The sequence below is a fragment of the Rhinolophus ferrumequinum genome, chromosome 22 (genome assembly GCF_004115265.2).
Source record: "Rhinolophus ferrumequinum isolate MPI-CBG mRhiFer1 chromosome 22, mRhiFer1_v1.p, whole genome shotgun sequence".
NCBI lineage: Eukaryota > Metazoa > Chordata > Mammalia > Chiroptera > Rhinolophidae > Rhinolophus > Rhinolophus ferrumequinum.
In genome coordinates, this window is record NC_046305.1 from 50,286,364 (window position 1) to 50,405,892 (window position 119,529).

General features: G+C 48.2%; 19 protein-coding genes and 1 long non-coding RNA gene across 26 annotated transcripts; 10 read left to right on the forward strand and 10 right to left on the reverse strand.

Annotated features, from left to right (window-relative positions):
* Positions 1-429: 429 nt before the first annotated feature.
* FCGR1A (Fc gamma receptor Ia) lies at positions 430-9,563 on the forward strand. Of its 3 annotated transcripts, XM_033093806.1 has the most exons (7): positions 430-509; positions 914-934; positions 2,309-2,566; positions 4,464-4,718; positions 5,023-5,307; positions 6,237-6,412; positions 8,125-9,563. In XM_033093806.1, exons 1-7 carry the CDS (start codon positions 479-481, stop codon positions 8,152-8,154), a joined length of 1,056 nt encoding a protein of 351 aa, XP_032949697.1. In that variant the 5' UTR covers positions 430-478; the 3' UTR covers positions 8,155-9,563. The 3 variants fall into 3 exon arrangements, with proteins under 3 accessions (XP_032949697.1, XP_032949698.1, XP_032949699.1); XM_033093807.1 differs by lacking the exon at positions 8,125-9,563 and having other exon boundaries at positions 6,237-6,673; XM_033093808.1 differs by lacking the exon at positions 8,125-9,563 and having other exon boundaries at positions 441-509; positions 2,312-2,566; positions 6,237-6,673.
* Positions 9,564-20,267: 10,704 nt separating this feature from the next.
* Positions 20,268-21,873, reverse strand: LOC117014497 (histone H2B type 2-F). 2 transcript variants are annotated; one of them, XM_033092464.1, is made up of 2 exons: positions 21,462-21,873; positions 20,268-20,419 (listed from the first exon to the last, which is right to left on the reverse strand). In XM_033092464.1, the coding sequence occupies exons 1-2, from the start codon at positions 21,836-21,838 to the stop codon at positions 20,386-20,388; spliced, it is 411 nt and encodes a 136-aa protein (XP_032948355.1). In that variant the 5' UTR covers positions 21,839-21,873; the 3' UTR covers positions 20,268-20,385. The 2 variants fall into 2 exon arrangements, 1 of the variants encoding a protein (XP_032948355.1); XR_004421536.1 differs by having other exon boundaries at positions 20,323-20,419; positions 21,363-21,873.
* A 1,018-nt stretch (positions 21,874-22,891) lies between these two features.
* On the reverse strand, positions 22,892-41,410 carry LOC117015086 (uncharacterized). Its single transcript, XM_033093459.1, has 3 exons — positions 40,975-41,410; positions 36,857-37,151; positions 22,892-23,364 (listed from the first exon to the last, which is right to left on the reverse strand). Exons 1-3 carry the CDS (start codon positions 41,373-41,375, stop codon positions 22,927-22,929), a joined length of 1,134 nt encoding a protein of 377 aa, XP_032949350.1. The 5' UTR covers positions 41,376-41,410; the 3' UTR covers positions 22,892-22,926.
* LOC117014503 (histone H4) lies at positions 28,962-29,410 on the forward strand. Its single transcript, XM_033092471.1, has one exon. The coding sequence runs from the start codon at positions 28,974-28,976 to the stop codon at positions 29,283-29,285; it is 312 nt and encodes a 103-aa protein (XP_032948362.1). The 5' UTR covers positions 28,962-28,973; the 3' UTR covers positions 29,286-29,410.
* LOC117014504 (histone H4) lies at positions 36,537-38,648 on the forward strand. The gene has a single exon (XM_033092472.1). The coding sequence runs from the start codon at positions 36,800-36,802 to the stop codon at positions 37,109-37,111; it is 312 nt and encodes a 103-aa protein (XP_032948363.1). The 5' UTR covers positions 36,537-36,799; the 3' UTR covers positions 37,112-38,648.
* A 961-nt stretch (positions 41,411-42,371) lies between the features above and the next one.
* Positions 42,372-42,937, reverse strand: LOC117014500 (histone H2A type 2-A). The gene has a single exon (XM_033092468.1). It carries the CDS (start codon positions 42,871-42,873, stop codon positions 42,481-42,483), a length of 393 nt encoding a protein of 130 aa, XP_032948359.1. The 5' UTR covers positions 42,874-42,937; the 3' UTR covers positions 42,372-42,480.
* Positions 42,938-42,987: 50 nt separating this feature from the next.
* LOC117014501 (histone H2B type 2-E) lies at positions 42,988-43,727 on the forward strand. Its single transcript, XM_033092469.1, has one exon. It carries the CDS (start codon positions 43,228-43,230, stop codon positions 43,606-43,608), a length of 381 nt encoding a protein of 126 aa, XP_032948360.1. The 5' UTR covers positions 42,988-43,227; the 3' UTR covers positions 43,609-43,727.
* Positions 43,728-49,201: 5,474 nt separating this feature from the next.
* On the reverse strand, positions 49,202-49,746 carry LOC117014502 (histone H2B type 2-E). Its single transcript, XM_033092470.1, has one exon. It carries the CDS (start codon positions 49,705-49,707, stop codon positions 49,327-49,329), a length of 381 nt encoding a protein of 126 aa, XP_032948361.1. The 5' UTR covers positions 49,708-49,746; the 3' UTR covers positions 49,202-49,326.
* Positions 49,747-49,991: 245 nt separating this feature from the next.
* On the forward strand, positions 49,992-50,563 carry LOC117014499 (histone H2A type 2-A). The gene has a single exon (XM_033092467.1). The coding sequence runs from the start codon at positions 50,062-50,064 to the stop codon at positions 50,452-50,454; it is 393 nt and encodes a 130-aa protein (XP_032948358.1). The 5' UTR covers positions 49,992-50,061; the 3' UTR covers positions 50,455-50,563.
* A 961-nt stretch (positions 50,564-51,524) lies between these two features.
* On the forward strand, positions 51,525-52,173 carry LOC117014498 (histone H3). Its single transcript, XM_033092465.1, has one exon. It carries the CDS (start codon positions 51,560-51,562, stop codon positions 51,968-51,970), a length of 411 nt encoding a protein of 136 aa, XP_032948356.1. The 5' UTR covers positions 51,525-51,559; the 3' UTR covers positions 51,971-52,173.
* A 1,713-nt stretch (positions 52,174-53,886) lies between these two features.
* LOC117014301 (histone H4) lies at positions 53,887-56,404 on the reverse strand. Its single transcript, XM_033092003.1, has one exon. It carries the CDS (start codon positions 56,132-56,134, stop codon positions 55,823-55,825), a length of 312 nt encoding a protein of 103 aa, XP_032947894.1. The 5' UTR covers positions 56,135-56,404; the 3' UTR covers positions 53,887-55,822.
* An 8,330-nt stretch (positions 56,405-64,734) lies between these two features.
* LOC117015256 (histone H2B type 2-E) lies at positions 64,735-65,304 on the reverse strand. Its single transcript, XM_033093803.1, has one exon. It carries the CDS (start codon positions 65,257-65,259, stop codon positions 64,879-64,881), a length of 381 nt encoding a protein of 126 aa, XP_032949694.1. The 5' UTR covers positions 65,260-65,304; the 3' UTR covers positions 64,735-64,878.
* Positions 65,305-65,552: 248 nt separating this feature from the next.
* Positions 65,553-65,979, forward strand: LOC117014445 (histone H2A type 2-C). The gene has a single exon (XM_033092329.1). It carries the CDS (start codon positions 65,589-65,591, stop codon positions 65,976-65,978), a length of 390 nt encoding a protein of 129 aa, XP_032948220.1. The 5' UTR covers positions 65,553-65,588; the 3' UTR covers position 65,979.
* Positions 65,980-66,019: 40 nt separating this feature from the next.
* LOC117014444 (histone H2A type 2-B) lies at positions 66,020-66,561 on the reverse strand. Its single transcript, XM_033092328.1, has one exon. It carries the CDS (start codon positions 66,529-66,531, stop codon positions 66,139-66,141), a length of 393 nt encoding a protein of 130 aa, XP_032948219.1. The 5' UTR covers positions 66,532-66,561; the 3' UTR covers positions 66,020-66,138.
* Positions 66,562-66,614: 53 nt separating this feature from the next.
* Positions 66,615-77,118, forward strand: LOC117014441 (uncharacterized). 3 transcript variants are annotated; one of them, XM_033092324.1, is made up of 4 exons: positions 66,615-66,725; positions 66,886-66,965; positions 68,697-68,790; positions 69,482-77,118. In XM_033092324.1, the coding sequence occupies exon 4, from the start codon at positions 69,608-69,610 to the stop codon at positions 73,565-73,567; it is 3,960 nt and encodes a 1,319-aa protein (XP_032948215.1). In that variant the 5' UTR covers positions 66,615-66,725; positions 66,886-66,965; positions 68,697-68,790; positions 69,482-69,607; the 3' UTR covers positions 73,568-77,118. The 3 variants fall into 3 exon arrangements, with proteins under 3 accessions (XP_032948215.1, XP_032948216.1, XP_032948214.1); XM_033092325.1 differs by having other exon boundaries at positions 66,711-66,729; XM_033092323.1 differs by lacking the exon at positions 66,615-66,725 and having other exon boundaries at positions 66,740-66,965.
* Positions 77,119-80,884: 3,766 nt separating this feature from the next.
* On the forward strand, positions 80,885-82,339 carry BOLA1 (bolA family member 1). The gene is made up of 2 exons (XM_033092326.1): positions 80,885-81,217; positions 81,605-82,339. The coding sequence occupies exon 2, from the start codon at positions 81,608-81,610 to the stop codon at positions 82,019-82,021; it is 414 nt and encodes a 137-aa protein (XP_032948217.1). The 5' UTR covers positions 80,885-81,217; positions 81,605-81,607; the 3' UTR covers positions 82,022-82,339.
* Positions 82,340-83,027: 688 nt separating this feature from the next.
* On the forward strand, positions 83,028-86,829 carry LOC117014880 (uncharacterized). The gene is made up of 3 exons (XR_004421635.1): positions 83,028-83,379; positions 84,273-84,363; positions 86,707-86,829. It is a non-coding gene; the product is annotated as an uncharacterized LOC117014880 (long non-coding RNA).
* SV2A (synaptic vesicle glycoprotein 2A) lies at positions 84,503-98,300 on the reverse strand. 2 transcript variants are annotated; one of them, XM_033093154.1, is made up of 14 exons: positions 98,160-98,293; positions 94,482-94,506; positions 93,543-94,291; positions 92,156-92,336; positions 91,234-91,385; positions 90,996-91,129; positions 90,262-90,351; positions 89,910-90,020; positions 89,640-89,728; positions 88,827-88,991; positions 88,481-88,614; positions 87,458-87,664; positions 86,749-86,908; positions 84,823-86,339 (listed from the first exon to the last, which is right to left on the reverse strand). In XM_033093154.1, the coding sequence occupies exons 3-14, from the start codon at positions 94,162-94,164 to the stop codon at positions 86,156-86,158; spliced, it is 2,229 nt and encodes a 742-aa protein (XP_032949045.1). In that variant the 5' UTR covers positions 94,165-94,291; positions 94,482-94,506; positions 98,160-98,293; the 3' UTR covers positions 84,823-86,155. The 2 variants fall into 2 exon arrangements, with proteins under 2 accessions (XP_032949046.1, XP_032949045.1); XM_033093155.1 differs by having other exon boundaries at positions 84,503-86,339; positions 93,543-94,506; positions 98,160-98,300.
* A 6,380-nt stretch (positions 98,301-104,680) lies between these two features.
* On the reverse strand, positions 104,681-109,480 carry SF3B4 (splicing factor 3b subunit 4). The gene is made up of 6 exons (XM_033093267.1): positions 109,133-109,480; positions 108,569-108,697; positions 107,759-108,301; positions 107,251-107,457; positions 105,246-105,419; positions 104,681-105,083 (listed from the first exon to the last, which is right to left on the reverse strand). The coding sequence occupies exons 1-6, from the start codon at positions 109,164-109,166 to the stop codon at positions 104,896-104,898; spliced, it is 1,275 nt and encodes a 424-aa protein (XP_032949158.1). The 5' UTR covers positions 109,167-109,480; the 3' UTR covers positions 104,681-104,895.
* Positions 109,481-110,501: 1,021 nt separating this feature from the next.
* MTMR11 (myotubularin related protein 11) lies at positions 110,502-118,105 on the reverse strand. Its single transcript, XM_033093268.1, has 17 exons — positions 117,591-118,105; positions 117,141-117,231; positions 116,605-116,726; positions 116,312-116,372; positions 116,002-116,144; positions 115,442-115,520; positions 115,188-115,323; positions 114,849-114,936; positions 114,601-114,689; positions 114,392-114,516; positions 113,861-113,927; positions 113,580-113,650; positions 112,904-113,070; positions 112,438-112,611; positions 111,955-112,137; positions 111,245-111,538; positions 110,502-110,941 (listed from the first exon to the last, which is right to left on the reverse strand). The coding sequence occupies exons 1-17, from the start codon at positions 117,654-117,656 to the stop codon at positions 110,795-110,797; spliced, it is 2,103 nt and encodes a 700-aa protein (XP_032949159.1). The 5' UTR covers positions 117,657-118,105; the 3' UTR covers positions 110,502-110,794.
* Between the last annotated feature and the right edge of the window lie 1,424 nt (positions 118,106-119,529).

Genomic DNA, 119,529 nt, shown 5'->3' on the forward strand with positions numbered 1-119,529 from the left:
TTCCCAGAAGAGTAGAGGCTAGTTTGTAGTAGGAGAGCTCTTGTGGATGAGTATCTCCTCGCATATCTCATAGGGGCTGATGTAGAATAATCTGGATTCAAATGATCAAGTCTTGGAGGGATTAGCCAGTCTTGGAACCAATTTTTAAAATAGGGATTTGCCATATTCCAGTCCCAAGCAACATAATTTGTAGAGGGGAATATAATCAGAATAGACTGTCAATAAAACATTAGCCCTTCCCTTAGATCCTTAGAATTTCATAAATCTCATAGCCAGAGTTTTAAACTGGGGGTGGGGGGATGGACTAAGAAGTACGAGAATTGGGAGCGTATGCTACAGGAATTAGGGATGTATTTCACAGAAAAGGAACATGACAAAAATGGTCAGAAGAGGCAATTTCCTTCCTCTTTTCTAATCTTGGTTCCAGTTCTTGGTTCAATGTCTTGCATTTCACTGCTCCCATTAGCTTGGAGACAACATGTGGCTCTTGACAGCTCTGCTCCTTTGGGGTAAGTTGGGCTTAGAGGGGGTACCTAGAAGGGTACAGGCACTGGCTGTGGGGACTCAGGATTTTTTGTCTTCCTTTAGTGTCCTAAGCTAACACTCATGAGCATGGAGACAACTGTATCTGTGCGCCCATGGTTTATTGGTGTTGACTACACCAAAGGATGGGAAAGGAGATTCTGAGAAAGGAGACCATCAGCTTGAAAGCATCGTTTCAAAATAAAGCCCCATCAATAACCATCTGTAGGCTATTAGGAACCACTGGCACCTGATTTTGGGAAAGGGGGTAGAGAGAAGCTAAAGAGACCTAAGCTGGCCCCTCAGAGTCTATATTAATTCTGTCTCCCTGATTTTCCCTTCTTTGTCATCTACTGATGAACTAATGTCTCTGTTGTTTGGTCTCTTACAGTTCCCGTTGGTGGGCAAATGGGTGAGTACTGTCTAACTTAACTTCTCTTCTTCTGGCACATTCCTGCTTTCAAAAGATAGGTTCCATTATCCTGAAGAAGAGAATATGGGGAGAAGATAGAAAGGAGAAAGATTTATAAATTATGTAAAGTCCATATATTCAGAGTATGCTTTTGATAAAATCCTGGTTTTTAAAGTTTCTAAGATTTCCTAAATAAGCCCTGACCTCTGGACTAAATGCCTACACACACACACACACACACACACACACACGTGTCTGACAATTAAGTTCGCGACCTTTTTGCAATGATGTTGCTAACCTTTTTTGATATCAGAGGGATTATTCATTATGAATTTTTACCAACTGGACAAACAGTTAACCAAGTTTACTATTTGGAAGTGCTGAAAACGCTGCGTGAAAAAGTTAGACGACCTGAACTTTTCGCCAACAATTCATGACTTTTGCACCACGACAATACATGGCACTGTCTGTAAGGGAGTTTTTAGCCAGTAAACAAAAACTGTATTGGAACACTCTCCCTACTTGATCTGGCCCTCAATGACTTCTTTCTTTACCCGAAGATAAAGGAAATATTGAAAGGAAGACATTTTGATGACATTCAGGACATCAAGGGTAATACGACGACAGCTCTGATGGCCATTTCAGAGAAAGAGTTCCAAAATTGCTTTGAAGGGTGGACTAGGCACTGGCGTCGGTGCATAGCTTCCCAAGGGGAGTCCTTCGAAGGTGACCGTAGTGATATTCAGCAATGAGGTATGTAGCACTTTTTCTAGGATGTGTTTGCGAACTTTATTGTCAGACCTCGTGCTTGTGTTTGTGTGTGTGTGTGTGTGTGTGTGTGTGTGTGTGAGAGATAGTGGGAAAAGGCCAGAATTGCAAATGCACAGAAGTAGCTCTAAGGCTTTTTCAACACCCCCCAAATTAGTCCCCTTTAGGAGAAAGCTCATCCTCAGAGAGAATCAAGCAGGAACTGGAAGCTTCGAAGTGAGGAGTTTGGATATTGGTTACCAATGCAGACGCTAATTAAGACCTGTGATTACCCCTCAGGGTTAGGATAGCACAGAGGATAAGAAAATCACATCCAATCTATTTGCCCCCGTTTAAAACCCTGCTTCATTGCTTACCAACAGTGAGAATTAAATTGGTCATTTAATTCTCGGGAACGCAAAATCCCTGACACCCAGATGTAATAACATGAACAGCTCTCTGCAGTAAGATCTGGACATTCTTCATGGCTGACTTTTGTAGGTTCTCACTTGCCTATTTTTAAATCTAATCTAAATATACATGTTTTCCCCTTGTGCTATCCACAAAACCTTACCAATTGCTCAGAGCCTTCCTTTTTAATCCACTTTTCGTCCACCCCCAACAAAGCAGACCCCACAAAAGCAGTGATCACCTTGCAACCTCCATGGGTCAATGTGTTCCAAATGGAAAAGGTAACCTTATGGTGTGAAGGACCCCGCCTGCCTGGGGACAGCTCTACACAGTGGTTGGTCAATGGCACAGTCAGTAGCGTCTTGACCCACAGCTATAGCATCGCTGCTGCCAGTTTCAGTGACGCTGGTGAATACAGGTGCCAGACAGGCCTCTCAACAGCAAGTGACCCGGTACAGCTGGAAATCCACAAAGGTAAGTATAGCATGGAGCAGGAGGGCTGGAAATCATGAGGTCTTCCTGTATGTTTGCTCCTTTCTGGATGTCACACGTGTCTTTGTTGATTTATCTGAATGTGAGTCTCAGCTCTATGTGTCTACCAAGTGAAATTAAGTCAAGATACTCAAAACATCACATTAGAGTCCTCAAACTGTGCCCCCAAAGCACCCCAAATGGAGTTGCTGTGAATAGGGTATCTAGAGTAAAACTCAGAGCCTAAGATTTTATCATTATTCAAAATATCTAGTTTTGTTGAAAAAAGGTATGCCTGCCCATAGTTAATAATACTAATTTGGAGAAATGTGCAATGATGAACAATAAAATCTCCTTCCCACCCCAACCCCCTAATCCCACCGTCACTTGCCACAAAAACAAAACTGTTAATAACATAAACTTTCTTTTTTAATACCTAAAGTACCTTGGAGGTCTGTTTATATCGATCGACATCTGCCTTGAACTTTCAAATATCGGCCGTATGGCTGTGCAATAATTGATTTAACCATTCTCCCTATTAGTAAACTTATGGTGTGTTTACATTCTTTGCTTTTATAAACAATGCTGTGATAAACATCTTTATACATATCATCTGGGATGCATTTCGTAGTATATTAGTACGATCATATTCTGGACATGGAATCACTATGAGACTTGAAGCGTTTTAAAGTTTGATGAATAGAAGCAGAAAAAAAAAAAACCCCACCATCCACTTAAGTCTACAAGAGGTTTCTACTAACCAAGAGATGGAAACTACTCTTTAGGGCAAAATGTTTCATTATTGAGGACAAATCATTCAAATGGGTTATATAGTTATTCGAAAGCAATAAGTTAAACTGCTATGTAATCGATAATGCCAAAGTTAATCTATGCTGGAGGCAGAAATAGATTTATGTGGACTAGGTTGCTTTTGAAGGAAATGTGTTTCAGCTGAAGGATGTGGACAATGTCAGAGGAAATGCTACGCATTTCTCATGTGTCTCTTAGGACTTTGAGAATCAGTTCCTATGCTAGAGAAGTGAGGGTTGCTGACAGCACATGGTTTTTTTAACAAGACACTTTACGTAATTCTAGCAGAAGTCCTTCATGGTTCAAATGGCAAATAATGAACTCGGCCTTTGAAGAGGTCGTTTTTTGTTGCCTCTAGAACCCCCGGCATTGGTGACTTATTAAGAATAATATCTTTCACATTATTTTCTACATTATATCGTATATGACATTATTACATTATGTCAACAAAAGTGTGCTGCCACCAATCCAATCCCAACAGGAGTCCCCAATCTGCAGTGCGATAAAAAGATAAACTTTATTCAGATCACAGTTTACAAATAGGATAAGACACAGCCTCCAGAGGACACTGAAAATGTGCTCCCCTGAGACAAAGGGGAGGTCCACTTTTATAAAGTTCCCACTCTGGTCCCTGATTGGTCATTTCTATGCAAATGAGAAATCCAAATTTATAGTCTGATTGGTCCAAGTAGCACTGTCCTGATTGGTCGGTTATTCGTCCTGATTGGTCATTATGGAGGGGCTCTGATTAGTCAGTAAAGATGCAAATGAGCACATTGCCCAGTTGGAAAGGGCAGATCTCAGGCCATTGGCTGAAAGAATTCCAGGAACCTATATAATTCCAGGAACCTATATAAGGGGGTTCAGCTGGCACAGTGCAGGAGGCTGGCAGTTCGGTCTGTGTACAAGATTACTTTTTTTCCCAGGAAAACTAAAGCTATTTGAGGAATGGGGGACAGGCCTCAGATTCAGCAGAGCTCCAGGTTGGAATGTGAGAAGGAGAAGTAGATAAAGCCCCACTTTGTCTTCAGCTTTGGCTTCCTTGTACCTCCGCCACTGTATACCTGCATTTTGGTTCCACATTTTCCAGATTGGGTACTACTCCAGGTCTCTAGCAGAGTCGTCACCGAAGGAAAACCTCTGGCCTTGAGGTGTCATGGATGGTATAATAATCAGCTGTCCAATATGCTTTTCTACCAAAACGGCAAGATCTTTAAATTTTCTTCTTGGGATCCTGAATTCACCATTGAGAGAACCAACATGAGTCACAATGACATCTTTCACTGCTCAGGCATGATAAGAAAGCAGCGCTTCCACTCAGCAGGAGTGTCGATCACCATAAGAGGTATTGTATCTGAGTAGTCATAGAGCTATAGTTTTAAGGACCAGCAGAACCATCAGAAATCATCGCTTTGACTTGCAAATAAGGAAACTGAGCTCCAGGGAGGTAAACTGCCTTACTGAAAGCCACGCGATGACCTGGGGTCTTCTGAGGAAACCCCAAGAATACCTATTTGCTGGAAGTGGGGAAAATTATGTCTTATGGATGCATTCTCTAGGGGCAGGTTCCCGAAGGGAGAGCGGCTATATCTTCTGCAGAAAGAACCTTGACTCTGAAGCAGGCAACTTTTTTTTTTTTTTTTTTTTAGAGCTATTTCCAGCCCCAGTGCTGAAAGCATCCTCTTCATTCCCCCTCCTAGAGGGGAATCCGGTTAACCTGAGCTGTGAGACAAAGTTGCTCTCACAGAGCCCTGAGGTACAGCTCTACTTCTCCTTCTACGTCGGCAATAAGACCCTGATGAATAGAACCACATCTTCTGAATACCAGATACTCACTGCTAAAGGAGAAGATTCTGGGTCATACTGGTGTGAGGCCATCACAGAAGATGGAAATATCATCAGGCACAGCCTTGAGTTGAAGCTTCAAGTGCTTGGTGAGTGAGAATGATGGCAACTAACTGGCACAAGAGTAGTTGCTACCTTTTCTCTTATGGAACTGAGGTCTGTTCCAGAGATTTCATGGGCCAGCCAGAAAAAACCTATGAACAGGCCTTTCCACTCTTGATTAAAAACTTTATTATTCTCCACGTAAACATCCATTTCCTTTCCTTCCTCTATTTATTTCCTTCCTTTTCTCCTTCTTTTCTTCTATATTTTCTTTTTTTCCTGTCCTTTTAAATCAGTTGTTACTGCTTTTTTTTTTAATTAAAGTTTATTGGGGTGACAATTGTTAGTACAATTACATAGATTTCAGGTGTACAATTCTCTTCTATATTTTCTATTCTCTCTCCCTACCCCCTCTCCTTTCTTCAATCCCTCCCTCTCTCTTTCTCACTCACCAGCAATCGAATCAACAATATATTGAGTTCCTCCCATCTATTGTCATAGGTATTGGGATAAAAGACACTAGCGTGCAGTTCTTACTTCAAGGAGCTCACATGGTAGATTGGTATGATGGCGATTTTGTGGATTGCACATAAGTTTCTGCCTAAGTGTCTATCTCTGGCTGAGGTGGAGGGATGGTGAGCTCCAGAACAAAGACTCTTTGGGAAAAACGTTTATCTTCAATCCAAATTCATTTCAAGCATTAAATGGCATCAAAATAGCAGTTGTCTCTAAAACTAGGGAGTAAGTCTCCTGACAGAGCCCTGGCACTTAAGCTCTCAGGAGGAGACTGCCTCTTGTCCATACGCCACATAGTTCAGCTGGAGCCCCCTCCAACTCCTCCCTGCCCCCTGAAATTACGGTGTCTCCATTGGGAACAGGCATATCAGGTCTCAGCCAACCTTCTCTTCCAAACATAACTGTCATATTCCTCTGCTTTCTAAAAAGCACATCTTCTCTTTGTCATTTTCTTTTTCAGGTCTTCAATTGAACGTCCAGTCACCAATCCACGTCTGGTTTCATGTCCTTTTCTCTCTGGCAACGGGAATCATATTTTTGGTGAACACTGTTTTCTGTGTGATAATACACAAGGAACTTCAAAGAATGAAAAAGTGGAATTTAGAAATCCCTATGGACTCTGGTCAGGGAAAGAAGGTAACTTCTTACCTTTAAAAAGATCGATGTTTAGAAGAAGAGCTGAAATGTCAGGAACAAGAAGAACAGCTGCAAGAAAAGACAAAGCAGAAGCCCCAGGAGGCAGGGCAGCAGCTCAGTGGGAGCCCACAGGTCTAGACAGGTGCTTCCCCTTCCTCTCCGTGTAAACGTTGGGGCACAAACATCCAAAAGCTGAAAGATGCTGGAACTGTGAGTCCCCTGACATTTGACTAACTCTTAAATAAAGCAAATTAATGAGTACTTCAATGAAGATAAACTTGGAAATGTAGTAAGTAGGGATGACTTGATATGAGACCCACTCTACAGCAATTAAAAACTTGGAAGTCAAGTCTGACCTGATTATCCTATTAGGTAGTTTGAACGATAATATAATTCTGAGGACAGGGTGAAAAGGTAAGCGTGTGCGTGTGTACAAGAGATTAAGAGGCAGAGAGACAGAATGAGAAACAGAGAAAGAGGATATGAGGGAGACAAGAGGCAATAGTACAGACCAAAAAGTAAGAAATGTAACTTACAAATGACATGTGAGAGACTTTGAGAATGAGCGCTCACACATGTGTGGTGCTGAGGATGGTTACTTCACAACTTTTCTCCTTTAGTGCACCTGCAGGGGATGTGTCCATACATCTTTCAGAGATACAAGGGAGTAACTCACAATAAGAAATGGATGCATTATTTTTGTGCTTTCATTTGACGCTTTCTTATGCCCTCTCTGTGTCGAGACACCAGGGGTCCTGTTTGTCCCAGTCCCCTGCCAGTGTAAAGGCAGAATATCACTGCTGCTTTCCTTAATAAATTAAACCCAGCTCTCCAAGCATGGCATTGTAAGGAGAAGCTTCAAGTGGGGAGGGGCAGCCATACCACAAAGCTCCATCTTGTAATTCCAGATTTGCTTTCCCTTTCTGATTTTCTGGATGACTACAAACTAGCTTCAAGATAACACTTCTCTCCCACTTGGGCTCCAGTTTGGAGACAAAGTATTTCCCTGCTACTCCATAAGACAGCTGAGAGAAAACTGAAATATGTGAATGTGACTTTACTAAAGGTTAGAAAAAAATGAAAAAGGTATAAACAAACCTAGCAACATGAATTAGAGATTACTTGATATTTTAAAAAATGTGGCTTATCTGCCAAACAAGGACACTTCCCTGCCTAGCCTGTGTTCTGGCTCCACATGGCAGGGCCTACTTTGAACACTCACCACCTAGAAAAACCCTCAAGCAACTTAGACTTGAAATAGACGGAAGCATCTACGGGCAGGGAGAATGCCCTTCTCCCCCTCACCTTCAGAAAAACGTACACTAATTACCATTTCAATAGAAGTACAACTCCAACATTTGTATTAAAGGACATGGTCTGAGGAATGGCAGGAACTTCATCGATTGCACATAATGCTTGGTCTTGTGCACTGGGGCAACGGGGAAATGGGAGCTGCAGGGAATGCGGCCCAAAGACACTCTGTAGAGGTACCGTCCAGAGAGGACTCTAGCCTGAGGAATTGGGAACTGTAGCAGGACGTGACATTGAACGTGGAGGAGAGACCTCTGCCACCCTCACAGGGTGGAGAATTCCAAGGGCTCCCTGGGGCAGAACGTGGGTGAGAGACAGGATATAGACAGAGCTCTAATGATCGGGTGGAATGGAGCCAGTCATTGCTAAGTGCTTCCTGCCTCCCCACTCTCCATCCTCAGGCATGGAATCCTACACCGCATGGTATCTAACCGGGACATCAACTTCACATTGAAGAAAGTGCAGGAGTGGGCCATGGCCCCAGGACCCACTGTCAGATCACATACTATACCGCCCAGAAGCTGCTGGTTGGCCTAGTAAAGAGCTGGACAGCCTCCTGAAGGAACAACTGGAAGATACAGCTGAGATGCCATTCTCCAAAATGCCATATATTCACTGTGTCCCAGTAAGAAGAATATATGGGTGCAGGAACCAAGAAGTGGAAGAGTAATTCCATTTACTATTGCCCCTAATGACCCAGTGGGGGGCTTTGTGCTTCCCAAACCTACAACTCTGGGTTCTGCAGAGGTAGAGGCCCTAGTCCCCAAAGAGGGCAAACTTTCACCTGGGGACACAGCTTGAGGCCCATGGGGTTACAAGTCATAGCTGATGCCTGGGTACTTGGGGTTTCTTGTGTCCAGGGAACAGTAGGCAAGAAGAGGGGTCTTTGTCTTGACAGGGATAATTGATCCGAATCAGCAGGAGATAAAGCTGCTATTGCACAATGGGGGTAAGGAGGAATAGGTGTGGAACTCAGGTAATCCACTTGGATGCCTCTTATTAGTCCTTTCCCAATTATGACTTTAAAAAGACAGATACAGCAACTGCAGGCTTAGAAGCGCTTAGTGACCAGGTACTCAGCACTCTCAGGAATGAAAACTGGGGTCATGCCATCGAGTTAGTCTCTGAGACAGAATGTAGCAATTGTGGCCCTGAGCCCAAGTGCAGCAATGGGAACTGTAGTTCCCATTCTTCACTCTTCTATGCTCAGGAAGAAATGCCCGGTAGAATCCTGGAAGAGGTGCTTCCCAAACTTCTGTGGTTCAGTGGATCCAGGCATAGGGGTGGACGATGGTGGACATGGAGATGTGCTGTTCAAATCCTTTTTCAAGAAATGGCTTGATGACCAGCACAAGAAATCATTCAGCAGACACTCTCCAGCTGTTAGTTAATGTGTTTCCCTGCAAATAAGACCTAGCCGGACAATCAGCTCTAATGCGTCTTTTGGAGCAAAAATTAATATAAGACCCGATCTTATTTTACTACAAGACTGGGTCTTACATTAATTTTTACTCCAAAAGATGCATTAGAGCTGAGTGTCTGGCTAGGTCTTATTTTCAGGGAAACAGGGTATCTCCCAGGGTCTCCTTCAGTTGCCTCCCCTAAAGTCACACCCTACCTGGAACATCCTGCATCTTGTGCCTGAACAAAACAGGCCATTTCAGCCCAAAGCAGGACATGGTTGAGAGCAATATTTGCTCCAGAGCTACTTAGGGGGCTGATCAAGGCTTCATCAGGTTTTCATTGTAGTCTTTTTCTTCCTCAGCCCAATCCTATTTCCTCACTCTTCATTGGGTTCATCCCTAATAAACATCTTGCACCCCAAACTCTGTCTTGGCATCTGCTTCCAGATGAGTGTTTTGTAAGCCACTGCAACAATTTATAAAGTCCTTGGAGTATTATAAGACCCATTTGTTCAAATAACACTTCTAGGGACATAGTTAACAGAACAAAACAAGTTGGTAACAATAAAACCCGGGCACACACAGGAGAATAAACTTGATATTCCTGTGAATGTTCTTTGTTTAACACCTTATCATATCTGATTTTTTTGAGCTGGTTTGTGATGGATGTAAAATGTTCTCTCTCCCTCTAGCTATAACGGAGAGGAAACATCCTCACGTGTTCTGATTGTACTTCTATGAATGATAACTTGCATTTTAAGTTCAGGGTTTGGAATTGCAGTGGTTACCATTTGAAACAAAATGCAAACCTGCTCATTTTACTTGCAGAAAGCAAGAAATCGGTCAACAGGATTTTACTCAATAATAGTGAAACAAGGACTATATAGGATTTTATTCTGCAGCATTACCACTGTTCCCTATTGTTGCACATATGGATTGCTTCATTCACTGCCACAAGTGTCCTTTTGGAGTGTGTTGGCCCAGAGGGATATATAGCTATTCTAATGGATACATTGGCAGTGATAGTTTAAGGGAATCAAACTCCCAATTGTCAACTTCCAAATGTACGCTTTCATTACATTGTGCTAAGAACATGCCTGCTGTAAAATGTCTGAAGCTGATTCTTTTCCACCTCACTCTTTCCCACACATCCTTCTCCCAGTTTTCAAAAGAAAGACATATCTCTCACTCTTCCCAAATTATGATACATTGCCCTGGGGATTTAAAAAAATCTGAGTATACCAAAGAGACAACGACACTATAAACCAGAAGTAAGTTTTTGTGTCTTTCTCTCTAATATTCATGGGTTTCAGGGGCAAAGCTATGTGTTAGAAATGGATATTTTGGCCTATGTTTAGATATTCTAAATCCTAGTATATATTGTAGAGAGGAGGGCAGAATTTATTATAATTTTCATTTATAGACATTGCCTCTTTTTCACACTATCATCAAAAAATGCTTGGCTCCGGTGGGAGAATCCTATGAGGGCACGGCAAAGAGAGTGTAACTAAGAACACACCTTATCTCACACAGGCAACAAACTTGTGCACAGCTCTATACCTGATCTATTCATCTGTGAATTTGGTTATCAGAATAAATAGGGTACATCTTCAAGTAAAAGGAATATGTATATTGAAAGTAAGTTGGTGTTTTACATTTTCTCGAATAATTTGGAAGAAATTGTTTCATTAACTTTTACCAAAAAAAAGAACACACACAAAAAAACAGGTACTGGATACTGTAAATCCATAGTTATTCATATTTTTACTTGGTTGCAAATCTGCTTGCTGTCACTCATAAACCATTTCTTTGTTCCTAACTGGGATGTTAGTAGATTCTCTTGAAAATCAGCCACTTAACAAGGTCATTAAAACATTTTTTTTTAGCTCCACAATTAACTAGTGGCTGGAACCGGAGTCTGAGATGGACAGGCCACTGCGGTAGATCTCGGACCGACAGAGGCTGTGTGCTCCCAACGCGTCCCGCGGAAGGCCCGGGCGCCACGCTGTGGCCACCTGTGCACATTGCGACCCGAGTTCGCCACGGAGGCCGCCGCCGCGCGTGCGTGGGGACCCAGCCGTGTGAAGCTGTCAGCGGCACGCTTTCCCCAACCTCTCCCAAAACTCCGTGAGAAAATTTGCTTCTCTAAGACGGTAGGGGCAAGAAAGGAGCTGTAGAGTGCGTCGTCGGCATCAGCAGTCGTGGGCGGCCCCCAAATCTCGCTGTACTTGTTTACTCGGGGCGGCAGATGTGAGCAGCCGGCTCCGTAGTGGGTCCGGTAGGCAGCGGCAGGACGCATCCCGGGAAGCCAAAGGCGATGGTCGCGGCCTCCCGGAACCGAAAAACCACCTAGGCCAAGGCCGACCGCCTGCTCGCCGACCTGGCGGCGGCGCCACCCCGCGGCCGCCTGTTGACATTGCAGCCTCGGCCGCCGCCTCGCGCAGGGGCTGCTGGGAGACGCAGAGCGCGCGGGGCTGAGCCGCAGGGAGGGAGCGGTGGAGAGTGCGCGACAGCCGTCCGGTCAAGCACAGACCACGTCCCAGCTGGACCCGTCACCATCAGGGGCCCCCGGGCCGGCAGAAACGGCAGGCCGCTGGGCAGGGAGCCTGCAGGCGCTTCAAGGGCTGCTCTGAAATGCATTGGGGGAACCACGGGCCTTCTCCCGTGGTCCAAGGCCTAGTATTTTATCCCTGATGACGGAAGAGTTTCCAGGACTGAGAACGAGGCCCTGGAGGGGACTGATGCGACTAGTGGGGCGGAGGGTGGGTGGGTGGGTTTGGGGAGGGAGGTGGGGTGTTCTTTCGTCTCCCTCAGACTCAGGAGGGACAATACCCAGGGCCCACCCAGTAATTCCTCAGAGCTCCCAGACCTAAGCACCACACCCAAGAGTAGACAGTAATGGAGAACGGGGAACTGGTTGTGAGGAGGGTGGGGCAATTGGGGGGGGTGTTCTCACCTCCCAGGCTCCCTAGGACTGCAACTCATTCTAGGACCACAGGACGTTCTACACGAGTCCCAGCCCTTTCAGAACAGTCAGGGGGTTCCTTCTCAGGCTAGGTTTGGGGTCAAAGAGGAAGAGTTGGGTCCATTCTGGATCTTTTCTGGCTCCCACATTCAGTTGGGAGAAACCCCAGTGCCTTCTGGACTTAGGCATTTTCCTGCTGAGGAGCCAAAGACGGCCAGACCTGCCTTATGATTCCAAGCAACTGGCTGGAAGGGGTTTGACAGCCCTCACTGCCACCAGGTTTAGTTGCAGACTCCAGAAGCAATAAGGGGACAACAGTGGAAGCAAAACAGGAATCCAGGTGAGATAATGGTAGCTTGGATTAACATGGTAGTTAGTAGTGAAGGCGTTGAGAAGTGGTTACACTTGGAATGTATTTTGTAGGAAGTGCCAAAGAAGCTTGCTGATTGATTAGCTGTAAGGAATGTGGGAAAAAGGAATAAGGAAAAACTCCTAGAATTGGGGTCTGAGCAATATACTGTGTCACACGGGGTGGCATGCGGGGTCTCAGTTCCTGCTTCCCACATAAGAACGCAGGACATGGTGAGGCCAAAAAGGAACACCCACGGAGCCATAGATAGGGGAGTCATACCACTATAGTCTCGCTGGCTGGCGGCTGGGTTGGAGACACAGGAGGCAGGAGCCACACGATCTGCAACCTGCCCTCCACTTGTCTTTGCCAACCAACCCCACTTGCTAGCTGTAGTCTGCCGTGCTAACTGCAATCCGCTCTTACTAGCTCAGCCACCATCTCCTTGCTAGCCCCCATTTTCTGCTAGTGTAGCCATGGCAGTTATATTAGTGGCCCATGGCTCACTGGTTACAGCTGATGGCCAACTGACCACAGCTGATGGCCATCTAGTCACAATTGATGGCCATTTACTACCTGAGCCAGCACCTTTCCACGTAAGGCCGAGAGCCTGGAAACTGCACTCCTGGCTCTGTCCCCACATACTGATTCCACTGACAGCTGATAAAGAGCAAGTTGGTGGAGCAGGGAAGAGAATAGCAAGAAACAAAACTTTTCTATTGGACATACAAGATTCTTACTTGACATGTAAGTGTAACTGTTGAAAAAGCTGTGGATATTTGAGTGGAGCTCGGGGAAGAATCCTGGACTAGAGTCGTATATGTGTGGTCTTCAGAGCCATAGGACTAGAAGAAACAACGTACACAGAAAGTACAGATAGAAAACAGAAAAAGGTCTGAGGCTGAATGAACCCTGGCACGTGAGAAATCTTAAAGATTGTGTAGAAGAGTTGGCAGCAAAGGATGTTGAGAAGGTATTGCTGACAAGGTAGGAGAAACAGATGTGTCTCAAGAATAAGTGATCAACGATGTCACATTCTCCTGAGAATATCCGATGTGGAGTGGAATTGCGTTATGTCTATAGTTCTAGTGGGGAGGGGATACTGACATCATTACAATATTGACTTCTAATTCATGAGCATGAATTATTGATGTCATTGTTAATATCTCACAAGAGTTACAATTTTCTCTCTGGAAGTGTTGTTCATGTTTTTGTTGATTTCTAGGTCCTGCATTTTGGAGAGTTATTGTAAATGGTATTGTGAGAATCTTAAATGATTATTGTCAGTCTCATAGCTATATAGTATAAAAACTGAAAGTCCCTCAGAGAACTGTATACTAAGCTTGGCAATGGAAAGCTGGATGTTGAAAATCTGGTCCATCAGGTGTTTTAGGTATAGACCCCTTTGCACACTGGCAATAAAACGGGAGCCAATAAAATTGTTTGCTGTCCTTTTATTCCTCATTTCTTAGTTTGTTTCCAAAGATGGGGTCAAAGCCCCCAAAGTGTAAGAAGTTCATCTTCCTGCCTTCTCCTTTCATCTCCATATCACACTAAGCACATATTACTCCTTAACCCTTAGACTTAGGATAGAAAAAAAGTTGTGGAGAGGGAGTATCTGTTAAATAAAGGGAGAAATTCCCAAACACGTTATGTGAGCTAATGGAGGTAGAAAATCTGTTCAGAAACAGTAGAAATAACTGGTTTACACATTCTGGAGAAATAAATCCCCCAGATGTGCTTTCTGAAAGATAATTTGATTTGAAGAAGCATTAACATGATCCCTAGTGAAACAGCAATCATCTGGAGTCTGGTTGGGACTTTGAGGCCCATTTCTTCTGGAAGGGCAGAAAAAGCCTCAAAGAGAAGAAATAGACATTTTACAACAGGTTTGGAAGTGCCACATTTATTTTAGTAAATAATCATTTTACAACTTTAATTCAATCAGATCTTAAAATGTCACAGGCTTTGGGCACAATAAACTATAATTCAAATCTTAACCCTACACATAATAGCTGTTTAAATTGTAGTTTCTTATCCCAATTATCTCTCATCTCACTTTGAAATCTATATTGTGGCCCTTAATATCTAATTGTTATGGATTATTTTGATGTACCAAACACTTATTTGCAGGGGTTATTAACTTAATATCTCTTGCTGTCATTGCCATAATATCAGCAGGTGGCTTTTCATCCTTTCCTATTATCTTGATCAATTTATATAAATATTTTCTCTCCCCCCGGTAAAACTATCTGGGCCTGGTGCTGCTTTTAAGGGTAGATCTTTGCCAATCTTTTCAGTTTCTCCTGTAGCTACATTTTATAAAGGTAGTCTACTTTTCTTAGGCAACTTTGATCATTTGTATTGAAAATTAAATATTTTATCTACATTTGCGAATACAGCTATCAAAATATACATACCAATTTTAATGTCTTCTACATCTAATGTTGCTGATATTTGTGTTTTCTCTCAATACTAAATTTGCCAAAGGATTAACCCTTTAATTTTCTTTCAAAGAACCAGGTTTTGGTTTTATTGCTTAATTCTATTTTGGAGGAGTGGGAAACTATCATCTATTCCATTGATTTCTGCTTCTGTCCTAATGTCTTCTAATTTCCTCAGGTTTTGTTGTCCCTTTATTAGCTTTCAAGTTAAAAGCTTAATTCACTGTTGTCACGCAGCAGCCTAGCCGACTGTCTCCTCGTGCGTTTCCTTAAGGAAAGAAGAGTCTGTGAGACTGTGCCTTCTTGGGACCTTGCTTCTCCTCTGTGCTTATGCTTTATGTCTCTCTGGCCCCCAAAAGATGGTTTGTCAGCCAAGGACGGGTAAGATTTCTCACGGGAGAGACAACCTAAGACAGGCGGATCCATGTGGGGACACAAAAGGAGCTACCATGAAAAATATGGAAAGGGGCATTGTCTCTTTCCCCTGTTCAAAGAGAGCCACTGCTGACACTGGCTTTGCCTCTCACCTGATTGTGAGAGAAGTCAGGAGAGCGATAACATCAACTCTCCCTGTTTAGCTCAACAATAAGGTTTCAACATGAGAGACTTGTGCCCAGGGGGTACATACCTTGATTAAGTCATCATGGAACTTTCTGCTTCAGCTGTTTGTAGGCGAGGGTGATTGATTTAAATCATTTTTCTTGTTTGATGTATGAGACTCAGACCGTGGAAAAAACAATGCTACTTCCTTGTATGTTTATCAATAAAAGCCACCAGTTGGCCTGATTCGGGGCTCCAGTCCTTAAAAGACTGTGAGACCCTTGGCCCTCTGTGATTTAACTGCATGAAGTCTCTGTTTCTTTCTTGCTTAAAAACTTAACCTGATGCCGCCCCTTCTCGTTCCCTCACTGCCCGTGTTGCGCTGGACGCGACAATTCATTATTTTTAATAGTTCTTCTTTTCTCACTAATGCATTTTAAGGCTATGAATTTTCCTCTGACCTCTTCATATAGTTTTTAATATGCAGGGCTCTCTTTATTTCTAAAGCGTATATAATTTTATTTTGATATCCTCTTTAATCCATGTGCTTTTCCTTACAGTATAAATCAAGGAGAGTATTTTTAGTTATTTCATTGCATTATGGTTAGTGAAGATGTCTTGTATGGTGTCAGCTCTTTTAAAACTTGTTGAGTTTCTGCTCAGTTTCTACCAGTATTCCACATAAATTTCAAAATCATGTACTTTTTCTGTTTCGGATACAAGATGATAAAGGTATAAGTATAGTTATGATTAATCTTGTTAACTATGTACTTCAAATCCTTTATACCCTTAACAAGTTTTAGTTGACTTGATCTGTCACTTCCTGATAACGGTGTATCTATGTTAACTTAATCACCAATATGATTGCTTTATTAATAATCTTTGTGTGCACATTCACGTAAGTATATACATGTGTATACTTGAGTTCAGTGCGAACAATTCATCTCTCTCCTTAATGGACTGCTGCTTTTGTGAATTTGAAATAGCCCTCTTCTAGTGCATTATATTCAACTTTTACACATATACATATGTATTTTTATATATATTTAAATCTATGCTTTTCTAACAACTTCTAGAGTAATTATATCCTCCTCCTGAATATAATGTAAATCATAGCTTGTTTTATTTCTCTTTATTCTTGCCCCATGTCAATATCATCTGTAATTTGAACTGCAGGTTTTTAAAAATAACTTTTTTTGGAATCCACAACAAATGATAGCTGCATTTGAAGTTCCTCTAATAGTTTTGAGCTCATTTCTTCAAAACAGTAGACAAAATGTGGAGCAGAGACCATAAATGTAAAAAATTTCTGTAATCACAGAGTTACTTAAACAAAATCTTAAAATCCAAACTTGAATCACTAATCAAAACAAGAGGGGAGATTTCAATACAAACATGATGGGTACAATAAATTAATGCTATTGTATGGCCCAGGATATCGTAAACAATGTCAATTGTGTCCCTTAACTCACCGATTCTTAAGTTTGTTTTACAAGTAATTTGGTATATATATGTTATATATATATCGCTTTGTTAATTGAAGCTTTTCTGATTCATTTATTTCATCCCTCTCCTACCACCTGATTTCTAATTTCTCAATAAAGTTATTCCATTATAAAATTAGCTGGATGAATAAAGACCAAGTATTCTAAAACTTAAAATTTTTTTAGACTCTAAACTTACTTATACTTAGTAATATATTGTACTGGGTACATAGCCACCTTTGCTTCTGGTATCCCACATCTTCCTCTTAGAATCTTATTATTGCTGGAATATAACTCCAGAAATTCTTTCAGGAAGGGCCTGAAAAGTTACCCAAAAGTTTGACTAAATATAGAAATTTAGTTTCAAAAATATTTTCCCTAGGTTAAAAAAAATACTGCATCAGTATCCTCTTATACCCAGTATTGCTCAAATGACAAGTCTGATATAAACTTGATTCCTGTTTCTTTGTTTTAAGAATTTTCTCTGGGTGTTTCTAGAATTTTCTCCTTAACCTTTGTGTTCTGAAATTTCTCTAGGTGACAGATCATGTCAACTAAAACTTGTTAAGGGTATAACCATGTCTCTAGGTGAAGGTCCTTTTATTTCATCCTTATATGCTCAGCATTTAATGGGAACTTGCAGTCTGAGGATTTATGTAAATATGTACCTATGCACATTCTGTGGAAGTCTTTTTAAAAAATTTCCCCAGGACCTCCAGGTATGGACACTTAGGTTGTGTATTGCACAACTGCAGGGAACACCATTCGCAAAGATTATAATTTAAATGGTGCTCCTGAAGCTGTGCAATGCACAATCAGCAAACCTTATTTGGTAGGCCTGTATTTTATTTCTTACATTATATCTGTTCTTTCCTTCTCAAACTCTTACTGGATGAATGTTGGAACATCTGAATCTATCATCTATGTCACTTACCTTTTTTTCTTATTTTCTATCTTTGTATCCTTTTATGTGGCATTGGGGGGAGGATTTCTAGCCTTCATGTTTCTCCCCACTATACCTACTCTATTCTGGATTCAGTCCTACTGTTACATTTTTGTGTCAACAACCAAATTTAAATTTTCCAAGATCTCTAGTTAATTTTTCTTGCACGATTCACTTTTATCCCTTATACCGTCTTTTTTTTTTGTTAATTTTCTATCATTTCTAGGAATTTGGGGTGGAAGATGGGAAGAATACAACATGTATTTAGTACACTATCTTGAATTAGTAAATACTTTCTCTGGTACATTAGAGATGAAAAAAGTTGCAAAACATTCAATAGGATCTCCTGACTATCAACATCAACTAACATTTGAAATGTTTACTGTCAAGCATTAGTCTAAGCCAGGGATGTCCAAACTTTTTTCAACGTTTTTTACCAAGGGCCCTATGCGGTAAAATACACAAACAGCCGGGCCACTCACTTAAGGTGAAGTACGTATTGCCTCACCTGGTTTATTTAAGTAAACTAAATATATTTTTTGAATTTGCTCTGGGCCAATTAAAAATGGATTGCGGGCCGCAGTTGGCCTGCAGGCCACAGTTTGGACACCCTTGATCTAAGCATTTTTATAGGTATTTATTCATTTACGTTTCACAAAAACATTTTGAAGTAAGCATTACTATTATCTCCAATTTAAAGATGAGGAAACTGAAACATAGAAGGTTCAAGACCTTTCCTTAGTCACAGTACTAATAAAGAGCAGGACTAGGCTACAAACCAGGTGATCTGTCTTAAGAGACTGCTTGACTTTTAGATCACTTTTAGGAAATGCACCCAGTTTAAAAATGAAATATTTGTCTAAAAGCCATCACAGATTAAATTGTCATCTTTATATTCTATACCTATCACAATCCAGTCACCAATCCTCAAAAAGATGATTTAAGTAATTTGGCTGACATCTGATGTGACATCAGCCAAGCCCATTTCTACATGTGCAACACTTGCTTTCTGGATCTAATATTTAAAATCTCCTTAATACCACACTCTTTTTTTCTTCTTCTGGAATGCACCTCCCTCCTCATCTGTGTCTACAACACTGGAAAAGCAGGACCTAAAATGAGGCCGAAAAAGCTCCACTCTAATCTCATCATTTTGACCACAAAGATACATTTGTGCTGAAGGGAAGTATTTTATCTGCCACTCTCAGGATTTTTGAATCTGTAACAGGAGTTTTATCTGGGTCAATAATTATTAAGGGCAGTTAAAAGAGTGTTCCAGGTTTAAGGAGCAAGAAAAAATTAGGAAAATAAATTAAAAAGCTAATTGGCATACTTGAGCCTGTCATCCTCAGATCAATTTGTCAGTGTTCTGGGCAATCAGTCAACAAACTTTCAATGAGAAGCTGTTTTATCATAGGTACTGGAATAGTCTTTGTGGAAGACCCAAAGAAGTAAAACAAAAAAAAAGGGGTGGGGAGGTTCCCTATATAAGACAAACACAAAATGTAAAAACAATGAAAAATAAAGAACAAGGCTACACAGTTCACAAAGTTACACAGTTAATTGTGAATTCATTGTGCAACGAACAAAGACTTAAGAATTAAAAGGAGAAAGACTTTCCTGTGAACTAGAATGGGATGGAAAGGCTTACATAGCGAGATTTGAGCAAGAGTTTGAAAAACTGACAAGTTGATAGTGACTAGTCCAGAGAACGACTAAGTACTACTGCTACTTAGAATGATATAACAAAAGCACAAAGGATGAGAAATTTAATTAAGATACATTATAGGGCAATGAATAGAACATTTTAGCTAAACTGGAGGATTAGGGAAAACGAGTAATTGAAGAAGGTAAATTTTGGTCAGATGCTGGAAGGCCTTTGTTTTTAGGAGTTGGGGTTTAATCCTGATGGAAAATTAATGATAGCTTTTGATTAGGTGAGCCAATTGACAATGGTGTAATGACTTCAAAAGACCATGAAAAACACGGTCCCTAGTCTTCAGAGAGAAGAGAGCCCCCGGACTTCAGGATTGTAGGGCAGGAGGCCAGACATACTCTTTGATGGTTTGAATGGGTAGAAGAGAGACCACCGTAGCTTTCTCACTTACTGAGCAATTTTTCCTACCATAAAATGTGCTGTATAATTTTTTCTTTCACTGGAAATTTTGGATTCTCAGATGAGTCATCTTGCCCTGGCCTCTTGTCTGGTAGTTGCCAGGGAAAGGTGACTCACTGAGAATCCTAATTTCCCAGTGAAAGAAATATGTCCCATTTTATGCAATTTTTAACTGGATGTAAATTTGAACTCCTACGTTATTTAAAAAAACATTATTTTAAGCACAAAATTGTCATGTAAATCCCCCAATTATCAAGACTCACTTAATTTCAAAGCTTGTCAAGTGACTTGGAAACTGATTTTTCTTTTGCCTCAAGGATATATTTTATTTGGCAAAACATCCACCGGCCTCTGTCAGGATTAGTCTTGAGTTATGCAAGTTTTGAACAGAGAGGCCCTTAAAAATTCATCCCGCGTGTTAACCGGCTTTTTGTACATCACGCCCCCAAAACCTGTCAGAAACAAACAAACAAAACACCTGAGAACACTAAAAACCATCTCCTCAGTCTCATTAAGAAACTTAAGGAGACGCACCTGGAAATGTGTTTCAAAAGCACCAAGGTAACTATTATAACCAGGAAAGCTGGTTGCGAAACCGAGAAGGTCCGTAGCCTTGGAGATAATTTTCCTGTGCAGGAGTGTAAACATATACTGCTCAGCGTTCACCAGGAGCAGTAACATTGGCTGGGTAGGACTGAAGTTTGACAGAATTGAGAATTAAATCTTTGGGCCCTGGGTCTCAACCTCCACACAAGGGGCAACGTTATGGACCAGATGACTTGTTTATGGGTGGTCTAAGCATTATGGGATGTTTAGCAGCATTCCAGACCTCTCCAGCCACTAGATGCCAGTAGTACCCTTCACCCCCCCGACTCCACCCCAACCCGGTGATGACATCTGGATATGTCTTTTGGACTGGGGGACAAAGTATCTGGTTCTTTACTGGGCAGGTTAAGATATCTGGGCCGGCCTTAAGGTAGGTCAGACTATAAACGATCGACTTTGTAGAGCAAGTTTGATAAAATGTTAACTGTAGACTAAAAATTAAGTGGCAAATGGGAACTAAACGCTTCCCATCCGTACACTAGAAACACACTCCAGTTCGTTTATTAGGCTTATTAGACACGAGGAGTCGACCAGCTCATCCCCACCAGTCAAGTTACAAAACGGTGTCAAAGCAAATTGTCACTCATGTATACGTAAGCTTTAAGGACCCAGTTATTAGATAGGAATCGTTGAGCACTGTCGGCTGGTTACCAGCCAGAGTCCTCTCCATCTATAGATACGCTACTGAGGTATAGAAGTGTGAGGTTCAAACAGCCTGAAAAATCATTCAGTCCCAAACCACCAACACGAGATCCTAGGCCTACCCGACCTGGCCAAAAGCTTACCAACCTCCCAAGTGTTTACAAGCACTTCCTCCGATAACTGGAGTGGCTCTGAAAAGAGCCTTTGGGGTAAAGCAGCTTTCTATGGCGTTCCTCGCGCGCTTACTTCGAGCTGGTGTACTTGGTGACAGCCTTGGTGCCCTCGGACACAGCGTGCTTGGCCAACTCGCCCGGCAGCAGCAAGCGCACGGCTGTCTGGATCTCGCGAGAGGTGATAGTAGAGCGCTTGTTATAATGCGCCAGACGGGACGCCTCACCAGCAATACGTTCGAAAATGTCATTGACAAACGAGTTCATGATGCCCATAGCTTTGGACGAGATGCCAGTATCCGGATGAACCTGCTTCAGCACTTTGTACACGTAGACAGAGTAGCTCTCCTTCCGGCTGCGTTTGCGCTTCTTTCCATCCTTCTTCTGCACTTTCGTAACAGCTTTTTTGGAGCCCTTCTTAGGAGCAGGAGCAGATTTCGCTGGATCCGGCATTGTCCCACGTAGAAACACTTCACGCTAAGAGAAACAACACCAACAACAACCAGCTGAGTTGGTTCCGCGCTACTTATAGAGCCTGTATGCAAATGAAGACTCGCACAATACTGCACTTTGATTGGTTAACTTGCAACAGTGTCGTCATAGAGGTGGAGCCCATGTAAGGAAGATTCTGTCCGCGCTCCCTTAGTGGGCATTAGAACACGAGTCTTGTTAGCCAATCAAGGCGTTCTATTTCACACAAACCAGTACATTATGTGAAGTAATAGTTTCAACGCGGAGGGTCTTTTCTGCTGTTGCTTTTCACTTCCAATGTCGAGTTGTATACCGAAAAGATCTGAAGCGCTCGCTAAAGACAACTTTATTTTTGCATCGTTTTGCTGTATACTTTGTGGACGTTTGCTTTGACTTTTGGAATAGCTCATCTCCCTTTTAAAAAAATTTTCCTGAAATTCTCCTTTGCGTCCCTTGTATTATGCTACAAGTTAGATAGTAGAACTCGGAATTATATCATTCTTAAGCACAAACCAGCAGACAGCAAAAAGCTTCATAATTTTTTAAAAGAATCTTGCCTCTACCCGCCGCGGGACCTTACATCTCGTGACTCAGCGCAATGTGTTAGAATACCGAACTACTTGGGGATAGGTTTTTAATCCATCAGCCGATTTACTTCTAACTAGAAGCGAATAAGACCCAGATTACCATCCCAAACAGTTGACAACTTTCAGTGTCGGTATCTAGTCTTTTTGCTCACGTTTTGGACTAAATACACATCAAAGGACTGACAAAAGTCCATCCTCTTGTGAATTTTTCAAGTTGGTAGTAAGGTTGGTACCCTGTCCTTTAAAGTCAAACCAGCCTGTTTATCACGCTTGGTTAAAACTACCTGGACGTGCCTGTCCGCTGTTACCTGTACCCGTCAGGCATCGAAGTTCCGCAACCATCTGACACCACAGACCCATTTGCCCACACCAGGGCAGAAAGCCAACTGACCTCGGCTAGAAAGCTAGCAGTACAGCTACTCTTCAGAAAACGTGGGTGGCTCTGAAAAGAGCCTTTAGATGGTCTGCTTAGGAACATATGCCTTAAGCCCGCTCCCCGCGGATGCGGCGTGCCAGCTGGATGTCCTTGGGCATGATGGTGACGCGCTTGGCATGGATAGCACACAGGTTGGTATCTTCAAACAGCCCGACTAGGTAGGCCTCGCTCGCCTCCTGCAGCGCCATCACGGCGGAGCTCTGAAAACGCAGGTCGGTCTTGAAGTCCTGCGCGATCTCGCGCACCAGCCGCTGGAAGGGCAGCTTGCGGATCAGCAGCTCCGTGGACTTCTGGTAGCGCCGGATCTCGCGCAACGCCACCGTGCCCGGCCGGTAACGGTGCGGCTTCTTGACGCCGCCCGTGGCCGGCGCGCTCTTGCGGGCCGCCTTGGTGGCCAGCTGCTTGCGCGGGGCCTTGCCACCAGTCGACTTGCGGGCAGTCTGCTTGGTACGAGCCATGATGTCACCGGTTTTATTCCGAGAGTGCTAAGCACTCTTATTTATAGACACAGCCTCGGCTTGATTGGGCCAGGAAAACCAGGAATTTCCAGCATTGTGATCTCATTGGCTAGAATTCAATCCTATTTTGTAGGTCTGAAGTTGTGCTAATCCTTTCTTCGCTTATTACTCCCCTTTCCCCATACTTTTCTATAATCTTATTGATCACAGATGGAGTTATATTTTTCATACCTTTACTTTAAATTGGTGTAATTTTTGCAGGCTTGGGATTTATGGTTTAAAAGATTCCTTAGAAATACAAGCATCTCCTCCCATGAGTTAGGTTTCAGTCTATATTTCCATTCACGAGTTACTGTAACTCCTTTCCCATTGCTAAGATTTATTTAGCGCCCGACACTGTTAAGCGCGTTATGGCTGAGGTTGAGCAAAACAACATGTAGGTGACGGAACCAAAAGTTGAACTTAACGTTTACCTGACTTCGAAATCCGCCCAAGCCGTGTGCAGACCTGTCCCAACGTGGAGTAGAGCCTTCAGTGTTTCTGTAGCCTTTGCCCCCTGGCATGAGGTTCTCTCCTCCTCAAACCATCAATTGCCAACTATGTCCTGTAGACAAAACGCTTCTAAGGAAGATAAGACCGGAAATACTAATTTGTCCTTTACAATGGTAAATAGATTCAAAGCAAATAAATTATTCATTCACTACTGAGAGTTGATAGCGTGTGTCCTTCAATAAGGTGTTTTCTAATGCTTAAAAGTTTCATCTTTTCTATTCTTTATAAGAAAATTGAAGATCCTTTGCCTTTTAGTTATTTCATGCTTTGAATTCTTGTTCAGAAAATTGCGTGTCATAAAACATTTATGTAAGGTTACCAGTGCTTAAAGTTGTAATAGTTAATATAAAACTTAAATGTATGCTTATTTTATTGAAAAAAGCATTGCATCCAAACCTTATAAAAACTCAACCCTGAGAACAAAAGCAGGCCCAAGTAGCTTAAAACTCATCTTGATGGTGTCAATATGAATTATCTTCCTGCTGAAGTCAAATAAGTGATTTTGAGAGGATTTCCTGAATACAAAACACAATGTAGAAATGTGTTCTCTTTATTTCTTCAAGAGTCCCCCCCGCCCCCCCCCCGTTGCGGGGGGGGGGGGGGGTGCAGCCATCACCTGCTCTAGGGAGAAGATCTGAAATGCCATGCAGAAGTGTAACTGATGTGAACAGCTGTTACCTCTTCCAGTGGTGGTTTTGTAAGAATGCTTTACATAGAGAGCACTCCTCAGTATTTAAAAATTCTTCTGTATACACTATCTCATTTAATCACATCTCTGTGAATTAGATGTTATTTTCCTCATTTTATAGATAAAGAAACTGAGTCTCAGAGAAATTTTGGCTTGTCCCAGATAAGTAATAAGGCCTGCATAACAAGCTAAAGCAAAAGAATGAGATTATAATGCATTTCCCGTTTCATTAGTCTTGGGGTACATTTTAAAACACTGAATAATTTTCCCATCGTGCAATCAAATCCCTCAATGTTTCTCAAACTTCTCCACTGAACTATTCCAATCAGAAGAAGAAACTACCATGGGGTCTGAATGATGGCCCAAAGCAGCGCACAGACATGTCACATTTCTTTGCAATGTTTTTTGTTTCGTTTTGTTCTGAGTTTTGTTTTTAACGTATGCATTCTTGGCCATGATATATGGAAGTATTTTTTAAGTAAGAAAAAGATTCTCAAGCTGTATATTCATATAGAATCTGGATTCTATATGAATATAATTTATTTTATAGGATTTATTTTACCTTTATAACATAGAGAATAAGAAAAATGTCAAGAGTCTTCCTCTGGCTTAATACAGAAATTGTATAAAAATTTGTACTTCTCAGAAAACAGATGCCAATTTAAACATTAATTCCAGGGCAACAAATGAAATACAATAATCAATCAGAATAGTAAACTTTTACGAGTTATAGGTAACACTTCTCAGAATATAACAATCTGTGATGTATGATTACCTTTGAAGTCACATTAAAAACAGAATCCAGATCCAAATTTGTTCACTTCCACTTGGTCTCCACATTGGACAATAGAGTGGTATTCCAGTGATATTTCTCAATATCAAATATCAACAGAAACAAGTTTGTAATGCAGAAGAACCGCTGCTGCTGGAGAGAAGAGGGAGTAGTTTTCTCCTAATATTTCTGGTTTCTTTCCCCAGAAATAATAGAAATCTGCAGTTTCGAGACTGAGCACTGAAATTTTATCTTTTAGTACTGTGAGGGGCGGGGAACAAATAAAGAGGCATGAACTTAAATTTTACCATAGGAAATAAGCAGGCAAAAGAAAATGTTAAGTGAATTATTAGACTTGTAATGTTTTATATGTATATGTGTTTGTTTTTAATACAAAAGTAATGGACTCAATTAAAATATATGTTCCAGGAAGACAGTTTGTGTTGTCTTTGACTTCAAGTACCCCAAGGCCATCAGGTACCACCAAGATGAGACTGAATCTTTGGTTTGTGGGTTAGTCAGGCCACATGCCTGATTCCCTTTCACCTTGAGTGGTCTGTAGCCCTGAACCAAATTGAGAAGCCATAGGATTTTGAGCTTCTTTCCTTACCCCATACTGAGATTAAACTCATTCCCTCAAAATCCTGTTCACTGGATAAAAACTCCCCATTTTCTACCTGTCCTTAACACTACTGCCTGTATTATAGAGCGAACAGTGGTATAGGAGAGGGAAAAATTTTTTCTCAACCCTCTTAGGGGTCCCTGGCAAGATCTGAAAATGAAACTGACAAAGTCAGATGAACACACTAATTTATGTAATATAAGTTTTACGTGACACAGGAACCTTTGTAAGGAAATGCAAAGCCGAAAAAAACAAACCTGAGTATTTTTATGCCAGGTTTTAATGAAGCGCGGGCAGTCACATAGAAAACGGACCGGTTAAATATAGTAACCTGGTGGAAACCGCAAGACCTGTTTGTTAGGATTCTTCTGTGTAACCCTTTGTCTTCAAAGAAAACAATGCTCCTTTCCTCCGGGTATAAGGAAGGTACCTTTCACAAGAGGCTTCTATGACCTGTTTCAAGGGAGAAGGCCCCGGGAAAGGCTACTTCAGCTTAAAATACTCCATATGCTAAAGTGCCATATTTTTGTGGAGCGTGTCCTGATCCCCATCAGTGGCAGAATATGCCACACGTAAAATATGGCATAAAGATTATTTTCAGCGAAAGGCACTTGAAAAATAGCATATGCAAGGAGGTGGTCTGCTCTCCTCTTTCTTTCCTAAAAACAGGAAATCAAATCTCCACATGGAAGATGTCTTCCCTTTACATGGAACAAAATAACATTCTTATCACTAGGGGTGGGAGTCAAAGCTGACAGAAATCTGTACAAACTTTGTTAAACTAATCCTTATCTCCCTGGGCACTTTCCCACCATTAATGCCCAAATGCAGCCCTTTTGTCTTGTTACATTTTCCTGATGTTCTAGTCTTTGTCCAATCTATATGTGTTCAACTCTAACTGCTTCTTTGAGTCTTCCTTTCCTTATGATGGCTCCCATGGTGAGTAAAACTTACAGTGAAAAAATTTGTATGCTTTCTCCTGTTAATCTGTATTCTGTTAATTTAATTCTCGGGCATAGCCAAAATCCCTAAGAAGGTAGAGGTAAAATTTTGCCTCCCCTACAGCAGCTAAGAGTTTGAGGGGGTGCAGAACATGCCACCCCAAAATATGCCACTTTAGTATATTGATTTTGAGCTGAAGTCAGTTGAGGAATGGCAGATGCAGGAACTGCCCCGGTTCCCTAAGAGCAGCTCATAAACTTTCCCATTCGAGAAGTACCCTCCCAATACCAGGAAAAGAACATTCTATTCACCAGACTCAGAATCGATGACAAAATGAATCTACAAAAAACAAACTACTAAAATAACCATTTTCTTTCATGAATTTTCCCCATATATATTCCAATCATTGTCCCACAATTTGCTGTTCCTAGCCCAAGCCCTATAATTTATGGTACTTTGTTTTAAAAGGTATATATTATACGGTATATAAGCTTTGGGGCCTATCAGGCTCTTCAGGTCTTCATTTTCCTTATGAAGACTCCCGTGTATATATAAACATTAAAATTTGTATGCTTTATTAATTTTGATTAGTCTTATGTCAGTTTAATTCTTAGGCCTGGGCAACTGAGTTCCTTTGGGGGGAATCTGTCTTTAAAGCAGATAAAGGGAGTTCAAAGAAAGACTCTCCCCGCATTTGCTGTTTTTAAAGTGCCTATGGCTCAAAATAATATCCCAAAGCAGCATATTTTCGGGTCGCATATCTACTATCCTTCAACATCTATTGTGAATTCCAGGATGTTGTTTCAGACACCTGATGCATGGTGGCACCACTCAATGGACAGGGAAGGTGGGGGGGAAAGAATGAATCCTCTCAGCTCCCTTGAGACACACCTAGAGACTTTCAGTTTAAATATTCTGATTTTTGGAGACTTTGAGTTTTAAGTTTAAGATGAATAAAGAACCAGGAGGATGGATCTACATGTCTGGAGCGTAGAAATCTTGAAAAAGATTTGGGATTCATGCCTACAGACTCGTAGATTCAAAGAAGAGATGAAAGAAGGCACATAGGATTCTTTAAAATAATAAACATTTATCGGAAAAAAACATAATTCTGATGTAGAAACCACTGTCTCATAGATTGGCCGACAGAAAAGACCCTGGTAATGAACACACTCTATCAGTAAAGACCCCCAATTTCACAGGGCAATTTCTGGTAATGACTCTCACAATAGGTAGCTGATGTCCTCTTGCGAAATCCAATTCAGTTGGAGTTTGATGTGAGGCTTCAACCGGGAAACAACCTGGGGACTGAATCCTGGCTGAGAACAAGGGAGGATCTAGAAGCGGAGTTACAGATTGTTGTCTTCTTTCTGCATACATTGCTTTTTCCAGCAGAGCTTTGTGACAGTGCGTTGGAATCACTGATAACCATCAGATTTTATAGTATACTGAGGCCAGTTTTCCTAGGATCTGATTTCTCCTGGGTGAGGTGCAATTCCAGGCCTCCTACCACCAAAATAGAAACTAGACTCGCATTATGGCTACCTTCCCCTCCACTCTCCCTGCACATCCCAGGTGCCCCAACCTCTGGAGGTCGCCTCGTAAATCCATCAGGCTAATGATCCGAACTGCCTCGTTGCCCTTTTACGTAACCACGGTTCTCGAGCCTCGGATTCTCCTGTCGGGATTAGGCCCGGCGCTGGGGCTCTGGTCTCCTTCGCGTCTCTGGACTCCATCTGCTCTTCAGCTCCGAGAAAGACCTTTCCTTTTGGCCTATATCTAACGTCCGGGGGTGGGGGGAGCGCACAGATGGGGAGACAAGAGAGGAAAAGGGCTGGGAGCCTGGCGCTGGGATCGGAATTCTCCCGGGACCGTGGCAAACAGAGACCGCTAGAGGGCGGGCGCGGAGGAGAGATGAGGCAACGCGGGGCGGGCGGGGACACTCGAGGCCGCTTCCCGCCCCCGCGCTTGTGGTTTTCAATCCGGTCCGATGTTTTTGTATATCAAGGGCACGGCGGCCGTCATTAGCAGTGTGACTGTGTTTTCAGGACTTAGCGACCATGTCTGGGAGAGGCAAGGGTGGGAAAGGCTTAGGCAAGGGCGGCGCTAAGCGCCACCGTAAAGTGCTGAGGGACAACATCCAGGGGATCACCAAGCCCGCGATCCGGCGCCTCGCTCGGCGTGGAGGAGTCAAGCGCATCTCGGGCCTCATTTACGAGGAGACCCGCGGTGTGTTGAAGGTGTTCTTGGAGAATGTGATCCGAGACGCCGTCACCTACACGGAGCACGCTAAGCGCAAGACGGTCACCGCCATGGACGTGGTGTACGCCCTCAAGCGACAGGGCCGCACCCTGTACGGCTTCGGAGGCTAGGCTGCCGGTGCAGGCTTACCGAGTGGCAATCCCAAAGGCCCTTTTTAGGGCCAACCACATAGTTCTCGGAGGAGCTGGGCATTTGCCTGATATGTATAGGCGGTGTTGCACTTCAGCGTTGTTTGTACCAGGCTTAGCTTATGGGAGGTACTGACTCCCAGGGCACTAACTCCTGAAAACGGGAGTCGCTCTACAATGGGTGCTTGTCTACTTCTATCTTTGTTACTAGAAAATTGTGCTCTTGTTGGGACGGGGACCCAGGAGAGCAAGATACCCTGAGTCGGCCCCACACAAAAGTACTGGCTTTGCTTGTAACCCGTGCATGCGCAGACTGCTGACGCATTCCCCGCACCCCCTTATGTCAGCCCTTATGTAATCAGCTGGCTGTAAGCCACTATTGTTTGGCATGCTGCAAAGCTGTCGTGGCTGCTCCTGCAAGGACGGATGTTGCTTCCTGCATCTCCACTGGCTGTCTCTAGAATATTACTGGTATGAACCCTCTATGTACGGCTCTGTTGTCTTTTTTTGGCCTAAGTCCAAAACCCTGCTAGGAGCTGACCTGCGTTACAGCTCCATATTGAAGCAGTATTTGGATTTGCTTGGTTTACTATATTTGTGGTTGGTGGATCCAGCCATGGAAAGTAGAAATCAGCAAATGAAGGCAAAGTGGAGTAATCTTCACTGTAGTCTCACTACATTTGCCTGAGCAAAGTAGGAAGACAATCGTAGGTTTACAGTCCTGAGATTGGCAGTTCTGCTCCGGATGGTTTTTAATTGAGCTTCATTTAACACCTACCACCTGTGTAATGAGAGCGTGTGAGCCAGATAGTTCAGGGTCCCTGTTGTATGGTGTAACAATAACGCTTGCTCACTTGAAAAGGTGCAAGAGTACTTAGAAAATAAAATCCAATTGACTTCAAACATCAAAGAAATGTTGCTAGGTCAGAGATGAGCTCATTACTGTAGTTTTAAAAAGTTTGGCAAAGTTATCTGGCCACCGTGAAAAGTATACTTGGTTTCTTGTTTTTGGTATTTAGTAAGGTCCCTCACAATGGTCTGAGAGTACCTTATTTTTAAATTTTTGTTTTCTGGTGCTACATTCAAGAGAGAATGTAGTGAAGGACCTAGGAGATACTGTCTTTCAGTGACAACATTGCAAAGAAACAGATAACAGAGACAATTTAATATGGTTCTATAATAGCTGAGCAAACTATGTAATTTTAATATCTTGAAAGCCAGTCTTCAAGAAATAGATAATTCAGGTATGTGACTTTTCCATTAGGGCCTATTGTGGCTTAGAATGAGAGGCCTGCAGGAACATACCCACCATCAATACAGAAAGCACAACTTAATTCTTGACAAGGCAAAAGCAAATTATTCTATATCAGCATGGAAAAGAACACAGTAAGCCATTCTGTGTGCTACCTTTTGTAAATTGTCCTGATTTGGATTGAAATGTAGGTCCACACCTCTAATCCTTAAGCCTAATTAGTTGTGTGGTTACTACATTTGCAAGTAAAAGTTTTCTTCAGCATTCTAAGATCTTAATTTTACAGCTAAATTTGGCTACATACTGTGTTTTCCCAAAAATAAGACCGGGTCTTATATTCAGTTGTGCTCCAAAAGACGCATTAGGGCTTATGTTCAGGGGATGTCATCCTGAAAAATCATGCTAGGGTTTGTTTTCTGGTTAGGTCTCATTTTCGGGGAAACACGGTATATATGTACTTGAGAGAAAAAATTTGTCAGCTCCCAAAAGAAAATCCGGCTCTTGCTTTATTGGTCTCCACACTTGCCTGCTCTCATTAGCACCAGTTGAAGGTGAACTAGGTTTTAAATCATGGGTGCTTAGTGATGGAAATGCCAGAATATCAAAGAATGTGACTGGCTGCCCAGGAGTTTATCATAATGGGGAAAAAAATAATGCATAAAATACATACACATATATATGGCTGAACAGCACATGGTAGCACATACTGAGTATAATAAGAAATGTAGGCAATAATTACTATAGGAATCCTAACGCTACAGAAGTCTGGCTGCTGGGAAACTGGGGAAAGCTTGACTATGAAGATGGGGCTTGTGTTAGGCTTTGTAGAAAGAGCATCTGACTGAGATATACAGTAAAGGGAAAGAGGAGGAGGACCAGGAAAAGAGCGGCTATAATAACATTTGTGAAGGTATCCAGGTGAGAAATCAGAGGATTTGCTGTTGGAGATGTTTCATTTTCCCTTTAAATTAAAATCTCACCTGCAATTAATGGAATTTCTATTGCAAATATCTGTGTGTGTGTATTTTTTTTTTTAACTTTAAAGGCAATGTAGATTGAATATACTGAGATACTCTGGAGAAGGACATGTCAAAAGTTTGAAGAGAGATCAAAGAATAATGGGGGTTGGAGGGGAAACCTGTCCACTGTCTAAAGTAGTGGTTCTCAAAAGTGGTCTCTAACCTAGGAGCAGCAGATCACCTGGGAACTTGTGACAAATGTATAAACTTGGACCCACCCCAGACCTATTGAATGATAAATTCTGGGCGTGAGACCTACCAATTTGTGGTTTAAGAAACCCTCCAGGTGATTCTGATACACATTAAGGTTAGAGAACCACAGATCCAAGTATCGCTTTTTCTTTAAGTGAAACAGAAGTATTTAGAATCTGAATATATATTGTCCTAATTTGTCTTCCATAATGTTGGATTTTGTTTTCTTTAGTAGGAAAAAAATTACGTGAATGATCCTATGAAATTTGCTGTAGTACAAAATATTAGAGGAGGATAAAGGTAAAAGCTTATTTTCTCAAAGTATTTGGGGCAAACAAAAAAGATGTATGAATACAAAATGTAATCAGCTTGTTTCACTAAATATTATTATTGGTCTGTATTTTTGAATTTTGTAGTCAATGGATAGGTTTCTTTTTTCTTCCTAAGTGTTTCCAAGATTTTGTCCTTTAACCAATAATTATACATCTTCTTTACAGTGACATTAATAGTGATTCTGTTCCCCACCTGTCTGCTCCACTAGTAAATACTATTATGATATGGCTTAACTGAGTCCTCTGTTTGCTGTATCCAGCCTCTGAATACTGCCAAATTACAGAATATACATTGTGCATCATTTTGCATTAACAAATGGCGTTTTTTAAAGAAAGTTCTTAACTAGCTGTAACAGTGCTGTATATATTTTTTTTTCCTGATTGCTAACAAAACAACTCCCTTCTCATTTTCCCCTGAGTGGTTCAGGTGCTCTCCAAAAGCCTTCTCTGGCTGCCAACTCTTCCCTTCCTGAGTGAATTCAGGACTTCCACTAGAATATCTGTAAATGATTATAGAACTTAGTCTGTGAGTCTATTACCATTGTCATAGAGGCACCACTGGCTAATCAAACCTCAGTGGACCAGTTTGAAGCCTTCCCTTCCCTTTCTTAGGCTCTCTACTTCTCCGAATAGCAGCACTGTTGTCCTTCTGGGCACCCAGGCTGGGTGCTCCTGAGGCACCTTCCACTGCATTCTTATTTTCTTCCTTTGAAACCTTTCACTCTGTACTTTATATTCCAGCTCTTGATGCACGTGTTATTTCTCTACTTGAACCAAAAGAACTGAATTATTTATGCAGGTTACTAGTAGATATAAATATGTATGAATATATAGAGAATGATCAGGAAGAATGTTCATACAAATTTAAGAATGATTTATAGGTGTTGGTTTTGTTATATTCATTGAACATTTCTGAATTGTTTGAATTTCTTAAAATAAGCATGTATAATTTCCTCGAAAAAAAATCAGATGATAGATAGATAGATAATCTAGGCTATATGAACCATGGCTAATTCTTGCTTTGCCAAAGATCAATTTTTTCATTTTTCATGGTACTGAGAATTCCTCTCTTCCCCACAGGAATGTTTTAATGATCAAATGAGATGATCTATAGGGAAGATTGAGGCCGTGATGTGACACAGAAATCAAAGTTGATGTATTTGTTGCCTACTTCACTCAATTGGTTCTTATGTGCTCTACAATCACTGGGGAAAGGAGGGAGTCAGTGTAGCCAGAATTTAGAGAAGAAGGCAGACAGTAGGTAAAGATGAGGTATGCACAGGTTGGCAGGGCCAGAGTTTTCAGGATTACACCAGAAAAATGTCATGTTAACCAAACACAGGCCCCAGCTGACTTATCACTCGTCTCAAGTATTTTTGCCATAAGCCACTTTGCCTCAAGCATTTTTACAGCAAACATTTTCCCCACATAACTAATTGGCCATAAGATAAGTTTGCTGTAACAAACAAAAGATAACATATCGGTTAACAGTTTGGATTTTGTTGTTCTTGTTTGGTTTCATTTCTCCATTGACAAATCAACTGCCTAGAGCAGGCTGTATGTATTGAAGCTAACTGTCAATTTGGTTTCATTTCTCTACTGACAAAATTCTTGCAGTTACTCCCATTTTTACATGTATATTCTGTTTAATCCACTGTCTCTTACTGCTGTAGAGTTCTCCATGAAGTGAATCTACTGGTTTCTCTACTCTCAGTGATGAATGCCCACACTGATATTGTTTCTAATGTCCCATCACCCTTGTCATGTTCCCTGATAGGCACGGGTGGGAATTTCTTTTAGATGAATATACAGAAGCAGAATTGCTGCTGCCTCCAATGTGTATATATAATTGGCCTAAGTACCAGACTGCTCTTCAAAAGAGCTGCTCTAGTCATCCCACGAGCAGGGCGCCAACCATTTCAGCCTTTCAACCCAGTTAACCCTTGGAATTATTCAGCTTTTTAATATTTTCCTGAGTATCCAGTGTAAAGCGGTATTTTATTATTGCTTTAATTTGCCTTTTTCTGGTTACTAATATTTGTGAGCATTTCCACATACATATGTTCATTTTCTTCCTCTTCTGTAATCTTTCCCCCTGCATTATTCACAGAGTTAAATCTACCCCCTCCCCAGTTTGGCATTCACCCCCCTCCCCCCCATAAGCTGCCCTTAAAGTTCCCACCACTGAAAAGTCATTTCCTATTCCTGGCCTTGGCCCACCCTGTGGACCTGACACCACTTACAATTCTCCTTGTCTTTTTCTAGTTCCTCTACCTGGATTAGACTCCCTGCCCCATCCCAAGTTCTCCTCCAAGTTCCCTCTGAACTTCCAGACAATTCATCTGTGTCTCTCAGCCTCCTCCACAGCATACCACTCACTGCATGTCTTTTCCTTCCAGAGCCAGGAGACCTGATTCCCATTTCTGCAAACTCATACAGTGCCTGTAGGTATGAACACATACCGGCATTCCTGTTGGACAAAATAGAAACCATTTTTCATTTGAGTGGTGATTTTACTTTTGACTGGCAACTACTGAACATGTGGACCCGCTCTGGTCTGGTAACAACTGTGGAATAGCCTTTAAGATGTTCAGTAATAGAGACATGGAAGAAGAAAAGAAGAAAGACTCAGAGATGAAGAAGCAGGCTGCCTTGTTGGCAGTAGCCATTTGTTCAGGACCAGGTAACCACTCCGAGAAAAAAGAAGCCGCCTCAGGTAAGTAACCCCGGCCCCCATCCCGTGACAGGTCCACAGGCCCCTAAGCTAGGGCAGGGCCAATGCAAACAGGAACTGTACCGGAAGAGGAAATACCCTAATCATCCCCAAAGAGGGAAGGCAGGAGGCACTGCCATTCTCCAAATGCCCATTGAAGATGAAGATGGACAGGGCTAAGGGGTTCCCCAAAAGGTTCCAGAAAATAGGATTATCTCCCCTGAGGAGTCCTGAGTTACTTTAGAAATTGAGGGAGAACCAGTAGAATTTCTAGTGGATATTGGAGCTACTTTGTATTATGACCAAAAAAGGCACCCTGTCTGACAGAGGTTGCCAGATACAAGGAGTTATCAGGAAAAGGAGAGACCAACCGATTTCTGGAGCCTCTAAATTATGAAACAGGTTTCTGATCACTCACCCACTCTTTCCTATACGTCCCAGAATGCCCTGTTCCTTTATAGGAAGAGATGTATAGACTAAGTCAGGAGCATCAGTGAGTATATTTGGACATATAGTTAAGGTGGCCATCCCAAGACAGGGGAGTAGATCTCTTGATGTTCCTCCAGAATGATCCGAAAACTGTGGAAGAACTTTTTTCGTAAAAGGGTCTCCAGAGGCCTGGATGCACGGTGAAGTAGGAAGAACACTTAGAACACACCCTCTGGTGGTAACTTTAAAGGAGTGGGACCAATGGCCTCGTGTTAGGCAGTACCCCTTGAAACCAGAGGCTATAAGGGAAATTAACACCTGTTTTAGATTGCTTACTAGATCAGGGCCTCATTAGACCATGCAGGTCTGTTTGTCACACCCCAAGCTTGCCAGTCAAGAAGCCACGGTCAGATGAATATAGATTTGTACAAGACCTGAGGCGCATAAATGACGCTACACAGAATATACACCCTGTAGTGCTAAACCCACATGCTTTGTTGACAAGCATACCAAGTAACAGGCAGAGAGCCCCCGGAGGCAAGGGTTCTGATCTCCTCATGCTCCTCTAAGATGACCCCCAAAACGCAGAAGTGCCGCGGGTGGAATTTGTTATGGATGGACCCTAAATGACAGGCACGGGGCAGAACAGAGAAAGCACTTGGAACCTCTCCCGCGGTCGGTACTAACCTTAAAAGAGCGGCACAGACGGCCCCGTGTCAAGCGACCTCCCCCCTCCCCCCCGGACACCAGAAGCGATCACTGGGATTAATAAACCTGTGTCCGATCGCTTGCCCGAAGAGGGGCTCCGCAGGCCACGCCCTGGTTTTGCCAATCCAGAGGCCAGGGTCAAATGAATAGATCTGTACGCGATCCGAGGGCTGTCAAGGCAGCCGCACCGAATATGCACCCTGCAAGCGCCTAGCCCCTGTGCCCCGTTAACGAGGGTACCGAGTGACCTCCAGGATGCGTTTTTCCATTCCTCTGTCCAGAGACTCCCAAGAGACGGTTGCATTTGAACGGGAAGACCCAGACACTGGTCTTAAACAGCCTCGGTCCACACCCCGCCGCGCCCCTGCCGCCGGGGGCCCATCCCAGGTGCCGATCGATGGAGATCCCCTCGTCGGTCCGTCAGTCTAACGATCCGAACCGCCTCGTTGCCCTTTTAGGTAACCACGGTTCGCGAGCCTCGGATCCTCCTGTCGGGATTAGGCCCGGCGCTGGGGCTCTGGACTCCATCTGCTCTTCAGCCCCGAGAAAGACCTTTCCTCTTGGCCTATATCTAACGTCCGGGGGTGGGGGGAGCGCACAGATGGGGAGACAGAGAGGAAAAGGGCTGGGAGCCTGGCGCTGGGATCGGAATTCTCCCGGGACCGTGGCAAACAGAGACCGCTAGAGGGCGGGCGCGGAGGAGAGATGAGGCAACGCGGGGCGGGCGGGGACACTCGAGGCCGCTTCCCGCCCCCGCGCTTGTGGTTTTCAATCCGGTCCGATGTTTTTGTATATCAGGGGCGCAGCCGCCCGGTCTGGTCTCGGTGTGGTGTTGTCAGAGCTCGGTGACCATGTCTGGGAGAGGCAAGGGCGGCAAAGGCTTAGGCAAGGGCGGCGCTAAGCGCCACCGTAAAGTGCTGAGGGACAACATCCAGGGGATCACCAAGCCCGCGATCCGGCGCCTCGCTCGGCGTGGAGGAGTCAAGCGCATCTCGGGCCTCATTTACGAGGAGACCCGCGGTGTGTTGAAGGTGTTCCTGGAGAACGTGATCCGGGACGCCGTCACCTACACGGAGCACGCCAAGCGCAAGACGGTCACCGCCATGGACGTGGTGTACGCCCTCAAGCGACAGGGCCGCACCCTGTACGGCTTCGGAGGCTAGGCTGCCGGTGCAGGCCTGACGCTTGGCAATCCCAAAGGCCCTTTTTAGGGCCAACCACATGGTCCTCAGAGGAGCTGGACACTTGGTGTAATTTACACCTGGGGTAATTTTGTGTGGGGGATTTTCGTTTTGTAGTTAGTTCACCAGTATGGGCGGGGAAAGGCGGCCCACAGCCGCCAGGGCGGGCGAAGGAGCTGCTGTTGTGTCTTGACCCGAGGGATCGTGAATTGCCCGGTGCAATCCGAGCTGTGCAGTTGTTGGTTCCACGTAACGGCGTACCTGCCGACTGATCAGTGCCTCCAGAAGTCAGGACGCGCGGAGCCAGCCAATCGGGACAGTGCCACGCGGACCAATCAAACTTGGCGTCTTTGGAGTCTTCGTTTGCTTGGAAAGGGTTCAGTCGGGGACGCGATGGGGGTGGGGGGTGGGAGGCCCGTCAAGTCTCTACGTAAGCCAGCCTCCCCTCCGTCTCCACGGAACGCGCTTTCCTTGTGTTCTCCCCTTTCTCGGGTGGTTCCGACAGTCGAGGCTAGGGTTTTCCCTTTTAAGGTATCCCAGCTGGGCGACTCCTGTTGACGTTAGGGTGGTGGCGGGGAACTTTTCGCCCTTCGCAGTCTGAGGATGGCGTCCGGTCTTAAAACAGCGTTTCGGTTTGCTCTAGGGGCGTGCCATCCATTCCTATCTGGTGTACTGGGCTGTGGGAAGTGCAGTTCAAACCGGCAAAACGCTGTGAGTTCAGGTCACCCTGACTCTTGGTGTCACTACATTTGCTTGGTCAAAGTGGGAAGTAAACCCCAGACTTGCAGTCCCGAGGTGTCACTTCTGCCACTTAATCGTCTTGAGCTTTTCCAGTTACTCTGGGCTTTACTTCCCACCTGTGCGAGGAGGGAATGCGCGGATGGTTTAGGGGCCCTGTTCACGTCGGATGGTGTCTCGTGACGCTACACTGCTCACTGGGAAAGGTGCGAGAGCACTTGCAAAAGGAAGTGGGAAAGGAACAGAGGTTATTCTATCGGAGTTGCACTCGTCAGTGCGTTTTAAAAACAAATCTGGCAAGTCACCGCGCCAGTGAGTGAAAAGTATCCTTGGTTTTCCTGCGTTTGCAGTCGCCCGTGGTGACTCACGAGCAGGTGGCAAAGTCAGTTTGAAAATGGGAGCCAGTATCTTTAATTAATGAGACGGACCGGGATTGCAAATACCCTAAGTGGAGGGGGAAAAAAAAAAGAGTCCTTTTGTGAAACTTGTTTTAATTTAGAGATGAATATGAATGTCCAGTAGGTAGTGATCTAAAATTCTGTCTTACTGTAGTTTGAAGTCGGCAGAAATCAGATCAGAGCTAGGGGTTCGTGTATAGCGATACCGTATCTATGTGTAACTCTTGTATCCTTTTCTCCTGAAATAATGAATCTAATGCAAAAAGAAGAGCAAAACACAAGACCCAGGCTCAGGTTCCACCTGTGTCATCTTCTGGCTGTGTGACCCACATTCCCAGGTGCCTCGGCCTCGCCAGGTTTAAGTCTCTTCAACTATTCAACAGGAATTAAAAAAAAAAAAAAAAAAAAAAAAAAAAGCCCTCCCTCTCTGCCTCCCAGGGTTGTTGTGAAATTAGAGTAAGAGGAGGTGAAGGAAAGATGAACCGTAAGCCATCTAGGAGCCTGGCTGGGTATTCTTACTGCCCAGGCCACACAGTCTACAAGCTGGTGGTGAGTTTAAAATCATTCACTGATTTTTGTGTGTTCCTTTTCTTCCGCGACATGATTGTAGTTGGTAGTTCACATTGATATTAATGTCACCAAAATTTACATCATCTGTGTTGTCGATGCTATTAACACGTTTATGACCATTTGGAAGACCCAGCTCTAAACCCTTTGGGTGGACGGTATTTACCTCCTTTCAACCTCACTGCGATCCTGAAGTGAATACAATTATGATCCTGCTTTACACGTGAGACGCGGAGACAGCCGTCTTTTTCTCCCTGGGGCCCAGTCCTTGTTAGTGGTCAGGAGCCCTGGCCCTACCCGCTGTGGGGCCTCAGGCGTTCCACCCCCCCCCCCCCGCCGCCTCCCCCCCCCCCCCAATCATAGGAGCCAGGATCCTGGACGTCTGTTTCCCATCCCCTCCTTGCCTTACGCACTTCACTCTCTGGCCTTGATCCTCTAGCACATCTCGCCAAGATGCGGTCAGCGGGGCCGAATCCGAAGTCTTTGGGGATATAGAAACGGACATTCATTCCTCTCCAGACGCTCTGCTTTCGGGAACAGATTGGAGGCGCAGGTCAGGGAGCGCTTTTCTCAGTGACTCTCACGAAGGGCAGGCTAAGTGTGGGCCTTTTCACGGGCAAGGGGCACCTGGGCAGTGTTCTGTGTTCCGGGACCCCGCCGAGGACCTTGGAAGTTCTTCCCAGCGGTCCAGTTCGGGTCTGTCTGCTCTTGGTCCGTAACTTCAAGAACCCCAAGAGCGGGGCGCACAGGAGGCCAAGAGAGTCGGAGGGCAGGCAGGTACATTAGACCCCTCGTCCGGCTACGGTGTGCCAGGCAGGCACTGCTCGGGTGCCGGTGCCACAGAGGTTGAACAAGGAGCAGGGCCCAACCAAAGAGATGAGGCGGAAGAGGAGCAAGTTTCGGAAGGGAAGGGCTACACGAGGCTGAATCTTGAAGAATGAGCAGGGGTTCTCCGGGCTCCCGGAAAGGGGAAGACATTCTGGACGGGACAGAAGAGGTGGAATGTGTGAAGACGTCGCATACGTGGGGACCGCGGACTCCTAAGTCACTAGCACTTCCTGAGTCAAGTCAGAGTGTACAGACAGGCCGGGGCCCAGGGATCCGGCCCGCAACTGGGGGCCTAGGCTGGTAAAGAGGGTCTGGGCACGCGCTGGACCTGGCGGTGATCCTGAAGCAGAAACGCGTGGCGTGTATACCTGTATGTATGTGTAGTAGGAGGGGGTCACGGCCTGTTCACTGCTGTCCCCTCTCCTGACATGTCAGGAGAGGCCACGGGAGCTTTAAAAGACGCCGAGAAACCACCGCGTCTGGGCAGACTATCCAGACCCGGGGCGCTTTCGGAGAGTTCTCCAGTGAGTTTCGCTCCGTGGAGCCGGGCGGGAAACGGTGCGTTGGAGGCCCGGCTCACGGGTGGGTGGCCTCGGTTCGTACACACCCGAGGCTCCCCGCGGTCTTGATCAGGAGCACGCACCGGGTGGAAGGTGTCATCCTACTGGCGAGTGAGGCCCGGAATGACCGAACAGTTACCGAGGCAGGGACCGGCCTCACGGAGGGGGCGATCTCCGACCCCTGCCCTCGCTGCGCCGGGCGGGGCCACTTCCGGTGGGGCGCGCGGCCCCTAGCGCCTCCTCCCGGCGTCGGCCCGCTCATTCCCGAGTCGGGATTCCCTCCGTCCCCTGGCCGGTCGGTTTACAATCCTAATCCTGGGCCTCGGCGAGAAGGAAACATGACGGCCTATTTAGATAGAGTGTGACCCCTTCAGCGGGCGCGAGCCCTCCACTGCGCCTCAGAGGCGACACCGAGGTCCCGTCCCGACAGCAGCAGCCGTGGCCAACCTCAGCACTCCACCTAAGCCAACTCATGAGCCTCCTGGGGGCACGCAAAAGCTAATATATATACTCCGGGGGGCGGCGGGCACAGGGGACTAGATAGAGACCCCGCCAGCTGGCCCTTCCTCGAACCCGTGCCCCGGGAGCCCGATGGGTCCCTCTACCCGCTCGTGACCTCCCCCGCCCGGGGCGCTGGAACCACGGAGGTCAAAGTGACACAGCTTCTTCCTCGTGCCGGTGTGGGTGGCTCTGAAAAGAGCCTTTGGATGCGATGGAACCTCGAGCGAGCCGAGCGCGCACTGCTTAAGCCCGCTCCCCGCGGATGCGGCGGGCCAGCTGGATGTCCTTGGGCATGATGGTGACGCGCTTGGCGTGGATGGCGCACAGGTTGGTGTCCTCGAACAGCCCCACCAGGTAGGCCTCGCTCGCCTCCTGCAGCGCCATCACGGCGGAGCTCTGGAAACGCAGGTCGGTCTTGAAGTCCTGCGCGATCTCGCGCACCAGCCGCTGGAAGGGCAGCTTGCGGATCAGCAGCTCCGTGGACTTCTGGTAGCGCCGGATCTCGCGCAGCGCCACCGTGCCCGGCCGGTAACGGTGCGGCTTCTTGACGCCGCCCGTGGCCGGCGCGCTCTTGCGGGCCGCCTTGGTGGCCAGCTGCTTGCGCGGGGCCTTGCCACCGGTCGACTTGCGGGCAGTCTGCTTGGTACGGGCCATGACGAACCGAAGCTGGAGCTGAACAACACAGCGGCGCGCGGAGAGAGTAGCGGGGCCCCGGCCCGCCGCAGCCGACTTTATAGGCACAGCCTTTTCCCGATTGGGCGGGACGATAAAAATTGAAAGTCCCGCGCTGGCTGTCCATTGGCTAGGATGTCGTCCTCCCTGGCGTCCCCGATTGGCTGGGGCGGCGCCCTCCGCCCCCCCACCTGCCCAACCACCCCGCCCGCCCGCCCGCCCGCCCGCCCGCCCGCCCGCCCGCCTCTCTTCCCACTTTCCAGTTTGCCAACAGTTTTTCTCCTGTCTGCCTTTCGGGCCGGGCTGAGTCGTTTGTCTTGTCTCAAATGTGTCAGAATGTTCCCCCCGCAGCCCTTCACTCCCTTTAGGACACGCTACCCGCGGTGCCCCGTCCCTTTTCCACGCCTTGTAGCTAGCTCCCCAATGGAAAGTCGAGTCAGTCTTCCGCTCGTCTGTCCCCCGCCTCGTTACCGTTTGTGCTAAGCCCCTCAGTCGGTCCGAAGAACCGCTTTGCCCGCCTCCCGGTGCTTCTCGGGTCGGAAAGTTGCCCGTTTCTATCTCCCGCTCCCCTCCACTTGGAAGATTTCGCCTCCTGAAACCTACGTGGAGACCCCTATCACCTCCTCACTTGAAACATGTCGGCTCGGTTAAGCCAAGTCCCAGGTCCGCCACACTCGCGGCGGAAACTGCCCGCAGCTCCCCTACCGGCTCGACTTGGGCGTCCGTGTGGTGTGCCGTGGGTGTTTACGTGTACACATGCCCTTCCCCACTCCCTGCTAGGCCTCAAATATTAGAGCAGAACGTCCCCCGAGGGGGAAGACCGGGGGGCAGCGTGGCGCTCAGGACTCAGACGACGCAAGTCCTCGAGACCCACAAAGGGGGGAAACGGTTGGGGGGTCGAAACTAAAAATGACACTGCCCCCACCTCCGTCTGGGTGGGCGCGGCCCAACGCGGGACAGACAGGGACGGACGACGACTACCGCAACAGCCCTTTTTACTTGAGAGGGTGGGTGGCTCTGAAAAGAGCCTTTGATTTCACAGGTGCCCCTTCCAGACGGGGGCTGGGGGAGCTTCCGGACGTCAGCCTCACTTGCCCTTGGCCTTGTGGTGACTCTCCGTCTTCTTCGGGAGCAGCACAGCCTGGATGTTGGGCAAGACGCCGCCCTGGGCGATGGTGACTTTGCCCAGCAGCTTGTTCAGCTCCTCGTCGTTGCGGATGGCCAGCTGCAGGTGACGAGGGATGATGCGCGTCTTCTTGTTGTCTCGGGCGGCGTTGCCCGCCAGCTCCAGGATCTCCGCGGTCAGATACTCGAGCACGGCCGCCATGTAGACGGGCGCGCCGGCCCCTACCCGCTCGGCGTAGTTGCCTTTGCGCAGCAGACGGTGCACTCGCCCCACCGGGAACTGAAGGCCGGCGCGGGACGAACGCGACTTGGCCTTAGCGCGGGCTTTGCCTCCTTGCTTGCCACGACCAGACATGACGGTGGTTAGGCACTGCGAGCAGCCTCCACCTGACGACCGAGGAAGTCGCCCTCAACGGCCCCGCTTCACCCTTTTATAGCCAGAAGCGCGACTGTCCACGGAGCGCTTTGATTGGCTGAAGCGTAGCTTCGCCCTGGCCACCAATAGGAGAGCGCACGCAGAATCCGCTCATTTGCATGATCTCGTCCCCCTCCGCAGGAGCACCGCTGAAAACTCGCCAATGGCAAGCCGGCGTACTCACAACCTTCATTTGCATGCGGCCTCTATAAGTACCGAGGCGCTTCCGGTAGCCTCGGTCCTGCTTGGCGTGTTTGCGTGGTCGGTCTGCTCTTGTCCCCGCTATTTCCTGCTATGCCGGAGCCGGCCAAGTCCGCCCCGGCGCCCAAGAAGGGTTCGAAGAAGGCGGTCACCAAGGCCCAGAAGAAGGATGGCAAGAAGCGCAAGCGCAGCCGCAAGGAGAGTTACTCCATCTACGTGTACAAGGTGCTGAAGCAGGTGCACCCCGACACCGGCATCTCGTCTAAGGCCATGGGCATCATGAACTCTTTCGTCAACGACATCTTCGAGCGCATCGCCGGCGAGGCCTCCCGCCTGGCGCATTACAACAAGCGCTCCACCATCACGTCCCGGGAGATCCAGACGGCCGTGCGCCTGCTGCTGCCCGGGGAGCTGGCCAAGCACGCCGTGTCCGAGGGCACCAAGGCCGTCACCAAGTACACCAGCTCCAAGTGAGTCCCTGCCGGGACGCGGCGCTCCTACGAGCGGACGCCCGCTTGACCCCCCAAAGGCTCTTTTCAGAGCCACCCACCTTCTCAGTGAAAGAGGCTGTCGTCTCGGTCCCGTCCCCCACCGCCTACCCGTTGCCCACCCTTGGGGGTGGTACGGGACGGAGGTCGTGGTAGTCTCCGTCCGTAGAGCACCTGCCCGCCCCACGTGTGTGTCTAGGTGACCCAACCTCGGAGTCGAAGCTTCGTTTTGATAACGCGCGATCCGCCCCTTAATGCTGGGCCCCTTCCGCCGCCTCTCAGGCGTGCGGCGGTAAGTGTCTTGACCCGGGGGTCGCTCCTCGGGAAAGCTTGTCCAGCTTGGGGGACGGCCACCGTTGCAACGGGAGCAAAGTTTCTGAAGCGCGGGAAGGGATCGTGCTCCGCGGTTAAGGAAAGGAAGGTAATGTGTCATCACCAGTGGCGTGGTGCTTTGGTCGTTGCCATATGCCACAGTTCGCAGTCGCAATTACAAACCCACAGATCCTCCTTCCCCCCCCCCGCCCCAGAATCGTTTGTAATGCTATGTACATGACTAGCTGTGTTTGGCTTTTATTCCATCATTTACTCAGGTCACATAATAAGAGGGTTTAACATTGCTACTTCTGTTAGGATTCCAAAACATCTTAGATCAAATTGTTTAACACAAGGCAAAGTAGAAATTAGAAGCACAATGCAAGCGTGCTACTTCATCCTCTTGCTCTGGGTTTTTGTTTTACGTACAACATAAAATCCCAAATATCTTCCAGCATGGTTGTCCTTCGTTCTTGTCTGCCCTACCGAATTATATTCAGGTACCTTATGGTACCTACAAGTTACTGTACTAAAGCCATCTCTTTTCTACCCTTTGGCCTCAGGAAACATTTTGCAGCATTATTTATGTATGCCTTGCTTGGATATACTGAGAGATGAGTTGGATTGCTGAAGCTTTAAAAGTTCAGGTAAAGCACTGAGATGGGGAGGGAGAAGGAAAAAATAGAGATTGAGTTTACAGGATAGGAATATAACAAAAAACATTTTAAGAGGCACACAGATGTGCGAATAACCTTGTCCAGGCTCTGAGTATTTGAGCTCATCACTCCTGCAATTAGGGAGAGAGAAAAAAACACCCATTGCACCCTGAGACAAACCACGTTAGGTATACAGCAGTAAACAGAAAAAGCCCCTGTCCACATAAAGCTACATTTTAGGGGATGAATGCTGAAAAGAAGCAAAAAAATATTTAACAGTATAAATATTAATGGGGTGATAATGTGCTGTAACGTAAAGCAGAATACAGACGAGTGTGGGTGACGACTAATGAGCTCATATTTGATCAAAAGCCTTAGTATAGTAGATAGCCACAGGATAGCTTGGAGAAGAGCATTCAAAGAATTTAAAAAAATAGCAAGTGTGGAGACCCTGAGACAGGCAGAAGTTTGGGGGAGTTCAAGGAATAAGCAAGGCCACTGGCTAAAGCACAGTGAGCAAAAGACTTTCAGGGAGATGACCTCACAGAGGTAGTTGAGGGTCAGATCATGTAGGTCATTGAGGGACCTCATAGGCCATTACAAAGACTTATTCTAAATAAGGTCGAGTACTTTTGGAGAGTTTGAATAATGACATTTGACTTAATGTTTTTTAAATCTCACCCAAGATGCTACATTAAAAATAGACTGTAGGAGAGTAAGAGTAGAGGCAGAGAGATCAAGGGGAGGCTACAGTAATAGTTCAGGAGAGAGAGAGATAGTAGCAGTGGAGATAAGATGTATTTTAAGTGAAATTACTGAATTGAGTGTAGATTGTGATGGAAAGAGAGGAATAAGGACTAATTGCAAGATTTTGGACTTGGAAAGAGGTGCAGTTTGCTTATATGAGTGACAAGTAGGTTTAGAGGGGGAAAACCACAAGTACTGGCTTGAACATGACTGTGAGACTCCTGGTACTTATCCAAGTAAAGATACCAAAACAGGAAATACCCAATTCCCAAGTGGGAATATGAAATATGAGAATCTGGAGTTGAGCAAAGAGAAAGAGATGACATTTATAAAGTCTGATTCTTGCTTTTGTAAGTGATCTACCCTTCTGGAAGCATTCGGAATCATCATAACATGACTAAATATGTTTAGTCATATTTAGCTTTAGTTTCAGTATTTTGACTGAAGTCCCCTATCCAACTTCAGTTTCAACCTCAGATTTTCAGAAGGCAGAATAACCAAATCTCTAAATCAATGTTATTTGGGCATCCCTGGACCTGTTCAATCACATAAGTCACCATTACCTCCAATGAGTATAGCAAAGTATAATGAACAAGGGATATCATTCAGAGTTCCAGTTAATATATGAATGATTACTCTCAAACATAAGTTAGTTTTTTAAATATAAAGGAATGAAAAATCATATAGTCATGTTGAAATTTCACCAATTAACATATTAAAAGGAACAATATTCAATGTTTATGAAAGCTGTTTCTTTACCAGTTTTTAAAGACTGATCACTTTTCTCAATTTTTTGTTTTGGAAAATTGAAACCTACAAGAAAGTTGAAAAAAAGTACAATTTACATATCTTCATGTAGATTAACCAATTACTTGCATTTATCTTTTCTTTTGTGCACACATACATTTCCTGAACCATTTGAAAAGTTGCAAACAACCTGACACTTCTCCCCTAAATACTTTAGCATGTCTGTCTGAAAAATAAGGGCATTCTTCTAATGTAACTACAATACTATCATTAGACCTTCAAAATCTATTGATTCAATATTAACATACTACCGTGTTTCCCTGAAAAATAAGACCTAACAGGAATATCAACCCCAGCATGTTTTTCAGGATGACATCCCCTGAACATTAGTGCTCACACATCTTTTGGAGCAAAAATTAATATAAGACCCAGTCTTATTTTAAGGAAAACATGGTATCTATGTTCAGATTTCTTTGCCTGTATAAAAAAAATCCTACACAGCTGTTGAATTAGTTTCCTACGGCTGCTGTAACAAACTCCTAGAAATTTGGTGGCTTCAAAGATTTACAGTTCTGGAGATCAGAAGTACAAAATGTTTAACCAAGTGCAAATCAAAATTCTCTCTCCTAATTTCTCACTAGGGGAAAATCCATTTCTATGCATTTTCCAGCTTCTAGAGGGGCATGTGTTTCATGGTCTCTTCCTCCATTTTCAAAACCAACATCATACCATCTTTATGTATCTGCTTTCATCACCTTCTTTCTCCATTTAACCTTTTGACTCTAAGTATCCTGGTGCTTAACATTTGGGCCCATCCAAATCCAGGATGATCTCCATATCTCAAATATCACATTAATCAAGTCCCCTTTGTCATTTACAGTAATACAGACACTAAGGATTTAGATGTGAATGTATTTGGGGGCCATATTCAGCCTACCACAGCTGTTGTCTACTTTTATGGGTTGAGTTGTATCCCCCAAAAAGATATGTTGAAGTCTAACAGCCCAGTACCTTAGAATGTGGCCTCATTTGGAAATAGGGTCTTTGCTGATGTAATCAAGTTAAAATGAAGCCATTAGGATGAGCCCTAATCCAATGAGTGGTCTTCTTATAAGATGTAGAAACACACAAGAAGAAAACGGAGAAGTAGGAGTTAATAGTGTTAGAACCAAAAAATACCTGGGGGAACCAGAAGCTGAAAGACAAGGATCCTGTCCTAAGAGAGCAGGCCTTGCCAACACCTTGACTTCAGACTTGTAGCCTCCAGAGCTATGACAGAATAAATTTTTCAGCCATTCCGTTTGTGATGCTTTGTAATGGCAACCATAAGAAACTAATACAACCCTAAAAATTTTTAATGGAATTATTGTTTAAAATTTTTATTAAGGTTTCACATTTTTTATGTATCCTAGAGATTCCTTCTTGATGGTGTTAATTTCTGGTGCTGGTCAAATACTCACTATAACACTTGGACATTGGGTCCAAATGTGTACTTGGAGCAAGACCCAAAGTAGTTTACATAAAAGTATGTAAGACAAGCTAGCTTAATTAGATGTTCAGTGGTACAGCAGGGCTCAGAGGTTGGCTGAACTCCAAGAGTGGCTCACTTCACTCATCCACCCCATCAGCTGTGCACTCCTGAGTGTCTATAAACATTCTTCCCTTCATACCCACAGAACACTCCATCCTGTTGCCACCTCTTGACAACAAACTTTTCAAATAGATAAGTGCAATCTACATTTCCCTATTCATTTATTCAGTTCAATTTTTGAAATGTTTGTGCTAAGTAAATAGGTCTAAATTCCTGAACTGATTAATATAAGATCTGGGAAACACTGTGTAACAGTGGTTCCTAAACTTGACAGCCCATTAGTCACCTGGGGAGCTTTTTTACCTACCCCAGGTGTAGTGGCTCATGGTCTCTTCCTCCAGGGCCCAAAACCACTTTAGGCAGGAATTTCTGGGGTTGACACCCAGGCATCAATATTTTTCAAGTTCCCTAAGTGATTACATTGGGCAAACTTGAGGACTACCTACATTAAAGGATTAAGCGGATTCCTCCATGGAAATTAGAATACGATTACAGAAACAGTAATCTACCCAGTGCCAAACCCTAGCGGTTTCCTATTCCTAGGAAAATAGAAAGAGGAAAATCCTATTCCTCAGGAAGACCTATCAATTCTACCTCCACAATATAAAGCCAAGATTTCTTACCTTCTCCATTATTATCCCTGTTGCAATCCAATATGTCTAAACTCCTCAGTGGTTCTCATGCTTTAGCATGCATCAGAATTAGCCAGATTACAGGGGTCTAAAATTTTTATTTTAGATAGATTCTCAAGTAATGTTGATGCTGCTGGTATGGAGATCAGGCTCGAAGAATCACAGATCTACAACTTACCGACGATACTTGTTCAGCTCATGGGAGGGCAGCTTGTGGGAAATGCAATGGATCAGAATTGCACATCAGCTGAGCTGAACGTTCTCTTGTAACTTTAGGGCCATGTCACCTTTGCTAAGCCTTTTGAAAAACGGTATTTCCCAACTTTCAAAAGTGATAAGGAGTTTTTAACGTGAAGAAACTGTTGACACATTCAACTCAAGCCTGGTTTAAAGAAAATCTACAAGACTCCAACACCTTGTTTTCGCAAGCTTTGCTTCTACTTGGGGACAATCTATTATCCATGCACTAACCAATTGGTTTTCTCCTGACATTAACGAGATGATGTTGAGTCCTGCCTAAAACGACTGAAAGCACTTACGACTAAACTCTCCCCTCAACCGACCTTTCAACGTAGACCAAAACACAAGCTTTCCTTGGCCGCGGAGCACGATCCATTCCCGCGCTTCAGAAACTTTGCTCCCGTTGCAACGGTGGCCGTCCCCCAAGCTGGACAAGCTTTCCCGAGGAGCGACCCCCGGGTCAAGACACTTACCGCCGCACGCCTGAGAGGCGGCGGAAGGGGCCCAGCATTAAGGGGCGGATCGCGCGTTATCAAAACGAAGCTTCGACTCCGAGGTTGGGTCACCTAGACACACACGTGGGGCGGGCAGGTGCTCTACGGACGGAGACTACCACGACCTCCGTCCCGTACCACCCCCAAGGGTGGGCAACGGGTAGGCGGTGGGGGACGGGACCGAGACGACAGCCTCTTTCACTGAGAAGGTGGGTGGCTCTGAAAAGAGCCTTTGGGGGGTCAAGCGGGCGTCCGCTCGTAGGAGCGCCGCGTCCCGGCAGGGACTCACTTGGAGCTGGTGTACTTGGTGACGGCCTTGGTGCCCTCGGACACGGCGTGCTTGGCCAGCTCCCCGGGCAGCAGCAGGCGCACGGCCGTCTGGATCTCCCGGGACGTGATGGTGGAGCGCTTGTTGTAATGCGCCAGGCGGGAGGCCTCGCCGGCGATGCGCTCGAAGATGTCGTTGACGAAAGAGTTCATGATGCCCATGGCCTTAGACGAGATGCCAGTGTCGGGGTGCACCTGCTTCAGCACCTTGTACACGTAGATGGAGTAACTCTCCTTGCGGCTGCGCTTGCGCTTCTTGCCATCCTTCTTCTGGGCCTTGGTGACCGCCTTCTTCGAACCCTTCTTGGGCGCCGGGGCGGACTTGGCCGGCTCCGGCATAGCAGGAAATAGCGGGGACAAGAGCAGACCGACCACGCAAACACGCCGAGCAGGACCGAGGCTACCGGAAGCGCCTCGGTACTTATAGAGGCCGCATGCAAATGAAGGTTGTGAGTACGCCGGCTTGCCATTGGCGAGTTTTCAGCGGTGCTCCTGCGGAGGGGGACGAGATCATGCAAATGAGCGGATTCTGCGTGCGCTCTCCTATTGGTGGCCAGGGCGAAGCTACGCTTCAGCCAATCAAAGCGCTCCGTGGACAGTCGCGCTTCTGGCTATAAAAGGGTGAAGCGGGGCCGTTGAGGGCGACTTCCTCGGTCGTCAGGTGGAGGCTGCTCGCAGTGCCTAACCACCGTCATGTCTGGTCGTGGCAAGCAAGGAGGCAAAGCCCGCGCTAAGGCCAAGTCGCGTTCGTCCCGCGCCGGCCTTCAGTTCCCGGTGGGGCGAGTGCACCGTCTGCTGCGCAAAGGCAACTACGCCGAGCGGGTAGGGGCCGGCGCGCCCGTCTACATGGCGGCCGTGCTCGAGTATCTGACCGCGGAGATCCTGGAGCTGGCGGGCAACGCCGCCCGAGACAACAAGAAGACGCGCATCATCCCTCGTCACCTGCAGCTGGCCATCCGCAACGACGAGGAGCTGAACAAGCTGCTGGGCAAAGTCACCATCGCCCAGGGCGGCGTCTTGCCCAACATCCAGGCTGTGCTGCTCCCGAAGAAGACGGAGAGTCACCACAAGGCCAAGGGCAAGTGAGGCTGACGTCCGGAAGCTCCCCCAGCCCCCGTCTGGAAGGGGCACCTGTGAAATCAAAGGCTCTTTTCAGAGCCACCCACCCTCTCAAGTAAAAAGGGCTGTTGCGGTAGTCGTCGTCCGTCCCTGTCTGTCCCGCGTTGGGCCGCGCCCACCCAGACGGAGGTGGGGGCAGTGTCATTTTTAGTTTCGACCCCCCAACCGTTTCCCCCCTTTGTGGGTCTCGAGGACTTGCGTCGTCTGAGTCCTGAGCGCCACGCTGCCCCCCGGTCTTCCCCCTCGGGGGACGTTCTGCTCTAATATTTGAGGCCTAGCAGGGAGTGGGGAAGGGCATGTGTACACGTAAACACCCACGGCACACCACACGGACGCCCAAGTCGAGCCGGTAGGGGAGCTGCGGGCAGTTTCCGCCGCGAGTGTGGCGGACCTGGGACTTGGCTTAACCGAGCCGACATGTTTCAAGTGAGGAGGTGATAGGGGTCTCCACGTAGGTTTCAGGAGGCGAAATCTTCCAAGTGGAGGGGAGCGGGAGATAGAAACGGGCAACTTTCCGACCCGAGAAGCACCGGGAGGCGGGCAAAGCGGTTCTTCGGACCGACTGAGGGGCTTAGCACAAACGGTAACGAGGCGGGGGACAGACGAGCGGAAGACTGACTCGACTTTCCATTGGGGAGCTAGCTACAAGGCGTGGAAAAGGGACGGGGCACCGCGGGTAGCGTGTCCTAAAGGGAGTGAAGGGCTGCGGGGGGAACATTCTGACACATTTGAGACAAGACAAACGACTCAGCCCGGCCCGAAAGGCAGACAGGAGAAAAACTGTTGGCAAACTGGAAAGTGGGAAGAGAGGCGGGCGGGCGGGCGGGCGGGCGGGCGGGCGGGCGGGCGGGGTGGTTGGGCAGGTGGGGGGGCGGAGGGCGCCGCCCCAGCCAATCGGGGACGCCAGGGAGGACGACATCCTAGCCAATGGACAGCCAGCGCGGGACTTTCAATTTTTATCGTCCCGCCCAATCGGGAAAAGGCTGTGCCTATAAAGTCGGCTGCGGCGGGCCGGGGCCCCGCTACTCTCTCCGCGCGCCGCTGTGTTGTTCAGCTCCAGCTTCGGTTCGTCATGGCCCGTACCAAGCAGACTGCCCGCAAGTCGACCGGTGGCAAGGCCCCGCGCAAGCAGCTGGCCACCAAGGCGGCCCGCAAGAGCGCGCCGGCCACGGGCGGCGTCAAGAAGCCGCACCGTTACCGGCCGGGCACGGTGGCGCTGCGCGAGATCCGGCGCTACCAGAAGTCCACGGAGCTGCTGATCCGCAAGCTGCCCTTCCAGCGGCTGGTGCGCGAGATCGCGCAGGACTTCAAGACCGACCTGCGTTTCCAGAGCTCCGCCGTGATGGCGCTGCAGGAGGCGAGCGAGGCCTACCTGGTGGGGCTGTTCGAGGACACCAACCTGTGCGCCATCCACGCCAAGCGCGTCACCATCATGCCCAAGGACATCCAGCTGGCCCGCCGCATCCGCGGGGAGCGGGCTTAAGCAGTGCGCGCTCGGCTCGCTCGAGGTTCCATCGCATCCAAAGGCTCTTTTCAGAGCCACCCACACCGGCACGAGGAAGAAGCTGTGTCACTTTGACCTCCGTGGTTCCAGCGCCCCGGGCGGGGGAGGTCACGAGCGGGTAGAGGGACCCATCGGGCTCCCGGGGCACGGGTTCGAGGAAGGGCCAGCTGGCGGGGTCTCTATCTAGTCCCCTGTGCCCGCCGCCCCCCGGAGTATATATATTAGCTTTTGCGTGCCCCCAGGAGGCTCATGAGTTGGCTTAGGTGGAGTGCTGAGGTTGGCCACGGCTGCTGCTGTCGGGACGGGACCTCGGTGTCGCCTCTGAGGCGCAGTGGAGGGCTCGCGCCCGCTGAAGGGGTCACACTCTATCTAAATAGGCCGTCATGTTTCCTTCTCGCCGAGGCCCAGGATTAGGATTGTAAACCGACCGGCCAGGGGACGGAGGGAATCCCGACTCGGGAATGAGCGGGCCGACGCCGGGAGGAGGCGCTAGGGGCCGCGCGCCCCACCGGAAGTGGCCCCGCCCGGCGCAGCGAGGGCAGGGGTCGGAGATCGCCCCCTCCGTGAGGCCGGTCCCTGCCTCGGTAACTGTTCGGTCATTCCGGGCCTCACTCGCCAGTAGGATGACACCTTCCACCCGGTGCGTGCTCCTGATCAAGACCGCGGGGAGCCTCGGGTGTGTACGAACCGAGGCCACCCACCCGTGAGCCGGGCCTCCAACGCACCGTTTCCCGCCCGGCTCCACGGAGCGAAACTCACTGGAGAACTCTCCGAAAGCGCCCCGGGTCTGGATAGTCTGCCCAGACGCGGTGGTTTCTCGGCGTCTTTTAAAGCTCCCGTGGCCTCTCCTGACATGTCAGGAGAGGGGACAGCAGTGAACAGGCCGTGACCCCCTCCTACTACACATACATACAGGTATACACGCCACGCGTTTCTGCTTCAGGATCACCGCCAGGTCCAGCGCGTGCCCAGACCCTCTTTACCAGCCTAGGCCCCCAGTTGCGGGCCGGATCCCTGGGCCCCGGCCTGTCTGTACACTCTGACTTGACTCAGGAAGTGCTAGTGACTTAGGAGTCCGCGGTCCCCACGTATGCGACGTCTTCACACATTCCACCTCTTCTGTCCCGTCCAGAATGTCTTCCCCTTTCCGGGAGCCCGGAGAACCCCTGCTCATTCTTCAAGATTCAGCCTCGTGTAGCCCTTCCCTTCCGAAACTTGCTCCTCTTCCGCCTCATCTCTTTGGTTGGGCCCTGCTCCTTGTTCAACCTCTGTGGCACCGGCACCCGAGCAGTGCCTGCCTGGCACACCGTAGCCGGACGAGGGGTCTAATGTACCTGCCTGCCCTCCGACTCTCTTGGCCTCCTGTGCGCCCCGCTCTTGGGGTTCTTGAAGTTACGGACCAAGAGCAGACAGACCCGAACTGGACCGCTGGGAAGAACTTCCAAGGTCCTCGGCGGGGTCCCGGAACACAGAACACTGCCCAGGTGCCCCTTGCCCGTGAAAAGGCCCACACTTAGCCTGCCCTTCGTGAGAGTCACTGAGAAAAGCGCTCCCTGACCTGCGCCTCCAATCTGTTCCCGAAAGCAGAGCGTCTGGAGAGGAATGAATGTCCGTTTCTATATCCCCAAAGACTTCGGATTCGGCCCCGCTGACCGCATCTTGGCGAGATGTGCTAGAGGATCAAGGCCAGAGAGTGAAGTGCGTAAGGCAAGGAGGGGATGGGAAACAGACGTCCAGGATCCTGGCTCCTATGATTGGGGGGGGGGGGGGGGCGGCGGGGGGGGGGGGGGGAACGCCTGAGGCCCCACAGCGGGTAGGGCCAGGGCTCCTGACCACTAACAAGGACTGGGCCCCAGGGAGAAAAAGACGGCTGTCTCCGCGTCTCACGTGTAAAGCAGGATCATAATTGTATTCACTTCAGGATCGCAGTGAGGTTGAAAGGAGGTAAATACCGTCCACCCAAAGGGTTTAGAGCTGGGTCTTCCAAATGGTCATAAACGTGTTAATAGCATCGACAACACAGATGATGTAAATTTTGGTGACATTAATATCAATGTGAACTACCAACTACAATCATGTCGCGGAAGAAAAGGAACACACAAAAATCAGTGAATGATTTTAAACTCACCACCAGCTTGTAGACTGTGTGGCCTGGGCAGTAAGAATACCCAGCCAGGCTCCTAGATGGCTTACGGTTCATCTTTCCTTCACCTCCTCTTACTCTAATTTCACAACAACCCTGGGAGGCAGAGAGGGAGGGCTTTTTTTTTTTTTTTTTTTTTTTTTTTTAATTCCTGTTGAATAGTTGAAGAGACTTAAACCTGGCGAGGCCGAGGCACCTGGGAATGTGGGTCACACAGCCAGAAGATGACACAGGTGGAACCTGAGCCTGGGTCTTGTGTTTTGCTCTTCTTTTTGCATTAGATTCATTATTTCAGGAGAAAAGGATACAAGAGTTACACATAGATACGGTATCGCTATACACGAACCCCTAGCTCTGATCTGATTTCTGCCGACTTCAAACTACAGTAAGACAGAATTTTAGATCACTACCTACTGGACATTCATATTCATCTCTAAATTAAAACAAGTTTCACAAAAGGACTCTTTTTTTTTTCCCCCTCCACTTAGGGTATTTGCAATCCCGGTCCGTCTCATTAATTAAAGATACTGGCTCCCATTTTCAAACTGACTTTGCCACCTGCTCGTGAGTCACCACGGGCGACTGCAAACGCAGGAAAACCAAGGATACTTTTCACTCACTGGCGCGGTGACTTGCCAGATTTGTTTTTAAAACGCACTGACGAGTGCAACTCCGATAGAATAACCTCTGTTCCTTTCCCACTTCCTTTTGCAAGTGCTCTCGCACCTTTCCCAGTGAGCAGTGTAGCGTCACGAGACACCATCCGACGTGAACAGGGCCCCTAAACCATCCGCGCATTCCCTCCTCGCACAGGTGGGAAGTAAAGCCCAGAGTAACTGGAAAAGCTCAAGACGATTAAGTGGCAGAAGTGACACCTCGGGACTGCAAGTCTGGGGTTTACTTCCCACTTTGACCAAGCAAATGTAGTGACACCAAGAGTCAGGGTGACCTGAACTCACAGCGTTTTGCCGGTTTGAACTGCACTTCCCACAGCCCAGTACACCAGATAGGAATGGATGGCACGCCCCTAGAGCAAACCGAAACGCTGTTTTAAGACCGGACGCCATCCTCAGACTGCGAAGGGCGAAAAGTTCCCCGCCACCACCCTAACGTCAACAGGAGTCGCCCAGCTGGGATACCTTAAAAGGGAAAACCCTAGCCTCGACTGTCGGAACCACCCGAGAAAGGGGAGAACACAAGGAAAGCGCGTTCCGTGGAGACGGAGGGGAGGCTGGCTTACGTAGAGACTTGACGGGCCTCCCACCCCCCACCCCCATCGCGTCCCCGACTGAACCCTTTCCAAGCAAACGAAGACTCCAAAGACGCCAAGTTTGATTGGTCCGCGTGGCACTGTCCCGATTGGCTGGCTCCGCGCGTCCTGACTTCTGGAGGCACTGATCAGTCGGCAGGTACGCCGTTACGTGGAACCAACAACTGCACAGCTCGGATTGCACCGGGCAATTCACGATCCCTCGGGTCAAGACACAACAGCAGCTCCTTCGCCCGCCCTGGCGGCTGTGGGCCGCCTTTCCCCGCCCATACTGGTGAACTAACTACAAAACGAAAATCCCCCACACAAAATTACCCCAGGTGTAAATTACACCAAGTGTCCAGCTCCTCTGAGGACCATGTGGTTGGCCCTAAAAAGGGCCTTTGGGATTGCCAAGCGTCAGGCCTGCACCGGCAGCCTAGCCTCCGAAGCCGTACAGGGTGCGGCCCTGTCGCTTGAGGGCGTACACCACGTCCATGGCGGTGACCGTCTTGCGCTTGGCGTGCTCCGTGTAGGTGACGGCGTCCCGGATCACGTTCTCCAGGAACACCTTCAACACACCGCGGGTCTCCTCGTAAATGAGGCCCGAGATGCGCTTGACTCCTCCACGCCGAGCGAGGCGCCGGATCGCGGGCTTGGTGATCCCCTGGATGTTGTCCCTCAGCACTTTACGGTGGCGCTTAGCGCCGCCCTTGCCTAAGCCTTTGCCGCCCTTGCCTCTCCCAGACATGGTCACCGAGCTCTGACAACACCACACCGAGACCAGACCGGGCGGCTGCGCCCCTGATATACAAAAACATCGGACCGGATTGAAAACCACAAGCGCGGGGGCGGGAAGCGGCCTCGAGTGTCCCCGCCCGCCCCGCGTTGCCTCATCTCTCCTCCGCGCCCGCCCTCTAGCGGTCTCTGTTTGCCACGGTCCCGGGAGAATTCCGATCCCAGCGCCAGGCTCCCAGCCCTTTTCCTCTCTGTCTCCCCATCTGTGCGCTCCCCCCACCCCCGGACGTTAGATATAGGCCAAGAGGAAAGGTCTTTCTCGGGGCTGAAGAGCAGATGGAGTCCAGAGCCCCAGCGCCGGGCCTAATCCCGACAGGAGGATCCGAGGCTCGCGAACCGTGGTTACCTAAAAGGGCAACGAGGCGGTTCGGATCGTTAGACTGACGGACCGACGAGGGGATCTCCATCGATCGGCACCTGGGATGGGCCCCCGGCGGCAGGGGCGCGGCGGGGTGTGGACCGAGGCTGTTTAAGACCAGTGTCTGGGTCTTCCCGTTCAAATGCAACCGTCTCTTGGGAGTCTCTGGACAGAGGAATGGAAAAACGCATCCTGGAGGTCACTCGGTACCCTCGTTAACGGGGCACAGGGGCTAGGCGCTTGCAGGGTGCATATTCGGTGCGGCTGCCTTGACAGCCCTCGGATCGCGTACAGATCTATTCATTTGACCCTGGCCTCTGGATTGGCAAAACCAGGGCGTGGCCTGCGGAGCCCCTCTTCGGGCAAGCGATCGGACACAGGTTTATTAATCCCAGTGATCGCTTCTGGTGTCCGGGGGGGAGGGGGGAGGTCGCTTGACACGGGGCCGTCTGTGCCGCTCTTTTAAGGTTAGTACCGACCGCGGGAGAGGTTCCAAGTGCTTTCTCTGTTCTGCCCCGTGCCTGTCATTTAGGGTCCATCCATAACAAATTCCACCCGCGGCACTTCTGCGTTTTGGGGGTCATCTTAGAGGAGCATGAGGAGATCAGAACCCTTGCCTCCGGGGGCTCTCTGCCTGGACTGCACGTCCAAACCATCTGCCCCACGCTCCCAGCTCGCTCAGTCGGTCTCCCCCACCCCACCCCACCCCCATACGGGAACAAGGGCATTCTGGAACGTCTGAGGAAGAGACGCTCCGGGAACCTGTTGCTGCGTGGGTCAGAGGCTCCGGGAGCCGTTTCCTTTCCTCCTTTTCCTGACGCTCCTCTTGTGTTGTAACCCCTGCTAGACGGCGTGCCTGCTTCTGCCGGTCAACACGGAGGAAGTGGTTCCCGGTGTCCAGAAGGAAGTCCGTTGGTTCCCCCTTCGACTTCAGAGGCAACCTGGGGCTCCTCCGGGCAGGTGGCGGTCTCGTCTCCTGGAGCCTTGGGGGGAGTCCCTCGGCCCCATCGGTCCTCGTCTTCGAGGGGCGTTCGGAGACGGGTCTTGTCCCCGGTCTTCCCTCTCTGGGGTCAGTTAGGGCAGTTCCCCTTCCGGCGTCCCTCCTGCTTACCGTGATGGGCGCGTCCGTTTGGCCCTGGCTTCCCAGCCTGCGGACCCGACCCGTGGTGGCGGCCGGGGTCACTTACCCGCGATGTCGTCTTTCCTTCCCCGCGGTTACCTGGGTCCCAGCGCGCGGTTACTGGCCAGCGGGGCGGCTCGCCTCTTCGCCTTCGTGTCTTCTTTCTTTTCCTCTGCCGCGTGCCCGTTGCTGAATACCTCAGAGGTTATTGCCGTCATCTGTGAAGGGTCTATCTCGGGCCCCACTGCCCATTTGGAGTTTCCTCCCGATGGCCGCAGTGCTGTGAGAAACGGAGCGGGTGCCCAGGACCACCTTTCCGGCCTCTCCTTCCTCGTCCCAGGGGGTACGTTTCGGACATTCTCTGATCCTTCGCGCAAAGGCGGAGACGTTTTCCTCAGGCCCCGGTTGGGTTTTCCTGACCGTCTTCTAATCGACAGCCGGCTTTCTGGCTGCTTTTGTTCCTTGTTAAATAATGTTCCTCTCCGTTTTTTCAGTTTGCACTTTCTTGGTGAAGCCTCATACAGAGTGCTGTGAAGCACTCTGCGTACAGGATTTTGTCCCCTCTTCTCGTTCTCTTACAGAACAAATACAATTATAAGATAGTGCTACGTATGTAGCAGTTCAGATCGTTAGACTGACTGAATGCCGAGGTGATCTCCCAAGCACTTCTGAGTGACTATGCTTTGTATTTCATCCCTCTTTTAGTCACCATGACATCCTTTCAAGGCATGTGGGTGTTTTATCATCCTCATTTTTCAAACTGGAAGCTTGGAGTATTTTGCCCAAGCTCCCACAGCTGGTGAGTGCCAAGGCCAGAGATTCTGACCAAAGTGTTGGAACTCCAAAGTTCATACTCTTAAGCAGAAAACACCAAGTTAAGAGCCCATACTGGAAGCTGAGAGGGGAAGTGACAGGAGGTTCATGATACACAGGCTTGAGGGCTTCCCTGCTTCCATGGACTCTTCTCTACCTGCTTACCCGCTCCACCTGTCTCCACTCCCACCAAGTGGAGAAAAACCTCCCCTCATGCTAGCCTTGAGCTTGTCACTCCTGTAAAAGCTTTACAGTCTTTCCGGGCCCTTCACCCCATTACCTTCAGAATGAAATCCATGCCATCATGTCACATTCAGTATAGACAAGCAGAGGCTAAGTACAAGACCACAGATTTGAATTTGAGTCCTGGGTCTGCCTCTTACTACCTCCAGTACTTACGCAAGATGCTTAATCTCAGCAGGCCTCAGTTCCTTATCTGTGAAATGGGGATAATGGGCTCTACCTGCTAGTAGTGTTTGGAGACATTTACAGAAACAATTCCCTTTAATTGGATGTTCACTAGCTCTTCCCCTAGCTTCTGGAGTTTGTTTTGCGCCTCCCCAACGTCTGCAATTCCCAACTACTCCCATGACTTGGTAAAACCCTTTCTTCTGTTCGGATATGTTCCCCTTGTGCATTGGCCTGTTGCTTAATATGTAGAATTCAGCCTGTGATGCTTTCTTCATGGGCCACCCCCACCTCCCCTGCTGCTCTTTCTCAGGCCAAGATGGTGTTGTCCTCAGGTTCCAACAAGCATACACTCTCCTGTTTTAGCAGTTCCTCCAGGATTAATTTAATTCCCTGTCTAGATTCTGAGTTCCTGCAGTGTGGGCATTTAGTCCTCTTAATCTCTATAGGTCAGCATCCTGACAGTGTTAGATGGTCAGGAAATGCCTGATGAGGGACCTTTAAACACACTGGCCTCTGAATCTTCACTCAAAACTACACACACTAGACTTTGCAGTTCCTCTGAGCTCCCTGAGCTTGCGGTCTCACTCTCCCTCAAGCTTTTGTCCATGCCACCCACTGCCTGGAACACCTCTTCCTTTCCGGCCTCTTGGTCTCCTCCTAAATGTCCCTTCCTCAGGGAGGCCTTCATTACCCCCACCAATGTTAAATGAGGCTTCCCTCCATTACACTCTCTATATGTGTACTTCCTCCCATCCCATCTTAACACTTGTCATACTTTATTATAGTCAATGGTTTAATGTCTGTTTCCAAGTCTAGCTACTAAAAGTCCAGGAAGGCAGAAGCCGTGCCATTCTGTTTAACCTTAGACCCTCACTGCCTAGTAAATTGGCTGTTATCTAACATATACTCAGAAAATATTGAATGAAAGGATGAATTAATGATATACCTAACAATGCTTAGGAGTCAGAGAAGAGGAATGGTCCTAGAGAGCCCTTAATAATATTAGTAGATACTTCATAAATATTTACTAAATTAGATACAGATTCTCAATCACCCATATTAAATGAATGATTAAACATAGTCTCCCTCGTGACAAGGGATAGTCTCTCCGTTAGGGTCAGTTTCTGAAACCTAAACAGAAGTGCCCTTCAGGCACTTCCTGTGCCAGACTTACGGATTAGCCATATTGTGAGCTCTTTAGCATCCATCTTAAAGGAGAGGGTCTCCCCAGACCCCATTATGGCATAAGAATTGCTGATAACGTCTTACGTTTTGAATTTTATTATTATTATTATTATTATTATTATTATTATTATTATTTTAAAGGCTAAACTGAGGCAATGAGGCAGGCCACTGGAGGTTTGTGAGCAAGTGGCTGTTGAGGTCAGATCTGGGCTTTAGAAGATTACTCTGGCAGCAGGACATGGAATGGATGAGGGTTTTGAGCCAAGGAGAACAGGCATGAAACCCTAACACTTTCTCCCACTTGACTAGAATAAGTATTTGTGTATATGTTTCATTCCCATTTGAGCTCCTTCCCAACTGCAGGCAGAGAGTTTATCATGTTCACCTGTGGACCCATCATGACACCAAGTTAGGGTGCATTAAAAAGTGGAAGAAGGGGGCCGGCCCAGTGGCTCAGGTGGTGGGAGCACCGTGCTCCTAACACTGAGGTCATGGGTTCGATTCCCGTGTGGAGAGCTATGCAATCTGCAACTAGAATGAAGTCAATGCGCTGCCGCTCAGCTCCTGCATAGCCAGATGGCTCAGTTGGTTGGAGCGCAGGCTCTCAACCACAAGGTTGCCGGTTCGACTCCCCCAAGAGATGGTGGGTTGTACCCCCTGCAACTAACAATGGCAACTAGACCTGGAGCTGAGCTGCGCCTTCCACAACTAAGACTGAAAGGACAACAACTTGACTTGGAAAAAGTCCTGGAAGTAAACACTGTTCCCCAATAAAGTCCTGTTCCCCTTCCCCAATAAAATCTTTAAAAAAAAAAAAAAAAAGTGGTGGAAGGACTGGTAACAACCCAACTATCCACGAACAAGTGAATGGATTAACATAACGTAGCCATGCAATGGAATACTACTCAGCAATAATAAGGAATGAACTGACATATGCAACAGTATAAATAAATATCAAAATAATTATGCAAAGTGAAAGAAGTCAGATATGAATGATACGCAATGTATGTATGATTCCATTTACATAAAATTCTAGAAAATACAAACTATGTATAATGAGATAAAGCAAACCAGTGGTTGTCTGAGGGCAGGGCTGGGGCAAAGGAGGACATTGGTGAAGGGGGGCAATTGGGAAGAATTATGAAGGGACACTAGAAAATGGGCAGAGGAGTGATGGATATGTTCATTATTTTGATTGTAGTGATGTCTTCATATATATACCGGGGGTGCCAAAAAAACGTATACACATGACTTGTATTCATCTTTTGTTATCAGTATATACCTAGTATTACAATTTTAATACAGTTTTTTTTCCTTTCTTAAAATGTGCATAGGGCTACGCTGGATGTCTCTGCTGGTTAGAGCCTGAGCTCTTAACAACAACGTTGCCAGTTGGATTCCCACATGGGCCAGTGAACTGCGCCCTCCACAACTAGATTGAAAAACGACGACTTGACATCCTGGAAAAACAGTTACCCAATATTCCCCAATTTAAATTTAAAAATGTGTATGCTTTTTTTGGCACACTCTGTATATGCCAAAACTTAGCAAATGGTAGTTTAAACATGTATCGTTTATTGCATGTCAATTATACCTCAATAAAATTGTTTTTTACAAAAGTAGAAGTGGGTATGGTAGAGAAATGAGTTAAGAGGTGTCATTTGAGCTGGAAGATATGGGCTTGGCTTGAGAAAAAGCCCTGGCCAAGACAGAAGGAAGATGCAGTGCAGTCCAGTACCGACCTAGGAAAGAAAACGTAGGTTTAGGGGAAGGTAAAGAGACCATTTTAACTAGAGCAGAAAATTAAAAAAAAAAAAAAAAAAGAGGGCCTTGCATATTAAGCTTTTTCAAATCATGCATTGGACTGCAGTTTCAACAGTTACTCCCTAAACAATCCTGGACAAGTTATTTTCCTGGACAAGTTATTTACCTTCTCCGAGAGTCAGTTTCCTTTCTCTATAAAGTAAGGATGATAACAATCACCTATCTTAAATAGTGGCTGTTTAAGATTAAATTAGGCAATGCATGTAAATCACTTGGCAGAGACCAGGTAAATAGTTCGGTGCTCAATAAGTAGAAGGAATTATAACAATTATTGACCCCAACATCAGAAAATGTATACAGATGTTTGAGCAGGAGATAAAAGTGATCCAAGAGGTTATTTAGGAGGAGTCATCTTACCATTACTAATTAACTCCCTTCTAGAGCTGAAATACCAAACTCTATCACCTCTAACCCCTTCCTCACTCTAACTTCACTGGTAGTAAACACCATGCCCTGGAGGAGCGCACAACCAGCAACTAATGTTACCTCCTGTTAGCGAAGGGATTCCAGCTGGTAAGTCCCACCACTGAGGACAAACTAAATTGCGTTGAGCTATGGCCTCTGGAATGGAGAACCAGAGCACCCCCCAATCCCATTCTCAAGGCCACCACCAGCATAGGTATATATTCAGGGTGCATTCTGAAGAGAATAAAACCAGGTGACATTTATTTAATTTTAAACCACAGATATTCCCCCCTAGAATCCAGGGAGACACCCAGGATTTCAGTTACCTGATTTTCTCAAGTCCCTTAAACACTGAACTAGGAATTTATCCTCTGGAGAGTTTCAGAGAAGAAGGCTCTCTGTGCCAGTTTCATCATCTATAAAATGGGAGATAATAATGGTAACTACTTTATGAGGTTCTTATGAGGATTAAATGAGTCAGAATGTGTAAAGGGCCTAGAACATTATGTGGCCCATCGTAAGTGCTCTGTAGGCTAAAATTTTGTAAGGACTTTATTTCTTCCATCTTGTTTACAATGCTTATTTGTGATCATGTATTTTTCAATTACTAAGCATTAAGTGTCCTCATAACAGGCTAGCCCAATGCACCTCTGAGCTACAAGTAAGTTTGGTTAATTGGTGGCTTATAAATATTCATCCTCCAAGCTTTCCCACAGACCCAGTAGTGGTTGGATCTGCTAATTTCATTTAGTTAGAAATATATTGCAGATAAAAGAATTTTAAATTAACTGGTAACTTTATTAATAACCATATCCTCTACACACATCTGAAAACACACATGTAGGAAACAAGATTTATTCAGTCTATGATAATGTCTGGAGTCCATTTGGATTCATGAAACCCTTACAGTGGGCTCCAGGACCCCTTAGGCAAAAGCAGAGTTGAGTACCTGATCAGACCATCAGTGTCTTTATCAGCAAAATCAAGGTTTAGACAGAGATTCAACATTCTGTAATTACACAAAATAAAACTAAATTGCAACTGTCCTCAGTTCTCGGGAGACAGAAGTGGACAATGTTAGCTGCATGACCAGTGGACCGATCACTTTGCTTCTCTCAACCTCATTTGTAAAAGGTAGCATATTAACCTTGCATATCATACAGATTGTCTGTCTTACGTGGTCTTCGAAAAACAAATGAGATGGCTAAGTGCAAATTAAAGCTCATCTCAGTGTGGAACAGAGGATGGGTGCAGGGAGTGGGGCAGAAAAGAAGGGAAAAGGGCCTTTCCAGTGACCAACTCTCAATGTACTGAAAACCCAAGAGATTACGCTAAACTGAGAAGCGTTAGAGTAAAAGGAAGACCTACCATTGCCACGTCCTCTTTCCAGCAAAAAAGAATCTTAACATGGGCCTCCTCTCAGGTGTTGCCCCGAGGTGACCATGGACGACAGCCTTGGGGAAGGAGCTCCAAAAACATTTCCATTTTCATGTCTTCACATACATCTAATGGAAATGAACCGCACCCATCCACCCATCCATGGAAGTGATTAGAAGAAAAGGGTGCGATAAAAAAATTTAACAAATATTAACATCAGTAAGTATTTAAGTGTCCACTATGTGCCAGGTACTGATTGGCTTTGGCGATATAGCCAAAAAACAGACCAGCAAAGTCTCTGTTAAGGGCATAAGAAAAAACATAAACAAAATAAACGAAAGAGAAAATTTCTGACGGCTGCTATGAGGAAGATAAAACAGTGAAGGACCAGGACAGGCAGGAATGAGGAGCGCAAATTCCTGAGTGGATAACTTGGGAAGGTCTGAGAGGTTAAATTTGAACCCAGACCTAAATGACCAGTGCCTTTAAGTGACCCGAGTCCAGAACCTTTTGAGAAAATTAAAAGCAAAAATGAAACACAAGAACGAGAAACAATAGGGATTTCAAAGCCGCAAAGTGAGCAGCAGAAACCAGAATCTATTAATTCCGAGGGGCGGCGCGGGATTTTGAATATTCACGTTGTCCAATCAGAGAAGGGCTGGGACCTTGGAAGCGCAGACTCCGCCGGAAGTGCTCGGAATCGCTGGTGTCCAAAGGAGGCCACATCGCAGGACACAACGGATCAGCACCCAAGCAGCTGCCGAATTCTCGGGAGAAACCTTCCTGGCTGTGACGCAGTGTCCGCGAGACCCGGGCTTAGTTTTGTCCTGGGACACTTTCTTAAATGAACATGACCGAAATCACTTCGTTTAAAACGCCAATAAAATATACCCAACAGAGCCACCAAGACGTCTGGGGCCGGAGTAGGAGCAGATTCCCGATACTAATTTAGACCTGATTCAGGAAAAGCAAAAAGCACAGGAACGGGTTAAAGACGTGCCCTACATTCAAGAGCCAAGTCACGTAGGCGGAACCTCAAAGCAGGAAAGCTTAAAAACGTATGTGTTCCGCGATCTTTATCCTAACATAACTTATGAAAAGATGAACGCAGAGAGCTCTTTTCTGAGTAGGTGGGTGGCTCTGAAAAGAGCCTTTGGAGTCAAGCGGCTGGCCACTCATGGGAGCGCCGCGTCCCGGCAGGGACTCACTTGGAGCTGGTGTACTTGGTGACGGCCTTGGTGCCCTCGGACACGGCGTGCTTGGCCAGCTCCCCGGGCAGCAGCAGGCGCACGGCCGTCTGGATCTCCCGGGACGTGATGGTGGAGCGCTTGTTGTAATGCGCCAGGCGGGAGGCCTCGCCGGCGATGCGCTCGAAGATGTCGTTGACGAAAGAATTCATGATACCCATGGCCTTAGACGAGATACCGGTGTCGGGATGCACCTGCTTCAGCACCTTGTACACGTAGATGGAGTAGCTCTCCTTGCGGCTGCGCTTGCGCTTTTTGCCATCCTTCTTCTGGGCTTTGGTGACTGCCTTCTTCGAACCCTTCTTAGGCGCGGGAGCGGATTTTGCCGGCTCAGGCATTATCAAACACACAACACAGCTTGGTAAAGAAAAGGAATGAGATAATGGGCGGGCATGATCCTTTTATAACCACTGTATGCAAATTAGGACTCCAGAAGTCTTTCGTTTCTATTGGGCTACGCAGGGACCTGGCGTTTCCAGTAGTAGCTACGTAACGACACTGACTCTTGACCCAATTGGTCGTTTCTGGAGCCAATTTAGAACCAATGAAAAACTCATTCCTGACCCCTCCCCTAGGAAAGCTTATAAAGGCTTTCGAAGTGCTGATTTTTCAGTCCTGTTTCGGTGCGAGGTTCTGAGATTTAGAACAGTTGGTTTTGTGTGTAGTCATGTCTGGTCGTGGAAAACAAGGAGGCAAAGCTCGCGCTAAGGCCAAGTCGCGATCGTCCCGGGCTGGTCTCCAGTTTCCGGTGGGGCGAGTGCACCGTCTGCTGCGCAAGGGTAACTATGCGGAACGGGTGGGGGCTGGCGCGCCCGTCTACATGGCGGCCGTGCTCGAGTACCTGACCGCGGAGATCCTGGAGCTGGCGGGGAACGCCGCCCGAGACAACAAGAAGACGCGCATCATCCCTCGTCACCTGCAGCTGGCCATCCGCAACGACGAGGAACTGAACAAGCTGCTGGGCAAAGTCACCATCGCCCAGGGCGGCGTTCTGCCCAACATTCAGGCAGTTCTATTACCAAAGAAGACCGAGAGCCACAAAGCCAAAAGCAAATAAAATGTGACAAAGTAAACCAAAGATCAAAGGCTCTTTTTAGAGCCACCCAAGTTTTCAAAAAAAGAGCTAATGCGCTGTTGTGGTCAGCCCCTCATTTGACACTCGAGTGGCTCTTAAAAGAGCCTTTTGGGGGGGGGAGGACGGGTGTCAACCATCTGAATTACTTGTTCTTGCCAGGTTTGTGACTCTCCGTTTTCTTAGGCAACAAAACTGCCTGGATGTTAGGCAAGACACCTCCCTGGGCGATAGTGACACCCCCGAGTAATTTGTTGAGTTCTTCGTCATTTCTCACGGCTAGTTGTAAGTGGCGAGGGATGATGCGAGTCTTCTTGTTGTCTCGGGCGGCGTTGCCCGCCAGTTCCAGGATCTCCGCGGTCAGGTATTCAAGCACGGCCGCCAGGTACACGGGGGCACCGGCCCCCACCCGCTCCGCGTAGTTGCCTTTGCGCAGCAGGCGGTGCACTCGCCCCACCGGGAACTGCAGGCCTGCGCGTGACGAGCGCGACTTGGCCTTGGCGCGAGCTTTGCTTCCCTGCTTTCCGCGTCCTGACATCACGGCTAAAAAAGCAATTACAACTTATTTTACAAGAATGAAATGGAAAGAACCCATTTGATGTAATTTATAAGAGCTACTGGGAGGGGGGTGAAGGGAGGTCGTTTGATTGGCTCAAAGCGGAGCCCGTTCAGAAAGCCAATAGGAAAGCAGAAAGCAGATTCCTCGTTTGCATCCAGAAAATGAAGAATTTCGTAGGTATCGACCAATCGCTGGGAGCCACATTAAAGCCCCTTATTTGCTTGCCTACATTTTTGAAGATGTTAGAACAAAGCGCTGTTTTGCTCTGTTTTACCGAGTGGTGTTTTTTTCTCCAGTTTAGGGTGGTAGTTTTCTTTTTTCCCTGTTTAACAGAGCTTGGAGGGAAATTCCAAGAAGGACCGGAAAGGACTACGGAGGACCTCCAGTAGATGCAGAGTTACTACCACTTAAGGGTAAGGGATACTGGAGCCAATTGTTTCATTCCTTTGAGCCTTAAATTACCCTCCAAATCTCTCCCTTTCTGTCTCATTACAGCCAAACTCCCCTAAAGAATATATACTACTAAGGCTGTCTCCTTTCTCAATGTAGTCGCTGCCTGCGGTGTGTTTTCGCCCTCCGCCCCAGTCTATGGAATCCAGTGTAACTGAGGGCGACGATAGATTTTGTTCCTCCTCTTGATCTCCAGGAGACGTGAAACTTGCTCCCTTGGCTTTCAAAATGTCCTGTGGTTTTCCTTATTCTGCTATTTTTCTGCCTACCCTGAATAAGCTGTCCATTAGGCGCTGCTTCCCTCCCTGTCTCTTCCATTGTTCACTCTTCCAGAAGAGTCTTACCAATTCCCTGTTTCCAACTAACATTCAAATTTGTTTCTGAAGCTCAGACTGAGACTGCATAGGGACTTGGGCCCTGGGGGCCCAAGGAATGCCTGATGGCCAGGAGGAATGGATAAGCTGACCCTAAGAATGCCTCCATCCCATTACTCTATGCAAAAATGCAGAAGTCGCTGGTTTTATCTTCCTTCTAACCGCGCTTACTTTGCAGACGTGGAAACCCCCTTCCTGGGGTGATGATACTGAACAATGCGCCATCTTGGCCCCACAGGGCAGGTGTGATCATAGTTACCATGCAACTGCTGCTAAAAAGGGAAGTCACCCCAACCTGAAATGGAAGATTCCAGAAACCTGCCTTTTTCAAAAAGACCACTGTGTCCCCACCTTATAAAAGCAGCCAAGCAGAGCAACCTCAAGTCAGTTCCGAGGACGTTCCTTTCTGTGCTGCCTCCCTTGTGCTCAAGCACAAGCTTAATAAAATTTATCTGGAAATTTTTCTGGGGTTTCCTCTCAATTTCTGTTTTGGGGAACCCCAACGCCAGTAACATTTTGTGGTCACTACGAAGGGACCCTGTGGGGACAGAGCCCCAGAAAGCAGTTTCCAGGTTCTCGGCCTCACATAGAAAGGTGCTGGCTCAGGTAGTAAATGGCCATCGACTGTGATCAAATGGCCGTCAGTTGTAACCAGTGAGCCATTGGGCACTAATATAACTGCCGTGGCTACGCTAGCAAAAAATGGGGGCTAGCAAGAAGATGGTGGCTAAGCCTGCAAGCGGCGCAGTGAGGGTTGCGAACAGTGTGGCTCCTGCTTCCTGTGTCTCCAACCCAGCCGCCAACGAGAATATAGTAGTATGACTCCCCTACCTATGGCTCCGTGGGTGTTCCTTTTTGGCCTAGCCATATCCTGTGTTCTTATGTGGGGAGCAGGAGCAGAGACCCCGCAGGCTGCCCCACACGACAGACCCTTTAAATCCCTGTAGCAGCGAGACAGGGCAGGAAGAATAATTGGACTCATCGGGCCTAATGAGTAGCTGCTTGAACCATTGGTTCAGCGTCAGTGTGACTTGTGAATCCACCTCCGACTTTCCCAGCTCTCTCCTACCCAGTTTTTATTTTCTGTCAAGTTCTGTTCGTCATTGTCATTGTCTGGTCTTTGTGTCCAACTCTGCCTTACTGTAGAACTGAAATGGACGATTTGGCCTGGTCCAGAATGGCCAACAGGGGGACAGACGGGTTGCTTCCATCTGTCCTGACCCAGGTATCAGGTTTGAGTCCCAGTTAGAAGTTTGGGGTTAATGTTCCGGAGGTTGAGTTCAAGTCCTGTTGTAATTATTTTCTGTTCTTATTTGGTAGGTCTCTCGGAGGAACTTTGCCACAATTTTGTGGGCACCAGTCCAGCAGTTAAGAGCCAACAGAGCACTCGCCACGTAAAGACTCCGGTGAAAGGGTAAGTCAAGTCACGGAATGGTAGATTGGCATTGGGCCCCCTGCTGACCTAAAGCAAATGTCTCTGAAACTACCGTGTTTCCCCAAAAATAAGACCGGGTCTTATATTGATTTTTGCTCCAGAGCATGTATTAGGGCTTACGTTCAGGGGATGCCATCCTGAAAAATCATGCTAGAGCTTATTTTCCGGTTAGGTCTCGTTTTCGGGGAAACACGGTAGGAACACTGAAACTACTCACTACCCCCTCAGTCCCCTGCAGCTAACCCATTTCAAGCTTTTGACCTCCTGAGAGACCTCTACCCTATTATCTGACTAGTCTTTGGGCATCCTTCCTACTTTGGCACCAGCCTGGCTATCTGTTGGGTTTCTGTCTTTGATCTAGAGAAGTCTGACCTTTTCTGTTGATTTTCTTCTGGGACCTGTGTCCCTGTGAATTCTCATTGCTGAGTCCTGGTTCCCCTCAACCTGGATTTAAAACATCTGGCTTAACCAGGAAGATCTGTTTACCTTCTTTGCTCCATCATACATCTGACCCACTGTCATTCTATACAGATCAGAGGTGGATTAGAGATTAGTCGGACCTAGACCCAGTGCAGAGTTGGAGACATTGAGTATTTTCTATACAGGCCATGGTTCCCCAATCGTCCTTGCTCTGACTCTCCTCTTTCACTCTCCTCCCTCTCCCATCTAGATCTCGCTTGCTTGCTTCTGGATTGGCTGATCAGGGCTGCGCGCACTCCTGTTTCCTAAATGACACCTGAAGTGGAGCAGTCCACCCAGTTCTCGGCCCCCTGACTCTAGACTCACCGACTCTATCATGGGAAACTCTCCAAGCGTCCCAAGAGATTCTCCCCTAGGATGCATCCTCGCTAATTGGAAACACTTTAAGTTAGATAACCTAAAGAAAAAGAAATTAATTTCCTTTTGTAATGTGGCCTGGCCCCAGTATTCTCTTGGGGAGCAAGAAAAATGGCCTGTGAATGGTTCTTTAAATGATAAGACCATTGCCCAGCTGTACCTCTTTTGTCAACGCTCCAACAAATGGTTGGAATTTTTCTATGTTCAGGCTTTTGTGAAACTGCAAAAGGACCTAAAGCACCAACGTTCGTGCCAGGTCTGTGTGGCCTCGCTCTCAAAGAAACCTGACCCCGTGACCCAATCCTCTTCAGATTTCAAGCTCCTTGACCCTGTTTTGGCACCTCCTAGTATGGCTCCAAGGGCCTTCCTCAACCCCTTGCCTCCCAGTCACCCAGTCTCAGTTGCTGAGCCTCTCCCACATGCCCCTGCTCCTAACCCCTCTGCCCTCTCGGCTCCAAACCGTTCTCCTTTCCCAGCTCCATCCCCTGCTAGGACCTTGCCTCCCAGTCACCCAGTCTCAGTTGCAGAGCCTCTCCCACATGCCCCTGCTCCTAACCCCTCTGCCCTCTCGGCTCCAAACCGTTCTCCTTTCCCAGCTCCATCCCCTGCTAGGACCTTGCCTCCCAGTCACCCAGTCTCAGTTGCTGAGCCTCTCCCCCATGCCCCTGCTCCTAACCCCTCTGCCCTCTCGGCTCCAAACCGTTCTCCTTTCACAGTTCCATCCCCTGCTAGGACCTTGCCTCCCAGTCACCCAGTCTCAGTTGCTGAGCCTCTCCCCCATGCCCCTGCTCCTAACCCCTCTGCCCTCTCGGCTCCAAACCGTTCTCCTTTCCCAGCTCCATCCCCTGCTAGGACCTTGCCTCCCAGTCACCCAGTCTCAGTTGCTGAGCCTCTCCCACATGCCCCTGCTCCTAACCCCTCTGCCCCCTCGGCTCCAAACCTTTCTCCTTCCCCAGCTCCATCCCCTGCTAGGAACAGAGCCGGACTTAGACGACCTCCTCCAGAAACTCCCCCTTCTTTTCCTCCTCCTCCTCCTCCTCCTGCAAATGGTTGTTTCCCCCTTCAAGAAGTTGCTCACAGAAATGGGGGAATTGCTGGAGTCCACATCCCCTTTTCTGTCACCGACAGGAGCCAATACAAGGAGATATTTGGAAACTTCTCAGAGGACCCCAGTAGGTTTCAGAATAAATTTCTTAGGTTTAGTTTAACTTATTCCCTAACTTGGCAAGACGTCCTGGACATTCTAACCTACTGTTGTACCCTGGATGAGAAGGCCCATATTTGGGCACAGGCCCGAGAGTATGCTGATAGCCTAGTTGTCACTAACTCCCAACATGACGTGATCAGATTGGCGAGGGAGTCAGTCCCAGACCAAAGCCCTCAATGGGACTATGGGGATCGCCTTGGTAGGGCTAGAATGGAACATTTTATTGCCTGTATATTAGAGGGCATGCACAGGTGCCAAGTTAAGCGGGTAAATTACGATAAAATTGAGATCACCCAGGAGAAGGACGAAAACCCTGCTGTTTTCCTCAACCGGCCCTCTGAAGCCATGAAAAAGTATACCAACATTTACCCTCAGTCAATAGAAGGAAAGGTGTTATTGGCCATGCACTTCAGGACCCAGACTACTCCAGACATTAAGAGAAAATTCCCAAACTCAGAAATCAGACCCTACATTCCAGTGTCTACCTTGGTGGAGGAGGCCATCACAGAATATAATCATCGAGACCAGGCACAGGAAGCCAAGAAAAAGAAGAGATTAAAAAAGAAAATCAGACCACTACCTCGAGATGACCCTAGACCCAGGAGACCAGCCCAACTTAAATACCAAAGGTGGTCCGGGGTAGGGTGGAACCAATGTGCTTATTGTAAAAAGGAAGGACACTGGAAACGAGACTGCCCAGCAAAAAGGAGGAAGCACAAAAACAGGGAATGCCTTGATCACCCCAGGAAGCTGGGGCGGGTCAGCAACCCTAATCGGCCCTCTCTCCCAGCCAACCTCTCGGAAGGGACAACCTCTGACTGGGGAGACCCGAGCGTTCACCCCGCTCTGACTCTTGGAAACTCCATCACTATCACACCCGCAGAGCCTTGGGTCACTCCCAATGTGGCAGGTACGAAATCTGAGATTTTACTAAATCCTAGAGCTGCCTTCTCTGTCCTGACTCGGCCGGGTGGCCCACTCTCCAATTGTGACTGCACGGTTAGGTGGATAAACGGGAAGCCTAAGGTAAGACCATCTACTTTTACCTGTGATACAGGATCTAAAACTATAGATCACTCTTTTCTTTGTGAACCTGAGTGCCCAATTCCCCTCATTGGTGGAGACTTCATAAGGAAATTAGGAGCCTCCATGTTTCTTCAGGAAGGTGTTGACCAAGTCTCAGAACCAGTCCAGGGAATCCATTTATTGGCCCTCCAGACTTCCCCAAAACTGAAGCTTTCCACCCTTCCAGAGGATATTAGAGCCCAAGTCAAGGCTACAGTGTGGGATACTGATACCCCCGGTCGTGCCATAAATGTAGAACCTATTCAAATAAAATTGAAACCAGGAGCAAAATGCCTGTGGCAGTGCCAATACCCATTAAGACCTGAGACCCTGAGGAACATTCAGTCCCTTCTAGAGAAATTCCTTAAACATGGATTAATTAGACCTTGCCAATCTCCCTGGAATAGCCCGGTCTTCCTGGTAAAGAAGCCCAATGGGGAACAGCTCTTTGTTCAAGATCTTCGGGCAGTTAACAAGATGGTAGTCCCTACTGGCCTAACAATCCCCAACTGCTATACGCTCCTCACTCAGATTCCCAGGGAAACCCAGTACTATACTGTACTGTATTTGGAAGATCCTTTCTTCTGCATCCCCTTACATCCAGACTCCCAAGATTTGTTTGCTTTTGAATGGAAAAATCCCAAGACTGGTGAAGTTGCCCAGTATACCTGGACAGTATTACCCCAGAGCTTCCGGGATAGCTCTCATCTCTTTAGTAATGCCCTTGCTAAGGAGCTCAGGAAGCTTAAACTTAAAAATGGGAAATTGTTACAGTATATAAATAATTTGCTCATCACCAGTACCAACTATCAAGACTCCCAACACAATACTATAATGACCCTAAATTTTTTAGCCGAGCAGGGATATAAGGTATCCCCCACAAAGGTCCAGATTTCCCTACAAAAGGTCCAATATCTAGGGTTTATCCTCACCCCAGGAGCCCGGTTGCTGGCCCCAGATCGCAAAAGGGCAATCACCTCGTTTCCAGTCCCTACCAACAAAAAAGAACTGCGTAGGTTCCTAGGGGTGGCAGAATTTTGCCGAATCTGGATCCCGAACTTCGGGCTAATAGTAAAGCCCTTATATGCGGCTTTAAAAGGGAAAGAAAGAAAACTCCTACCCTGGGATCAAATTTGTCAGCAGGCATTTGAGACTCTCAAGGCTAAATTAGACCAAGCCCCTGAACTTCGACTGCCAGACCTGAGGAAGCCGTTCTTCCTTTACATTCATGAAGAAAAGGGGATAGCTTTAGGAGTCTTAACCCAAAAGCAGGGGCTGCTCCAACGACCCATAGCTTACTTCTCTAAACAATTAGATTCGGTGGCCCAGGGTTGGCCCGGCTGCATAAGGGCTGTGGCTGCCACTGCTATTTTAGTAAAGGAAGCCTTAAAGTGGACCTTAGGAAAATGGCCTGAAGTTTTCACTCCCCATCAGGTGCAGACAGTATTAAAGGTCATGGGACATCGCTGGCTAACAGCAAGACGGATCAGACAATACCAGGCTCTACTCCTACATACCCCTGACCTCACTCTAAGGACTTGCCAGACTTTAGATCCTGAAACCCTTCTACCCGTTACAGAAGGGAGGGACTTAGAGCATTCCTGCATGGAGACTCTAAACAGGTTTAATATAGCAGGCCAGATTTAAAGGATGTCCCTTCAGAAGATGCAGAGGAAGAATGGTTCACCAATGGGAGCAGCTTTATAGGAAAGAGCACCTGGAAAGCAGGACATGCTCTTCATTGTCAGCCTAGATAAAGTAATAGAGGCTAGGGCACTTGCCCTAATACCTCTGCACAGAAGGCAGAGCTAGCAGCCCTAATCCAGGCACTACAGTTAGGAAAGGATAAAAGACTCAACATTTACCTGACTCTAAATATGGGTTTCTCCTACTACATGCCTATGTAGCCATCTGGAAAGTGCAAGGGATGCTAACTGCAAAAAATTCCCCCATTAAACTTAAGGAGCTAATATTACTCCTAGAAGCAGTCCAGCTTCCTTCCCAAATTGTTACACACTGGAGGGGCCACCAGAGAGATCATTTTTAAATTAATTATGTAGACCAGGCAGCTTCACAGTTCTTAACACTCAGGATCCTTGCCCTAACAATTGGACAGCCAGATCTTCTCTGGCCTTAAATATACTCCCACAGAGAGGTAAGCTGAGAAAGGGGAATACAGCCTAAATGAACCAGGGTGGCTAATAGATGACAAGACTGGAGTACCTTCCCAGGTGAGGGCTGGCACAACTTGTAAAATAAATAACTCCTACCATCCCTAGCCACCCCTATCTAGGCCCTTCTAAATGGCTACACAATCTTAACCCCACTGCTCAAACTATATGGAACTCCATTAAGGTGTACCTACTGAATATCACTTGGCTCCTTCCCCTCCTGGGACCCCTGGAAGCTATCTTACTTTGATTATTTTTGGACCCTTGCCTCTTTAACTTCATCAAGACTGCCTTTTCGAGGCTACAATTCCACGTTAAGCTGATCGTAGTACAAGCCTTCCAGCCCATCCCAGACAAGGATCAGAGAATTTTATTCCTCCCAAGTATAGGGACGTAGCAAGAAGTAGTTACAGAAGAAGAGACCTCCAACCCTAATCCCTAAATGATAAGGGCCAAATGAAAGAGTCTTCTCACTGTAGGAATTTTAAGTCTCCTTTTCCCTAGTTTCTTAGCTCCCTAGTCCTGAGTCTTAATCACTTTTTAAATCTGTTTCTTAAGCAAAAGATTGTTCCTAGCCTGAATCCTAGTCTCCTATTCCCTGCTTCACATAATTACCCAGAAGCTTGTGATTTATGCTTGTTGATTGTAATCACTGTGGCCCAGCATTCTTTCTAGGCCATTCGGGGCCCAGCTCCTGGGTGAACAATGCCACCTAAATGATCAGTTAAACCAGAGGAAAAAGCCACAGGCTCCATGAAGCTGAATGGATTTTCCACCACGTCACCCTGCGTCAGTAGCTTGGAGTCCTGCTTCTTGAGCCGATGCTTTTAAATATTAACTAAAATCTATCTCCTCATCTAGGGGCCATCGGGATACAAATGATGCCCTAGCAAAGCTTCCGGTACATCCCGACCAAAGAGGTCAACACGGTCTTCCAGGCAGATCTTGAGACCCCTCCCTCTTATCAAAGATCAGATAGGGCGAGAGTTCCGTGAATCCCCAATAGGTAGGGACAACGACCACATTCAGCAGGAAGCAGATACAGAAGAAAAGACCACCTTCCCTCAACTTCCCATAGAGATTTACGGGGATCACGCCTCTCGGGGGGAAATAAGGCAGGCAGTTAAGAGACAGGAATGGGGTCTCCAAGTCCTCGCCAGTTAGCACCTTTCGAGCCACTCTTGCTGGGGCCCACTCCTATCCCTTCGGAGTGTACTTTCACTTCTAATAAACTGCTCTTTCACCACTGCCTTTTGGTGTCCCACTCAATTCAAGATATCCAAAACCTGGACACTGCCGAGAAGGGCCTGTGCTCTGGTAACGTTAAGAATAAGAAGATAAAATATCGGGGTGGAAATGAGACAGCATAGGGACTGGGGCTCCAGGGCCCTTGCAGATGTGAAAACCACTATTGTGAATGTACAGTTGTCCAAAGTTTGACCGGATATAACCTTCCTGGGGTGGCAATAATGAGCAATCCGCCATCTTGCCCCCACAGCGCAGGCGTGAGCATACCAGGCAACTGCAACTGGAAAAAGTCACCCCATCCTAAAATGGGAGATTCCAGAAGCCTACCTTTTTCAAAAAGACCACTTTGTCCCCAGCTTATAAAAGCAGCCCAGCAGAGTCACCCCAAGTCAGTCCTGAGGAACTTCCTTTCCTCTGTGCTGCCGCCCCTGTGCTTGAGCATAAGCTTAACAAAATTTGGGAATTTTTCTGGGGTCTCCTCTCGATTACTATCTTGGGGAACCCAAGAACTCAGCACTGGTACTAGACTCATGCCAAACTGCTCACTGGCTATTTCTACCCATTTGTCCCAACTAAACCTATCCAAATGCAAATTTATCCAAACAACCCCCACCCTCTTCGCTCTGTTTCCCTAAATTGCACCAACAGCCTTCCAGGTGCCTAAGCCAGAATCAACTCCCTGCAGCTCAACAGCATATCCAGTCGGTTACTTCTTTAACGTTTCTTCCCCTTTTTTCCAGTCTCTTATCTGCTTCATCATCCTCTCTTAAACGAGCAGCAGCCCCTGCAGATTTTTTTGCATGATCCTCCACCTGCCTTCCATAGAAATCTTTGCCAAAAATTCTGTTTCTTCCTCCTCAACTTCCCATTCCTGGGAATTTTACATCCCCCACATCATTTTCACCCTTCCTGAGGATCCCATAAGGACAAGGTGGAATGCTTTAGAGGAAAGAATAGACTTAATTTCTATTCCTTGAACCCTTTTCTGGTCTCTTTTATCTTCACCTTTATTCAACATTTACAGAGTACATGCTACTTATCAAGCAGTGGGTATACAGATAACAGGCTAGTACAAAGAACTCTAGTGAGATGTCTCTAGAAAATGGAGACAATCTGAACTCTGGAAGTTACTTAATACCAGCTGTCTGTAGAGATTACCTCTGGTAAGAATGCCGGTATAGGTTTGTGAAACACCCAAGTACAGTCAAAGGTGATGGGAGTGTTTCCTCAATAGTAGAATATAACTGAAGATAATTCTAACCCAATCAATTTATCATTTCAGAAGATGCATGTATTAATAGAAAGATGTGGTACACATTTTTATAAACGGCAATGACAGGATTGTATGCTAGATACAAAAGTTTGGGCTATTATGGAAGGGTCCCTAGTTATGAAAATAGCCTTTTCTCACAGCTGGGTGAAATATTTCTGAGCACTAACTCTAAGCTCAGATTCTGTGCTCAATTAACAACTTTCCCATTATTCCATTTCAAGATAAAAATATGAGACTGAGAAGGGGAGAGCCAGTTATGGGAAGATACCTCTATCACTAGAAGTTAATGAATTTGCATTCTGGACTATTCATAAATTTGTTGTGTGTTTTGTTAGTGCAAGTCTCTCCCCAAGAAGTCAGTCAACTTTTGAAGTTCTGGTCATGTCAAATATTCAGACCTACAGGGTCTGAGTGCAGATAGTTTGGACCCCACAGTTCTGGCACCCGGAAAAGCCCCTGTTTGAGGGACCCCCCCCCTCTTTGAGACCTGACCTTTTTTTTTTTTTTTTTTTTTTTTTTTTTTTTTTTTTACTTCTATCGCAGTAACCGGGTGCTGTTAGAAGGGAAAGCAAAAAATTATACTAAACTCTTACTATGTGATAAATCCTATGCTAGGGGCTACCTAGGAAGTAGATACAATTTTTTGTTTGAGATAAGGAAACCAAGGCTCAGGACTTAAAAGACTTGCCAAAAGTCAGAGAGCCTCTTACTAAGACATGATTAGAGCCCGGGTCCGCCTGAACCAAAGACTGTGCTCTTCACCACTTCATTCACACTGCTTCACTAACTAGATGTTGGGGTTTTTATGAAGTCACTTAGCATCACTTTCTTCTGTTAGAGAGAGAGATAATTAGACAATACTTTAGATTCCATCCAGCTATAAAACCTTATTAGGTAAGTCTAGATAGGCCAATATCCTTCAAATTATCCCAGGCTCAATTACTATTGCTCCCCAGAGCTCCTTTCCCAACATTCTTATCAGAGCTTTTAAAAAATAAAACAGCAGGCCATTTATAAAAGTACCATCACAGGCAGACAGGCTGGATCTTGCTCCCTTAACACCTCTGGGATGTTTAAACAAAGGCAACTAAGTTCTTTCCCAGGCAATCTAGTAAATCAAACATTTATTTTGTGTTCTAGCTCCATCCCACCATTCAACCATAGTCCTCTCCCTTCCCCTTGCCCTCCACCTCTCCCCCAACCCCACCGCCAGCCTCCTCCATACTGAACTGCTTGCCATTCACAGATGAGCAAGTCCTTTCTCAGCTCCCAGCCGTTGCAGGTACAGTTGCCTCTGGCTAGAATGCTTCATTCTCCTCTTCACCTGCAAAACCCTCCTCATCCTTCCAGTGTCAGCCCAGATGATCACCTCTTCCTTCATGAGACTTTCTCTACTCCCAGACACACAGCCTCAATGTGCCCACATCTCTGTTCACATCCTGATGATGGCACCCCTCTACTGTGCTTTGACTTTGGTCTCACTTCCTTTCTGTAACCACCTCAAGATAGACCATATCTTCTTCATCTTTGAATCAAGAGTCCTTCATTCCTTCTACCTGGCTCTTAATAAGGTAGTTCAATGTTTTGGGCATGAATAAATGAAACAATACTCTTAGAGAATGAGTGTCATCTTTTCTAAAATATTTCTCTTTAGTCAACAGCCACTCTCCAAATACTACTATAAACAGTAGACTGTAGTAAGCCAGAGTGATGGAAGATAAAATAGGAGATTGTCAATTAAATAAAAAATAATACACCCTACCATAATAGAGTTGTTAGAATAAATGAGAATTAAGTGTAAAGAACTTACTGCAGAGCTTGGAACCTGAGAGGCCAAGTGCTGAACTGGGAGGCAGAACAGCAAAATGGTTAAGATTCCAGATTTTACAGGTTTTGGGCAAATTACCTAACCTCAAAGGGTCTGCTTCCTCAGTGGTAAAGCAAGAGCAATAATAGTAGCTACTTTGTGGGATTAAGAGTTTGTACATGTAAAACATTTAGAACAGTACCTGGCACCAAGAAAGCAGAGACATCCTACAAATTCTTTGAATGAATTTATCATTTCAAAAGTAAATATCAGGTGTATCCTAGCAATTCCACTGCTGGGTATACACCAAACAGAAACCAATGTTTCCATCCAGCAAAAAGCATCTACAAGAATGTTGTATATTCATATAACTGCAATACTATGCAACGAAAATGAACAAATTACTGCCACACTCATGGATGAATCATATAATGTTGAACAAAAGAAAACAAATGAATTCATACCATGTGAATCTATTTTATATGACGTTCAAAAATGGACAAAAGTAGTAATCTATGGTGATACAGGTTAGAATAACGGTTACTGTGGCAGGATGGTATTGATTTTCTGGAGGCTTCCAAGGTGCTGGAAATTTTCTGTATCTTGATATGGGTGTATTCATGTGTAAAATTAAGTGGTACATTTAAGATTTATAAATTTCTCATTTGTAAATTATACATCAATAAGCACAAATTATTTTTTTAATGAACAAATAAGTAATCACTGTGGGGGGAAAATTAGTATTTTGTTGGGCATCCCAATCCTTATGTTACAGATTAGTGTTTATTATTGTTTGTTTTGTTTTAATTACACATGGGTGGCCACCATTATCTGTCAGTGCTTAAAGCCTCTAAAAAGTCTTATCTTGGTCAGGAAAAACCGTCACTAAATAGTAGATATTATTATGACTGTTTTTATTAGAAACAAAAACACTAAACTTGCCCTATAGACCTTGCACCTTGCAAAGCTTTTACTTATTTTTGGCAACAGGAATAATAATGATGTCAGCCCTCTCTTCATACATCATTTCACTCATCCATCCAATACGTTTTATTGAACACCCAAGTATGCCAACACTGAGCTTGGCATAACACATCTAGAATGTAGTGAATACAATCTCTCTGCCTAGATCTCTTTCCACATGGTTAGTTCCTTCTAGTCATGCCAATCTCTGTGTAAATGTCCCCTACACAGCAAAGCCGCCTCACCACAGCCTCTCACCATACCTGACCACTGTCACTAGATTATCAAGTTGCAAGTCTGACCAAAAACAAATCTATCAATTCCATCTCTTTAACAGCGTTCTAATCGATTTACTTCTCTCTAGCCCATCTCCTGCTTTCACATTATTTCACCAGACTACTACTGCCAAAGGTGAACTCCTCTCTGCTTCCACTCTTCCAATTTCTCTAATACATTCTTCACATACTAGCCAAAGTGATCATCCAATAGAAAATCTGATTCTTTTCTCACCATATACTCTCCCCAGGTGATTTTACTCCTTTTACCCACTTCCCCTCCCACCCATCCCCGATGATCTCAGTTGTCTTCAATAACTCCTACTTCAAATACACTTCTGAGGTGCTAAAATGAGTAGACAAACGCTTTATGAGAAATAGGACATAATACCAGCATGGACCAGGGAGCTGTGTCCTACACAACTAGACTGAAAAACAACAACTTGAACCAGAGTGTGGGAGGGCGAGGTGGAAGAAAGGGAGGGGGGAATCAAATTTTAAAAAAAGGAACTTGCTCACATGATTATAGAGGCTGACAAGTCCCTAGTTCTGTAGGGTGAATCAACAAGCTGGAACCCAGGAAAGATGATGGTGTAGTTCCAGTAGAGTCAAAAGCCTGAGAACCAATGCTGTAGTTCCAGTCCGAAGGCTGGCAGGCTGGAGACCCAGGAAGCGCCAATGTTTCAGTTCAAGTCTGAAGGCAGGAAAAAAGCCAATGTCTCAATACAAAGTCGAACAGGCAGGAAAGAACTCTCTTGGGGATGGTCAGCCCTTTTGTCCTATTGAGGCCTTCACCTGATTGGATGAGGCCCACCCACATTAGGAAGGGCAATCTGCTTTACACAGTCTGTCCCTTAAATGTTAATCTCATCCAAAACACCCTCACAGAAACACCCAGCATAATGTTTCACCAAATATCTGGGCACCCTGTAGCCCAGCCAAGTTGATACATAAAATTAACCATCACAGGTAGGTAGAGAGGTAGAGGTAAATGGGCTTTATCTCTGACACTCAAATAGTTCAGAAAAGAAAGAAAGAGTGAGGGAGAGAGCGCAAGTGTGGTAAAATGTTAACATCTGGGTATCAGGGTGAAAGATATACTACTGTAAACCCCTTGAGGACAGGGTCTGCTTTATTCCTCAGCCTGCAGGACTGACCTGGCGCACAACAATTATATTCAATATATGGAACAGACTTCCATTTTCTTGTATGTAAAATGAACGAGCTGGGCTAGATGACCTACAAGATTTATTGGCAGTAAACTGTATCGAATTATCCCAATCCCAACTGCGCAAGTATTCTCGGTTTTTGTTTGTGCGTCTGCGTGGTTTTCTTGCGTGTTGCATTCCTCTGCTTCCGAAACGACCTCACGAATCGGGAGACTCGAAGACTACAATTCCCGTGAGCCCTCAGGGCATCACGTAGCGCCTGTCCAGTCTACTGTCGCGTAAAAGGACTCCATTTCCCAGCGTGCCTCAGGACGCGAGGACAGCATTTTGCCGAGAACGTCAGGAATCGCGTCCCTGAGCGGGAACTGCGGTAGCCAAGGCTGAGCCGAAGGTAGAAAAGGGCCATCCTGGGGTTCAGAGGGGACGTTGGCCCAACCAAATGCCCGGAGTTGCATGCGTCCTGCACATACCTCCTTTTGCAACCTCCAGCGCATTTCGTGGGAGTCCCCTTAACGAACATGCCTCGCGCGCGGGCCCTTGCTAATCCCTAGTCACCCATACGCTGCCGGCGGCAGGACGCCAAATTTCCCCAACGTCACACAGAGGAAAGGGGCGGGGTCTCGGGTCTGGCTGGCTGGCGTCTAGTCTCGCTCCCTGCGGCAGCCGTGTGGACGTTGGCGGGTTGGGGTGCGGGTTGAGGTGGGAGGGCTGTGAGATTGGGCTCTCGGCAGGCAGGAGGCCCTGGCCCTTACTGCTTTGGTCCTTGTCTCTGCGGTAGCCGATGCTGAGTGGACAGCTGGTCAGGCGCCTGTTCTCCATGGCCGGCCGCGTCTGTCTGTCCCGGGGCAGCGCGGGATCGGGGACCATCGGTCCTGTTGAGGCCGCCATTCGCATGAAGTTGGAGCAGGCTCTGAACCCCGAGGTGCTGGAGCTGCGTAACGAGAGTGGAGGCCACGCGGTCCCACCAGGCAGCGAGACGCATTTCCGTGTGGCGGTGGTGAGCTCTCGCTTCGAGGGTCTGAGCCCCCTGCAGCGGCACCGGCTGGTCCACGCTGCGCTGTCGGAAGAGCTAGCCGGGCCCGTCCACGCGCTGGCCATACAGGCGCGGACCCCAGCCCAGTGGCGGGAGAACCCGCAACTGGACGCGAGCCCCCCCTGCTTAGGTGGGAGCAAGAAAACTCGAGGAACCCCCTGAACCCAAAAGAAATGAGCAAGGGCCAGGATCTGAATGGGTTGGGTGAGAGTCAACTACTGGGGCCTTCTTCCCTTCCTTACAGTCGGGTATCGGTAAGGGATGAGGACTGGGGCCCCATTCAACCTGCACATACATTTATTTCTCTGGAGATAGCAACTCATTTCAGATCAAAGCTAACCCAAGGAAAGAGAATCACTCCTGCTCTTGCCCTTGACTATTCAGGAAAAGTTGCCCAGTTATTTCATGTTAAGTTGTGACTAAGGACCACCAGATCTGACGAGCTGAAAATAATCCTGTACATTAAAAAATAAATTATCATTTGAGGTGCATCGCTGTGTTATTCATGACCTGTTGAATCAGTGCCACAGACGTTTGTGGGAGAAGAAAGATACCGGTAGCCTGGGGTAGTCAAGAAGGGCTTCATGGGGGAAGTGACCTAGTTGGATCTTTAAAGGAAAGCACAGAATTAAACCAGAAAGGAGAAGAAAGGTGTTGTAGGCAAGAAGAGCCCCCACAAAAACATAGAAACTAGACTGGGCAAGACAGAAGTTGTAGACACATTCGAATTTCATACTGGGGGAATGTTTGGCTTCTAACAGCCTGTCCATTTCCAAAAGGATTTGCATTTGTAAGAAAGATCTTTGAGGATAAAACACTAACGCAGTGAAAAGACGATAACCTAGAAAATGAGTATAGAAGACGGAGATAACTTTATATAGCCCCTTTTTCTTCTGAGCCTTCCAAATATTAAGTAATATTTCTGAGGAGAGCTCAACTAATGTCTAGATAAGGAAATTTCTGATGACCTCAATGTGGAAATGGAACTTAGATACTAAAAAAGCTTGATGAACATGTATCTTGACCATTTCTGGTCAAAGAGCTGAGACAGCATCTGGTTGGGCAGCAGGGAGTCATTGAAGAGTTTTGAGGAGGGGCATGCCAAAGAGCATTGTGGGGCAGATTGATCTGGCAGTGATGTGGAAGTGGGTTAGCATAGGAGATTGGAGGCACAGAGAGCAACCAAGAGTGAAGGTGGAACCCTGACTTGGAGATCAGCTGTGGGATTGGAAAGGAAGGAGTGGATCTGAGAGCTGCCATAAAAAGTCGGAAAGTGGCTTGATTAGAACAGAAATGGACTAGAGTAAGAGAGGAGTCGAGGGTAACCCCTAAGTAGTGGTTTTCAGATTTCCTTACAGGTAAGAATGCACAAAGGAGCTTGTTTAAAATGTGGATTCTATGTCCCCTCTTCCAAAACCAGGATTCTGATTCTGAGTCCTAGAATGGAATCTGGAATCTGTATCTTTAAGACACACAAGAAGATTTTGGAGGAAATTGGTCCTATTCTCAAGAACTTGAAGGTGACTCCAACTTTTTGTTTTCGTTTGGGGGGGGTGTTAAATCTTTTTAAATTTATTTTTGTTAATTTTATTTTATTGTGGTAAGAACCCTTCAAATGAGATAACTTCCTAACAAATTTTAAGTGTACCTTACATTATTACATACAATGCCATACAAAAGATCTCTAGAGCTTATTCATCTTGTTTCAACTGAATCTTTCCGGCCATTGATTATTAACTCTCCATTTCCTTTTCCCCCCAGCCTCTGGCAACCACCATTCCACTCTTTGATTACATGAATTTGACTATTTTAGATAACTCATATAAGTGGCATCAATGCAGTATTTGTCTTTCTCTGACTGCCTTATTTGACTTAGCATAATATCCTCGTGGTTCATCCATATTGTCACATATTGCAGAATTTCCTTTTCTAAGGCTGAATAGTATTCCAGTATATGTATGTAACACATTTTCTTTATCCATACCTCTGTCAATGGACATTGAGCTTGTTTCCATATCGTTGCTACAGTGAACATGGAGGTGCTACTGTCTCTCCAAGATCCTGATTTCAATTCTTTTGGTTAAGTACCCAGAAGTGGGATTGCTAGATCATACAGTTGTTCTATTTTTAATTTTTGAGGAACTTCCATATTCTTTTCCATAGCAGCCACACCATTTTGCATCCCCACCAACAATATGCAAGGATTCCAATTTCTCCACATTTCTGCCAACACTTTTTGTCATTTGGGGATCTTTTTGGCTATTAATCTGATAGGTATGAGGCGATATGGTTTTGATTTGCATTTCCCTAATGATTAGTGATGTTGAACATTTTTTCATATACCTGTTGGCTGTTGCAATCTTCAGCCCATTTTTAAAATCAGGTTATTAGGTTTTTTGCTATTACGTTCTAGGATATTACCCCAAGTCTTCAAATCTGGGAGACTGAGAGGGCCCTCCATCTGGAGAAGTGGAAAGGTTACAATACAGAGGCCAGTTAAGAAAGTAAGTGTGATACCTCATGTTATTCTGGCCTTTATTTTGCAAAGGAGTTGTTTTTCCATCTCATCACCTTCTCCTCTCAGCAGGCAGAACAGAGTTGGGTGTAGGTGAAGAGGCAAAGAAGCAGACAGCCATTTTGGATTTTAAGGATTTGTTTCCTGTTTATTTTTCATCAATATTTTTCATTTCATTTTTCACATCAACAGAGTTGGGTTTAGGGTTCCCCAGGAGAGCAAGGGAGATGGATGGTCCCTCCAGGGGTGCAGGGGAGGGGCTGCGTCCAGCAAGTGAAGGGTGAGGGAAGGGCACACACATACACGGGGCACTGGAGGAGAAGGCAGTCCTTTGAGCAGACACCAAGGAGTTAAACAGTCACCACCTGGTTCAGTGTTACAAAATGGAGGGAGTGACCATAGGCTGGCGGCACCAGACGCAGCAGGAGGAAGGTGAATTTGGATTTTCTTTTTTTGTTGTTTTCACTTTTTTCCTTTTAATTTTTAACATTTTTACAAACAGCTAAAAACTACAACACATCACAGCTACGGTTGGGGGGAGGGGGACACCAAAGAAAGCAGCCATACGGATAGTGTGGGACAGGGGCAGCTTAACCTACAGGGGCTATTGTGTGGAAAGGGTGAGATGGGGCAACTGAGGCTCTGGTCCCTGCACTGGGGCCCCTGGCTTACTACCCAACCTCTTTCCGCTCTGGTTGCTGGGAGGGCCCCTGCCCCAGCTCCTTGTGCTTTTGGATCTGCTGGTTTGACCATATGCCTGGTTTCTTTCCCTCCCCTGCCCCCCTGCCTGTGAGGGGACAGGCTGACAGGCTGGGGCTGTGAGAGCAGCTGTGCTGTTACTGTCTGTGCTATAGTGGGTGGAGCCTCTCCAGAGGAGGCCTGTGTTTCTTGAGAGGAGGGGAGGTCCCCTCAGATCTCACTAGACTGTGGGACTCTTACCCCAGCCTGGCCTAGGGCTCCTCCCTCCCAGGCCTGGCACAGAAACAAGATTGGCGGGGGAGGGGGTACCATGGAAGGCAGGGTTGTGTGTGTGTCCATTGACATTACCCTTAGCTTGTATTTTAGGACACTATAGTGACACCCCTGCCCATGGCACATACACACACATACATAAGGATACACACATAGTCACACACACACAGTCCTGCTGAGTGCCTCAGAACTTAATATAGAAATAATTAAGAATCAGAAAGCTAATTCCATAAAATTCAGGCCTCTTAAGCCCAAATGAAGGGGAAGTGGAGGCCAGGGGGCTGGGGTTTATTGCTGCTCCCCCAGCATCCAACAGGAGGTGTGAGAGGGCACACCTTCCTCTCTAAGGTAAAGTTCTTTTGGTCCATGGTCTACACCAAGCCCCAGCCCCCAGTATAACCACAAGCTCATGGTTTCACCAGGGCCTAGGCAGAGGGAAAGAGGGGGAGGCAGGAAACATGTTCTGGCGCCCCTGGGGCCGGGAAGAGCAAGGGCCCATCACTAACACTGGGAGAGAAGGGTGGGGCCAAGCCTTCTCTTGTGCAAAGTCGAGGGTGGTAGGAGGTGGGGAGTAGAGCTGCATCCCAAAACTGGGATGATGGAGCTTTCCCTGTCGTCCCTGCCCACAGGGTCACATACATGTGCGTACACACACACACACACACACACACACACACACACACACAGCTAAGACACCAAACACAGGTGGGAGTGAGGGCTCGGGGGGCCAGGATGGCAGGGCAGGGAGAAGGGAGAAGGAGTTGTTGGTCTCACAGTGTGCCTGCCACCCCGAAGCCCCAGAGACCCCCTCACTGCAGCACCTGCCCCCGGGTCTCGGGCAGCTTCAGGGCCAGAGAGCTCCCGAGGGCAAGGGCAGCTGAGGCAAAGAGGATGGGAGCAGCCTTGGTGATACCCACAAAGGACGTGAAGATGCTGATCCCCAGCACCGCTGCCAGCTTACACAGGGCATTCAGGAAGCCGAAGGCTGTGGTCCTGTTCAGGGGTCCCCCAGTGCAGCACGGGTGGAGCAGGCAAGGTGGGAAACAAAGAAAGAGGCATGGGAGGGTTTGTGGGGGAAGGGCGGGTATGGGGAAGTGAAGGAGAGATGGCAGGCGGTGTCCAAGGGCAGGAAGGACAGAAGCCAGAGAGGGGAGGGACGCACATCAGGGAATGTAGATAAATTGGGAGGCCAGGGGGAAAGGAGACCGAAAGATTAACAGTTAAGACTTCAAGGAGTGAATACAGAAGCTACCAGCTCTTAGAGGAGAAACTCAACAGGAATGTGTATCCTTTTACCCCTAAAGATGTTTTAACCACTCAGCCCCCCCCTTCCTCACCCCACTTCTCCCCTAACCTCTAGACCCTCAACCTGCTGCCGTGCCCCCCACCAAACTCCAACTACCTCTTGTCCGAGGGGTAGAGTTCGACAGTCAACACGTCCAGCGCGTTCCAGGATGCAATGCTGACCCCTCCAAAAAGGCAGAGCAGAGCGATCATGGCTGATTCACTGTTCCCAAAAGACAGGAAGAAGCAGGAGACACAGGACATCACGCTGGAGCCAGCTGGAGCCAGGAAAGGAGAGAGCGACATAAGCCTGTCTGCAAAGGAACCATCCACCACCCACCCTGTCCCATCAACTGGCGTTGAGGGCAGCCCAGAATGAGACTCTTTTTCCCAAGATACCCAAAAGGACAGCTTTTCACTCATCCCCAGCCTCCCTTATAATTTTTTTCTGATTAATAATGTCACTTCCAACCACTTCTTTAACGCCAGCTATGGGCCAGTCAACTGGGTGCTTTACGTGCATTGATCTAATACGGCAACCCTATGAGGCACCCCCATTTTCCAGGTGAGACAGCTGAAAGAACTTGCCCCATACCCTGAAAGCCTGTGCCGTGAACCACTTACTATCCCACCTACCTCCTTTACCCCCCAGAGAAGCTTCTGGACCAGGCCCCTCCCCTTCCTGCTGCCACCCCCTAAGCAGAAGACATGAGAGAGAAGCTTCTCTGGCTAAGCTCTTCTACAGACTGAGGTGAGAAGCCTCTGACAGTCCCCTGCGCTGGCCCCCTAATCAGTTGCGACGCGACAGCCTGGCCTCGCCTGCTTACCAAGCATCCGGAGCCTGCCAATCTTGTCCATGAGCAGGGCAGACACGATATTCCCGGGAAGCACAGCCAGCGTCCCCAGGAAGCTGACGAAGTACACCATGTAGGCACCCTCGCCTGTCCCTGTCACGTCTAGTGGGCAGCCCTCCTTGTTGTGCAGGAACGTGCTGTTCACCAGACGGCTGTTCACAAACTTGTACTCAAACAGGTCTGGGGTGGAGGCCAAGACAGGCGGGCAGTCATGTCAACTGACAGAGGGCGGTGGTACTGCTTACGGCTCGGGTTCTGCCTTTGCCGGGTTTAGCAGTGGGGACTCAGAATGGTTCAGGACACTCATTGCAAAACGTCAAATAACATCACCATACGAGCTAGAAATCTTTACAGTAGAAAATATCGGTAGTCTATCAAACGAAACAGTGCGACTGGTTGTTTCCAAGTTTTCTCATGAATAGTCTGCATCCTGTTCTTTTTTTTCCCCCCTCCCTGTTGACCACAAGCAGCAGCAGGGCCATGGTTTAGGAAAAATCACTGAAAAAAATATTTAAAATCCTTGAAATGTCCTGTCCATTCTTTTTTCCTGCGAGGTGGGAGAAACTCACCCAGGATGCCATTTAGAGGTGAGAAACCCCCTCTAATGCCAGCATTTCTGTGCATGGAGTCTGAGAATCACTGTTAAAGAAGTGGATTCATGCAACAATTCCCAACCTTTTCCCTACCAAATATTCCTTTTATTATTTTCCCTAAGGACCCTTTTTGAATGACTTTTGCCCTCTTGAAAAGTGCATTAATACCACTGCAGTGAGTTGTTTTAATTCCAGGCAAAGAAACTTGATATTTTTGTCAGATATTCTGTCAATTTCAATTTCCATTACATTGTGGAATTACTGGTGGGAACTAGAGGCCCCCACACCGCCTTCCTCCACGGCTCCCGAGAGCTCCACATGGGAGCCCTGAGCCAGGGACCCCTCCTCACCGTCCACCCGACCCTTTGGTCTGACCGCCAGCGGCCACGCCCCCCTCTCTTACCCGTGTTGTAGAATACAGTGTTGATGAATGTACAGTTGCGGAAAAACGTGTTGCTGGATGTGACGTCCTCGAAATAACACTCCTCAAACAGGGAGTCCTCAAAGGACACCGACTTCAGGCGCAGCCCGATGAACCTGGAAGGAAGGCCAGGATGACCACAGGGGCTCCCCATTATCCTCACCCCCTCCTCCAAGGCCCTGCCCTTCATGAGGTCACAAGACGCTGTGGCACTGAGCAGGGACCACAGGTCCTTGCCCCAAAGTACCTCGTCTCAAAGCTCCCAGACTCATAAAAGAGACACGGGTCAAAGGGATGGGAGGGGAGGAGCATAAAGGGCCCCGCATACTTGTCATTGAAGTACTGTCCCCCTCGATGGATCTGATTCTCCAGGGTGAAGTTAAAAGTCACGTGCTCCACACGCTCCCCGGGGAACACTTTGGTGCGGGCTGCATAGTCCACCGCCTGGAGATGGCGGATCGTGTCGGGAAACCAGACAGTCAGGCCATAGTAGCTGAGGAATCAAGGGTGAGGGAATCAGACAGGGCTCAGGGACTGGCCCCAGGCGGTGCAGAGTGAGGGGGAGCTTGCAGATCAGCCCATGTGGGGACCTTGCTCACGTCTCCAGCCTCGTCCCTCACCAGTTGGTGTGGTCCTTCGAACCCTTCCACCGTACTCTTTTATGTATCCCCCAGGCATTTGCTCTTCCCTCTGCTAAAACGCTTCCCCGATCCCACCCTCAGCCTGACACCCATCCATCCTCCAGGACTCAGATCCCCACCCCACTCCACATCTGGGCTGGGAAGCCCCGTCCTGTGCTCCTGGAGCACTTTGTCCTTCCCCCACGCGGCACTCATCACGCTGCTTTACAGCTGGTTTTGTCTAACTCCCTGGCTAAGATGGAAACTCCCTGAGGACTGGGGCCACATCTCTTTTAGCCCAGCACAGTGCCTGGCACACAAGAGAAGCTTAATACTGCTCAGCTTGTAATACAAGCTTGTTGGATTAATGAATGGAGCAGAGAAGCAGGGTGCAGGATCGAAGGGGGTCTGGACAGCACCTTCCCTCATGATCCGCCCCCTTCGTTTCCATTTTCTCCATCTCTCTCCCAACCCACACCATCACGTCCACCACATACCACCCACCCCACCCACCTCCTCACCTGAACGACATGGTAAACCACACACCCATCATCATCAGAGTGATGCGTCGATATTCTGGACCAAAACAGGAGAGGAAATTGCCCCAAACCTAGGCGGAACAGAACAGTCAGACAGTGGCTGCACTGACTTCTAGCAGCCCCAGCTCCCCATGTTTCTGCCTTACCACCTCCCTGCAATTCAGCCACCACCCCACACACAGGCTCGAGCCCTGCGTTCCTGTCCACCTCTCCCCGTCCCTTCTCTCTCCCCACCATCCAATCCACCATTACCTGCCCTCCCAGGCTAAGGGTTCGGACACCCCAGCGCTGGTACCAGGTCCCCGTGTCTGACTGGATCTCAATCAACTCATCCTCCTGATGGATCGTCTTAATGTGGGTTACCTGTGGCCAAGAGAAGGGGTGAGCAGTCACTTAGTCTGTATCTCCACCCCCTTCCAGGTGCGTCAGTGTCTCCTGCAGCAGCAAAATGGGAGGCCGGGGTGGAGAGGGTGCCCTGAGAGATGTCGCTGAGGCAAGTGTGGCTGGAGACGCCTAGGAAGGTGGGGGGTTATCCAGAGAGGGGCCAGGAGGGGGTGGGGGTGCAGCAGCTTGCAGGACTGAGGCGGGAAGGGTGGTGGCTTACTGAGAAGACTCGCTCAGGATGCCCCTTGGCTCGCATGTTGGTGTCATGAACCTGCTTCAGTACCATCCAGGCCTCATCGTGCTTCCCATTCTAGAGCCACAGACAGAACCCCCACATCCAGATGAGCCCTTCCCCGGCCCCGGATTGTAGACCCCCGACCTCCAACCTGGAGTCGCAGAACACAAAAGGGCTCCCACCCCCACCGCTGACCTATGGGCACACCCATCACCCACTTTGAAAGAGCCCTAACTGGGGCCACAGCAAAATATAATCAGACTTGGGCAAGAGTGGGGGGAGTCCCAGAGATTAGGTCCATAGGTCCTAGGGATTCCCCTGGTACACTGGAAAGACAAAAATAAAACCAAGGCAAATGATGGTGGTGAGCTAGTGTGTAGTCAGAGAAGGGGCAGGCTCTTAGCCCGGCTGGACTAAGATATAGTTGCATGGGGAAGTGGGAGAATAGAACCTTCTCTGGGGCTGTAAAGTCAGGGCCAGGGCCCCCGCCTGTAAAATTTTAAGCCACCCATGGTTGAGCAGGTCCCCTGGTTTCTCCGCCCGCAAAACCTTTCTGGAGATTCATTTCAAACAAAGGAAATAAGATAAAGTCCCACAGAGAATGGACCCTGCCAGGAAGGAAGGCAGCCATATAGGATCCAACCCAACCCACAGCGGTGTTTGAACACAGGAGCCCCTGCTGCCCTCCCGCAGCCCAGCCCCGGCCTCAGCCCCGTCACCTCCAGGAAGAAGCGGGGACTCTCAGGCTGTGTGGTCAGAGCCCCGATGGCAAACACAGAAGGAAAGGCGCAGACGAGGACAAAGACCCTCCAGCTGTGAAACTGGTAAGCAGACCCCATCTGAAAGCTCCACCCTGTCAGGGGACAGTCACAAAGTCAGCAGAGAGGCCCCTGCCTGGGGTATCCCACCACAGGGAGCACAGGACAGCCTGGGGGGCACTCCCTGGGGGCTGCTCACCGTAGTGGGGGATGATGGCCCAGGCCATAGCAGCTGCATACACCCCACCAATCATCCAGAACATGCAGAGCCAGCTCAGGTGCTCCCCACGTTTCTCCTGGGCTAGGAACTCCGAGAAATAGGAGAAGACAATGGGGATGGATCCTCCAATCCTAGAGGGTGTACAAGAATTCAGCATTGGAAAACAGCCATATTCCCGATCCCCTGCCCCATTGCTCAGGGTCCCCAAATCCCTTTCCTCTTCCAGACCTTTGTAAAGACTCCTTCTCACACTTAGTGCCCTACCAGCTCGCCACCAGCCAGCCATCAGGCGCCCATCCTTGGAACCCTGGGAACCAGCCAGACGGGCCTCAGGGAAAAGGAAGGAGCAAACACTGAATCAGGGAGGGAAGATAATTACAGAAAAAGGGAAAACTGGCCCCAGAAAGGACCGGAGAAGAGTCTGAGGGCAGGTATATGGCAGCAGGCCAGAAAAGAGCTTGGAGACAAGGAGAGAGTACATTCAGGTAGAAGTAAAGCAAAGGGGCACGGGGTCAAGGCTTCAGAGTTCGGGCAGCTGTGGGTATTAGCAAGGTCTGCTGTCAAATGCAGGAAATACGTAGACTCTGGGAAGGGGTAACTCGAGGGTCCACAGGTGCCCAGAGGTGAGGCTGAGACCCACCAGGCCCCTTCACGGAGCCAGGCTCAGAATGGAACTAAAGGGAGGGGTGAACCGGTCACGGAATGGCATTCTGGAAAGGCAGCAGACAGGTCCTGGACAGGGAGAAGCTGGCCTGAAGACGGTGGGAGCAGCAAGGATGCGTTCCGCTTGTACATACTTGGAAGTGCATTTGGTGCGCCTGGCACTGTGCAGGGGCCTAGAGACGTGACAGTGACCAAGGCACAGGCCTGCCCTCCAGGGCCTTAGGACGCGGACACTCACCCGACCCCAGAAAGGAGGCGGCAGAAGAGGAAAGTGCCGTAACCCTGGACGAAAGATGAGAAAAAGGCGAAGACGCTGTTGACCGAGAGCGAGATGAGCAGACACTGTCTCCGACCCAGCCGGTCAGCCAGCCCTCCCCAGAGGAAGGCCCCCACCATCATGCCCAGGTACACAATGAGACCTGGGAGGAGGAAAAGAAGCAGAGGGGATGAGCAGACACGCTTCAGTTCTCCCACTCGCCGAACATCAGCTGAGCTGAAAATGCAGCAGATGAATCAAGGATCTGAAGGACTTCTAGAAGCTCAGTCTACCTCCAGATGAGAGCCAGTGAGAGAAGCTGAATCGTGTGAGCAAAGATGGAAGGTCATCTCTGCAGGTTGGGGGTTCAAAGGCGGGAATACAGATATGAGAGAACCCCAGAATTCTCGCTTTCTCTCCCTCTCAATTTTCACTCTCTGGCTGGCTGCCACACACAACACTCCCACTTCTGGCTTGCCTGGAATGAGGAATGGATCTGTCTAGATTCCCAGAGCCTCGTGGGGTCCCTGCCCCCTCCCTGCCTTGATACCAGGAGGTGTCTCATGTTCCCCAGGAAACAGCTCCAGTTCTTCACGCCTCCAGGAAATCCTCCCCACAAAATCCATCCTTCACTCCTTGCAGCTCCAGTATTCCTGGTCATAAACTTTCCTGTTTCTTCTTTCATAAATTCAGAGTTGGAATTAATCTTGAAAATCATCTACTCCAAACTGCATTTTGCCCATGCCCAAGGCCAAGCCCCAGGGAAAGAGGACCTGCCCAAATCATGACAACTTGGTGGCAGAGCAAGACTGAGATCCCTTCTGAGGGAGTCTAGGGGTTTTGTCCCTCAGGGTCCCCATCAGGAAGGGCCATCGGAGACCACTCGCTGGCTCCTGACTACTCCCAAGGCTGATCAAGAGCCAGTGTGCCCAGCTTCTCTGGCAGAAAGCGGGCCCCGGATTCTTCCCCAATCCCTACCACCCCAAACCAACCCTCCCATTTAACCTAGGGAGCTGGGATACTGACTTCTTGTCGCCGCAATCAGGGAAAGGGAGCAGGAACACAAGAGGGAGGCTCTGAGGAAACATTAAATGGGGTCCCTCCCCCCACACAGCCACCTTCTGCAGACCACCACCCAACCACCAGCCAAGCCCCAGCCCAGCTGTCCTCTCCCGAGCCCCTCTTGCACAAACAACCTCACTGTGACCCAACCCCAAGAGGAGGGTGTGTGTAAGGGGACACAGCGCAGAGGAACCCTGAGCCCTCTGGAGACATCTTGAGGGCAGGGTCCTAGGGAGCCCCGCAGGGAGGGCAGGAGTTCTCAGGAGTTTGGGGCAGGACGGGGCTGAGTGCCTCCGAGGTGTCTTACCCAGCATGCCTTTGTTGGAGTCAGACAGGCACATATCCTTCTCGGCACTGGGCAGCACGAAGCCCACCACAAAGACCTCGACACCGTCAGCCATCAGCGCCAGACCAAGTACGAAGTAGAGCGTCCACTGAAAGCGGCCATGGCCACACTCCCGGAGGATGGCTTCATACTGCTGGGCCAGTTCTTCCCGTTCTTTCCTCCGCTGTGCCTCCCCCCGACCCCCAGGGGGGCTCTCCTCATCACCCAGGCCCCCCATCACTCCAGCCAGGGGGGCCCCGTCTGCCATCCCCTCGCCTTTGCCCACAGACTCTGCCCGGGGGATGCCCTGATATTCCCCCTCGTAGATCTCATCATCCTCGTCGTGGCCCTCGGTGGCGTCACTGGATGCGCCCCCTTCCTCCTCGTCCTGGGTGCCTTCCCCACGGTAATAGCCATCAGCAGGGGCAGGGAAGTCGTCGTCGTCGTCATCCTCCTCAAAGCGGGAGTAGGACCTTCGGGAATATTCGTCCTGGACTCTGTCCAGGCCCTTCACCACCTTCTTCGCTGCGTGCTTCTTGACTTCCTTGGCAATGTCTTTCGCCCCACGGATGAAAGCTGCCCGGTCTCTGAAGCCCTCTTCCATGATGGGGCTTTCGGGATGCTTCTCCGGAGCTCCCCCACTCCCTGCTCCTTCCGCAGCTTTTGCTCAAGGACCCGCGGCGGCAGAAAGACCCTTCCCGCAGTTACTTAGATGACATGCGTTCAAGTATCTTTGGGCACAGAACAGGAGAAAATAGGACTTGGCCAGGAGAAAGGAGGGAGAGGAGCTTCGGCCTACACCCCGTTCAGCTGGGCGCATAGGGAAGGGAGAGGGGGAGCAGAGGAACGGGAAAGGGCGGGGGAGCCAGCGTGGGGGTCGCTAAGCTGGGGAGCCAGGATAACTCAGGAGAGGCCACCTACTTCTCTTCCAGGCGCCTCTGGAGATCTAGAAAAAATAAGAGGGAGAAAAAGGAGGCTGTGAGGCCTAAGATGTAACGACAGCCAACCCAGAGCCCCTCAACCCAGAGGGCCCCCCCACCCTACCCCCGTGTCACGTGGTACAGAGATGGCCTCCTTGCTTCAAGGCCACACTCAGTAAAAAGAGATGACTGTTGGGGCCAACTGCGGGTCATTCAGTATAAACCCCTTACTTTGACCTTGGAGACTAGACGCATGGGATTTGCTCCCAAGTCACGGTCACCTACACAGAGCTCTTCTCCTGACGCCCCTTCCCCCACCTCAATATCAGTCCCCTTCCTTTACCACCAACCTGCGAAGAATAAAACAGGAACTAGGAGAAACCAGAATTCCCTACTCTAGTCTGGTCTGCGCCTCTTCCTGGGTGCAGCTGGGGGAGACTGTGTAAAAGGAGCAGTGCATCGTCCAACCTGTTGCCTTCAGTCCACTGAGGGTATCTGAAGGTGGCGCTTCCACAGTGCTCTCCTCAGGTCCCATGGTTATAGGCCTCCCAAGGAGGGGTCTTCTCCCAACATAGCTCGGTGGGCAAAAGCTCTGAACCAGTCAGGCTTGGGTTTGACGTCCTGCTTCCACACTTACTAGCTAAGTGACCACGGAACACCCCAAGCCTCGGTGCCTCTTACTAAAGAAGGGGAAAGTAAGGATTAAGTGACATAATGTGTCACTTAAGCTCCTTACCGTAGTACCTGGCACATAAAAAGTGATGAGGAAATATTAGTTATTGCTCTTTGTGGCGATAATGAGATGCCCTCTACTCCTTCACAAGACCCCAGAGTAAATGCCACTTCTGGGTGCTCTCTAGGTGAACAGCAGTAAAGGGGTACAAGCAAGGAGAGAGCTGGTCCAGTGCAAAGCACACAACAGTTATGCAACCGAAATTTAAATCCCAGCTCTGCTGTTAAGTTGGGGCAAAAGTAATTTCGGTTCTCGCAATTATTTTTAACCTTTTAAATCGCAATTACTTTTGCACCAATCTAATATTTCCCTACCAAGTGAGCTTGGGCAGGTTACTGAACTTCCCTAAGCCTCAGTGTCTTTGTATTTAAATTGGGGATAATAATCTCTCTTGCTCCAAGTCCACGTGAAGATTTAATCTCAGAGTACATACTCTATGAATTAGTTTCCTTCCTTCTTATTAGATTGACAAAATGTGAAAGAAGCGGGAAGCAACCAGGGAACGGCTAGCCATCAAACTTGGATGCTGTTATCCAGTATCCTCCCACAACAAGAGTTCCAAAGACCCGTCTGTCTGTCTGTGTTCAAACTGATTCCAGCCGCTGGGCCCACATGGTCTCCAGCCAGACAAATGAGGAAAGACTCAAAAAAACCAGACCTGGAACCTGAGGTCCCAGGAAAGAGGGTAGATCAAAAGCTGAGACAGAGGCGTGGCTGGCTGTCACTACTTGCCTTCAGGACATCACACATGGGCGCCCTTTCACGGGTAGGGGTGGGAATGGAGATGACTGATCACACACGTTTCCAACATGGAGGGCTCTAAGGTTTATAGTCACACCTCTTTCCTCCAGGGCCTCCCTTCCTAATCCCCCTCAGTCTTTCCTGCTCCTCCTCCAGGAGTCAAGGGAAAAGGAGTCCACAAATACCGCATTGCGTAGGAGGCTGGTGTAGAATGAAGGGGGCCTTGTGTCTCCCCCCAAAAAAAGACATCCTCCAGAGGGAGGCATAGGAGGACCCCCCCACTTCCTTCATAAAAGCAGAGGAAGCAGGACTAGATTCTCATCAGAGATCATTCCCCTAAAAATATCCAGCCTCCTTCTGCTCTTACCCATCCAAGGCCTGCATTAAATGTCACACACACACACACACACACACACACACACACACACATACACCCTGGGAGAAGGGGGTAAGTAATGCTATGTAGTTCAGACAGAAGCACTGGCAAGCAGAGCCTTAGCCCCTCAGGACAGATGTGAGCAGTGGACCACGATGACCAAAACCACTGACCCCTATGTCACCTTCTTTCCTTTGTGGACAGGGCCCAAACCATCCCCCACGAAAGAGAGGGAACTATGGAATCCTCTCACTGCGTGGCAATTTGCTGTCCTTTCTTTGCCAGCTAGGATCTCCCCCTCACCGGAAACCCTGAAGGAGGCAGAAGGATCCACCAGGAGCCAGACCCTATGTCTGTTAACACCCTGAGGGTACACGCAGGGTGGAGAAGGCCCCCAGAGCCACAGCAGGATGTGAAGTCTCAACAGCCAGCTCCCCCAAGGCCAACAAGCCCAGGAGGTCAGGAAGGAGAGAAAGAAGACAAATTCTTTGAGCTGGTGAGAAAGTGGTGCTATTTTTAGCCCCCAAAGCAGCACAGGGTGGCTAAGCCTGTGGGAGAGAAAGAAGACAGACGTGGAGGCAAAAGGAGACAAGATTCAGGGTTACACAGCCCTTTAAGGCTGACAGGGAAAATGTGCCCAGGAGATTCTCGGCAGAGGAGAGGAGTGGGCCACCCGGACTGCCGAGCAAATGCTGCCTTTCAGGACAACTCACTCGTCCCTGGATAAGAGGAGGGTCCAGAAGGCCCCTCCCCGCAATCGAAGCCCCTTCCTCTGGGACCCACCCAGACTCCCCAGCCCTCCCTAGCCCAGGAGACAAGGTCATTAAGAAGCAGCCACTTATCAAAACATCCACGGAGGAGGAGATGGGGGTATGAGGAGGGAGTAGGTGCTGGAGCACCCCTCTCGGTCCCAGCTGGGCGACTGAGCCTCAGCCCCCACCCCAGGACAGCCAGGGCTGCACCTCCCCTCCCTACATCCTACCCCAGGGTTAGGAAGATGGACCATCCACAGTTCTGAGGGGGGAAAAGGTGTCAACTGAGAACGCACGCGGAGAAATCCAGAGGGCAGAGGCAGCGACGCAGGAAGAGACCTCCACACGCGCAGGCTGAGACCGCCCCCACCAGCGGGGCGACCCCCGCCCCCATCCGCCTCCGCTCTGCTGTGAGGGATGCGCCCCTACGATCGACAGAGCGGATTCTCAGCGGCCCCCCTCACCCTTGGTCCTGCTGCTGGACAAGTGCCCATCATCTGTCAATACCCCTTCCCCCCACCACGGGGCAACGGCCTCCAGAGCCATCATCCGTGCCCCCAACCTTGGTGGTTTGGTGGTTTACCATTTCTATCTACCCAGCATTTCCACTCTTCACTCCCCTTCCCTCCCTCCTTCACCTGCCCTTCCAACACTGCCCCCGTCCAAGTCCAGGCGAGCACACTGAGGCAGCATCCATTCTCAGCCAAGGTCATTTATCATTCAAGGAGGGGGGTCCGCCAAGGTGAGGAGGGGATTGGAGTTTGAGTGAACCCTATTCCACCTAACGACCCCCGCACCCCGTCAATATCTGAGGAGGAGAGGAGGGTAGCAGGCACTTGGCTAAGGTAGAGAAAAACACCCCTCCTACACACACACACACACACACACACACACACACACACGCTCACTCGGCGACTAAAATAAATATTCATTCAAATCACCATCAATCCCCTCACCCCTAAAGCGGGGACCGTCACCCTCCCCACCAGCGAAGCATCGGAGGATAAAATGGCTGCAAGGCAAGGATGCCTCTGTCCCGGGCGGGGTGGAGGTGAGGGACTGAGAGAAGGGTCTCACCTGGGCTGGGTCCCCGGGGTAAGGGAGTCCCGGGTGGGGGCTGGGTCCCGGCCGCGGGGCTGGAGGCAGCGGCGACTGCTCCGGGTACCCGGGGAAGCGGCAATGCAGACCTGCCCCCCCCCCACGTTCCGAGCCCCGCCTCCCCCACCCCACCCCACCCCCAGCGCCGCTGAGCATCGGGAGAGACCATTGTTGGGGGGTGGGGAGGGCAAAAGGAAAAAGGAACGGGGAGGGACTCAGGGCACCAGGGAAAAATGATGCAGGGCCCGGGGGGTTGTCACAGGGACAGCTGGAGATGACACACAGCTCTTCCCAGCCCCTTCCTAGTAAAAGATGAAAGGAACTAAGGAAAGAGTGATCTCGGGAGACAAGTGAGAAGACAGAAAGGGAAGTGGTGAATGAGGCAGACCCCTCCTTAGCGCCCCAGTCCCAGGATGGCAGGACCCACATATTTTAGGGGCTCTGGCTGCCTTCAGAGCGCATCCCTTCCCCTTCTCCACTGCTCCCAGCCAAACTCCTCTCCCACAACCCTCTCCCAAGTCCGAGTGCTCAGACTCCAAGTTTCCCTGGCTATTTTAGAGAAAGCGGCATAACAAGGTGTGGTTTGTCTCCTGAGCTGCCAGAGGCAGAGACTCCTGGATCCCTGTCATCTCTTTCCAGAAACAGTCCAGATTGTTTATGTACCGTGCAGACCTCCCCACCCTCCATTCAGGTGGCTGCAGAGGTGAGCACTGGAGAAGCTGGGTTTTACAGGCCTGACCAACTGGACATCTCCGCATCGCTTGCTCCAACGACTCAAAAAAAGTGTCTCCTTCAATACTCTTCCCCACTTTCTGTTGACACACACACACACACACACACACACACACACACACACACACACACACTCTTCTGCTTCCACGTCAGGAAGGAGTGAATTGGTTTCAGTTCTTTCCTTTGCCTCTGTACCAATAACCTGAGCTCAGAGATCCATACCACTTGGTAACCATCTCTGCTGCAGGTATGAGGGGCTATGTAGTGTTTTGAGGATGTACCTACTGAATGCGTCTACCTATTCCAGGTAAGGCCTGAGGATATTCTGGACAGAGCACTGACCTGGGCTCTAACCTGGGTTCTCACATCTAACAAGCTGTGGGCTCTTGGTCAAGTTCTCTGCCTTTCTGAAGCTCAGTTTTCTCATCTGGAAAATGGGGGCTTGGACTACATGCTGCATCAGATCTAATAGTGTGTGATTCTGCTTTGCTAAATATGGAGGTTTCAGAATCCTGGGATGTGTCACATGGAGAGGACTGGTAGGCTGTTCCCAGAGGCCTCACAGGCGGCATTTTGCAGCACTGAATTTACAGCAGACAGGGATGTGGCCCTGGGTTTCTCAGCCTCCAAAGCTGTCTTGGAAATACTCTTTGTACCAACAAAGTTTACAATTTACTGAAATGTAAAGCCTTAATACATAAGCATTAATTCACCACGAGAAATTTAACTGTCACTCAGACTGAATGAAAACTCTGTATATCCAGCACATTCTCTCCCTTAAGCTAAATCAGAATGACAACGTCAATGTTTAAATGCACAATGGCATAAGGAGCAGGAGTATTTGCATCTTTAATGGCATCTGGCCATCCCAGGTAGGAGTCATGCCAATGGGTTCAGAAAACTCTTCTCGCCTACTCTTCCCCACGGCCCTCTCTGCTGCGGGCAGCCCTGCCAGTGCTCCGGCACTATGCTGTTGGCTTTCCAGGATGGGACTTTGAACAGCTGTGCCCATGTGGGTCTCAAGAACTCTCCCTTTACTAGGCTTTCATTGCTGACCCCTCTTCAAGGTTGACACATCCTTTAAGCATGTTAATATTTTCAATTAGTTTATGGCGGGCAGGGAGCCATTTCTTTTCTTTAGGGTGACTGCATTCTCTGCACTGATCCGTTACTTGCAATAATAGGAATCTTATTTCTCTCTTAGAGAGAAAGTTTGCATTTTTCTTTTGAAGTTCTAAGGAGACTTGTTTTTCCCAGGTACCACGGGCCCCAGGCACCTCACCAATCACTCTTTCTGTCCCCTTTGCTGAGTCTATTACCACTACAGTTCCTTGTGACTTAGTCCCGGGCCCTTCCCCTCTTCCACCTACTCTCTTCTCCTTGGTCACCTCAGGTAGTCTTATGACTTTAATGGTGTCTATATGCTAATGATTCCCACACGTCTATCTCCAGTCCTGACCTTTCCCCCAGGCCCAAACTCAAAATCTCCACCTGTCAATTCAAGCATCGCAAACATAACAGATCCATAAACCAACTTCTGATCCAGGTCTCCCTGGGTTGTCTCTTCACGGAGGTGTTCAGGCCCCCTCCAAACCATGGAGTTAGTCATCCTTCTTTCCTTTCTCGCTCTCTTCCCTCCATCAGCATGGCTTGTCAATCCAACCTTCAAAATGTATTCTGAATCCACCACGTCTTCCCAGTTCCCCGTGTCCCCCTACTCACCATCATCTCCTTAGCTACTGCACCAGTCTTACTGGTTTCCCTACTTCCAGTCTTGCTCCCCTAAACCTTACTAGTCTCAGCAGTCACGTGATCTTCTAAAAACAAATCAGATCTGATCCAGCAAAGAAATGAGTGTGTATGTCCTACAGAAAGACAAGTATTTTCATAGCAGCTTTATTTGTAATATTAAAAAACTTCAACTGTCCATCAACCAGAGAATGGATAAACTTGGTTCAACAAATAGTGATATATTCACACAAGGGAATACTATGGAACAAATTTTTAAAAGACTGAACTAATATATAAAATGGCATAAAAAGGTCTCCCAAATACTAAGCAAACGAAGCCAGGCCAAAAAGTATAAACTATATGATTCCATTTATAGAAAGTTCCAGAAAAAGCAAATTAATCGACAGTGACAGAGGAAATAGTGGTTACCTCTGGGTAGTGGAAATGGACTGTGAAGGGGCATGAGAGAGCCTTCTGGGTGGTGACATGCTACGTCTTGATCTGTCTGCATGGTGGTTATAAGGGCAAATACATATGTAAAAATTACTTCATCACATTATACTCCATTACATTTATTGGGTAAATATTTGATTCGACCAGTACTTACTCAGTAAATGTAATGTCGTACAATGTAATCAAATCATTGGCTTTGGGGTTCAGACAGCTCTTGGTTCAGTCATTGCATCCACCACTCCTTAGCACGTAACTTTGGTCAAGTAACAATATCAGTTTTCTGATCTTAAAATGGGGGTTATTGCAGGACCTACCTTGGAAAGTTGTTATGAGGATTAACTGAGATATTACAGGTAGAACACTTCGTACAGTACCTGGTATACTGCACCGTTCAGAAATTGTTAGCTGTTACCATTTTTAGTTATTATAGATGCCGTGCACCTTTCACCACCCTCAGGAGATACAGATGAACAGAAAGAGATCCTTTAAGGGTTCATAAGGGATCCAGTTTAATGCAGGGATACGTAGATTGGGATCCATGACCCTTCTGGAATTTTTGCCTCAAGGTATTGGATAGAAATGCATGTAAGTATTTCTCTTGGGTAGAGTCCATCGTTTTGGTCATATTCTCACTGTCTATGGCCCACAAAACATTAAAAGCCCACAGCTTAGAGCACGCATTCTAATGGGGGTGATACTGCTCCCCAAGGGGTCAAAAATGGGTTTTGGGGAGAATCTTGGATATTATAATGGCTTGTGTTCCTCCAAAGGGCCATAGTACATAAGTACATATACAGTATATCTGATATTAAAATTTTATATAGGGGGGAGGGCAATTAGGGAAAAATGTCTCTTAGGAGGGCAATAAAAAAAAAGGTTGAGTACCCTGATTTGGTGAATAACAAACAGATGTGGGAACCTAAGTGGATAAGCAATACTAGGTAGCTCTGTTCAGAGAATTTCTGAGCACCAGCATCTGAAAGCGCGAGAGGGTGGAGAGGTAAAGGAGAGTTTGGGGAGTCAAACTTAATGACTAGAGGAGGCACTGAAAACTTGTTATTGAATGAATGAAAGCTCTGTGATTCTGAGAATGAAGGCCTGAGAAAATAGTGGTTCCAAAGAGAAGCAGGGAATTCAACAAAGGCACTAATTTATTTTGTGATGGTGTGAATTCATCAACATGGTATCAGATAACAGCCGACAGTACCACACAGGAGCTTACGTGAAAGAACACACAAGAAATATGAGAATCATCTGCATAAGGCTGGCGGTGGTTGAAGTCCTTGAGGATCAATGAGAAGAGTCAATTCATTTGATAGATGACATGGAGGCAGGAAAGACGAGACTGAGCCGAAGCCTTCCGCCACCTGGGGCTGCTCGAGTGCTGGCCTCTGGCCGCTGGGGCCAGGGGTCAGCTGCTCCTCTGCCAGGTTCCTAGTGCTCCTGGGACCTCGGCTTATGACCACATCAAAGCAACTTTACAGCGGAGCGCTGTTTGAAATTAAGAGGTCAGGTAATCCCATTATGATTTAGAAATCTTGCATCCTTAGCCACTCATGGTATGAAGTATCATGCCTAATCCTCCGCAAGCTTTCGGCAGACATAACCAGCCAGCCATCAGACGTCTCACAACTCGCCTCCAAGTCAACATATCCCAAAATGAATGCATCGTTTCCATCCTGCCCCCCGAAATTCTTCCTGCTGCATACTCTCACCCTTGCTTCCCCTGCCCCCTTCATTCACTATATCCAATCTAACATCAACTCCTACTATTTTGCCTTCAAAACACCTCCCCAATGCATCTCTTCCTCTTCATCCCGGCTCCTGCCACAGCCCTCATTTAAGAGCCCAATCTTTCACCTAAATTATTGCCAGATGATTCATTTATTACTTGCCCCAGTCTTCATCTCTACCAAATGTACTCTGCACTGCTACCATGGTGCTAAAACACAAATCTGTCATTCCTTTGCTTCAATCCCTCCTGTGACGGACCATCATGGAGAGCAGCTTCCCAACCAGTGAGCCTTGACAATGAGCTGGTGTGAATTCCCTTCCAGTGGGGGCTGCTATGCTAGGCAGAGGCGGGGACGGCTGGAGTTCCTGAGTCAACTGCCTGCAGCCCCCCACACCGCCCAGTAGGCTGTCACAGGGCAAATGCCATGGTGTGAAAAGGGGCCTGCCGAGAAACACAGACCTATGGGGACACCTGGCTCGGGCCTCATCCTGCCTCCAGCACCAAGAGCTTTCGCGTGTTACCCACCAGGCTGTTTATCGACCTCTGCTTTTGCTCAGAAATCTCCCATCCACCTGGAATAAGCTTTCCCTCCACTTTGGCCTGGGAAACTTCTACCCCTCCTTTAGGGTATCACTTTTTTCCCAGGAACCTTTCTCGCTTAGATACCCTTCTTCGTGCTCTCAAAATATTTTGTTTCATAATAATCTCTGATTGGATAGCAGAATTGCCTTGCTATCTCTGCATCCTCAGTTGCCCCAGCAGAGCCCTTAAAATTGTTACATGAAGAAGAATGATGCAAGAGAAGAAGAGGGCCAGGCTCACCTTTTCTTGCTGAGGGTTTAGGAAAGCTCATGGTTATGTAAGTTAAAAAAAGAGCTTCAAGAAGGGGGTAACATAACAGGGTTAAATACAGCAAAGAACAGAAAAAAAGATACTGGATTGAGTCTAGTTACTGAAAATCTTTGAGCACAGATTTAAATGTAATACAAATCAGGTTTGGAAGGACTGAGAAATGAGAGGAAAAAAAAGGGAGTAAGATACAAGTCCCCCATCCAACACGTCTGGCGGTAAAGAGCAGAAGAAAATGAAGGTTTACTGAGTTCCTGCTTTTCCAATTTCAACTTTCCCCGTTTTGCTATTACGTAAGACGCGCATATGGTGCCAAAGAAAACCACGTAACATGTATGCTCAGAGAAATCCAGCTTCCCTCCATACCCCTCCCTCCCGCAGTGGAATCAATTTCCATTAGTTCTTGGTTTACCCTTCCATTTTTAAAATACAAACAGATGTATGTAATATTCTGGGCCAGCGCTCAGATGGGTAAGGGGGCGCACGACACGCTGTGTGTGTTCTGCATGTTCTTTCCCACCTACTACACCCTGGACATCTTCACGACAGCAAGAGCATCTTCCTCATTCCTTTCTCCTGCCACTCAGTACTCTGGGGATGGATTTACCTGTTTATTCAACCAGTCCCTGCCCGACGGACATGCGCTGTTTCCAATCTAGTTATTACCGACAGTGCTACTGTGACTAGCTCTGTGCATGTTACTTCATTATTTCCAGCACAGCTCCAGGAACGTGACTTCTGTTCTGACTTCATACTCACAGTAACCCAGGCCACTGATACTGAGTCTCCATCTTAGAAACTGCATGTGGAAGCCTGACGTAAGGCAACGTGGCTGAAGTCCACAGCAGTCCAGCAAATGCAAGAGCAGTTACACGGTAAGCCTTTAAAAGGGGGCACAGAAAGCCTCACTTCCATCTTATCATTCTTCTCCCAACAGAGAGACATCTCTTCTCACAGAAAAAGAGAAAAGTTACTTTGCCAAGGAAAACACCACAAAGGATAAAGAAGAAGTTGAGTTTTTATTATCTCTGTGTGTTAGCAAAACACTTAGGACCAACGCAGAAAAAAAAAAACCTCCTCTGAAAAAAATCACACTTAAAAAACGGGCCTGAGAGGGATCAGTGCCTTGGCCCCGCGGAGCTACAGCAACTCTGATTGGTCCAAGGAATTGAAAAGACATTGGGAGACCAGGACAGGCGGAAAGAGAATGAGGACTTACTGCGGGATAGGGCCTCGCAGTGGGCCACGCGGGGGAACCGGAGGCCGGGGAGTGGGTCTGGGCGGAGGGAGGGGCCCCCGCTGATAGCCGTAGGGTGGGGGTCGTGGAGGGCCAGTGTATCCATGAGGGGGCATCAGGGGAGGAGGCCCACGCATGCCGTGTGGAGGCATAGGACCGGGGTGACCTGCAGGAAGAGAAAGAGAAGTTAGGAAGAGAAACAGGAGACAGCTGACGTTGGGAGGACGCAGGGAGAGGGCAGACCGGGAGACAGGGAGAAGGAGAGAAGTGAGGGGAAAGGGGGTGTGACAGAGGGGTTCACAGAAGGAGGTGGCCGGAGCCTACTCACCCATGGGAGATCCAAACGGAGGCCCTCGGGGGGGCATGCCCATTGGAGGAGGTCCGGGATGAGGCATTCCAGGGGGCGGTCTGGGTGGTGGCTGCCCCCCAGATCCCGGCGGCCCAGCATGGGGGTGTGCTAAGCCATGAGGGCCGTGGTGGGCCAGCTGCATCTGAGACATCCCTATGAAAACAAGACGGACACATCAGAGACAGGAGACAAGGGCAAAAACGTGGGGAAAAAAAGAAAACAAAATGGAGAGAAGTGACGAGTAGGGAAAACGAGGCTGCTAAAAATGTCCTTCTCCTGGACCCCATTCCAACTGTACAAACCAACCAACTACCCAGTCAGTTTCTCGCCCTCTTTACCTGCTTCTCCCACGATTCAGGCACCGGAAGAGCCGCAGATGTATGTAACAAACAGAACGGTCTGTCAATAGGATTTGGGAAGGTAGCAGAGATACTATCTGAGCAAAGATCTATGTCGAAAGGATAAGACTCTTTCAGGTAGAGAGTGGGACTAGAACATCTTAGGCAGAAAAGACTAGAATGTGCAACTCACTGATGTGTCAAGTGGCAGTCTGTCCCAGGAAAACCAGCCGCTTAGTAATCATGGGCACCAGGCAGTCACAGGAGTAACGGACAGGGGCCAGGAAAGGCCTAGAATGCTATGGTCACGAGGCTGGTTTTACTCTTGCCACAGAAGAATTTGAGCAAGAGTGTGTATGTAGATTTCTGTGTTTGACAAAAATTACTCTGTGAAGTGGATCAAAGGTAATGAAAATTGGAGTCAAAGTATGAGGTAGGAAATTCTTACAATAAATTAGGTGTGAGGGCAGCCCGATGGTTCAGTTGGTTAGAGCACGAGCGCTGAACAACAGGGTTGCCGGTTCGATTCCCACATGGGCCAGTGAGCTGCACCCTCCACAACTAGATTGAAGACAACGAGCTGCCGCTGAGCTTCCGGCGGGGCGGCCGGATGGCTCAGTTGGTTAGAGCAGAGCTCTCAACAACAAGGTTGCCAGTGCAATTCCCACGTGGGATGGGGGGCTGCACCCCCTGCAACTAAAGATTGAAAACGGCGACTGGACTTGGAGTGAGCTGCACCCTCCACAATACACTGAAGGATGACGGATGACTAGGAGCTGATAGGCCCTGGAGAAACACACTGTTCCTCAATATTCCCCAATAAAATGTATTAAAAATTAAGTGTGAATTAATGAGGGTGTGAGGGCCTGAACTAGGGCACTGGCAGTGAGGGCCGACGCCAGAAATATTAATAAGACTTGGTATCAAGAGTGGGATGACAGGGAATAGTCAAACACAGCCCCATATTTCTGAACTAAGCACTCGAAAACAAAGAATACTAGAGGAAGGCTAGGGTTGAAGGGGAGGGTGGAAAGTGGAGCTGTCGATTTCAACAGCAGGATTAAGAGTCTGGAATGTGAACAACCATGGAACAGAGATACAGATCTCGGAGGCATCAAAGTACAAGTAATGGAACTATGCAGAAAGGAGAACAAAACACAAAATCCTAGGTACACGCAGAGAAAAGGGAGCCTACTGAGGTGCCTAAAATTAAGGAGACAGATAAGAAGTGGATCCAGAAAAGCGAAAGAGATAAGATTTTCAAACAGGAACACATAGCCAGTTTCAAGTAAGACCATAGGTCAAACCTGATAAGGAGTGGAAGTGTCCCCTAGATTTAGCAATTAGGTAACTGCCGTGAGATGGAAGCCAGAGGAAAGAATGGAAGTAAAAGTTAAGGAAACAAAAAACAACAAGGATAGTTGTAAACTTTGGAAAAACAAGTAAGAAATAGAGACAAGGTGGTAGTTTTTAAAGAGAGTAAAGTATCTTGTGTTTGTTTTTATAAAAAAATGTCTTGTTTTTATAAAAAAATGTCTGAAAGACATTCTAGAACTATTATTGTTGAGAGACAAAGGACAGCAGCATAAGTGGTGACAGCTCCTCTTCCCAGCTCATCCCTTCCTTTTCCAGCAAAGAGTACTCACCTGGATGGGGTATCCCACCTGGTGGGAATGGGTGAGGGTGTGAGTGTCCGTGTCCAGGATGTCCAGCCCCTGGAGTTCCTGCTGCTGGGGGCCCATGTCCTCCAGCCCCAGGAGGCATCGGTGGTGGGGGCATGGCTGGGGGTATCCCAGGTGGAAGGGCTCCAGGAGGTGGCACTGGGGGTGGGAAGGAGCCAGGAGGAGGCATGCCTATGGAAGAAACAGAAGAACAGTTAATGAGAGTGAATGTCTTTCGAGAACCTGTTCCAATCTGGCCTCTCCAGGCAGGACGAGCTCCTCTCAGCTCTCCAAACTCAGAGGCAATGTCAGCCAACACAGAAAACTTCCGCCTCCTGGAGAAACTCAGCAACTTTCCTCCCCACCACAACCACTAGCCTTCAATCCCCTTCTCATCGCCTACCGACTCAATGTCCCTCTTTATCCGTTCTTTTCCTTCTTTCTGCCCCACCCCCAAACCCAAGACAAACATATTGTGAATCAAACGCTTTACCTGGTGGAGGAAGCCCAGACCCCAGTGATGATACCACAGGGTTGGGGGCAGAGGGTGGAGGGGGTGCATCTGCAAACAGCTGATGAGGGCGGTCGGCCTGGGAGAGTGGGTTTTGGGCTGCCAGAAGTCGTTCAGCTGCTGAGCCATGGCGCTCACCCTTGGAGTCCTTCTTGAAGGCATAGGACACCGTGATGGGGCGGTTACAGAGGTACTGCCCATTCATGGCCTCAATGGCCGCATCCGAAGCATCAAACGAAGCAAAATTAATAAAGGCATAACCTTTGGAGTTGCCTGTGTCAGGGTCCCGCATTATCTTGGGGGTTTGTAAGATGACCCCAAAGGCGCTGAAAGTATCATAAAGCAGCTTCTCATCGATCTCTGGGTCCAGGTTCCCAATGAAAATGTTGGCCCCCACATCCAGGTTTTTGTTGTGGGCTGATGCCTTGTTCACCCGGATTGGCTTCCCATAGAGTTTGATCATGTTCATGATCTTAATGGCATAGTCAGCATCTTCCTCACTCAAGAATTCCACGAAGCCGTAGCCTGGGAAAGTGGAAGACAGGAGGTTCACAACCGAAGTGACGTGCTTAAAAAAGGGCGTAACTCATCCATCTTTGAAAGCACAAAGAACAAAAAATAATAACCTCACTTCAATTAAGAATGGCTCCAGAAACAAACGAGAGCTAGGTCGGCTTAAGAGAAAGAAATGCTTAGTTACGTTGCTTATTCCAAGACAGCTGTGAATACTGCTGGGGTCCTCAGGAGCCGTCTGTCCTCAATAAATAAACGGACCTATTGGCCTGTACTCACCTTGGTGCTGACCAGTGACTCTATCCTTTGGCATGTGGGTGTTGACTACTGGTCCTGCCTGGAGAAACAGCTCCCACAGCAGCGGTTCGCTAACCTTCTCATCCAGGCCGCCCACGTACACAGTGGCATCTGGATGGTGCGAGCAGCAAGTTAGGGCAGAGATGCGTATGCCGTGCAAGGAGATGACGGGAACGTGAAGATGAAACCCAGGTGGGAGAATTGGTGGAGACGGTACAGGAGCAAAAAGGGAAAAAAAAAGAGAGAGTTTTAGATTAAGCCCCTACACCTCCCTCTTTCCAAGAACTAGGGAATCTTCTGAAGTCAAATTTTGAGTCCTGCTGCAAATTCTCCTTTTGATTTTCTTTTTGAGTGGGAAAGCACGCGATTCGACATACTAGAAAGCAGCACACCTACAGGCCGTAGCCGGCACCGGGCCACCCCGCCCCCAACAAGCAAAGTGGCTAGTCCCGCGGCCTCCTGGGTGGCGCAGTCTCCCGCCCGGGCGGAAACACTGCTGGCCCTACTCGGGACCCCCCAGACCGCCCCCCTGTCCCGTCCAGTCACCCTGGTTCCGCTCGGAGATCGGGCCGGCCGCCATGATGGAAGAGCTCCCGCCGTCTCCAAGCAGCGATCCCGCCCTCCGACCTCAGTCACTACTTCCACTTCCGGGGGCAAAAGCCGACGTGAGGCTGTGGGCGGGGCCGCGGCGTGGGGCGGGGCCGGAAGCGGTGGCGGCCATCTTAGGAGCCGCTAAGACTGGATGCGGCCCCGGGGACGGGCTGTTGTGCGCCTTGGTCTTTCTCCGAGTCTTCCGCTTGAGTTCTCAGGGCGAGGACGGCGGAACGGAAGCGCTCAGACCTCTTTCAAAGCAGTGCAAGACGTTGCAGGATCATACCGCTCCCGAAACGTCAACTTGAAAACTAAAAGAACAAAACTTTGTGTTTCATATATTTTTGTGCCAAATGATCGTCACTTGTTCCCCGGAGACGGGTGTGCTGAGGACTCACTCGGCTGCCTTAGGCGTGGAGGCAGCGCTCCACTCCCGCCCGCAGCCCCAGCCTAGGCTTGAAGTAGTAGTTCGTTTTCCCCGAAGGGAGGGGATTGCAGTTTATGTTGGAGCCGGAGTGATGCCTGAGGTGGCCTCGTGGTTAGGGTGGGGGGTGGGGGTGAGGGGAAGCTGAGGCTCTAAGTGACCAAAGCTGAGGCGTGGTTGACACTGAACCCAGAGGCTTCAACCTCTAGGACACACCCGGCCTCAGCAACCACGGCTCGGTGTGCGTTTGCCCCACGTCTGCCACTAAATGGGAGGCTTGGAGAAGAACCTTTTCCCCAAATTGCATGTGAATTCTGCAGAGCCTCACCTGACCCAACCCCTTATTTCCTTAATAATACGGTGGGTGCCATCTCTCTCCAGTCATACCCAGCCTCTCTGTACCCACCCCCGTCTTGCCTAGGCTCCTTTATTCAGACACGAAACAATGCCAGCAACATGTATAAATACTGCGCTTTAATGAATCCCTTAAATAGAAATGTCACTACAAAAATATACAATTGGAAAAGACAGGGTGTCTCCCATATCCACTCCATACCCACAGGAAGCTGTAAGGGAAGAAATAGAAATTGGAATTCAGGAAGCAGCAAGAAGAGGGGAGAATGAGGTCGGTAGGCCAACTTGTTGGGACCAAGGAACAGCATATCTCTGCTCTCACAAAGCTGGATATCCAAAAGGGATGGAATTGCCCTGAAAAAACAGGTGATCATATTCTGGATTGTTTTTGTTTCTAAATTCTTCAAATCACAAGACGCGATATACCGGGGGTGCCAAAAAAAATACACAAATGGGACACTTTGGTCAACGTTGCTCAAGCAGTAGTTTGCTGTACTCAGAAATGTCTGGACCATGATAGTAACCACTTTGAGTACCTCTTGTCATTGCAGAAGTCAAACACGACTTGTATTCATCTTTTGTTATCGGTATATATTGAGTATTACAATTTTAATAGTTCTTTCCTTTCTTAAAACGTGTATACATTTTTTTTGGCACCCTCTGTATATAATCCTGAGGAACCAAACATGATAGACCACCCATCTGTGATGGAAACAAGTCAGCAAGCTTGTTTAAGAGTTGGAGTGTGAAAGCTGAGGCAGCAAGACCAGATATAAAACAATCAAAGGATTAGACTGAACCCTCAGACCACCTTCTTCCCGGCCCATGAGAAAGCAATTTCAACGGGCTTGGGAGAGAATGGTACTTGGATGTCTTTTCTTGGAGTGATCCTCAGGAGATATTCTTGGTGTCCATTTCCTTAATAGCTCCTGAAGATGGGATAGCTCATCCTGGAGGCCAGAGATTGTGGGAGCTGAGAGGCCCGTCTGGGAAGGGGTGCAGACAAGCAGAGAGGAACGTTATTGAAGCTCCAGCTCTCTGCTTCTAAAATCTGTCTGCCACTTCTGGTGTCTTAATTCTCTTTCCCCCTCTAACTGTGCCCTAAGTTCCACCTGATCTGAGCCACAAGCACCTTCCCCCACCCACACTCCCAAACCTATCCACTTGGATACCAACGGGAATGGTATTTCACTTCCCAATCCCCCCAGCCCTTTGCTGTTCCAGATCCTGGAAACATCTGGTTCAGCAGTCAAACCCTTCACCTCCCAGGCCCTGTCTTCCTTCCTCACCTGGACCTCAGGCCTTCCCCTCAGGTAGCAGCGTCTCCAGAACCTGATCTGAGGTCCCAGATATCCAGGTAGCAGCAGCCCCGAGGGTAAAGGGCAAGCTCCCCAGTACGAGGGGAGCCCCCACTCCTGATCAGCCAGACTTTCAGAGGAGATAGCAGGTCGGGGGAGCCAACGAGAAGAGACTGCCAACATGGAGGGACTGTCGCGCCAAGGACAGAGTTGATTCATGGGGGTCAAGGCCCCTCTAGAGAAGAGCCACACAGAACTGGGGGGTCCAGTAACCATGAAGCTTGGCTAAAAGGAAAAGGGAAATCAACTGGAAGCCTAGGAACCAGATGACCCGTTTCCCCAAACAGTCAAGAGCTAGAATGTCCAGCTGCCTCCCACTCACACTGCACTGGCCTCTCGCTGAGAGCTTTTATCTTTCCTTCTCATTAGGTTTCAGCCTAGGCCTCAGGACTGATTAAAATTGATTTTAGGGAAATTTATAAAACGTGTGCAAGGGACAGAAGATGAGAACAAAAAGGATGCCCTCTGCTATTCTAGGATTTCTGTCTTCCTGGGGACAGTCAGGGACTGTGACAGCTATAGAAGAGGAGTGGGGAAGCTTTCCCTGGGGGACTCAGATACTGTCTCTTTCCACTTCTCCACATCAAGTAGGATGAGCCTGTGAGAAATTCAAGGGAGTTGAGGAAGTTTAGACACCTCACCTGCTGTCTAGGGAGCCAGGAATCTGGGCAGTATTCCGGGTCATAGCCAGGATTACGGAATTGTAGTATCTGTTCATGGCTGTATCGTAAATCCCAGTCCCAGACAGACAGCTGTGGGTTAATGGAGTCCCCAGCTGGGGGCTGGGAATACCCTGGGGTATAGACTTGTGTATAGGAGTTGAACTGGACAAAGGAAACAAGAAAAGGGATGGTTAAACAAAATATACATACATACATACATACATACATACATATACACATGTAATCCTCCTCCCAGGTCTAGAGAGAAGTTCTCAGACTCTCGTCTCTTACTCCAGGAATCAGACGTAGGGTGAAAGTCAAATGCTGAGAGTGAGCACCAACCTCCACCCTTTCCCACCCATGGACCTAACTTTTAATAAATCAAGACTAAACTTCAGAAATTACTTCTCAGTGTGTATGTGTGGCGGTGGGGGAGACAAGTAAAAACTGGAAGTCACTGACCTGTCCACTCTGCTTTCCACGTTCCCAGGGAGTGTCTCTCAAGAATGTAAGGGTGTCAGGAACCCTGACACTGTCATGAAGAGCAAGAAGGAAAAACTCAGAGAATTCAAACTCAGCTGGAAACTGCTGGAGGAGCTGCCAGACACAGTCCAGGAAGAGGAGAAACACGGGGGCCTGAGAAGAGGGAAATTAAGAGGATGGGATTGTGGTGACCTAAAGGGGGAGGATGACAAAATGATGGGGGACACGGAACAAGGGCCCCGAAGGAGATCAGAAAATGGAATCTGAATTGAGCATGTCATAGATGTGGTCCCTCACGCATCTGGGTCTCCCTTCAAGCTCAGTCTACCCTCAGGACCCTTCAGACCTTATTCACCTCCAATGGAGTATACTTTTCTGATCCCCTTACTTCTTTAGTAATACTGAATGCTGGCCCCCACCCAAAACCTTCCCAAGATGTTCTCACCTTTTCGCTCGCCCCAGTTCCCCCAAGTCGGGTCAGGAAGGGATGTCCAGCTGCCACCCACTCTCGCTGCACTAGTGATTGGAAGCCAAGCAGTGTTCGGGCTTCAGGGGCTGAAAGCAGCTGGACGAGTGAAGAGAGGAGGCCATTGAAATCACGATCACCGCGCTCTGGGTGATGAAGAGGGAGAAGGGACAAAGGAGGGGCCGAGAAACTAGGGCAGAAGAGAATGAGAAAAGGAAACAAAGCAAGAAGTGAGAGGCCAGAGGAGAAAGTTTGGGGTAGGTAGGATTGAGAGGGCACATAGAAGTGAAGAGAAAACAAAGACCTTGAATGATTCACTTTGTAGACGCCACCGGATAGAAATAACCAGCCTCACATGTAGGAGGCAGATTCTAAATCTCAAACCTACTTCCACATTCCTTCCCACACCAACCCCCATGCCATTCCACTGATGGAAGGATGGTAACTGAGGACGGAAACCCTGGTTAGGGACCACGGGCTGTAATGGGGAGACAGAGGTAGCACTGGAGGGTGAGTTAGAGTTCATGGTAGTTCCTAGCAAAGGGAGAGGCGGAGCTGTAATTAGAGACAATAGGTCTCCCTCCCTGAGCAGGATCCAGTCAGGTGGGTGAAGGACACAGTCAAGTAATGGAGTGAGGTGATCCAAGAAACTCACCTTGAAGTACTACAGAGCGAACCCTGGATGTCACTAAGACTGAGATGTCACTGGCCTTCCGAAGACAAGCCCTGGAGGGGCAGGTGAGGAAGAGGACGGAAGAATGATAAGCTTTGAGGAGAGTAATAGAGGCAGAGCCCAAAATCCTGCCCCTTGTAAGGGGCAGCATCACAGCGGTCTTCTCGGGAGACCAGGAGACTTCAGAGGCCATTAGGCGTCCACGTTAACAGAAGGTTGGGGAGGGTTGAATCATAAATCATGGCTAGAAAAAGAGGAAGTACCTGATGTAGTCCAACCACCGTGTCCCTTCCAGGGCTGAGAGCCACTTATCCTCAGCTACGGATGAATCTGATAGAGGGTAGAGAGGTCAGAAGGGCAGAGATCAGGAAAACGTGGGATTCGGGATTCAGGCTCTATAGCCTGAAGGGTTAAGAATAAGTTGAGTCGTGGTTGCCTAGGGCTGGGGACAGGAATGAGGAGTAACGACAATGGCCGTGAGGTTTCCAAGTTCAATTGTGGTGATATTTGTACAACATTGTAAATATAATAAAATTCATTGAGTTGAACACCTAAGATAGGTGACGTATGAATTTTATGGTATGTAAATTATATCTCAATAAAGCAGTTTCAAAACAAGAATATATGTTGGGGTCCGGAAAAACAGGAAATCAGTCTGTGGGATATGGGGGATTTGAGGAGAAAGCGAAGGATCAGGGGGCCGAAGGATTACTTGTCTGTCGCAGGCAAAATGGTAAACCAGGTTAGGGTCAGCAGACCTAGGGGTGGGGTAAGGGGTCAAAGGTTACTCTCACCAGGCAGGCAGAGGGCCCTCAGCCTCAAGTGGGCAAGGCGAACATCTGCAAGACTAGGCAGCTCGTCCATGGTGTCCACCAGGGCGACGTCGGAATGCCCCGCCTGGAGCAGGGACTCCACTGCTCTGCAGGGGAGGGAGTCAGCAAGTAAGGGAAGGAGTCTGCCCTGAACATCCGAGCTTTGATTCTTCTCATCAAACCTCCCTCACCTGACGTCCTCCTTGTTAGGGTCACTGGCTGTATAGAAGCCACCACAGCGGAGAAGATCACTGCCCCCAGGGTGATGCCAGGACAGGCGCTTCAAATGAGTCAGAGGAGGATCACTATGGGAGAAACTCCTAGCCCCACCCTCCCCTTGCCCCCACACTCACCTCCCAGGGGGCCCCTCTCTCCACAATGACCCCTGACCTCCCATAGCCCTCGAATCCCCAACCATTACCCTGACCCTCACACTGACCGGTCCACGGCCCTGATGGAAGTGGCCAAATGCTCTCCGGACCTCACTGTCCAGAGTTCGGTTGGGGACCCAGAAGTAACGGGGGAGGCTGTGAAATTGAGAATTATGTCACATCTTGACTCAGTGACCTCTCTATAATGCAAAGCTGTGATTACAAGGAAGCCACTTAGGAGGGGATCATTCCAAGAGATACCAGGTGTAGAGATCTAGGAGGTACGGGGCATAGCTTCGTGGAGGTCCTAGGAGGCCGGCGTACGTGGGAAGCGTCGTTTTAGAGGATCAGAGAACTGTGGGAAGACCGGGAGGGCTGCAGGGGTTGGGGTGGCCTGGGGGAATCACCTGGTGGCCACGTCGAACCTCTCATTGACGAGGCTGACCCTCCAGGCACTGGCCCCCTGCTTTTTCCTCTCAGTCTCCCAGTCTTCTGATGTCTCCAAGAGGGGAATAGGCGGTTTTCTGGAGCCAGAAGTCTGGCCTAGGGCAGGAGTGAGGAGGAGGAGGAAGCAGAGACAGCGGCTCAGCTCTTCTGTCTTCAGCCAGCCTGTGTGTTCCGACTCGTTACCCCATCCTTACCCCAAAGCACCCACACTCACCAGCCTTGCTCAGGATTATCCCTGTGTACTGCTGGGCTCGACTGCTCTGAGCTCTGGCCTGGACAATGGCCGTGGTCACCTGTGGAGGAAAGGACAGGCCATCCTTTTGGCTCAGACTGAAGTGAAAAGAAGGAAATGGGGCCCATGTGTTGCTTCGCTGTCTTTGCCACCAACAGAGAAGGACAGGGAAGGCAGCCCCTAACGCAGGGAGCTTCATGGGTCTGGGGCCCGAGCTCAGGAGGACACGTAGAACCCCAGAATCCCAGAACATTGATTCTGGGAGGAATCTCAGGACTAAGCTCCTTCAACGGAGCCTCCCTGTTTTTCAGAAGAAGACACTTGCCTACAGTCACACTCCCACTAATTGGCAGAGCTGGGCTAGAATTCACGCCCCTTACTCTCAGTATGTCATTGATTCCAGCCTCTTAAATTCCCCTGGAGGAAAGGAGCAGAGAGAGTGATGAGAGGGACCCTGGAGATAGGGGACTATTGGGAATTGCCAGGGAAAAGATCCCAAGGTTCTAAGGGGAGGAGGGGGCCATGGATTGGGGGTCTCTTACCTGAAAGGCCTGAGGCTCTAATCCTCCAGCCTCAAAACCAACTCTGAGCAGCCGGAAGTCTCGCCCATGGATCAGAATCTCCTCAGGGATAAATTTAAGCAGGGACCCTGGACGGTGGAGTTGGACTCGGGCCAGGCCACTCACTGAAGTCAAGAGTTAGAGAGCAGCGCAGCCACGGGTCAGGGTCCCTCTGGGAGGAACTCTGCCCGCCCATCCCACTGCATCCCTGGCTGTCCTCTGAGAATAAAGAAAGGATGAGGAGGGGTCCCAACAACCCCAGGGAGCCCCTTCACCAAACCCCCATACTTACCAGCCTCTAATCGCCCAATGTTGACCAGGGCAAAATCATATTCACTGCTCAGGGGCGTCTCCTAGAGGAAGCGAAGCACGTGACTGATGCTAAAGACATTTGAAGTCACTCATCCTGTCTCTGCAGCCCCTCACCTCTCTAGACCAGTCCCCACTGACTATCTCTGATACACTGAAAAGATAGCCCTTAAATGTAACTCTATCTCACTTCCTTTAGTAATGTTTGTCTAAATCCTTCTGGACCCCCCAGCCATTTCCAGCTAGCTGTCCTTCCCGTTGGCCTAACCGTCTCACCTGACTCCGCTGCCATCCACAGGGCTGGAAGGTGACCCTCAAGTTGGTGCAGATCAGGGTTCCAGGCAATTCAGGTTCCAGCCCTTTCCGCACCCCTGGGGCCCATGCTAGGGTCTGCTCCCCTATAGGAGAAGAGGAGCCAGATTATGACTATTTCCAGTGTTGCCCACACTTGTATACACCTACTCCGCTGGGACAGGAGGGTCTAAAGAGGGAAGATTACGATCCTTCTCTAACTCCTAAGAATGAAAGCTCAGGAGGAGAGAATGTGTATTCTTTCACTCTAGCGCCTAGAACAGTGCCTGGCACATAGTAGGCACTCCAATATTTACTAAGTAAACGAGAAAAGGGGTAGCAGGGTCAAGAGAACAAAGGGACCAAGCTCCCAGCCAGCTCTGGACAGAGAGAAGAGCACGCCCAGGCAGAAGCACTTCCAGCCGGGAGAAATACAGGGGTATCTTTGGCAAGGGTATGAAAGGAGTTTTGAGTTGGACGAAATTTGGAGGTGTCTCTGGAGATCAGAAAAGCATTATTACCTGGGAGGCATCCAGAGGCCAGGCAACTGCCAAGCTGGTGACTCCTGGGCTCCGGCATCCCACTCCCCTGGACAGACTTTGGTCCAGAGATCTGTGAAGGGTGTAGGGTGAATCCCCAGGCCTCCCCGACGCTGAGGTCTGGGATCACGTTAGCAGCCACCTTTGGAGGCCTACACTCAGACTCTCAGGGGAAACTGAGATCGGTGGCTGTGGGGAGCCCAGGACCAGGGTTGGCAGACAGTAAAGGGAGGGGCTGGTTAATGGATAATGAGACAATGAACTTGAGACTGTAAAAGACAGACTAAGCTCCATCATCAGCTGGAGCTGACATGAGACACACCCTCCTCCTGTTCTAAATCCTTTTCTTCCCTCTTTTAACTCCACATCATCCCCATTCACCCCCTCTTGCCCACCATCCCTCTCCCCCAAGCCCAAGTTTCCTTTCCTTACCCCCATTTCTGGCTCCTCCTTCTGGGGGGCGATGTTGAAACTCTGGCCCCGGCCCCCCCACCACATTTCTCCGGCTCCATCCGGGGACGGAGCAGATAAGGGTGGGAAACCTTGAGGATGCTCAAGCCCCTTGGGGAAAGGCTGAATCTTGCAGTTGAGAGGAAGTTAGTCAGGGAGAAGGGCGGAGGGAAGACTTAGAGGAAAGGAGCGTTTGAGGTGCACCCAGCACGATTTGGGGTCTTTGAAAGGTGTGTCCAGCTCAGCTAGAGGAGGCTCCTCGGAAACTTCAGTCGCCTCTGGAGAGGGCGGGAGAGATGCCCAGCCCCTTAAAGGAGCATACACACAATTTTGGGAAAGTGGAGGAGCTTGAGAAAGGTGAGAAAAAAATTGGGGACCGGGGAAAATATACCCAGATTCCCTTTTTACCCCGCTTCCATTCTCTTCTTGTTCTTGAGCACTGGAGACTAAGGGGAGCAGTATCACTGGGTATTAAACTGGGACAATTTGGGCCACTTCTCTAGACTCCCTCAGTGATGGCTTCCTTGGGAAGCTCAGTTTTTTTTATATCTTGCAGGGGGCGGGGGTGGAGGAAGTGGGAGGAACGCAAAATAGTTGAGGCCTCCTTACTGCCTCCCTGACAGACCTGACAAACGTGATTGAGAAGTAAATGGAAATTGGACCTTAGGGGATTTTTACCTGGGGAGACCCAAGAACTGGGGCGGGGTCGTATTGGTGTTTTTCTACATCCTTCTCCAAAGAGCATGAAACACCTCATGTGAAAGGTGCAGTGGAAAAGGAGAGATATTAAAATCTCTCCAGGCTGCAGACACAAGTACAGGTATGTTTATGTGCACCTTCTGGGGTGAGGGTGGGAGGCCCAAGGAAAAGATCTCCCCACACACACACACACACACACACACACACACACACACACACACACAATTAGAAACTGGAGCCCACAGGTACGACCCCTCCCTCCAACCCAGACACCAGATCTACAAATTAATAATTCATGTTCCGGACTTTGAAAGCTGAGGGCTGGAAACCTCTGTTCAGTTCAACAATCCAATTCCTGCCCCCTCCCTGCTGCAACCCAAGAAGCAAAATGGGGGTGGGGTACACGGAGGGTAAGTAAAGGAACTGCCGCCACCGAGGGGTAGGAGTGCCCAAATCTACATTTAGGTATGAAAAAGACAGGAAATAAAATACAAAGTAAGAGTTAATGAGCTGCTGTTTTATTGATTTTGAGTCTGTACAAAGGCAGCAATCCTTAGGTGGGGACCCCAGTTTTCCACAGCGACATTCTATTCTCTCCAACCCCCAGCACACACACCCTTCCGGCCTCAGCTATAAAAGTTCCCTGTCTTGGCTGCAACTGTGGAAATAGTGAAAATATTGTGACAGGGAGTCAATCTGGAACAAAGAGGCATACACCTGCTGTGAAGGTGGTCCAAGAGCATGTTACCCAGATTCTCGAAGTCCTAAAAGCTACGGAGCACCCCCACCCACCCCTGCATTCCATGAGCTTCAATCTCTGGGAAGAAGATACTTCCCAAGGTCTGTTGCAATAGGAAGAGGTGTGTACCACAATTTTAAAATCTCATTATCCACTTTCCTTGTCCCCACCACCCTTCATTCAAGAGCCTCGTTCTATTCTTTAATATTTTGAGGTGTAGGAGCAGCAGAGGAATAGGGGAAACATCAGGGGGCTGGGGGAAAAAGAAATGGGTGACTTGGATCAGCTCCCGACCAGGAATGCAATGGGGGCAGCAGCTGAGGGTTTAGTAACAGGAAAACCACCTGTCATCAACCCCACACCCCCAGTGGAGGTTTAGGGGGTGAAAGGAATGGTGGAAAGGCAAGCGGCTGTATCAGATTTTTCCATTTTCAGAATCCAGGAGTGAGGGCTGCTGGGAGGGGCAGCTGGAGGTGGAGCTGA

Excerpts from the sequence above, each read along its gene's own strand:
- SF3B4 (XM_033093267.1), bottom strand. The coding sequence starts at position 109,166 with ATGGCGGCCGGCCCGATCTCCGAGCGGAACCAGG. Across the intron at positions 108,302-108,568 it reads AGTCACTGGTCAGCACCAAG|GCTACGGCTTCGTGGAATTC; the intron begins GTGAGTACAGGC and ends CCACTTTCCCAG. Across the intron at positions 105,084-105,245 it reads TCCGTTTGGATCTCCCATGG|GTCACCCCGGTCCTATGCCT; the intron begins GTGAGTAGGCTC and ends CTCTTCCTGCAG.
- LOC117014500 (XM_033092468.1), bottom strand. The coding sequence starts at position 42,873 with ATGTCTGGTCGTGGCAAGCAAGGAGGCAAAGCCCGCGCTAAGGCCAAG.
- LOC117014501 (XM_033092469.1), top strand. The coding sequence starts at position 43,228 with ATGCCGGAGCCGGCCAAGTCCGCCCCGGCGCCCAAGAAGGGTTCGAAG.
- LOC117014503 (XM_033092471.1), top strand. The coding sequence starts at position 28,974 with ATGTCTGGGAGAGGCAAGGGTGGGAAAGGCTTAGGCAAGGGCGGCGCT.
- LOC117014445 (XM_033092329.1), top strand. The coding sequence starts at position 65,589 with ATGTCTGGTCGTGGAAAACAAGGAGGCAAAGCTCGCGCTAAGGCCAAG.
- LOC117014444 (XM_033092328.1), bottom strand. The coding sequence starts at position 66,531 with ATGTCAGGACGCGGAAAGCAGGGAAGCAAAGCTCGCGCCAAGGCCAAG.
- LOC117015086 (XM_033093459.1), bottom strand. The coding sequence starts at position 41,375 with ATGGCCCGTACCAAGCAGACTGCCCGCAAGTCGACCGGTGGCAAGGCC. Across the intron at positions 37,152-40,974 it reads GCCCGCCGCATCCGCGGGGA|GGCCTTTGGGATTGCCAAGC; the intron begins GCGGGCTTAAGC and ends GGCCCTAAAAAG. Across the intron at positions 23,365-36,856 it reads TTGTCCCTCAGCACTTTACG|CACTCTCGGAATAAAACCGG; the intron begins GTGGCGCTTAGC and ends AAGAGTGCTTAG.
- LOC117015256 (XM_033093803.1), bottom strand. The coding sequence starts at position 65,259 with ATGCCTGAGCCGGCAAAATCCGCTCCCGCGCCTAAGAAGGGTTCGAAG.
- FCGR1A (XM_033093806.1), top strand. The coding sequence starts at position 479 with ATGTGGCTCTTGACAGCTCTGCTCCTTTGGG. Across the intron at positions 935-2,308 it reads TCCCGTTGGTGGGCAAATGG|CAGACCCCACAAAAGCAGTG; the intron begins GTGAGTACTGTC and ends CCCCCAACAAAG. Across the intron at positions 5,308-6,236 it reads GTTGAAGCTTCAAGTGCTTG|GTCTTCAATTGAACGTCCAG; the intron begins GTGAGTGAGAAT and ends TTTCTTTTTCAG.
- LOC117014497 (XM_033092464.1), bottom strand. The coding sequence starts at position 21,838 with ATGCCGGATCCAGCGAAATCTGCTCCTGCTCCTAAGAAGGGCTCCAAA. Across the intron at positions 20,420-21,461 it reads ACCAAGTACACCAGCTCGAA|GTTTTGGGGGCGTGATGTAC; the intron begins GTAAGCGCGCGA and ends TGTTTCTGACAG.
- LOC117014301 (XM_033092003.1), bottom strand. The coding sequence starts at position 56,134 with ATGTCTGGGAGAGGCAAGGGCGGCAAAGGCTTAGGCAAGGGCGGCGCT.
- LOC117014441 (XM_033092324.1), top strand. The coding sequence starts at position 69,608 with ATGGGAAACTCTCCAAGCGTCCCAAGAGATTCTCCCCTAGGATGCATC.
- MTMR11 (XM_033093268.1), bottom strand. The coding sequence starts at position 117,656 with ATGTGGTGGGGGGGCCGGGGCCAGAGTTTCAACATCGCCCCCCAGAAG. Across the intron at positions 115,521-116,001 it reads TAGAGCCTCAGGCCTTTCAG|GTGACCACGGCCATTGTCCA; the intron begins GTAAGAGACCCC and ends TTTCCTCCACAG. Across the intron at positions 113,651-113,860 it reads CGGTGGTTGGACTACATCAG|GGCTTGTCTTCGGAAGGCCA; the intron begins GTACTTCCTCTT and ends CTGCCCCTCCAG.
- LOC117014502 (XM_033092470.1), bottom strand. The coding sequence starts at position 49,707 with ATGCCGGAGCCGGCCAAGTCCGCCCCGGCGCCCAAGAAGGGTTCGAAG.
- LOC117014498 (XM_033092465.1), top strand. The coding sequence starts at position 51,560 with ATGGCCCGTACCAAGCAGACTGCCCGCAAGTCGACCGGTGGCAAGGCC.
- LOC117014504 (XM_033092472.1), top strand. The coding sequence starts at position 36,800 with ATGTCTGGGAGAGGCAAGGGCGGCAAAGGCTTAGGCAAGGGCGGCGCT.
- LOC117014499 (XM_033092467.1), top strand. The coding sequence starts at position 50,062 with ATGTCTGGTCGTGGCAAGCAAGGAGGCAAAGCCCGCGCTAAGGCCAAG.
- SV2A (XM_033093155.1), bottom strand. The coding sequence starts at position 94,164 with ATGGAAGAGGGCTTCAGAGACCGGGCAGCTTTCATCCGTGGGGCGAAA. Across the intron at positions 92,337-93,542 it reads CTCCAACAAAGGCATGCTGG|GTCTCATTGTGTACCTGGGC; the intron begins GTAAGACACCTC and ends TCCTCCTCCCAG. Across the intron at positions 89,729-89,909 it reads CCCTTAGCCTGGGAGGGCAG|GTTTGGGGCAATTTCCTCTC; the intron begins GTAATGGTGGAT and ends TGTTCCGCCTAG.
- BOLA1 (XM_033092326.1), top strand. The coding sequence starts at position 81,608 with ATGCTGAGTGGACAGCTGGTCAGGCGCCTGTTCTCCATGGCCGGCCGC.